This window comes from Calliphora vicina, chromosome 5 (assembly GCF_958450345.1).
Source record: "Calliphora vicina chromosome 5, idCalVici1.1, whole genome shotgun sequence".
In the NCBI taxonomy this organism is placed as follows: domain Eukaryota; kingdom Metazoa; phylum Arthropoda; class Insecta; order Diptera; family Calliphoridae; genus Calliphora; species Calliphora vicina.
In genome coordinates, this window is record NC_088784.1 from 86,924,736 (window position 1) to 87,036,524 (window position 111,789).

Genomic DNA, 111,789 nt, shown 5'->3' on the forward strand with positions numbered 1-111,789 from the left:
AGTATCCTGGCTTGAGCCATCAGTAGCTGGTTGTAAAAAGTGCTTTATTGATCTTTAAGCTTTTAGTTTTATGATGCTGTAAAAACAACACCTTAATACGCTCATAAACATAAAAAACAGTAACATGTTGCACATTTAACATTATTGCTACTCTGGTGTTAGAATTTGTGTTACGTTGCTGTTTATTTGAAACCATAAATTAATTGCTAAAACTTTAGTGCAGCCTTAAGCATTTTTAGTTTAACGTATTAAACAGTAAACAGCTCTCTTAAATATCTTTAAATTATAGGCCAATTAATGGTTCTATAAAAAATTCACTTTCTACAGAATATTGAGCAGTTAAATAGTTTAAGGCACTTTCACTAATTAAGTTTAATTGCTGGCGGTTTGTTGGCAGTTAAAACTATTAATTATGTAAATTGATTATAATTTGTTTTGCAAATCAATTTGGTTCTTTTTAATGTTTTAGTTCAGTATATTTACGTGTGAATATTAATTGATTTTTGTTGTATAATTTAAAATATGAAAATGTTGTGTTCGGTTGCTGAGAGATGAGTCAGTTGAGGATTTACACTTTTTTAACAGTAGAAGAGCAAATGAGTCTTATGATTGGTTTGCTAATGATTTCATAATGAAAGTATGAAGTTAATATTTCGTATTGATTCTAAAGAATTGTAGACTTAAAGACGACAGTCTTTTCTGTTGAAGGCTCTTGAGCGACTGATAGATCTTTATCTTAGGAGAAATATAGATACCACCATCATTAGCAACGCTCAGCACTCCTACCGCAAGGGTAAGTCTGTGGAGAGTGCGCTGCATGAAGTTGTGAGTTGTATTGAGCACGTCTTAGAGCATATTTTAGCTGCGTTTTTTATATAGAGGCACCTTTTAATAACATTAGGATAGATGCAATAAAAGAGTCGTCAGTTGAACTCGGGGTTAATGACTTCCTGGTGAGTTGGATAATTTCGATGCTTGGTAGCAGGATTATCTACTCAAGCTTATGGGATGACAGGATTAGAAGACGGGTTACCAAGGGTACACCGCAAGTTGGTGTATTGTCTCCCCTGTTACGGTTACTAGCGGTGAAAGCTATTCTGGGATGGGTGTAAACCCAAGGAAAACAGAGCTAGTACTCGTTACCAGTAAATATAGTGTAGGGAGTTTTAATTTGCCGTTAATAGACGTCCTTGAACTGACTTTATCAAAGGGATCCAAGTATTTAGGGACCCTCCTTGATAAAAAATTATCATTGAAGAAGAATACTCAGGAAAGGCTAATAGCAGGTCTCAATGCTCTATTTGTAAGAATTGGGGACTACAAAAAGGCATGCTAAACTGGAAAATCAAACAAAAATTAGTTTGGAATAAATTTAGATCAAATTGTAACTAATATTTGCAATTCAATTAAAATTTTGATGCTAATTTTAGTTTTAGAAACTCAATAAATATGTAATATGTAATAAAATCTTTATTTATTAACAAAACCCAATGAAATTTTCAAAGTTTTTTTTAATTTGTCGTTCTAATTAAAAAACTGTAAAAAAAAACTTGTCAAAAGGTCAAAGGGAATCCCGCAATTCCTAAAAATTGATGCGAAAATCCCAAAAATTGTATTTTTTATAATTTTGCTCATAGGACCCACATTTCCTTCGAAGCTGGGAAAATACTTTGGCTGCTTTCCGTTTTCTAATCCCGTCTTTGGGATTTTAGAACATGTGGCCCAAAGTTGAAATTTTGGTAAAAAAATATAAGTCAAATTCCGAAGGGCGTAGGGGCGACATATTCGAAAAATAGGACATGTTTTTTTATACCAAAATGTTCTACGTAAAGATACCTTACAGAAAAACATAAAATTGTTATACATATGTTCTAAAAGAAAGTTTTTTTTAATAAAAAAAAGAGTCAAGTCACCTTTTCGTTCAATTTTAAGTTCAAAATCGTTTATTTTTGGATTCATAATTGATATTGCTCTGAAATCTTTTGTATGTTATTGACAATTTAGTTGTCTAACTACCAAAAAAAATCGAGTCCATTCGTTCCAAAAGTACGACCAATATTTTTTAAAAAAAAGGACCAAGTTATGACAAAATTTTAAAATATACATTTTTAAATGCCTATGATAAAAATCTTTGAAATCGGAGGGGAAACAAAAGAATGGCACGTGTTTCAAAAATTTTACATGTCGAAGGTACCCTACTTTGAGCCCCAATAGCGACGTCCCTGGAGCATTTATAGGGCAAATTTTAATAACTTAAACTAGATTACTCCTTGCCTACGAACCAGCCGTTTATAAATTCCAGATTTATTCCAAACAAATTTTGATTCTGCCCCACTGTGCAACGATTCCATGTGTGGTCTATCCCAATCTCTATAAAAAATTTGTTATAGAAAATATTGTTATACCCAAAATGTTCTAAAGAAAAACTGTTATACAAAAAATTTTCTGTAGAAAATACTGTTATAAACAACATTTTCGATAGAAAATACTGTTATAAACAACATTTTCGATAGAAAATACTGTTATACACAACATTTTCTATAGAAAATACTGTTATACACAACATTTTCTATAGAAAATACTGTTATACTCAACATTTTCGATAGAAAATACTGTTATAAACAACATTTTCTATAGAAAATACTGTTATAAACAACATTTTCGATAGAAAATACTGTTATAAACAACATTTTCGATAGAAAATACTGTTATAAACAACATTTTCTATAGAAAATACTGTTATAAACAACATTTTCTATAGAAAATACTGTTATAAACAACATTTTCTATAGAAAATACTGTTATAAACAACATTTTCTATAGAAAATACTGTTATAAACAACATTTTCTATAGAAAATACTGTTATAAACAACATTTTCTATAGAAAATACTGTTATAAACAACATTTTCTATAGAAAATACTGTTATAAACAACATTTTCGATAGAAAATACTGTTATAAACAACATTTTCTATAGAAAATACTGTTATAAACAACATTTTCTATAGAAAATACTGTTATAAACAACATTTTCTATAGAAAATACTGTTATAAACAACATTTTCTATAGAAAATACTGTTATAAACAACATTTTCTATAGAAAATACTGTTATAAACAACATTTTCTATAGAAAATACTGTTATAAACAACATTTTCTATAGAAAATACTGTTATAAACAACATTTTCTATAGAAAATACTGTTATAAACAACATTTTCTATAGAAAATACTGTTATAAACAACATTTTCTATAGAAAATACTGTTATAAACAACATTTTCTATAGAAAATACTGTTATAAACAACATTTTCTATAGAAAATACTGTTATAAACAACATTTTCTATAGAAAATACTGTTATAAACAACATTTTCTATAGAAAATACTGTTATAAACAACATTTTCTATAGAAAATACTGTTATAAACAACATTTTCTATAGAAAATACTGTTATAAACAAAATTTTCTATAGAAAATACTGTTATAAACAACATTTTCTATAGAAAATACTGTTATAAACAACATTTTCTATAGAAAATACTGTTATAAACAACATTTTCTATAGAAAATACTGTTATAAACAACATTTTCTATAGAAAATACTGTTATAAACAACATTTTCTATAGAAAATACTGTTATAAACAACATTTTCTATAGAAAATACTGTTATAAACAACATTTTCTATAGAAAATACTGTTATAAACAACATTTTCTATAGAAAATACTGTTATAAACAACATTTTCTATAGAAAATACTGTTATAAACAACCTTTTCTATAGAAAATACTGTTATAAACAAAATTTTCTATAGAAAATACTGTTATAAACAACATTTTCTATAGAAAATACTGTTATAAACAACATTTTCTATAGAAAATACTGTTATAAACAACATTTTCTATAGAAAATACTGTTATAAACAACATTTTCTATAGAAAATACTGTTATAAACAACATTTTCTATAGAAAATACTGTTAAACACAAAATTTTGTATTGAAATACCTTTCTGATCTCAGCTTGAGCTCCATCGAAATCACCAGATATGACAATTGAATCGTTTTTTTCAAAAATCAGTCAAGCAACAAAAAATCCAAAATTGAGTTATTGGGTAACTACTTTTTTGTAAAGGTAAATGCTGCGTTTAATGCAAAATAAAAAAAACTTCTTATGAAAAATAATTTTTAGATTGCTAGGAAGTTTTCTTTGATTTACTCAAAATCAATCATTTATTTCTTGCCTGGTTTTTGAAATAAACGATTCAATTGCACATTTAATAACCTGAACATCACGCTTCAGATTATTAGGTGTTTTGTGGTTTTGTCTGCGTGTTCAATTTCAAATATTTTTAGGTGTTTTTGGAGTATTTTTTATATTGTGAGCGCAGTGTTTGCTCTCCAGCTTCCTAGCGCTTACTCTATCTCTTACAGAAATAATGATTTTTGTAAGTTCCGTCTGTGAAGCATTTTTGTGTGTGCTTTGTTCTGTTTTAATCATAGATTTTGATTTCTCTTTTAGAATTGATCACTTATTGCCATGTATTTGTAATAATAATTCATAATTTTAATAATTCTTACCTAAGTCCAAAAAATTATTTTTTTAGAGCTTCGAAAGGTTTCTAGTAGGTTGTGTTTTCAACTTATAATTTTACTTTTGTTTTTCCAATGTTGTGGTGATATTTAATATTAAATTTCAAGATCATATTCAAAATTTTACAAATTAAATATTTAAGGAAAATAATTTTGATTAAAGAGTTTGTGTAAACTAGGTAAACTCTTTATTTTCTGACAAAATATACTAAATAATGCATTTATTTTCTAGAATGCACCTTATCCCCTTTTGTTAGCGGTTCTTCTTCGGAGAAAATACCATTTGTTTTCTTGCCTTTAAGAGGGCAAATCATCTATCCCAGTCGTGAGATAAGTTTTAAAGGTGAGATTTTAATTTGTTTTATAATATTACACTTCAATAAACTTGATATTTATATTATTTTAGATATACGCACACCTGTCTGCGCAGTCACCGGAGCTCAATATTTAACACCCAATGGCTGGTCAGATCTACGCAATCCCATTGATACCGATTATCCATTTCGCATGTTTCGTGATGAGGGACGCACTTTTTTGCAGGTAAAAACAGTTACACTTTCCTTTATAAAAAAAACAACAACAAAAATTGCGTGTTGCAGACAACAGCAAAAGTGATTTTGTTGCTGGATTGTTTGAATTTAAAAACTAAAAATGATTTATTTTTTGTAACTAAAATGAAATTAAATTTTATGTAGCAGTTAAGTGGGTTTTAATGTCTGCTAGTAGGTTTTTTGTTTATTTTTCTTTTCATTTTATTAAAAAAAAATATGTGGGTATTAACAGTCTATTAATTTGTTAAGAAAAAAACAAAGAAAACAAAACATATTTAAAATGTGTTAAACTAGAAAAACATAACAAATATTAAACAATTTTCTTTGTTGGTGATTTTGTAGCGTGACAATATTAAACAGAAAGTAACTAATTTATAATTAAAACATTAAGTTTGTCTTTTTTTATGTTGTTGGTTTTTTATGAGTTTATTTTAATTTATGTGGAGTTGTTTTTTTGTTTTGTTTTCTATTAATGTTTGTGTTAAAGGTTTCAACGTTTGTCGTTTAAATCTTTCGTTTTAGTTGTTTCTCTTTTATGACAAACAGTCAGTTACTAATAAAAATGTTTTGTTGTATTTAAATGTGTGTATTTCTTTAAAATTTTAAATTGTTATTTCTTTTTGTTTGTCTTCATTTTTCCAGTGGTTGGGCGAAGCAGACCTGCGCCATAAAATGCAAGGTCGTCTTATTGTTGTTCATTTGGTGTGTCGTGATATGACACTGTCACTAAATGCCACTGCCACAAATGGTAAATTGTGTTGTTGTGTGTTTGTTACATTATAAAATTTATTGTTTTATTTTTTTTTCTTTTTTAATTTAGATCAACTGATGCCTCCCAAAAATGTTTTCTCACCTTGTGTGGCTTTTCGTGTTAATGGCAGTCCAGTTAAATATGCCAATAGTAAGTAGAAATGAAAGGTTTATGATTTTATACAGTTTACCTAATAAAAGCCACTAATGAAAGCCATTATTTAACATAAATTAAGTTTTAATACCCTTCACCATGAGTGGAAGCAGCATAAATAAGTTTGTCTTTCTTTATGTGGTTTCTACATTTTACATTTGCGACCCCAAAATGTTTATACATTAGGCAGGGTCGAATTGTATGTACGATCAAAAAATAAAAAATCGTATAGCAGAAACGCAATCTACGCAAAATTCTAAGAAAGTTTCCTCAAGAAACCATATGTCTAAAATCAAATCCTATCTTGCGCATTTCCTCTTTTATCCAATAAAAAAACTGTTAAAAAACGAAATGAGCAAGATAGGATTTGATTTTAGACATATGGTTTCTTGGGGAAAATTTCTTAGAATTTTCCGTAAAATTCGTTTCTGCCATATACATATTCTGAATCGTTACCATATACATATTCTGAATCGTTATAGATAGCGGAGTATGTTGTTGAAATCAGCTATACGTTGGCCCCAAATAACTTTCATACATCAATATATTCGATATAGTTGCGGTTCGGTTACTATTTAAAATCCAGAATATCGGTCCACAAATGGCTGAGATATAAGCAAAAAAACACCTACCTCTATTTTTTTATAAAAAAATTTTCAAATTGATTTTCTTCATTTTTTAAATTTTGAAAAAAAAAATTTCAAAATAGTTTTTTTAAATTTTTAGTGAAAAAATTGTATGAAAAATTTTATTTTTTAATTAAAAAAATTTTATTTTAAAATAAAAATTTTAAATATTTATATGTAAACAAAATTTTAAATTTTTTTCTTTCAAAATTGATTTTTTAATTAAAATTTGAAAATTAATTTTTTCTTTTTTTTAAAAATCAAAAAAAAAATCAAAATTGTTTTTTTTAATTTTTAAGTGAAAAAATTTTTAAAAAAAATTTAAATTTTTTTTTTTCAAAATTGATTTTTTTTAAAAAAAAATTTCAAAATTGATGTTTTTCATTTTATAATTTTTTTCTCATTTCTTAAATTTAAAAAAAACTTTCAAAATTGTATGACAAAAACATTTTTTTGATTAAAAAAATTATATTTTAAAACAAAAATTTTATATTTTTTTATGTAAACAAAATTAAAAAATTGATTTTTTAAAAAAAAAAATTCAAAACTAATTTTCTTAATTTTTTTAAAAAAAAAATTTCAAAATTGTTTTTTTTTAATTTTTAAGTGAAAAAATATTATGACAAAAAAATTATATTTAAAAAAAAAAATTTATATTTTTATGTAAAAAAAACTATTTTTATGTAAAAAAAACTATTTTTTTTAAAAAAAAAATTTCAAAATTCATTTTTTTAATTTTTTTTAAGTGAAAAAATGATAAGAAAAATTTCAAAATTGATTTGCTTTTGACCCATCGTAGGTCCAACTTGTCATTGCAATGAACTTTAGATCAAAAATAGGCCAAAAATCGGGTTTTTTTTCCTTATATCTCTGCCTTTTCCCAATCGATTTCTCGATTTTAAATAGCAACTAAACCGGAACTATAGGTGATATATTGATGTATGAATCACAACGATCTATAACGATCAAGAATATATATATTTTGTGGGGTCGCAAATGGAAAATGTAGAAATTACAAACGGAATGACAAACTTATATAAACCCTTGCAACTCATGTCCGTACTTCTTTGCGAACAATGTTCCTAAGACCATTTCAGGCGACACGACGTGAATTGTCCAAAAAGATCACGATACACATTTTCTTGTGGGGTTTTCTAAAGCTACAGGTCAATGCCAATAAGCTTCAATCCATAGTTAACCTAAAAGTCTAAATAACCCCGGTCATTGATAAAATTCAGCCGGATCTTTGCGGAGTCTTTGAAGTTCTACTTATCAGATCGGTATTACCGATCGCAGCCGCGGAGAGACGAATAATAATATAAATAGTACCTCATGCACAGCTTGTTTTATTTCATTTTAACATTGACGCGTCCAAAAAAAATACTTATTAGTTACTTATAACAGAATTGTAGTTTCTCTTAAATTATCTCTTTAACACGATATAAAAATACCCTCTGCTATCGCTGGTGGGCAATAGAACTACTAATTTACTAATTCATTCAACTTTGTCTCTACATTTCGGTCTCTCTCTATCTTTAAATATCTTTAAAACTTTTAATTAAATCCCTTTTAATTTCATAGATGTTTCCGAAGTTCTCTTTCAAGCTGAGGCTACCGCAACTCTGGCCTCCACATCGGATGGTATGAGCACCAAAGAATACATTGTGATTGGGGTGTGCAGTCTCCTGCTCGGACTCATCTATGTGTCTTCCGTATTCCTGTATTTACACATGAAAAAACGTAAAAGTCGTGATCAAGGTCACAGTCGCAACTCGCTGGATGATTTGAACAATGAAATAAATTATCCCAAAAACGATCAAGTGACCTTTGGGGCACCCTTTACACGTAGCGGCAGTTTATATTCGGCCGGCAGTTTAACCACTTCCAATGAGCCCAGATCTCGTGCCTCGTTAAGCAGTTTGAAGGAGGAAATGGGCATAGTTAAGAATAATCCACTATTGCAACATTTTCCGCAGCTTAATGATCATCATTCGGGCTTTACCAGCGATATATCGAATTCGAACTCGGAGTGTGAAATGGATGGTGGTGGCAACTATCATGACAAAGTGAAACAGGTAATATTTAACTATAATTTTGTTCCAAGGCAAAATAAAATTAATTTTTATTTTTTTAAATATTTTAAAGATGCAAACAAATGCATTGGTTCATCCACAAATGGGTATGATGATGAATAATGGTTCACCCAAGGGCTCCCACCATTCTTCCAATAATGGTAATCAGAGCCAGGGCAGCAAAGAAGATGATGGCTTAGACTCCAGTTCCAATAGTCAAGAGAATGAATGTTTGCCGGTAGAGAATGTTGCTATAATAGAAGAAATGATGACCGAGGAGAAACTGGAGAGTTTAAGGGCCATGGTTAATGGCAATATACGTAAGAAGTTGTACTTTAATCCTGCCTACTTTGAACCTCACCTTTTGGCGGTAAGTATTTTGTGTTTGCTTTTAAACATAAAACTTAACTTTGTTGTTAACTAAAACTCGTTCAATTCATATTTTTAGTAACTTTACAATATTTGAAATTCTTTTTCTCTTGTTACAGCAACCTCCACCAGCAGCCTTGGAATTTTTACAAAAGATACGTGAAGTTATAGCGATAGCAAAATATAAAATGGCCACCAAAAGATATCAGCCATCCCTGACTCTTATACCCGAAGAGGGTAATGCACGCAGTAATACACCCTCAGTATATGGATCACAATTACATACTCCCTCCGAGTGCCAGGGTTGTGTAACAAATCGATGCAGTGGCCATGTTAAGAATTGTGGTGATAAACGCAATAGCATAGAGAAATGGCTGGAAACTGTGCAGTCAACGGATGATAATAGAGGTACAGAGCAGGGATCTAGAGAAAATGCGGCAAATGACAAAGAACGACAATCTCCCAGTAGTAGTGGTTCTAGCAAAAGTCCGGAAATACACAAAACTCCTAACACTAATATGCCAGGAGCTGGACCAAACAAACGAATAACACCGCCTAAACAAAAACCTCCACCACCTCCCACACATAAGCCCTCAATGATGGGCAATAGCCTCAGAAATCATATAAATAACCATTTAGAAGAAGAATCTCCTTATAATGCTCTATCAGATTCCAGAAGTTCTTCTTCCATTTATCAAAAAACCAGAAACTCTCTAAATATACCGATTATGCAACATAAGCTAGACGCTTATTCGGCTTTAACAGCCTCAGCTCATATGTATGGTTTTGCCGAGACGGGCGGTGAGATCTATAATAACCCAAAATTTATGCTACACGACTCACCAGCAGCTTCCCAGAGAAGTCGAAGCTCCTCCCAGCGTTCGAAGAACTCACGCAAACGACTCGATGCTCTCGATCACTATGCGGCAGCATCAACACCCACGTCCTTGTCTTCCACCGAGAGACAACACTACAATATGCTGCGCAGCATGGAACAAATGAACGAACATTTGGATAGCAGCACTTTGGAAAGAATTCATCAAGAGTACTCGTCTACACTTAGATCGAATGGTAGTTTTAATTTGGACATACCCACTCCAGACTATGATTCCACCATGGAGAAAAAGATTAAGGATATTTATAATAACACTCAAAGTAGTGGTCCCTCGGTACCCACACCCGACTACAGTTCTCTAAGTCGCAAGTCTTTGAAACAGTATCAACCCGACTCTCCCATATATCGGAGAAAATCTCCTCAGTACCTAATAGTAGATTATGAGACGGATAGTTTGGAACGTTTAGAAGCCACTAAACGTAAAAGTTCACAATCCTCTTCCTCGCCTTCTTCGGATGTCAGCTCTCAACTAAGTCCCAGTTTAAGTACTGCTCTCCCTTTAGAGGAAGAATTGGAAATAAGTCATACTGTTTACCAAGGTGATGGTTTTAATACCAAATCTTTAGGATCTCAAAAGAAAAATCTCATACGTACTTTGGATTCGGCAGCCTTAAAAAAAGATATGGCTGCCCGTATTAAGTATGATACTCCCTTTCGTGGTAGCATGACCATAGAAGTAGAACACGAGCCCCCTTCCGATCTAGAGCGCTCAACCGATAGTGATCAGTATGAGCCGGATACCTTGGATCGCAAACCCAAAAAGCAAAGCTTTTGTGATGTCAATGCCTGGTCAAATATGGAATTGAAAAGAACGGCAGACAATCTAAGTACCCCGCCCCAATCCTTGCCAGATATGTCCAAAAAGCCAGCAAATGTGGAATCTCAAAATTCGTTTAGATTAAAGCCCAATGATAATCCCAGCAGCACAGCCTGCAGACGGCAGATTAGTAGAGATTCTGCCTACGAGAGTCAGGTGGAGTTGAGAAGACCTTGTGGCAACGAGGACTTAGAAGAAGATACAAATACGAAGGTCAGTAATTTAAGAGATATATACCAGTCTTTGTTGGTAAGACAAAATAGTGACTGTAGCTGTAAATGTGGTGGACAGGCCACAAGTATGTTTTTGCAGGAACAAATAGAAGATCTCAGTGATAAGGGACGCATTTTGACGCTAGAAGCTAAACACTCGCGCAGACAACGACCCAGTCAACCGCCTTCGCCGCCAGCTATGGTGGAAATATCCAATGAGTCTTCCAACAAATGCACCATCAAAATCACAACTCCGAAAGCAAGCAGAGTCAATGTACAGACAGATAAAAGACCCACCGAGTATGTGGAGCCACGGGTTCATCAGAAACCCTTAAAAGAGGACAACAATACTCCCGCCAACTACTTGCAGTCACCCAGGCAAGTGCGCAGTCTAAGTACAACACCTCCTTCAAGAATAAAACGCAGTTTATCGCAATCACCACAAACACCGCCGCCACCACCACCACCTACTTCGGCATCCACTACCCTGAATAGTCGAACCAGTCGGGCTTCTTCCAATACACAACATCAATACAGAGCACATTCTCATACGGAAGAAGAGACCATGAGTAATCATAGTGAGTCCACCGAAGTCACGGGGATTTCCGGCACAATGACTAACTCTGAGTTTGGTGGAACTATGGATAAAAAACCACCACAATCCAAATTCAATAAATCGGATAAATCACTTGAGAAACCTAAAAATGACAATGTGAATTCCGCAAAAGATTCTATAAAATCGGAGAAGACTGAAGCTCAGCAAGCGGCTAAAAAGTTAAAGGATGAAGAGTTTGGTGCCATATTTAATACTCATATCAATGGTTTGAGAAATGACTACAGTTTGAATAAATATTTAAACAGAAGAAAGTCCCAAGATCGCAGTGAGGATCAGCCAGCCGAGGGACTTAATGCAACAGCACATCAATTGGATTTGCAAATAGAAAACAATAATAATTTAAAGCATACCGCCGATATAGATCCCAATAAAGTAGATGTGGTATCTTTAAGTTCTAGATCGAATAGATCTAGTAGCCGTTTATCGGATCGCACTAAAGAAATGTATCGCAATGCGGGAGTACCGGTGGGTATAGCGTATCCTCAACGTAACAATGCCAATAATAATAATAATAACAACAACAGCAGTAACAATGCCAACAACAATAACAATAGTAATCCTGCCACTCCGAATCCACCAGCCAATAATGTACAAACTGTTTATAGATGCGAAATAGAACCTGTACAACTGACGCATGGCATGCAAATAGCAATGGGTTTAAAAGATCGCCCCAAAAAAGCTAAAGACATTAAAAATGCCTGGAAGAAATTTGTTAGTATGGCTGCTTCGAAATTTAGTCCCACCCAAAGTCCTGCACCACCATTTGACAAAAAAGCTGGTTCCATTTTAGAAGTCCTGGAAAGAGATGAGGGTATTTCATCCCTAATCGAAGATCATCCTCAGGTGTCAACACCGAAAAGCTCCTACTCAGCACCCGCCTCACAAAACTACTATGAACAAAGATTCGGTCCGCGTACCCAAGAAATGGACAGTGGCTATATGAGTGCTGATTCGGGTGAAGCCCATAAGAGAACCTACTACGATCGTTATAATTTCAAAATGATGTCAGAACGTGATCACATCATACGAGTTAGTACAATTGAGGATAATTCCGATGGTGATAGCACTCTAACGGATAGACATCAGGGTCAGGAAGCCTCTGCCAGACGTGGTTCTATTTTAGACACCAATCGTTTCGAAGATTTTGAACATATCAATGAACAGCAGCAGATCCAACCATGTCCCATAGTAGCAACTAGTGCAGAGGTGGTTATTGATGATGTGAGTGATAATGATTCGGAGAAGACCTTAACCAGATCTAATACACAAAGGAGATCACCTACCCAATCGTCATCGTCCACCACTTTTACCTCGGATGAGGACGAAGAGGAACCCGTCACCACCACCAGCTATGGATCTTCGGAAACAGATGGCGAGACAAATGTGGATGATATGTGGGAGTCGGGTGCGGAAAGTGTGGAGACACATTCGGTATTGTATAAAAATATTAGGAAGTCTTTAGAAAGATAGGAATATTTTATATCTGCATTCGTTACGATTAGTGTGTAATTAAGAAAAGAGAAGTATTTAGTTAAATTTAGTTTAAGAAATTTTAGTATAGGACTTTTAAAGCTTTACCTGATTACCTATATATGTAAATACATATTTCAAATTGTGGGGAAGACTTTTATTAAATATTTCTTATTTTATTTTAGTTTTAAATTATTTTAGTTTCTTGACAAACTTTTATAAATAAAATGTAATTAAAGTTAATGTTTGAATTGTATTTAAATTAAAGTTTTTACTAATTACTATTTTATTTCTTTATTTATTTATAATTCTTTCTATCTTGGAAGAAATTTACACTTATTATTTCTTATATTAGGTGTATGACTTAAAAATACGGATTTTTTTCATATTTTTAGCTTTTATTTTGAAACATTTGTACAATATAAATGTATTCAAAGCATTGATATTGTTAGCTATGACCTTTTTCCATCTTTCTGACAACATATGGATCCCGCGCCAAAAAAAACTGCTCATCATATGAGGCCAAGAACGAATCAAGTCAATTTCAGATACTCTGTTCCAAAGTGAATCGTATCCCAGAAAGAGCATTCTGCATCGATCGAAACAAATAGTAGTCGGACGGGATCGTTCTGGACTATAAAGCGGCTGAGGCAAAACTTCAAAACAGGTATTGTAACATGTGGCCGAGCGTTGTAATGATGGAATGTCTGGGCGTATAATCTCGGCGTTTTCGGTCAATGCTCGCTTCAAACAAATCAGTTGCTTTCGGTACATGTTCCCAGTGATGGTCTGGTCAGATGTCAGCAGCTTACACCCTTTTGCTCCCACAAAATACAGATAATTACCTTAACGCCATTGATATTTGGCTTTGGTATAGATTCGGCTGGTTGGTCGGGCTTCACAAACGACCTCATACTCTTCGGGTTATCGTAATTTTTCATCTATTATTAGCGATCAAGTAGCATTTCTGACGTACAAAATCGTCTTTAAAGGTCTTTCGGATTCAATTCGTATGGTACCCAATTTAGCTGCTCTTGGATGAATCCTGTTGCTCGCCAACTTTTTCAATTTGAGCTTGAGTAGCTCCCAATGATTTTTTAAACACTTGTTCAGTTAGGCAACAATCTTCATGGAGTAATGCCTCCAATTCTTGGTCTTCAAACTGTTTTGGTTGGCCTGGGCGGTCTTTATCTTCCGTGTCAAAATCATCACTTCCGAACCGCACAAGCCATCCCTCACACATTGAAAGCGATGGAACACATTCACCATAAGCTTTAGTGTGCAATCGGTGTGCTTCAGCGGCACTTTTTTAAAATTAAAGAAGTGAAGAGAAACTTCCCGCATATGACGCTTTGTTGGTACAAAATTCAACATACGCCATCTATTGTAAATACCGAATTTTGATATTTTATATTTTCCTTTTTATTTAACCTTTAACTATGGAGGTAAATTTTACCACTTTTTTAATTTAAAAATTATTCTAAACTTAGTAAAACACCCTGGGGTCCTGGGGACACTGTCTCTCATATTACATTTGTATACAATAATTCTTCATAATTTAATCAAAAACAAACAATTTTGTTAACAAGTGCAATAAATATTTGTGCAATTTTTTTATAATTAGTTATAATTTAAATAAGAATATATAATCATTAACTGACTTAATATAAGTAGTTTTAAGTGAAAAATGTGATATTTTTCCGTTGTCTTTAGGCCGGAAATGTGCAATCTCTTAGTTTTTAATAAAAATGCAATATTTTTTAGTTAACTTACATACTCTTAAATCATTAATAAAACATTAATTTTAAATTCTTATTGTAATATGTATTTATATCTATAAAATCTATCATAAACATGTTTATTACTTAGTCATATTACTTGGACAGCTATGTATTCCAAATAGCCCAATATTTTATTTAGAAGCTACAGGATTTTTTTTGTTGAAAAAAATCGATTTTGTTATTAAGCAAACAAAATATAATCATAAGTATTTATTTTAATTGTTTTAAGTAGTTAAATTACATGAAAAATATATTAGTTTTCTATAAATATAAGACTAGTTTAATTTATTTTATATATTTAATTTAAATTAATATTTTATACACAAAAAAATAAAAGTAATACCTATAAATATAAAAAATAAAATATGTATTCTTGATTTTAATTTTTAACTTACCTAAAGGTGTGTGTCAAGACTATTTTTCAATTCGCCTAAGAAGTATCCAAGCGAATTTATTGATTTTAGCAGCATCACAAACCCATAATGTGTAGAGTATCCAAGACATTGCAATGTGTAGAAACATTTATAACCGTTTCAGTTTCATAGTCGAGACAAAAACCAGTCAGCCGCGGCAACACCGCGGCTGACATCAGCGGCTGACGTCAGCCAAACCATTTTTTTTATATGAAGTTTTTACGATTTGAAATTGGGGGGTCTATCAGCCAAAAAATCCCATAAGAATTACACAGGCATCAGCAAGTGAGCGGCTGATGTCAGCCAAATTGGCTGATGTCAGCCGGAACATGCTACCAATCTGGTAACATTTTATTATTTCTATTCTATTTTTTCTGCAAAATGCAGAAACGCCGGTTTTTCATTGTCATTCGCAAATTTTCTTTATCTCACTTTGTAATAGTTTTCCATAAAAATTTTTAAAATAACAAAAACACTTAAAATTAAACAATAGATAAGACCACGTCAGTGCGTGTGAATTTTCACTCGGCTTTGAGCCGAAAAGTTTGGACGTCTGAAAGATTTTATTTCATTAGACAAAAATTATAAATTTATTCGAACATTAAAAAACAATTTTGATTTGAACAAAATGTCTCAGTTCAATTTCTTTAACGAAATTAATGGTGCACTTACCATGGATGGGGAGATCACTCGTGGACCTGCTCCTCGGTGGCAAAAGAAATTGGAAGCATCCACCGCTAGTTTAAATGGCAGCATAAATGCTACACGTTCCGTACTTTCGGTCTCATATAACACCAGTTTTTCAGGTATTAATCCACCCACAAAAACACCGGGCAAAAATGCTGAGGGCAAAACAAAGAAGACACCAACACCAAACAAAGGTTCTAAGACGCCAGGCGGAGGTGACAGATTTATACCCAATCGTGGAACTACAAATTTCGAATTAGGTCATTATTTGGTAAGTAGGAATGGACTAAATCTGAATATGCAATTGTTTATTAAGGATATTTCAGATAAAACAAGAACAGGACAAATCGGAAAATGACGAAGAGAATGAAAGCAATTCTAATAATGCCAACAAAATGACGCCAGCTAAGGCTGAAAGGCAAAAATTAATATCAGATTCTATGCAAGTAGCTGATGGTAAAACTACACGAATTCTATCGTATCAAAATAAGGCACCAGCGGCCCCAGAGTCTCATATTAATCCCTTGAAGGTAGTTTATTCCATTAAAACTCCGATATCGACTAAAAGTGGTTCACGTTATATACCCACTACATCCGACCGCATTTTGGATGCTCCGGACATTATTAATGATTATTGTAAGTATAAAAAAATTAATAAAAGTGAAATAAACTAAAATACTCCATATTTACACAATAGATCTAAACCTGTTGGATTGGAGCGCGGACAACATAGTAACAGTAGCTTTGGGAAATGCGGTTTATCTTTGGAATGCTGTTCCCGGTAATATTGAACAATTAGTGGAATATGAGGAGGGAGATCACGCTTGTGCTTTAGCCTGGATTCAAGAGGGACAAATTTTAGCCATTGGTAATAATACTGGAGCTGTGGAACTGTGCTGGGTGCACAAAATTAGATTGACAAAGATGTAAAGGAACTCAAATGATATGAAGTGCTTCGATTTAGGTAAATTAATCATGATTTGTATATAAACCTCTCATTGGATATCATGTATATATGCGATTATTAAGTATACGAGCATTGTTGCAATACATGCATTGTGAAAGATATTCTAAATGATTATCGAGAAAAAGTGAAATGTTAATATCGAGACTTTTTACCAACGATAAGCTAATTAATAAACCAAAGTGGAATTTTCTAACAGTTTTTAGTAACGCTGCTCAAGCTATGACCAATTATGTAAAGAGCGTCCCAAAATTTGTATTTCTGCTTACATAAAACTAACTTGTTTCAGAAGACTAGGTGATATAATGGACCGATTTGCAGCAGTGTCAACAGGGCTTGTCCTTGTCTCAATAGAAGGTAGGTTATTGAATTTCGATGAGTTTGATTACAATGCTTACACGTGGAAGAGGCATTGTGGAAGAATTAAAAAAAAAAATAATATATAGCTCTAAATCGATGATCCAATTTAAATATAAATTCGCTTGGGTAAAGAAGAGGTACCGCGATCAGACTAGATAGAGTACGCCCTGATTTTGATAGGCAATATTATGCGACCCTAAAATTATATCTCTAGTATCCGATGTTGGATTGATTCGTTCTTGGCCTCATAAAATAAACAGTTCTTTTGGCTCGCAGTGCATATGTTGCAGGAATGTATTGTTACGAAATTGTACTTGAATTCAAATGTAACGATTTTAACTGCTGATTTAAAAGTAGCAGAAGTAGTAATAGCAAACTGTAACATATCAGTGGGCATTATTAACATTGAATAAAAGCTTTCAGTTGACCATTGATCGTAAGTTGGCAACGCTGTTAGCTGCGACCGTATATTCGAATTCGAATATTCAGTTAAAGAATATTGTAGAAAGTACACCACAGATGGCGTATGTATTAGAAAGCTCTAGAAAATACGAACTTTGACAGTTAAAGAGCAATCTATAATGCAGATGGCAATGTTATAAATAGTGGCAGAGGTTGCAGTAGTGAGTTTAGTTTATCAGAGACGCTTTTCGAACAAACATCAACTGAGTGCTGTGTTTTTCAAGTGAATTCGTGTACATTATAAAGTGTGTCTGTATTTCTGCGAATTTATTAACATGTATAAAAAACATTGAGTGACTATTTAATTATGTTGTTGTACATTTTAAATAAATAAAGAGTTTTTACAATTTTCGAACTACTAAACGGCTTTTATTTGCAATCAATTTAAAGGAAATAAACCAACGTTTTAAAAAGGTTAAAACGTAACAGTATTAAAGTAACATATAGGGATATTCAAGAGTGGAGCTATTCGTTGATCTGCGCTTTGCGTTTTTAGAATATTTTACTCAAACCTAAATTACCGGGAACTGTCTGGACTATAAAGCGGGTGAGACAAAATTACACAACCACTTCATTATAAATACCTTTTAAGAGGTATTGCAACATATGACCGAGCGTTGTCATGATTTAATATTTCATTTCTGGCCGCATATTCTTGGCGGTTTTTGCCCAATTTTCGCTTCAAACGAATCAGTTGCGTTAGGTACACGTTCCCTCTGATGGTCTTGTCAGATTTCGGTAGCTCATAATAGATATGACTCATTTGCTCCTACCAAATACAGAGATTTACCTTAGCGCCATGGATATTTGTCTTTGGTGTCAATTCGGATGGTTCGCCGGGCTTCACGTACGATCACTTACGCTTTGGGTTATAGTAATGGGTCCATTTTTCATCGTTTCGGACATGCAAAATCGACTTTTAAGATCTCTTGGCTTCAATTAGTATGGTACCCAATTTCCCTACTTTTGGATGAATCCTGCTGCTCGAAAACGTTTTGAAATTGCTGCTTGCGTAGCTCCCAGTGATTTTACAAGCTCTTGTTGACCTGGACAATCTTTGTCTTTCGTGTCAAAATCTCCACTTCTGAACCTCCCAAACCATTTCTAGCATATTGAAACCGATGGAATACATTCACCATAAGCTTAATAATTAAAGAAGTAAAGCGAAACTTCCCGCTTATGACGCTTTGTTGATACAAAATTCGACATTTTCGAAGTAAAAAAAACTTTGCTGTTTAGAAAATGACAGATATGTACAGTTCAAAATGACTTAAAGTTATTAAAAACAAAAACCGCATTCAAAAGATACGCCATATATTGTAAATCCCGCATTTTTAAGTCAAAATGTTAGTTTAAGTCATAATGTATACCCCTAACAGGTGCTGGGTAAGGCTTTTCCAGCCATACGTTCATGCTTGACTGATCTAAATTCATAACACAGTAGTTGGTTTATTATAAATGATGGATTGAAAACTACAATATTTAATATTATCGTATAGTAGGGGAAACCATATTCGAGCACTACAAAATTCTTAGCTGCATAATGGAAATTCAAATTCACTTCTAAACTTTCAGGTTTCTTCTAAGAAATTTGTTAACTTTTCTTATTACCAATATTATTATTAATCCAACATTGCGGTTTTATTATGACGCTTATTTTCTGTTTTTTGCAATTTTACACACGTTTATAATTTTACTATCGCTTGCGTTTAAGACTGATTCACAGTTTGTTTTAGCAAACAGCTGTAAATATGAGCGAGTGCTTGAAGCTTCACCGCATAACATACGTAAATTCAGTGAAACAAAACTAAGAGTAGGAGTAAAGGTACGAGTATCTATCTGTTCAGTTTAAAAGCAGATCATTTGTTAGTGGGATTTCTACCATTTAAGGCAAGACTTAGCCGACTGGTTTCAAAGAGAGTGTGACAGCACAATCAAAACAATTCAGTTTCATTCATAAAATGTTAACAAATAAAACCTATCGCTTGAGTCTGTATGATTTTAAAGAAATAATAACAAAACAAAAATATAAGAATATTTACAATTAAATGTTAAAATTTTCAATAAATACTGTCAATTGTTTAAAGTAAGTAAAAAAAAAAGTAAATTTACGTGTGAAATTCTTTAAAGTGCATTAATTCAAATATTATTTTAACAACGATAGTTCTTTTGGTTCATTTTAAAATACTTATTTGAGATTTTGTTTATTCGGATCAACAAGTGACTTTCTGAATGAATCACAGATTCTAGAATAAAAAATAATTTTATTTTTCAATTTAGTCTCCTTTGAGCTCTACACACTTTGTCCAACTTTTCTCTAATTTTCTATCCCTTCCAAAAAATAAGATCTATCGAGGTCATCAAAAGAGGTATTTTGTTGTGAGATGATTTCATCGTTGGAGTCAAATCGCGTTCCGCCGAACCTTTTTTTCAGGTTTGAGAGAATACATCCAGAGGCTAAATCCAGAGAATAAGACGAATGAGGGAGCAATTCCTAGATTAATTCATGGATTTTTGCACTAGAAACTGCACCCTTACATTGTTCTTGTGAAAGATAAGTTTTTTCTTGGTCAAATGCAGTTCTTTTGTTTTCAAATCATCATTAAATAAATCTCACAAAACGGTCGCCATGACTTTATTGGGTGACAAACCCACTTACTGTTTGATCTTTCTAGTGTCTCTCTGGTGTATTGTGGTGGATCAACATATTATCCACGGTTTCGCGTATCATAATTTTTCTGAAGGTTTTTACGCAAATAAAAATAATGGCGTCCTTTTTATGGAAAATATCCACTCCTTGTGGTGGTTCAACGCACCTAAAGACGCGCATTTTGAGCTCATTTTTCTGTAGAGCAAAAACGGTTGAATATATTTTGCAAATCTGATTGCACCAGTCGATTGTGGATCAAAAATTAATACAATTGATGTTTTTCGAATCCCTAAAAATAGTTCCAAAAACCAACAACAAGGGGCGTATATTTCATAAACAAAATAAAAAAAGTATTTTAGATTTTTTAAATACCAATATTTCCTTTCTATCACAACCCGTTAAAAAGTTATGTAGCTTTAAAAATGTTTTGTTAAGCCAAACTAATAAAAAAATGTCTAAACTTTTTTTTAAAAAATATTATTTTTTTGTTAAATAAATAACTTTGAAGCCACATAACATTTTAACGGTTAGTGATAGAAAGGAAATATTGGTGCCGTTTTGTTAACCTTAAAATGGATTTTCATCGAGCATGTTTAAAAAAACTAAAATTCTTTTTTTTATTTTTTTATGTTATTTGTGGGTTGTGGGTTTTTTGGAACTATTTTTAAGGATTCAAAAAACATCAATTGTATTAATTTTTGATTCAGAATCGACTGGTGAAATCAGATTTGCAATATATTACACCGTTTTTGACCTACAGAGAAATGTGCACAAAATGCGCGTCTTTAGGTGCATTGAACCACCACAAGGAGTGAAAATTTTCCAAAAAAAAAAGGACGCCATTATATTTATTTACGCAAAAACCTTCAGAAAAATTATGATACCCGCAAATCAAATTTTTGAAATTAATTGTAATTTACATACAGACTTCATAAATATTTTCCTTATTTTTATTTTTCATTAAAAATGGCTTAAATTGTTTTGCTTTTTTTTACACAAAAGTCAACATGTTTGTAAACAAATTCTAAAATCTAAATACGAGTGACCAGATGAATAATAAAGTAATCACAATCGTTGCTGTTGCAGTATTTATCACTCACTTACTCTCAAAAATAAACAACCAGAAAGCTCTCCCAACTTTAACACATACTCTAGCAAATACTCAATAAATCACAGCAATGATCTTTCCAACGATGTTGTTGTGTGGAGTTGATCCATTGTAAGTATCTGCTCTTGGTGGAGTATAATAAAGCTCACTACATTTTGTATACTCGTACAATTTAAACAACCCACTTAAATATTTAATGAAACTTACATTTGGTTGTTGTAGTTCACTCAGCAAATATTGTATTTTATTTAATTATATTTTTACCAGGAATGGAAAACTGAGTCAACTTAAAATTATAGAAACATTAGAAAAATCAATTAATTCGTTAAAAAATAAGATATTTTATACCTCTCACCATGAGTTTGAAATTCCGTCCATATAGTATATATTCAGCATCGTTATAGACAGCAGAGTGGATATTGCCACCAACGTACATTCGTGATTCATACTGCAATATATCAGATACAGTTCCGGTTCGGTTGCTATTTAAAGTAGAGAAAATCGGCCTACAAATGGCAAAAAACCATTGGATTACTAAATCACTAATATATACAATATGGATATCTAATGATAGACATTTCCAACGACGTATATAACGCCGTAATAATTCGGTCGTACACTGGAACAAAATCGGGAAAAATATTTTTAATCAGAGTTCTCTTTTTCACCAAAAAAAATTTTACTGAACAAATTTCTTTTGAAATTAACATTTTTAGTTTAAAATGAACTGGAGCATCACCACGACTCTCTGCTGGATGAAAGATTGTCCATTGTTCGTCATAACTTATCAACTTTAGCAATTATATTTTGTGAATCAGCTATATTCTCCGAGATTTGAGCAATATTAAACATATTTCAAATAACTTTCAAATATAATTTTTTTTAAATGTGTATTAGAAAATTTTAAATATATGAAATATTTTCAAATATCGTAAAATTTTAAAATATTTAAGTTTAAAATTTTTAATTATAAAAATATTGAAAATTTTTCAAAAAAATATCGTAAATTATTTTGAAATATATAAAAAATTTCAAATATCGTAACATTTTCAAAAATGGAAAAATTTTTAAATTCCTAAAGTTTTCAAATCGTTGAAATGTTGTAAAATTTTCAAATGTAAAATTTTAAAATAAATTAATTTTTAAAAATATTGAAAAATTTCAAATATCGTAAAATCTTCGAAATACCTCAAAGTAGGATAAAAGTTTCTAATATCGTATTTTAACTATCGTAAATTTTTCAAATGTCGTAAAATTTCGAAATATAGTGAAATTGTCAATATTTTAATTATAGTAAAAAATTTCAAATATTTAATTTTTAAATTTGTTATTTTCCAAATATTTTGAAAACCCATGCAAAATTACAAATTATTTAGATCGTAAAATCGAATATCGTACAATTTTTTTTTTTTAAAAATTCGTTAACTTTTTAAACATAAACCAATTTCAAATACACATTTAAAAGTTTTCAAATATTGTAAAATTTTCGATATCGTAAAATATCTAAATATAAAACTTTTAATTATCGTATTTTTAAATATGTTAAAACATTTTTTTTGTTTGAAAATTTTGAAATATCGTAAAACTTTGAAATTTCAATTAATTTGCTATACCCACCACCAAAAAAATGGAGGTTAGTTTTACATTCCGTTCGCAACATATCGATATATTTGTTTTAGAATCAAAAAGTTTGTATATTCTGGGTGCTGGTAAAATTCTAAGATGATCTAGCTATGTCCGTCCGTCTGATGTTGATAAAAACTGTTCGGTATTGAAAATGGACAAAATCGGTCAAGTATTTCTTGAAAATGGTAAGAATCGGTCCATTATTTCTCCAGCCCCAAACTAATTTTTTTCCAGATTATGGCTTTATGGTACATAAATTTCTATGTAATAGCAGTATCCAAACAAAATGCAGCAATAACTATGTTAATTTATGAGCAGATCGCAGAACCAAATTTTGTGTGGATCGGTCCATATTTCAATATAGCCCTCTCCATAAAATCACTTAAATACGCATAAATATCTTACAAATTACAAATTTTATGAAGATCGGTCCATAATAAATCATAGCTCCCATATAAGGACCACTTTCCTAAAACATTTAAATACACATGTGAATATGATGCATAATTATATGTAGCTCCTATAATTATTTGTAAGGCCTACATCTGGAAAATACAATGTGAAATTTACCATTGATGTTTTCTAGTTATAGAAAATATTGTTACGAAATTGTACTTGAATTCAAATATAACGATTTTAAGGGCTGATTTAAAAGTAGCATAATGCTTTCAAATAACAGTGCTGTAATAGCAAACTGTAACATATCTGTGGGCATTATTAAATAAAAGCTTTCAGTTGACCATTGATCGTAAGTTGGCAACGCTGTTTGAATTCGAATATTCAGTTAAGGAACATTGTAGAAATAGAGCTTTCTAGATGGTAATGCAGTGTTATAAATGGTGGCAGAGGTTACAGTCGTGAGTGAGTTTATCAGAGACGCTACTCGAATAAACATCAACTGAGTGCCTTAAAGTGTGCTGTATTTTTCAAGTGAATTCGTATACATTATAAAGTGTCTGTATTTCTGAGAATTTGCAAACGTGTATAAAAAACTATTTAATTCTGTTGTTGTTGTACATTTGAATAAATAAAGAGTTGTTACAATTTTTAAACTACTAAACGGCTTTTATTTGCAATCAAAAGTATCCGGTTTATTTAAAGGAAATAAACCAAACGTTTTGAACTAACCAAATCGGTTTAGCAGATAAATATTTTTAAACAAAACGCACAATAAAAGGTGGCCATATTATATTGGTGGTGGGTATATAAGATTCGTCATAGCCGAATATAACACTCTTACTTGTTAATATTGTAAATATTTAATTTTTAATTATCGAAATATAAATAAATTAAAATATTGAAAATTGTTCAAATATCTTAAAAATTTCGAATATATATATTTTTACAGTTTTTAAAAATATACAAAATTTCAAATATCGTAAAATATCGATATATCGTAAATTTTTAAATATCGTAAAATTTTCTTATAACGACAAATTTTTAAATATAAAAAAATTCAAATTTCTAAAAGTTTTCAAATATCGCACAGTGGTGAAAATCGCAATAAATATGTAATAAAACTGGTTCTTCTAAAATATTGGTCCGACTTTTTTTATGATATGTCGTAGTGGACATTTTTTCCTCATGCCAAAAGCTAACGAAATCAACAAAATCAACCCACCCTAATGTACATACATACTTTCAAAACTGATATGATTAAGCTAGCCAGCCCTGATTGTGTACAACAAATACATACTCTTGTGCTTGATACAATCAATACCACAAAGAGGGGCAGGGTAAACTGGGGAATGGATACATACTTAGAGTAGAAAATGATCTTCGTTGGGTTTGACCATTTAGTTTTAATTCTGAGTCGGTGCATTGCGGATCGTGGTGGCGTGTGTGTAATAAAAAAAATCTAAAAAAAATAAAACTGACAGTTTAAGTGTTTAAATGGAAAATTAAAGCGCGCTTAAGAGGAAGAAGAAGAAATAAAATATAGTACATACATTTAGTACATAAAAAAAAGTACGAATATAAGAAAAACAAGTGGCCGTTGTAATTGAATTTAATGAATAATTTGTTCATTGTGCGCAAAGTTTGAAATAAATGAGTCAAATAAATGCAATATTGTGGTTTTAATTAAGCGAACCTAAATTTAAATGTATGTGGTAATTTGTTTTTATTGCAACTATTATTATAATTATGAATATTTCTTTAAAAATTGTACTGGTTTTATGTGTTTTATTAAGCCGTTTCCTTTATTAATGTAAAAATTGTCTTGAAAATATAAACTTAAGTGAACTGCACTAAAAGTTAGTCAAAATACAAAAAAAAAGTGCAAAAATAAATCACGATCTAAAACAAAAAAAAACAAGTTTTTCAGCTAAAAACTTTAAATACAGCAAAACAGCATTTACAATAAAACATGTTTTAAATGATCAGCAATAAAAAAGTGCAGCCAGTGGTTTTGTTTTTTAAAAAAAGAAACGTTAGCTGCTGGAGCTAATTAATCATTTTTTTCTTTTCAAATTTTAAAAATCGCAATCATAAAAAGATGAAATAAACAAAATTTTTTAATTAATCAAGTGTTAAAATTTAACAATTCATTTAAAATGATGAATAATTCCTGCAAATTTTTTTTGGCAATTTTTCTACGTATGTACTTGATAAAATGATGTTAAATAAATTAAAAAAATAATGACGTCATTTCAACTTTGACACATTTAAATGACGTTTATATAGAAACGATCACATCACCACCAGCATCATCATTTGAGTCCACACTAAAGCACACACATTTTCTATATTAAACAATGACTAAAAAATCTATATTCCAACATGTGGTTGAGTTTCCTTATAAGCGCTACATTTAACTTTCCAGTCTAAATGGGAACTAAAAAATAAATAAAAATGAGGGGGCGCTCCAACAACAATGTCAACATTATTAAAGTGTTGAACATTTAATTGTGAAATGTTGTTTGTTTTAGCCATTGTTTTTTTTTTTTTTTTTTGGAAAATGTCTGTAGACCTGTCGTTGTTCCCTTATAAAGTTCTCAATTAAATTATCATTTTGTTTAAATATTTTTATGGTCACCCCATTTTTGGTAATAGCACGTCCGTGTCTTTTTGTTGTTTTATTCATATTTTCTATTATTGTTATTTAGTTGACTATTTATTCTATTGTAAATATATTACTACTAATTGCTAAACATAAAAAAATCTAAATAAAGTTATAAATACCGCATACATATTTTATAGTACAACTATTTAAGGAAAAATATCAAGACAAAAATATCAACAAATATTAAAAGTTTATAATTAAAATAACATAATGATACACTTAAATACTTTAGCATAAAAAATGTTTTAAGAAAAAAAAAATTGTATGCTTCAATCAATCGAAAAACCAGACAAATGGGCCAATATAGATATTGCACAGGTACATCAAAGATTTATGTGAACAGTATTTTTTCCAATAGAACTCTTGTGAAAAACCGGTTTTCTTTGAATATTGCAACTAAAAGCTCATAATTTTCAATACTTTTTATAAAATTGGTCAAATTTTGAACCCAAGTATATAAAATAAAATATTGAATTTTGCCCAATTATGAATAAAAATTCTTCGGGAGTTTTTTCCTTTTTCCCATTTTTATACCCTTCACTTCGTGAGAATGGTATATATAAGTTTGTCATTCCGTTTGTAATTTCCACAATATAATTTTCCGACCCTATAAAATATATATATTCTGAATCCTTATAGTTAGCCATGTCCATCCGTCTGTCTGTCCGTCCGCGCGTCTGTTGAAATCAATTTTCTGAAGACCCCAGATATCTTCGGGATCCAAATCGTCAATAATTCTTACAGACATGCTTTCGAGAGTTACATATTTAAAATCAGTAAAAATCGGTCCACAAATGGCTGAGATATGAGGAAAAAACCAGGACAACATCGATTTTTTACCTATTTTTGACATATATCTTGATTACTAAGTCATTAATATAGATAATATGGATATCTAATGATAGATATTTCAAAGACATTTGCAACGACGTATATAAGACCATAGGACCTACAATGGGTCAAAAAAAATTTTAAATTTAAAATAACAATTCGAAACAAATTTTTTTACAAAAAATTAAAAAAACAACTGCAAAAAAAATAAATTTTGTTTACCTAAAAATATTTAAAATTTATATTTTGAAGTATAATTTGGTGAAGGGTATATAAGATTCGGCACAGCCGAATATAGCTCTCTTACTTGTTCCTATTCAAATTTAATGTTCAAAATAAGAAAATGGAAAAAATTCTCGGGAATTTTTTTCCCGGAATTCAGTAATAATGTTCAGAATTTATTTTATTAAAACCAGGCAACAGTTTAAAACAATAAAAACAATTGACCAAAATTCAAAATTTTTATCGAAATTTTTAAAGTTAAAATTCTAGGTATGACAAAACTATAAGATGTTCACTTGGGTTCTCGAACAATCTACTTTTAGCCATATCTGTCTGTTGAAATCAATTTTCTGAAGTCCACAAATAAATAGCTGAGATATAAACAATAAATTTCGATTTTTTTAAACTATTTTTTTTACCAAAAAAATTTCATTTCATAAAATTTTATTGCACCAAAAATTGTTTTCGATATTTATTTTAAAGTACTCTTTGGTGAAGATATAGAGCTCTTACATGTTTTAATGATAAATCAGGGTCATAATCGGGAAAAATATTTTTAGACACAATTTTTTTTTTTTTCAACAAAAAAATTTGTTTGGCATAATTTTTTTTTTCACTAATAAATTAAAAAAAATTCAAAACTTAAAAAAAAATAATTGTTTAAAATTTTTTTTTTTAATATTGTTACTTAAAAATATTTAAAATTAAACAACCTAACTATAAAAAAATTTTAAAGTTAATTTTGGTTGAAGTCAACTTTATTTTAAAATAGAATTTATGCTTTTATTTAAAAAAAGCTTCAAAACATTTTCCAACATATACATTCAAATAAATGAAAATATTTTTTAATGAATATAAATATAAAAACGAAATTTCAAAAAATTAAAGAAACAAAATATTTACAAAAGTTCAAAACAAACAGCTTTGTTTTTGAAATAATAAAACAAAATTTTAAATTATATTTTAAATTTGTATTATGGTACGAAATTTAAAATAATAGTCAACTTTATGGACTTAAAATCGACTTTAAAGCTTTTGTAGACCTTATGAATTGACCAAATATAAATTTATTCAAAGTATTGGTCATTGTTAGCTATGAACTTTTCTCATCTTTCTGGCAACATATGTATTCCGAACTAAAGGAACTCATCATCTTTTGAGGCCAAGAACGAATCAAGCCAATATCGGATACTATGTTGCAAAATTAAGCCCAGAGAGAGCATTCTGCATCGATCGAAACAAATAGTAATATTTCTCGGAAGTATCATTAAAATCCACCAATAAATGCAGAAAAGTTCATTGTATTTTAATAAAAAAATCCAAGTATGCAAAATCTTGATAGTGAACCCTTTCGTTTCCCGATTTTATTAAAATCTTCGATATATACACAGATAAAACTTTATTTCAATTCAAACATTTATCACATGTTTAACTGGTTTTAATTATTTCATAATTGAATCAAGTATTCATGTGCTCAAAAACAAAATTTTCTGATATTTTCTATTGAATTTTGAGTTTTGAATTTTATAATTTTGACAATTGAATATACAATATTGAACTGGTTCCAATATTTCATAATTGAATCAAGTATTCATGTGCTCAAAAACAAAATTTTCTGATATTTTCTATTGAATTTTGAATTTGATAATTTTGACAATTGAATATACAATTTTCGTTATTGGTTGAACTTTAAATACAAAAATTATTGAATAGATAATTTTCGTAATTGAAAACACAAAAAATAACATAAAATTAGTTTTCAATTACAAAAATTATCTATTCAATAATTTTTGTATTTAAAGTTCAACCAATAACGAAAATTGTATATTCAATTGTCAAAATTATCAAATTCAAAATTCAATAGAAAATATCAGAAAATTTTGTTTTTGAGCACATGAATACTTGATTCAATTATGAAATATTGGAACCAGTTCAATATTGTATATTCAATTTTCAAAATTATCAAATTCAAAACTCAAAATTCAATAGAAAATATCAGAAAATTTTGTTTTTGAGCACATGAATACTTGATTTAATTATGAAATAATTGGAACCAGTTCAATATGTGATAAATATTTTAATTGAAACGGGTTAAGAAATAGTTTTTTCTGTGTACATATGTATTTTCTATGAATTGAGTAACAATAATCTGAATTTGTTTTATTAAATCTAAAGGATTTTCTGGCGAAAAATGGATTTTAGTTTCTGTGAGAAATTGATCCTTTGGAGAAAATTATTTTCACTCCATATTTCTTAATAGCAAAAAATGTTCATATCAAGAATTGAGTATTTTTCGTTGAAAATTTCATTTTCAATTAATGCACATTTCATACCACTAATGAAGAAGATTTTTCATTTAAGATTTGCAAAACAAAAAAACACATTAAAACTTATAATTGTTTAGCATTTCCTTGTGCACATTCCCAGCAAAAACCAGAGCATTCTTAAGGACAGCATACAGTAAGCTACCCAGCAAAAAAAAAATTAAAAAAAAAACAGAAAGAATCTTCATAACAAATACAGATTATCAAGTAATGCGTTAAAATGCAAAATTCTAGCACTTCTCTGTTTACACAATAGCATTTTAACACATTGTTTTAACTCTTTGCAATTTAGTGGTCACTTTTCTAACCACCTCTTATATAGTCTTTAAAACATAGTTTATTGGCATTTTGAATTTTAAATTAAATTTTTTAAAGTCATCGTTTATGTTTTTTTGCATAAGTTTGCCGTCAGAATGCTCTGGTTAAATTAATATATTAATTTGAAAATATTGTAAACTGCAGTTTTTATAAGAGACTTTCACGCATTTAATAAAAAGCTCAGATTGTTTATTGTTCATCGAATTCAGTGTTACTTTGTTATTTTGTTTGTTTTTAAGTATCAGAAAATTTTGTCAAAATGATTAGCTTTCAAACCAATTTAAAGGAAAATCTGTATCATAATTATTTTTAATACCATCCGCCATGGTGGTTAATAAACTAACCACCCTTGGAATAAACTAAAACCTTGAAATGGTGTGTTTTATTTTATATATTTTTTTTAATTGTAAATAACTTGAAAATTAGCAGTTATAAAAGTATAGTTGAGTTTGTGGATCAAGACTAGCTCAAGTAAACTTGATGTGTGTGAACCAGCACTAACAGTTTAAAAATGAGACATCATACGACTATTTCCAAGTAATGCAGACGGTAAAAAGCAAGTTAATCAGTAATTGCAAGTCATTACCAGGGTTTGTTTTACTCCCATTCGTTTCTACTGCATCCTAGAAATATTTTTTGCTGGGTTGTAGAGCTTCACCTAGTTTTTTTAAATTATTCATAAAAGCAACTCTTGCTCAGTATTTGTCACTGAGTAAATTTTAATTATTTGCATTTATTATTTTTTAATTTTCTTCCAGACATTTTGTTATGAATACTTAAGTTACATTTTCATTATTATTATTTCGAAATCACTTTGTGATTTTAATATTTTATTACTAATTGCAACCATTTTTTTCTTATTTTTTTATTTTCGCAATTTTATTTTGTTTGATTTGTTTGTTGTTGTTACGGCTGTTGTTATTGTTTATAAAAAAAAATAAAATATTTATTATATCCATACGATTGTGTGAGTTAAAGACTCCTCCCCAAAATGAATATGTACAGCAGCATGTCAATGTGTATGTATATGTTTTGTTTACTTTTGACTTTTTAAAGTTTGAGCTGAATTGTGATTATTATGTTCAATTATTGGTCTACATTAGACTGATCCAAAAAAAAGTTGTTTAGATTTCAGTATATTTTGAATATAAAGAAAAGTTTCTAGCCAGAGTGACCGTTCCAATGAACTTACTTGCTGAAGTAAAGAGCTGAATGTAGATCTATGGCAATAAGCTAAAATAGCTTAAGTTTTGTTATATTATAATTTAACTGACTCATAATATAAATTAAAATTATATCGAGCCCTTAGCGCCAAATTATCGTAAGCGACATTTTTAAAATGTTTGTTTTATTGCAGAAATTAAAATTTTATGGACCGACTGATGCTTTAGCGTTCTCAGAATATCAAAATTTTTAATAACATCAAAAATATAGAGGGTAAGATTTTATCGTAAGTCAATGTTTATATTTTACAGTAAACAAATTTTATCGTAAGCGACACACAGTGGTATAGAAAAAAAAAGAGGGAAATAAATCTGTAACTTCTAAATGGTTAGATTGGTTTGATTGAAATTTCACATGCACAAATAAGAAGTGTTGTCGAGTTTAAGTTTTGAACGTGGACCTAATGGGCCCACCAGGGGCGCGACCAAGGTCACTCAAATTAGGACACCTCGGGTATGTTACATTTTTAAAACGATATTATTTCTTGGTTTGAGTTCTGATTTCAAAAATATTATACATGTAGAATCTTCTCATCGAGCACTACAAAAAACCTCGTCGTAGCAATCAATTATCTATTATAGCTCAGGAGGTATTCGCATTTGAAAATTAAATTTTCAACATTTTTACACACCCTACTCCAGTTTTTTGATAACAGCGTATCCCAATATTTACCGATTTTCTCCAGTTTTCCTTTATTGGACTAACAACACATGTATGTGTCAAATGGAAAAAGAACTGTTTAAAAATAATGACTATGTCCAAAGTTATATGCATTTGAATTTAAAATATTTTTAAAAAGGGATTTTTTGCTATTTTTTAAGAAAAAAATTTTTTTTTCTTTTTAAGTTATCGCAAAAAGTTTCTAAGAGGATATATAAGGAATTTCTACTTTCTAGAAGCTTAGTTTTCATAAAATATTTTAAAGGAAAACCAATTTCAAAATTGTTGTTACCGAGGGGACCAGATCCTTTCAAAAAAACACCTATTTTTTATGTAAAATAAAACTTTGGGGCAAAAATTCTCAAATCGCGTATCCGATATAAAAATATAGTAACCGATTATAGGTGGCCCAATATGTTTCTAATTATTTTGTAAAGGGTCCCGATAACACCGACCCTGGTATGGATATTATAGCCAAAAAACTAAAAATTACCATTTTTGGAATTTTTCAACACTTTCTTGGGAATTGCGGGATTGCTGATAATAAATTTCAAAATTCGTTTTTATTTTTCGATTTTAAATAGAAAAATCTACATAAGTGTGAAATTTCATTAAATACTATTCATAAATAAAATTTTAATTTCAATTCGAAAAATTTGTATCTATGCAAAAATTCAATAAAAAAATTTTTTATCATATTTTTCAATAAAGTATTTCATGAATTTTTAATTGTCAATAGTTATAAATATTTTTGAAAAATAGACAAATAGCTTGAACGAAATTATATTATTTCGCATCATAACACTTTTAATTCTATGTATAAATTTCAAAATAATCAAAAAAAACCTTCTCCTGTAAAATTTGTGTTTTGTCGCTTACGATAATTTGGCGCTAAGGGCTCGATATACTTGTCGTCATTTCTAATATTATTTTTTTCATATGTATTTCTGATTTAAAAACACAAAAATTTCCAGTCACAGATTCATCCATTTTAACTTAAGTCAAGTTAAACTGTTGTGGAATATTGTTACACATAATTGTACATACTTAAAAATATTTGCATACAGATGTATATAAATTGTTTGTTTTTATTATTTTGTTTTTGCTAACTTTGTTTTGTATTGAGTCATTGACAAAACTTATTTAATGTTTATGTTTTTAGTTTAGCAAATATTCTTCTATCGTATCCCAACTCACCATGTCATCAAGACATTCTAAACCAACGTTCCTCAATTGGGGGTTCTTGTACATCTAGGGGACCTTATAAACATTACAGGAATCCGCATTCTAATTTATTTTTCAGTTTTAATTTTACAAAAAAATAATTGCTCAACATTGATTTTTAATATCTTTTTCTTTACATTAATATTTTGTCAGCACATGATTTTACTCTCGATATCTGGTATCTCGTTTCTATATTGCATGTATGAAATGTTTCATTTGAATGCACGCCATTTTAAAGCGTAATCATTTTTCTTTCCAAACTCGTTAAAAAATTTAAAGTTGGACAAAAACTGACTGAGCTACAGGACGAACATCACTGAAAACGTTTTTTTTAGAATAACTTCTGAATTTGAGAGTGTTTCCGAAATGTTTTGATACTGTTACGTTTTAACCCTTTTAAAACGTTGGTTTATTTCCTTTAAATAAAACGGATACTTTTGATAGCAAATAAAAGCAGTTAGTAGTTTAAAATTGTAACAACTCTTTATTTATTCAAAATGTACAACAACAGAAATTAAATAGTCACTCAGTGTTTTTATACACGTTTATAAAATCGCAGAAATTCAGACACACTTTATAATGTACAAGACAGTTGATGTTAACTCTCACAGCGCTTATAATAAACTCATTGACAACTGCAACCTCTGCCACTATATATACACACGCCATCTTTCGTGAACCTTCTACAATGATCTTAACCGACAACTACTATACAACTATATTCGAAGTTAATGTTCGCAGCTTACTGTTGCCATACTTTCAAACAAAGCTAACAGTCACATGCTATCAACATTGTTGATAAGAAGAATATGGAAATGTTTATAAACACGCTGGCAGTTGCTAAAGACCGTTAAATTCAAATCGCTATAGTGCAAATTCGTAATACTAAAATTTGTAATTTACTCAGCAAGTCCTATAACCCACGCTAGATCGTTCTGCAAGTTTTTTTTCCACTGTAGCACCGTGCTATTATTATACCCTTTACCTTGAGTGGCAAGGGTCTACATAAGTTTGTCATTCTGTTTGTAATTTCTACATATTTCATTTGCGACCCCACAAATTATATATATTCTGGGGCGTTATAGATATCGAAGTCGATATAGCCATATCCGTCTGTCCGTTTGTATGTTGAAATCAACTTTCGTAGCCCCCAAATAACTTACTTACATGATTCATGCATCAATATTCGCCTACAATTGACTGATATATAAAGAAAAACTCGGACAACCTCGATTTTTCACCTATTTTTGATCTATATCTGGAATACTAAGTCAAATCGAAAAATATTTTGTGACCCGAATTTTTTTCACTAATAAATAGGGTTCCTAAAAATTTTAAAAATCGTTTCTGGGAATTCCCGGGAATTTTTATACCCTACACCACCATAGTGGGGAGGGTATTATGCGTTTGTGCAGATGTTTGTAACGCCCAAAAATATTAGTCTAACACCCACCTTAAAGTATACCGATCGACTTAGAATCACTTTCTGAGTCGATTAAGCGATGTCCGTCCGTCCGTCCGTCTGGTTGGCTGGCTGGCTGTCCATGTAAACCTTGTGCGCAGAGTACAGGTCGCAATTTTGAAGATATTTCGATCAAATTTGGTACATATTATTTTTTCGGCTCAAGGACCAAGCCTATTGAAACTGGCTGAAATCGGTCTACTATTTCACCTAGCCCCCATACAAATGTCCTCCCGAAATTGGACTTTATCGGTCATAAATGTTTAATTTATATATGTATCTCCACAAATTCCGCTCCAAATAAGTTTTATATACACAAAATTCATGTCACCAAATTTTGTTACGATCGGTCCATAATTAGTCATAGCTCCCATATAGACCCGCTTCCGAAAATCACTTTAACGTGCATAAATCGCTTAAAAATTTTGGTAAACACACAAAATTCAACACAGTTAACTTTAATATAGACATAAATCACACGACCTAATTTCATGGTGATCGGTCCATAATTGGTCATAGCCCCCATATAACCCCACTTCCGAAAATCACTCAAAAATATAAATTATTGAAATTTTAAAAGAAAAATTTTTTTTGCTCTTTTACTTAGTGTATGGTATTATATGGTCGGGCTTGACCGACCATACTTTCTTACTTGTTTAATACTAAATTAAACCACAAACCATTATTTGTATACCCTTCACCTTCGTGAGAAGGGTATATATAAGTTTGTCATTCTGTCTGTCTGTCTGTTGAAATCAACTTTCCGTAGCCCCCAAATAATTTACTTACATGATTCATCAATTTCTCCGGAATTCTTCCGGCTCGGTTGCTATTTAAAATCGAGAAAATCGGTCCACAAATGGCTGAGATATAAGGAAAAAACCAGGACAACCTCGATTTTTTACCTATATCTGGATTACTAAGTCATTAATATAGACAATAATGATAGATCTTTCAAAGACCTTTGCATTAACGTATATAAGACCAAAATCGGAAAAAATATTTTTTAACCTGACTTTTTTTCACCAAAAGTTTTTTTTCGCTAAATATTAAAAAAAAAAATTTTTTAAATTTAAAAAAAAATTCGGAAAAAATTTTTTTCCAAAAAATAAAAAAATTTGGAAAAAAAATAAATTTTGTTTACCTAAAAATATTTAAATTTTTATTTTCAAGTATAATTTGGTGAAGGGTATATAAGATTCAGCACAGCCGAATATAGCTCTCTTACTTGTTTTCTAATAAATAAATTGTCTTATTTAAATTATTATTATTATTATTTTCTACAAATATCAATATACTTAAGAGTTGTATTGTTATGCACATTAATAATTCCTTTAAAAACATAAAATTTATATTTGATGCATTCTTTATAACCGAATTTTTCTGCTGTGGATTGAGTTGAGTGAATAAAATTTGGTTATTTCCAACGTAATGATTATTTTCCAAATGACTATCTGTTGATAGAACCGAAAAAAATCTATGGATATAATAGAATAATTCAATTAGCAATAAATTTGGCCATCGCACACTGGTCGATCCCATAGGCCAAAAATAAAAAAACAAAGTGAAAAGTTTGTCACCAAATGTGTCATCACTATTTCTTATAAAAACAAGGTTTTAGTATTTATAATTTTTTTTGTTTTATTCCAACTATACTCTTCAAGAATAGCTTCAAAAATGAGAGCATGTTGACAGTTGGTTTTTGCAGAGTGAAAAAGTGTAAATTAAGCGCAACTTTAAATTATTTAAAACCATATAAAAAAAAGTTTTTTTGAAAAAAAATCAAAATGAATATTGAATTGGAAGGTATTAACTTAATTTTAATATAATTACAAGTGTTTAGCTTCTTGTGTATTTTTATAAAATTAATATTTGTCCAGTGTCACTTTTAGTGTTCGTTCGTCCATATAATTCAATTTCAACTAGAGTTTTAGTTGTTTTCCCCACTGAAGTCTCCAATGGGATTTTTTCTGGTTTATTAGCTAATATTCCAAGATTCTAAAATTGGAAATTTCAGCTGCATCCTTTTGCATCTCTTTGATTTATCTCCCATACACCAAAGCGGCCTCGTTGTTTTTGATGTCCAACTTTGAATTTATTTTAGTTTATGTTCGCGTTGCTTTGTTATTGTTATGCATGTAAAGAATTGTGTTTGTTTTTTTTTCCACGGACTTTTAATATGTTTACTTTATGAATTTGGTCCTTATTATAAATTGTTTTTGCAATAGTCACGTCTTATAATTGCAAACTTTCGAGCTCACATATTTTTGATATTTGATGCTTAGAATGTTGAAAAAGCTCGAAAAGTGAAGGATGTCGTGAAAAACTATATTAAAAATGAGGGCTACACATTTGAAGAAAGTCATTTAGAAACACGCTTAAATTATAATTCAAAATTTTGGCAAAAATGCAATCGTATAAAAACAAAAGTTCAAAATACATATTCTGATTGGCTTGCCTAGCGAGCGATTTTTTTAGTAAGAATTCTTATTGATTTTTAATTTTTTATCAATTTTAAAAAGTTTATAGTTTCACTTATATGGGGAGTGGGTGTGGCAGTTGTCCAATTACGCCCATTTTTGAAAAAAATGTGTGTAATATCCTTATTATATATTGTACCAAAAATTATAAATGTACTATTATTTATTACCGAGATATGAAATTTCGATTAACTAGAGTGTCATAACCTCGCACTGCGCGTTGGGGTGAATTTGGATGCTAAGGTATGGTAGGGGGTGGGTATGAGTCATCAACCACTCCCATTTTATCATTAAATAGTTCTGACATATTTATAAAGCCGTGACCGAAATTACAAGTTGATACCTACAGTGGAAGTATTTTTGGCCGCCGACTCCATACAGCACCGACCACTGTGCATCGCAACGAATAGGATTATTGTAACTTTAACAAGAAAAGTTATATAGAAATTCCCGAAAATTGACGACAAACATTTCCCGAAAATTTACAAAAAAATATTCCCGGGTATACCCGGAAAAATTTTCCCGCGTAGGACCCCTACTAATAAATTTAAAAGATTTTTTTTAAAAAAATTCAAACAAAAATATTGAAAACAAAATTTAAAATAATTTTTTGGTCATAAATTGTTTTTCGCAAATAAATTAAAAAAAAAATATTTTAAATTTTATTTACCTAAAAATATTTTAAATTTTTATTTTACATTTTAACCGTATGGAATCGGTAGCCAATATTGGATTTTTTCCATGAGATTTATAAGGTATAAGTTTTGGCACAGCCAAAAGATATTTTGAACAGATGAGATCAATCTGTATGTTTCTCAAAAACCTTTTCATACGCAATTGCTCCTCATCCCCTTTTAGATTTGTGGAGTTCATTGTTTATGACCAGGGAAACCAAAATATGCAAATGCATGTTTTTTCTGGTGAGTCTAATGAGCACATGGATAAGATATTTACACGTTTCAGAACTATTTAAGAATTTTGGCATCGATTTGTTAGTGCATATTTTTGCATATTTTACCCTTAAATACATATTTTTGCATATATTTGTTTTAAGAGCATATTTATGTCATATTTTGCGTTTTTAGAGCATATTTTACTGTTTAATAGCATATTTTGAGTTTATCAAAAACAAATTTTGTCTTACTAATTTTTCGCTGTTGTGTTACAGGTTTTTACTTCCTTTGTTTAAAATTCAAAATTGAAAAATAGATGGCTTTTCACCAAAAAAAAAAAAAAAATTTAAAAACAGAAATTTTTTTTTTAAAATTTAAATAACAATTCGAAAAAGTTTTTTATCCAAAAAATTAAAAAACTGAAAAAAATTTTTGTTCACCTAAAAATATTTAAACTTTTTATATTAAAATATAATTTTTATTTTGAAGTATAATTAGGTGAAGGGTATATAAGATTCGGCACAGCCGAATATAGCTCTCTTACTTGTTTTAATATAAAATAAGCACTATTTTAATAATAGCTCCATCTAAATATCAAATTTTAGTTCTAATTCAAACTTAACCGTTCTAAGTGTTAAAGAAATATTGTCTTTTAAATTTGCTCCTGTAACATCAGTTGATGTCGAAAGAACATTTTCTATGTTTAAAAATGTTTTCAGATCCAATAGACAACGATTTTAATTTGAAAATTTAAGTAAATTTTTTTTGGCTAAAAATTATGTCGAAAGAACATTTTCTATGTTTAAAAATGTTTTCAGATCCAATAGACAACGATTTTTATTTGAAAATTTAAGTAAATTTTTTTTGGCTAAAAATTATGTAAAAGTTTGTTTTTTTAAGAGCATATTTTTTAAATTTTAAGAGCATATTTTAAAGTTTTTACTGCATATTTAAAGCGCCTAAAACATTTTTTTTTAGAGCATATTTCCGGTTTCCCTGTTTATGACATAATCCTCTCACATATAATTTGCTAAAAAGAATAGATATTGGATTAAAAACTCTATGGTGAGTTTGCTATTGGTCATTCTCTATACTTTAACAAACACGTACAAGTGATATACATATAATGTATATGTACATAGAAATCTTAGTATTGAAGAATGAGTATCCATGAAATAATTAAAATGTATCTGTATGTATATATGTATCTACAAGAAAGCACATAAAAAAGCTTATTTATAACCAGGTAGTTCAAACATTTTAAATGAATAGCCTCCATTGTTTATTAGTATATGTTTTGCTATTAACACTTTATTTTTTTTTGCATGTTCGGTATATACAAATTGAATATTTCGTATTTGCCAATTTACTATCAGAAAAAGTTCACTTCTATAAAGTTCTATATGCAGTAAAACCTAGATAATTAAAATTTAACTAAAAATTCTAAGAAATCTAATTGAAAATCCATAATCCAGGTAGTGCAGTGCAAACATTATTCAGCTTGAATAAGCTCCATTGTTTATTTGTCCATTTTTTTTATAGTTAATTATTTTTTTTAAGTTTTCTTTTAATGTTTTCGGCATAAATTTCAAATTCCTTGTTCCATGTAGGTGTAAATTTCTTAACTACAAATATTGTTTCTTTTTTTTTTGTTTAAATTTTCTTAGCTTTATACTCGTATTTGTTTAATTTTGTTTATTTTAGCGCAAAATGTGAAGAAGAAACAACTTCACTGCTGTTCGCACTTGCTTAATGAAATTCAAAATTTGTTTATCTTTTGGCCTGTATTGTTTACATACGGATTCTTAAAGATTTAAGTTCTTTATGTTGTCAGCAGTATGGCAAGAATTTAATATACTCAGCTCTAAATAAAAGAGATATGAAACATACTTATTTTGTGTACTACACAGCACCACTGTAAATATCGATTGTGTTTAGATGTTTCAGAAAAGTTAATCAAATTTTGTATTAATTGTAGTTTTCGAAATATAAAGATTTATGAATTTTTAGTTGTCTAAAAAAAATAAACAAAAATTTTAAAAATGTAAATAAATGTTAATGTGTACTTAGCTAACATAAGCAAATAAAAATAATTATAAATAGAAATTTGTCTAATTTTATGATTTTTTAACGAATGTCAAGCTGGAAATTAGCGAGAATTGTTTGCATTTGAATAAGCAGTACTGAGAAATAATAAAAAAAGGGAATAATAAGTTTGTAAAATGTGTTCTTGTTGTAAAGTTTGATTAACTTTCGGGATCTGTTTATTTAAATATAATATTCTACAAATTCGTATTATCTTCTCTGGTTGGTTTTTATACCCTTCAATATGAGTGGTCATTTTCGATTTCATAAAGCAAGGTTGGCTACCATTACCGCCAAGCTTCCGCTACAGAAATAACTGCAACTACCGTTACAGCTAAAATGCCATTACCGATATAATCGTAAATACCGTTAAGAATATTCTATAAATAATTAAATAATAAAAACAAGTAAGAGAGCTATATTCGGCTGGGCCGAATCTTCGATACCCTTCACCAAATTATACTTAAAAATAATTTTTTTTAAATATTTTTAGGTAAACAAAATTAATTTTTTTTTTTAATTTTTTCTTTTCGAAATTTTTTTTTACTTTTTTTTTTAAAAAAGTGTTTTCCAAATTTTTTTTTTTTAAATTTAAAAATTTTTTTTTTAATTTTTAAAAAAATTTAGTTTAGGAAAAATAATTTATGACAAAAAAAATTGTTGATGAAAAAAAAATTCGGGTTAAAAAATATTTTCCCGATTATGACCCATTGTAGGTCCAACTTACTATAGCTTTATATACATCGTAGCAATGGACTTTAATATATCTATCATTAGATATCCATATTGTCTATATTAATGACTTAGTAATCCAGATATAGATCAAAAATAGGCCAAAAATCAAGGTTTTCCCGGTTTTTTTCTTATATCTCAGCCATTTGTGGGCCGATTTTGTCGATTTTATATAGCAACCGAGCAGACATATTGATGTATGAATCATGTATGTAAGTTATTTAGGGGCTACGGAAAGTTGATTTCAACATACAGACGGACATGACTATATCGACTTCGCTATCTATAACGATCCAGAATATATATACTTTGTGGGGTCGCAAATGAAAAATGTAGAAATTACAAACGGAATGACAAACTTATATATACCCTTGCCACTCATGGCGATAGCCAATCTTTTTACAAATTATGTAGAATCCTTATAGATAGCGGTGTCGAACCAGCCATGACCGTAAGTCTGTTGAAATCACCTTCTTGAAGCGTCCTAATAGTTTACAAACATGAATGTCAGTTATAATTCTAGATCAATATATTAAAGAGTGAGACAAAAAAAGCTTAAACAAACTAATCTAGCCAAAACTTATCCTTGGTCCAACAAATAATTGATTTTTTAATCACAATATGTCAGATATTCTATTTTTTAAATCATTAATTTTCAACTGTTATTTCGTTAAAAATGATCACCAAAAACAAAAATCTTAAAAAAATAATTTAAACTTTTCAAAAAAATCCAATATGGACTTTAAACAAGTAAGAGTGCTGTATTCGGCTGAGCCGAATCTTATATACCCTTCACCAAATTATACTTCAAAATTTTAAATATTTTTAGGTAAACAAAATTTAATTTTTTTTCCAGTTGTTTTTTCATTTTTTGGAAAAAAAAAATTTTTCGTTTATTTTAATTTTTTTTTTTTAAATTTAAAATTTTTTTTTTTATATTTAAAATTTTTTTTTGGTTTTTTCAATTTTTTTTTTGTGAAAAAAAAAAAATTCGGGTCAAAAATTTTTTTTTACCGATTTTGACCCATTGTAGGTCCATCTTCCTATTGTCTTATTTATATACGTCGTTGCAAATGTCTTTGAAATATCTATCATTAGATATCCATATTGTCTATATTAATGGCTTAGTAATCCAGATATATGTATGTATGTAGGTCAAAAATAGGTAAAAAATCGAGGTTGTCTTGGTTTTTTCCTCATATCTCAGTCATTTGTGGACCGATTTTGCTGATTTTAAATAGCAAAATTCTCGAAAGCATGTCTGACAGAATTTTTGAAGATTTGGATCCCGAAGATATCTGTGTCTTCAGAAAATTGATTTCAACAGACAGACGGACAGACAGACAGATAGACATACGGACATGGCTTAATCGACTCCGCTATCTATAAGGATCCAGAATATATATACTTTATAGGGTCGGAAATGAAAAATGTAGAAATTACAAACGGAATGACAAACTTATATATACCCATCTCACGAAGGTGAAGGGTATAAAAAATAGCAAAAGATCTGAAGGTTCGTCGTCACACTGTTTCCAAAGCCATTAAACAACATAAGGAAGACTTGAACATTGAAAGTAAACCTGGATTAGGAATGACAAACTTATATATACCCTTCTCACGAAGGTGAAGGGTATAAAAAAATAGCAAAAGATCTGAAGGTTCATCGTCACACTGTTTCCAAAGCCATTAAACAACATAAGGAAGACTTGAACATTGAAAGTAAACCTGGATTAGAATTTTTTTAAAAAAATATTTTTTTCCAAATTTTTTTAAAAAAATTTTTTTTAAATTTATTAGTGAAAAAATATTTAAGCCAAAAAATTTTTTGTTAAAAAAAAAAATCGGTTTAAAAAATATTTTTACCGATTTTGACCCAGCTCCAAATACATTAGGATACATTAACTACTTGCTTAAATTCTGGGACATTTTTAGATATATTAATTTGTGAATGAATATACATACCACTGTACAAACATTTATTTTTCCGATAAAAACTTTATTCGTTGATCTAACTGAAAAAAAAATCATAAAGAATAAACAACCATATTGACATTCATACTACAAAGGTATATAAAAAACATAGAAGTTTCAATGAATGAATGAAAGAACGTATTTGTATGTACACATCTAGATTTGCACATTAGGGTGCACTTATTTTGCACTTTTTCGATTATAAAAATTCATTTTAAATTATTTTAAGTCTTCTAAAAACTAAATTCGAATAACGTTTAGTGTATTCGTCTAGTATATTTTAAGATAAATATTAAAAATTATTTTTGATGATAAAAATTTAGTGAAACAAATTTTGGTGAATTAAAAAAAATAGGTGAAAAAAAAATTGGTAAAAAAAATGTTGATGGAAAAATCGAGGTAGTCGCGTTTTTTGCTTGTAGCTCTATAACTTTTATGGAATTTTTAAGGGTACATATCTGTCAATTATTCTCACTTAGTCATATGCGGGAAGTTTTACTTTACTTCTTTAATTTGAAAAAAAGTGCCACTGAAGCAGACATGAAGGTGTTCCATCGGTTTCAACGTGCGAGAGATGGTTTGTGCGGTTCAAAAGAGGTGATTTTGACACGGAAGACGAATACCATCCAGGCAAGCCAAAAAAGTTTTGAAGACCAAGAATTGAAGGCTTTACTCCATGCAGATTGTTGTCAAACTCAACAAGAGCTTGTAAAATCAATGGGAGCTACTCAAGCAGTAATTTCAAAATGGTTGCGTGCAGCAGTATTACAATAACTCGAAGCGTAAGAGATTGAATGTGAAGACCGGTCAACCAGTCGAAACTACACCCAAGCCAAATATCCATTGCGCTAAGGTAATTCTCTGTATTTGGTGGGACCAAAAGGGTCCTATCTATTATGAACAGCTAAAATTTGGCCAGACCATCACAGGGAACATGTTCCGAATGCAACTGATTCGTTTGAAGCGAGCATTTGCCGAATAACTCCCAGAATATGCGGCCAGATATGAAACCGTGATATTTCACCATGACAACACTCGGCCACATGTTTCAAAATCTGTTATAAACTATTTAGAATGAAGAGGTTGGGAGGTTATGCCTCACCGGCTACTAATTGTTTCGATCGATGTAACAGAGTATCTGAAATTGTATTTATTCCTTCTTGGCCTCAAAAGATGAGCAGTTCTTCTTTCTCGAATTCGATATGTTGCCAGAAAGATGGCAAAAATGAATGCTACCCTAATATACATTTGTATCATTCAATTGACAAAACTCTTGCTAGGTACGTACTTTGTAATCGTGTCAAACTAAACATACCACACACATCCAGAAAAACATTATTGCAGACTTAATTGTTGATACGTGTAGTAAAAACAAAATCAAATAATAATAAAAGAATAAAAAAACTTGAATCATGATTATATTACAAAACTCGTTGTTGTCTACTTTTAATGTGCTCTTTGTAATCGTACTTAAACTCAGTCTAATGCATACTTTTTCAGTTTTTATCTTTCCTTTATACAAGTACGTCGAGTACTTTCCGGTACATGACATCTGCGTTATTTCTTTATATTTACATTTCCATATGTTTATACATAGAAAACATCAAGATTTCTTTTAAATCATGTTAATTTGTTAGATCTATCTGGTTTTAATTTTTTTTTTCATTTCATTGTTGTTTTAGCTATATTTAATTTCTTTGTGGTCTTATCGAACACATTATATAAATACAATATACAAAAAAATAGACTTAAGTGTTCAATAATGCAAATCACTTGAAAACTCCATTATGATATTTGCTCACTTTTTTTGGTTTTCTTTCACTTGTGTCTTATGGGCCACTTTATCAAAATAAATATGATTGAATGAGGCAATTAAGTTAAACTTTAATTGATGAAAAATAAATATATTTTTTTATTATAAAGAAACCTGTCAAAGACATAAATATATGGGCAAATACACCTTTATTTTAAAATCTATGAAACAGAACTTTATTGTTAATTATTTAATAAGTGTTTATGATTTTGATAAAATAATAATGTAGTGTTAATGACATTACTAACAATAAAATTGCAAAATTTCAGAAACCTAGTCTATATCTTCATCAGCTGTAGTTTTCCAAACAAGAGTTTTTTATTTTTATACAATATAAATTTATTCAAAGTATTGGCCATTGTTAGATATGACCTTTTCCCATTTTTCTGGCAACATATTAATTCCGAGCCAAAATAACTACTCATCTTTTGAGGCCAAGAACGCATCAAGCCAATTTCAGATACTCTGTTCCAAAGTGAAGCGAATCCCAGAGAGAGAGATCGTTCTGCACAAACAGCACAAACCATCTCTCGAACATTGAAAACGATGGAACACATTCATCATAAGCTTTAGTGAACAATTCATGTACTTCAGCGGCACTTTTTTTCAAATTAAAGAAGTGAAGCAAAACTTCCCGCACATGGCGCTTTGTTGGTATAGAATTCGACATTTTCGATGCAAAAAAATACTTCGTTGTTGACGCTATAATGTTCAATAACTGAGTGATAAACAAGTAAGAGAGCTATGTTCGGCTGTACCGAATCTTATACATATATCCTTCACCAAATTATACTTGAAAACACAAATTTTAAATATTTTTAATTAAACAAAAATTTTTTTTTTTCCAAAGTTGTTTTTTTAATTTAAAATTTTTTTTTTAAATTTTTAAAAAAAATTTATTGTTTTTTTTGGTGAAAAAAAAATTTGGGTTAAAAAATATTTTTTCCGATTTTGACCCATTGTTGGTCCAACTTACTATGGTCTTATATACGTCGCTGCAAAGGTCTTTGAAATAGCTATCATTAGATATCCATCTTCTATATAAATATATAAATGTCTTTGTAAGTTTGTTTGTTGGTTTGTTTGAGCATCACGCCTAAACGGCTGAACCGATTTTATTGAAATTTGGGTCATAGATAGATCCTTACTTGGAAGCGTCAATAGGCTATATCTTTCTTTAATACTTGGACTATAAAGAGATTTAAGAGGGCAAAATTTGTACCACCAATACAAAGTAAATAGTTATTTTCGAATATCTGCAGAACTAAAATTGTGACTATATTCAAACTTTATACCAATCAATTTTGTATCACTGTTTGAAGTTTAACTAAAAATGGGACGGATCGGAACAGGGGGTGTGACACCACCCATACAAAGTAAATAGTTATTTTCAAATATATGGTGAACTATAATTGTGGAAGTATTGAAATTTAGTCCTAATAGAACCCTTATCACTTTACATGGTTTGGCTGAAAATGGGCGGTATTAAATTAGTGGGCGTGGCACCTACTAAACAAAGTAAATAGTTATTTTCGAATATCTGGAGAACTGTAAATGTGAAAGGCTTCAAACTTCATATGAGTTAATTTGTTAACAGTGCAAGAAGTTAATAAAAAAATGGGAAGGATCGGATCTCGGGGTGAGTCACCTCCCATACAAAGTAATTAGTTATTTCTAAATATCTTGAGATCTATAATTACTAGATTTTTCCAATTTTGTCCGAATAGCTCTCTTATAATTTTACATAGAATGAAAATGGGCGGCAGTGGATAAGTGGGCGTGGAACTTCCCATGCAAAGTATATAGTATTTTCGAATATCTGCAGAACTATTATTGCGACAGACTTCAAACTTTATACGCATCAATTTCTTATAAGTATATGAAGTTTATCCAAAAATGGGACGGATGGGAACAAGGGGTGTGGCACCACTTCTTAATTTCTGGCATAACAGGACACTGACATCAACGTAATTTACACAAAGTTTAAAGACTCTTACAATTAGATTCACTTGATATTCGAATATTTATATAACTTAACTACAATGGTAACAAAATAACTTATTTGAAGCATTACTTTAACTATTATAATAAATAGCTTTCATATCATTATAAGGAGTCTGACTAAAAATAGGCGAGTGTCTTAAAAAAGCTTCAAGATTTTTAAAAATCACTGGATATTTTTTATACCTTCAACGGCATAGTATGCGATTAATCACAAACAAGAAATTCCGGTATTAATTATATTCATTTATTTGCTTATAAAATCTCACATTTTTTTTATTTTACTTCAACAGGGGTAGCGAAGCGCACCGGGTCAAGCTAGTATTGTTTATATTAATGACTTAGTAATCAAGGTATAGGTCAAAAATCGAAGTTGTCCTTGTTTTTTCCTGATATCTCAGCCATTTGTGGACCGATTTTGCTGATTTTAAATAGGAAACTTCTCGAAAGCATGTCTGACAGAATTGTTGAAGATTTGGATCCCCACGATATCTGGAGTCTTCAGAAAACTGATTTCTACAGACAGGCAAACAGACAGACAGACGGACATGGGTTAATCGACTCCGCTATCTATAAGGATCCAGAATATATATACTTTATGGGGTCGGAAAATTATATTGTGGAAATTACAAATGGAATGAAAATATTATATATACCCTTCTCACGAAGGTGAAGGGTATACAAATGACAGATATGTACCCCTCAAAATGACATATAAGTTAAAAAAAATACAATATATTCTGGGACCTTATAAGATTCTAAGATGATCTAGCTATGTCGGTATGTAAGTCTGTTGAATACATGAATACATGATTTCACCTAGGCCCCATACAAATTTCTCCTCGGAATTTTTCAACTTATGGCCCGTATTAACTGTCAAATTACGGAAGTCCCAAATTGGAAAACCCTTTATAAGCAATTTCTTACCGGAAATCTGACTTTGTAATTCTTCGTTATACTTAGTATTAATAATAATCATAAAATATTTTAATTTAAAGATTCCCACGCCTTCCTGAAATACATACATATTGTGCGTAATCGAAAACAAATTTTGTTTACCCAAAATTTAGTTTTTTTGCACGACTTTATCTTTTAAATCAATATTGTACATACGTACATACAACAAACCTTAAACGTGATAATATTGATAACAATCTTTTTGCTATGTATTTTTTTTATTTTTTTATTAAAAATATAACTTAAATTCTCACGTCAATACAAATATAATACAAATACATTTAATCATTTCAGTTCAATAAGACTGATGATATCCATTGAAATGAATAAAACGTTTTTAAAATAAAATCTAATTTATGTGAACTGCATTCGACATGCTAAATATATACATAAATGTTTAATTGTACATGAAACAAATGTGTGAAAACGTATTTTAAACATAAATTTAATTATGCACTAAAATATAAATTATCCAAAAATAATACTGAATAACTAATTGTGTTATTTATTTAATGGCATGATACAGATATAACTGAGATAATATGTTTTTGTGTACGTAGCTACCAGATATAAATAATTTAATTTACAAAAGACTTCTAGGAATTTCATACAATTGAATACAAATACTACTTGATAACCTAGATATGATTTGGTGCTGATATTTGCAGCAGTTAAAAATAAATGTTCCGCAATAATTTTAATAGTAAATTTAATATTGCTCGTCTGGGTAATTGCAATTTTAAAAATAACTCAAAGATGGCAGGTGCATGATCTATGAACCTATTTAAAATGATGTATATCGTGGCAATATTTCATGTAGCCAATCAATATCTCAATTTGATTCAAAAATATGCCACTTTTAAAAAAAAATTTTATATATATAGATTAGAAATTTATTGAGATTCTTGGTCTTACAAAAAACTTCAAGTCTATATCTCAATTAGATTCAAAAAAATGCCACTTTTAAAACTCAGTCCTTCAAAAATATTGCACTTTTTCATATTTTAGTATAAAATGTAACTAAGTCAGAACCAATGACTTGTTTTTGAATAAAATCTTAAGAAAATTGATAGGCACAAAAAAATGAAAAATGAAATGAAATGAAATATTTTTGAAGGACTGAGTTTTAAAAGTGGCATTTTTTTGAATCTAATTGAGATATAGACTTGAAGTTTTTTGTAAGACCAAGAATCTCAATAAATTTCTAATCTATATATATAAAAATTAATTGGCTGAAGCGATTTGGATGATTTTTTTTTATTCGATTCGAAATTTTCAGGAGATGGTTTGTAAAGAAAAAAAATTCAAAAATTCCGGGTAAAACTCGGAATTTTTTTTATTTTTTTGAGTCCAGTCAATTGTAATAAAAAAGCTCCCTAAAGTATGCAGTACAAATTTAGATATTTTATTTGCAAATAAATAAGAACAGGCGGGTGAAGAACTAACATTAGTAAATTCTACCGGGCGAAGCCGGGGCGGTCAACTAGTATGTAAAAAAATCATTATTTATTAACAAAACTCACTTAATAACAAAGTGTAAAAAACCTTGTCAAAAGATCAAAGTAATCCAGCAATTCCTAAAAATTGGACTGAAAATCCCAAAAATTGTATTTTTTTACAATTTTACCCATAGGATCCATATTTTCTTCGAAGCTGGGAAAATACTTTCGGGATAAATAGCGAACACATGAAGGTTTTCAAATCTGCTTTCCGTTTTCTGATCCATGCTTTGAGATTTTTGAACATGCTGACTAAATTTAAAATTTTTATATAAAATAGGTCAAATTCCGAAGGGCGTAGGGGCGACATATTCGAAAAATTGGACATGTTTTTTATACCAAAATGTTCTCCGTAATGATACCTAACCGAAAAACATAAAATTGTTATATATTCTTAAAGAAAGTTTTTTTTAAAAAGAAAAAGAGTTAAGTCACATTTTCGCCCAAAAAACAGCAAAAATCTACTATTTTTCTGAATTTTTAAATTTAAAATCGTTTATTTTTGTATCCATAATTAATATTGCTATGAAATCCTAACAAAATAAATTCGATTACATTCGGTCAAAAGTACGACCTATTGTTTTAAAAAAGACCGCCAAGGTATGGCAAAAATTTTAAAATTTCAACTTTAAAATGCCTATAGCTTGGAAATTATAAGAGAAAAATAGCACAGGAAAGCAATCGGATGGGAAAGAAAAAAATGACACGTGTTCAAAAAGTTTACATGTCGAAAGTACCCTATTTTGAGCCCTAATAGCGCCGCCCCTGGTGGATTTGTAGGGCCCATTTCAATAACTTAAACTCGAACACTATTTGGCTACGCTCGCATCAAATTTTATTCCGATCTAACAAGCCGCTTAGAAATGTCAGATTTATTTCCAAAAAATTTTGATTCTGCCCCACTGTGTGTTGCCTGGTATGCTGCGTTTTTCTTTGCAGTTGCATTGTGATACTCCTGATCGTACCATGGGTTTTTGGGGGAGGATTTTGAGTTTCCATGGAGTTGCCATTCTGCGCAGATATCATAGGGAAAAGTAGTGCTCTCTTGTAGCATTTGGCTTAGTTGAGTGGAATAGGCGGTAGCAGTTTGTTATGCGTGCAGCTTTTTGACGTCCTCTTCCTCTGTTGGATCGTTCGTGTGTTTCTCCCTAAATTGAGACGAGTGCGAACCTTAGCTGCAACAAGGTAATGATCCGAATCAATGTTGGCAACAGAATGTACACAGAGGTGTAAAATTTGAAGTTTAAAAATGAGATAGTAAATATTTTGTACTACAATATCAGTGATGTCTTAAAGCAAAACGATGTGATCAATTTCTGTCTTCGTTATTTGATCAGGGGATACTCACGTTGCCTTGTGAATATCAAGATCTTTAAACCTAGTGTTTAGTGTCGTGGCAAAGGATATCAGCCTCAAACCGTTATTACTGGTGTCTTCGTGCAGACTGAATCTACCGATTGTTGGATCGTATATCTCTTCCCTTCCGATTTTTACATTAAAATCCCCTAGAACAATTTTAACATCATAGTTGGGGCAGTAGTTATATGTTTCTTTTAGGCATTCATAAAATATATCTTAGATTTGCTCGTCCTTATCCTTGGGCGGGGCATGGGCACAAATAAGGCTTATATAAAAAAAACTTCGCCTTGATATGTATCGTAGCTATCCGTTCGTCCACTGGAGTAAACCTGGAGACAAGAAAACCCATTAACAAATAATTTTCATCACAAATAAGTTTCATATGGCTTGGAAAAATTCCAAAGTGATGCACTACAACATCGAACAAAAATATTAAATTTTAAAAGAAAACAGTTTTTGCTCGCATTCTTAGAGTCGGACATGACCGACTACACTTTTGTACTTGTTTAAATATTATTTAACAATGATTACCCATTGTTCTCTCGTGCAATAGTCCATATTCAATAACCCTAAACTGTCAGCTGTCAAACTTTTTAATGCATAAATCGCGGCCAATTCATAAATTGGGTTAATTTTGCGAACACAAAATATTGTGTTTTTACTTTGAAATTGTATTATGATTCATAAGTTTTCGAAACATGTTTTCGAAACTCAGTATTATTGTCTAAAAATACCTTTTCAAGAACGAGTACTAGTAAACCTATTTATAATGTACATAAATGGAATTTGACTTGTAGTGTGGCTGCTGCGGTTTATGAATAATTAACCGCAAAATTTATTTAAGTCTACAAATACCAGTTACAGCTGATAATCACACATAATAAATAATGCACAGTTGTAAAGGGGGAACAAGATCAGCACTTTGAATAAAATTTTAAATTCAAACACAAAGGTACGCTCACATTACTCAAATATTGGAGAAAATAAACATAGCCAATATTTCCAACAAACGTTTATTTGAAAAAACTAAAGTTTTTTTTTAATTATATAAATAGTTGTGTGAAAAACATGAACAACTATCTGAAAGTAGTAAAACTTTATCAAAACATTAACGTTCAAGTGTTTTTATCTTTACCGTTTTATTTTTCGTTCTTAAGTACTTACTCAATACTTATAGTGGTTCAAAGCTTTAAATAAACAAATTTAAATGTTTTATTTATTATACATTATTTCAAAGAACAAACATTATTGAAGAAACAAAAGATATAAAGGAAAATTTTAATGCAAATCATACAGCAACGAGAGTCGATGTCGATGAAAAAGCAAACAAATGTTCAGCATCATGGGACAAATGACTGAAATGACGAATAGAATTATAAACACGCGTTGTTAAAAGAAGACAATATCAGATTTTCAACCATTCACTCACTCATACGTTCATTGTCTTCTTAAGAAACAAATCTCTAACATTTTGTTTTCACATTGTTTGTTCTAATATCTACTACTATTTTGTTATTATTTATTTATTGTTAAAATTATTAAAGATATTCTGAACATCATGTGTATAATTTTTCGTATCTTTGGCTTCTTTAAATTATTTGTGTTAATGTCTCGGTTAATTAAGCTACAAATCACCTTCATTGTACAGGAAAGACAACAACTAGTGTTAATTGTTTATAATACTTGGGACCAAAATGTATGGAGTAGAAATGCTACTCATTTTTATTGATTGGTTACAATCAAATAATGACAGCTTACTTGAAATCTTTATAAATCCATTCAATACATGTATTGTCAGCTAATGGAAATAAAGTAATACAAACATGTGAGAAATTATAGTTGGTCAACTCCAACTTATATTGCAGCAATGGCCAATTATGGCACCGATCCTCATAGAATTTAGTTAATAATTGCTCAATTTACAGGAAATGGACCAGCCCATACAATTTTGTTATTAAATACATAAGATAAAATGTATAAAAAAAATATGTTTTTGTTTTCTAGCTTACAAATCCTGCTTTGTATCCTATCACAACTGCTTCTAAGAAGCGATTTTTTCTTCTTGGACCAGCTCTAAGAGAAAATAGGTAAAGGGAGGGAGGAAAGAGAGAGTAGTGTTTGTGGACATTGGATTTTAACTTTCCTATATTGAAAGTGAAAGGAAAGACTTTTTCCACATGCGGACAGTACGGCTAAAGAACGAATTTTTCCCTGTAGTGCGTTGTGCGGTGCACTGACCAATCGACCTCAAAGGGATGTGTTCTTGATGAAAAACTTGTATTAAATAAAAATCTGCGGGTATCAGGAACAAGTTCCCTAATTTCATCAGAACACATTTCATTATAGTACCGATAAAACAGTGAAACGCAGCCCTCAATGCTTCGGTGCTCCAGCTAATCAATAGAGTTGGATACCCTACTGTAACCAATAATCACCTTCGCCCTCTCCTGTACGCGGTACATAAGCTTCAAAATAGAATTTGAAGCACCGTCCCATACATGGGAGTTGTATTCAATTTTCGGTCGGATATAGGTGGTGTAAAAAGTGAGGAGATCCGATGGAGTGAAGTTATTCCTACACCGTTTCTGAAAACCGAGACACTTGAATGCTTCTTTCGACACTTGAAAAATGTATTTAGACCAGCGAACATCACATTGTATTCTCATTTCCAAAACATCAAGAGCGTCTGAGTCCACAATGTTTAAGGAATATAGTAGGACGAACCAAGGCTTGCGGTACCCCTTAATTTATCTTGAACTTTTTTGATGAGATCCCATCTATAACACCTCGTATAGTGCGATCTCTGAGAAAGCTCTATATAAATCGAGTGAAGTTATTACCGACACCAAAAGCAATAAATTTTAAAAGTGCACCATGCCACACTCTCTCGAACACCTTGAAAATATCTAGAGCCACCACTTTACTTTCGCCCAAACTGTGATTGAAACGAAACCATTTTTCCGATAGGAAGGCTAGCATCCTTCCGTAGAGCGTCCTCTACGAAAGATTGTTTTGGAAAGTGCAGAACAAATAGCTATTGGGCAATAATTTTCAGGGATGTTAACTTCTCCCGTTTTAAGAATTGACGTTACATTAGAGCCTTCCAACATACATGGAATTTGCCGATACTATATACAGTTAGCTAATGAACAAGCATACGAGAATATTGCATTAAGACCAGTTCTGGTATACCATCTGACCCAGGAGACTTATTTACGTTGAGATCCGATAGAACCCGTTCAAGAGCACGAGCTCGAAAGAATATACTTAGCATAATCAGTAATACTTTTTCGAGTTCGGGCATTGGATAATCACTTTCCGAATAATTCAGCTAAAAAGATAGCTTTATCAACCGGGCCAGTGATTGTTTGTTCATCATTTAAAAGAGTCGGAAATGAAGAACTAGCATTATCCTTTACTCTTTTAATAAACGAATCTAAAGCTTTTACTATCCCGGGGAGCAGTAACAACTTTAGTACGAAGGCATTGCTCGTATATAGCCTTTTCGAGCCTTAGTACTTTGGCCAAGTTCTGAATACTTCTTCTCATGATCTGATTGCTATTATGCCAAGATTATTGTCTAGGTCAAATCGAAGATTTCATTGATGAAATGAAAGTCTTCATTCCAAACATGATTACTTTCTAAACAATTTTCGCCATGACATTGACGTTATTGTTTAGGAAACAAAGTTTCCAATTAAAATACGGAAAGAAATCGATGAGCTCAGTCCAAGGAGCCTTTTCGTAGATAAAAATTTAACGTTTCTTAGCTGTTTGTGAAACAATTCGAAGTTCCCAGAAGGAAAAGGAGGCGGAAATGGTATAATGATACGAATTATTGAGAGATGCAAGAACATCCAGAACATAATTTTCAATGTGTTAGGTGAGAACGAATAAATGTTTTTTCCCGTAAGCTTATTTTTGCTTCGAAAAGAACCCCAATTTTTTACTGTATTTTCATGCTGTATTTGTACTATAAAAATAGTTTATGGGAAGGTAACCAATAAATAAAAATAAATCGGGTTAAAACATATATATGTATCCCGATTTTGACCCATTTTCGGTCTATGGCATTATTTATTTAAGGTATTTAAATTTTTTATTTTTTTTTTTGATATCCATAGTGTATTTGTAATCGAGATATGGGTCGAAAATTCGAGCTAATTGCCAGCAATTTATGGGTCGATTATCCCGATTAAAAAATACGCAGGAGTTCAATTCTGTTTTGTTTCGAGTCCATAGTTTTTCTCGATCACATCGTTTTAACGGTATTCTTAGACCAATTTTCTCATTATAGTTATCGTTTTTCGTTACTTCCAATTAATATAATTTTTTTTATAACCAATTTTCAACACTATTTGTATACCTTTCCTCATGAATAGCAAGGGTATATATAAGTTTGTCATTCCGTTTGTAATTTCTACATTTTTCATTTGCGACCCTACAAAATATATATGTATATATATATATTTTGGATCGTTATAGATATCGGATTCGATATTGCCATGTCGGTCTGTATGTTGAAATCAATTTTCCGTAGCCCCTAAATTACTTACAAACATGATTGATAAAATCGACCCACAAATGGCTGAAATATAAGGAACAACATCGATTTTTGGCCTATTTTTGATCTATATCTGGCTTACTTAGTCGTTAATATAGACAATATGGATATCTATTGAAAGTCCATTGCTACGACGTATACAAAGCTATAGTAAGTTGGACCTACAATGGATCAAAATCGGGAAAAATATTTTTTAACCCGAATTTTCTTTTCCACAAAAAAAAAATTTTTTGTCACAAATTTTTTTCACTAATAAATTTAAAAAAAAATAGTTTTAAAAATTAAAAATTAAAAAAAAAAAAAAAATTTAAAAATTGGTGAAGGGTATATAAGATTCGGCACAGCTGAATATAGCTCTCTTTGTCATTTTGTCATCCCGTTTGTAACATATCGAAATATTCGTCGTTGAACCAACAAGTCGATCTGTTGAAAAAAGGATAGGGCCCAATCGAAAGGAGCTAGCTGGAACAAATACTCTCAGTTGATAAGGACTCTTTGGTATTGAAAATTGGCAATATCGGTCCATCACTTCACCTAGCCCCCATACAAATTTCCACCCGGAACATCCGATAAACTCCGATACAATTTTACACAAATTAGTACTTTGAAATTACACTGCAAAGAATGGCGAAAATTGGGCAATATTTGTATCTAGTCCCCATACAAGGTTCGCCTTAAAAAAATGACTTGAACATTCATAATTTTCTTATATATTTTGGGGGATCCAAAACATATGAAATGTTACGTCACTCTTTTTTTGAAAACTTTCAATAAATAGAGCCATTCATATCACATCTAAGTAAATACTATTGCAATACTGTTCCAAAACTGTATTGTGATCGTTTAAAGTGGCCTTAAATATTTCAAATTTTATTTTCAGCAGCATTTGTTTCACCCAATCGTTTTAATACCCACCAACCATCAAAAAATATGTGTGTATATTGATTTGGTCATTCCGTTTGTAACATATCGAAATATTCGTTGTTGAACCAAAATGACGAACTGTTGAAAACAGGATAGGGCCCAAACGAAAGGAGCTAGCTGGCACAAAAGCTCTCAGTTGATAAGGTTTCTTTGGTATTGAAAATTGGCAATATCGGTCCATCATTTCACCTAGCCCCCATACAAATGTCCACCCGGAACATTTTGAGCCGTCATAAAGATATTGAATATGCGGCAATTCCGATAAAATTTTACATAAATTAGTACTCTGAAATTACACTGCAAAGAATGGCGAAAATCGGGCAATATTTGTCTCTAGTCCCCATACAAAGTTCGCCTTAAAAAAATTACTTAAACATTCATAATTTTCTTATATATTTTGGGGGATCCAAAACAAATGAAATGTTACGTCACTCTTTTGGGACAGTAACAAAACTAAAATTTAATCCTTCTGTACTGAAGCGTTTTTTTGAAAACCTTCAATAAATAGAGCCATTCATATCACATCTAAGTAAATACTATTGCAATACTGTCCCAAAACTGTATCGTGATCGTCTAAAGTGGCCTTAAATATTTCTTAGTATTGCACGTGCAACAAAAAACGTATGTACCTTATACACCACAAGTGAAGGTGGAGTGTATAAAAGTGCCATTGTTAAACTAATTAGCTGAAGTGTTTGATGTTACAGTTTCCGAAAATTTTCCCTCAACTTTAAATGCAAAGTGTGAGTATAATTATTCTAGCATTTAATGTTTTGGCAATGAAAAATCACAACAGAACAACATGAGTGACCCTACAACTTGACTTGAATCTCTGTTACCATAATTAAAGTCAAAATGAAACAATTATTTTCAAAACTGTTTTTTTCTTCTCGTTTTTTGTTTAAAACAAAATATTTTCTAAGAAATGAAAAAGTGGAAAATATAAAATACTTATAGTGTAACATCAAATTACTGGAAGTTTGTAACAAAAATTTGTTTTTTTTTTAATTTTCTGCTTTAAACATAATCATTATTTCTATTATATTATATTGTGTTATGTTATTATTTTATCTTCTTTTTTGAAATTTCGTTTTATGTTTAGTTTCATTTCTGTTTTGTTGTTTTTGATTCTTTTTTGTTGTGACCATAAATGCTGTCAACTTGGTATCCGGTGTCACGTTGTTGGGTTTTTGTTTTTCAAAAAAAAAAAAAGTCACAATATTGATGGTACACAGTGTCATTTTACCCATATTACGAGCATGTATCTAGATAGATACATATTGTACTATGTGAGTAAGTGTAATTAGTTTGTCTGTTAGTAACTTGGTTAGCTGGATGGTTGGTTGGTTCGTTGGTCTATTTAAATTGAATGACCATATTCAACAGCTAGCTACATGCTGAACAAATTCATTTGTGCAAAGTGAGCTGACACAACAATTTTTTTTTAAAAAAAACTGTAATGTTTTCTGGTTAAAGTGAACATTTGTTCATACTATTTATGTATATGAATAAATGGCTGCCTCAAAAACGAATTTTATAAAAAAATGAAATTGCAGCAATCACGACTTTGCTGATTTTCAACACATTATTTATTGAACTTTATTTTCAGTGTAGCATGCAGCAAAGTCTCACCAGGAAAACTTTAGTTGTGGAAGTTTTTTTCCCATAATTATTGCCAGTTCCATTATAATGCAACAACGCACTTTTCACAAATGTTGTAGCTACATGTACCTACATACAGCTAACCATGTTTCCGATTATGGCAATATTATAGACATGAAAAAACTGCACACACAATTATCGGAGGCGTTATGAATGTCAATTTTCATAAAGGTGCTGTGATTAATACGAGTACATGACTAGAACAAACGACATAACGTTAATGCACTCATCTTGATGGCAATGCCTTTTGACATGTGCAGTATCAAAAAATTTAGATGTGCAGACACACAATATATTTACATTAGGGTTACTCTTGTATTGGACTTTTTTCCGGTCCTAACAGCTTCGAAATTGTTCTTTGTCATCTAACGTATGGGCAATAACATATCGACCCCTTAGCGCCAAATTATCGTAAGCGACAAAACACAAATTTTACAGGAGAAGGTTTTTTTCGATTATTTTGAAATTTATACATGGAAATAAAAATTTTATGATGCAATATATTATAATTTCGTTCAAGCCATGATACAACAACATAAGGTACACTCATAGCACACTAAGAAAGGTGACTGCGATGAAACAGCTGATTATTTTTTTTATTCAGTTTGAATTGTCAATTCACTTGTGGTTGTTGTGGCGAAAAATACAACAAACCCAAAAGCAAAAACAACAACACTCAGTAAAAAATAAATTCTCAATTATACATTTCTTGTAACGTCAAACAAAAGAAAATATGAAAAAATATAAAAAAGATCAAAATCAAAGTTTAACATTATAGGGCTAAATATTGAAAACTCTCCCTAGTGATTCTACCTTCTACAATTACTGTATCATGGTTCAAGCCATAGACAACAACTAGATAGGTAACTGAGAGCCAAAAACCTAAGTCTGTTGTCAAAAACCTAATTCATGAGAATGTATTGCATGTATTTTGTTATTGTATCACCCGTATGTGTGAAAAGAGAGTAATTTTTCCATATGCATTACTCTCTCCTTCCGTTCTATGTGTTTATTCTATGGTTCAAGCCATAAAGAATTATACATAGAGACGAGACACTCCGATTTGTCAAACAAAAATACAACAAATAATATTTCTGATACAACAACAAAATACATTGACTAGCATGTATTTTGTTGTTGTAAGAGATAGGTTTTTGACAACAGATTTAGGTTTTTGACAATTCCGTCACGTCTCTATGTTACCCTATGGTTCAAGCTATTTGTCTATTTTTCAAAAATATTTATAACTTTTGACAATTAAAAATTCATGAAATACTTTATTGAAAAATATGACAAAAAATATTTTTTATTGAATTTTTGCATAGATACAAATTTTTCGAATTGAAATAAAATATTTATTTATGAATAGTTTTAAATGAAATTTCACAGTTATGTAAAATTTTCTATTTAAAATGGAAAAATAAAAACGAATTATGAAATTTATTATCAGCAAGCCCGCAATTTCCAAAAAAGTGTTGAAAAATCCCAAAAATGGAAATTTTAAGTTTTTTGGCTATAATATCCATACTAGGGTCGGAGTTATCGGAATCCTTTACAGAATAATTAAAAGCATATTGGGCCATCCAAAATCGGTTATTGTATTTTGATATCGAATATGCGATTTGAGAATTTTTGCCCTAAAGTTTAATTTTACATAAAAAATAGGTGTTTTTTGAATGGACCTGGTCCCCTCGGTAAAAAAAAATTTAAAATTTTTTTTTCATTTAAAATATTTTGTGAAAACTTAGCTTTCAGAAAGTATAAATTCCTTATACATCCTCTTAGAAATTTTTTGCGATAACTTAAAAAGAAAAAAAGTTCTTTTTTCCAAAAAAAAAAAAATAAATTCAAATGCTTATAACTTTGGTCTTAGTCATTATTTTTAAACAGTTCTTTTCTTATTTGGCACACACGTATGTTGTTAGTCCAATGAAGGAAAATTGGAGAAAATCGGAAAATATTTGGATACGCTGTTATCAAAAAACTTGAGTAGATTGAGTAAAAATATTGAACATTTAATTTTCAAATGCGAATATCTCCTAAGCTATAAGAGACAATTGATAGCTACGATAGTAATTTTGTTGAAATCGGAACACAAACGAAGAAATAGGATAATTTTAAAAATGTAATATACCCGAGGTGTCCTACTTTGAGAACCCTTGGTCGCGGCCCTGGTGGGCCCATGAGGTCCACGTTCAGAACTTAAACTCGAGAACACTTCTTCTTTGCGTATGTGAAATTTCATTCAAACCAATCTAACCATTTAGAAGTTACAGATTTATTTCCCTCTTTTTTTTCTATACCACTATGTATCGCTTACGATAAAATTCGTTTACTGTAAAATGTAAACATTGACTTACGATAAAATCTTACACCTATAATTTTGAAGTTATTAACAATTTTGATATTCTGAGAACGCTAAAACATAAGTCGGTCCATAAAATTTTAATTTTTGCAATAAAAAAAATTTAGAAAATGTCGCTTACGATAATTTGGCGCTAAGGGCTCGATATGAAGATATGTTAAATATAAAATGTAAACATAGAATTTTGACCTAAACTTTCTTTATTTTATTATATAAGAAATTAAGCTAAATTACCCAATTAAAAAATATAGACTCCTTATATTGGCTGTATGACTTAAAAATGCGGGATTTTTAATAATTTTTAGATTTTATTTTGAAATATTTGTACAATATAAATTTATTGAAAGTATTGGCCATTGCTAATTATGACATTTTCCCATCTTTCTGGCAACATTTTGATTTTAAGCCAAAAGAACTACTCATCTTTTGAGGCCAAAAACGAATCGATCCAATTTTGGATACACTGTTCGATCGAAACAAATAGTAGTCGGACGGTGCACGGTCTGGACTATAAAGCGGGTGAGGCAAAACTTCCCAACCACTTCATTCTAATTACTTTTTAACAGGTATTGCAACATGTGGCCGTGTGTTGTCATGATGGAATATTATGGTTTCATGTCTGCCCGTTCCCTGTGATGATTTGGTCAGGTTTCAGCAGCTTATAATATATAAGACCCATTAGCTCCTACCAAATACAGATCATTACCTTAGCGCCATGGATATTTGGCATTGTTGTCGATTCGGCTGGTTGGCCGGGCTTCACATACGATATCTTACGCTTCGGGTTATTGTAATGGATCCCTTTTTCATTGCAAGTAATGATTAGGTGCCAACATGATTTTCTTTTATAGCTTTCAAGCATCATTTCCGACATGCAAAATCGCCTTTCAAAGTCTCTCGGCTTCAATTCGTATGGTACCCAATGCTTTGGATGAATCCTGCTGCTCGCAAACGTTTTGAAACTGCTGCTTATGTAGATCTCTATGATTTTGCAAGCTCTTTTTGAATTTTACAACAATCTTCATGGAATATTGCCTCCAATTCTTGGTCTTCGAACTTTATTGGCTAGTCTGGGCAATCTTTGACTTTCATGTCAAAATCACCACTTCAGAACCGAACAAACCATATCTCGTACATTGAAACCAATGGAACACATTTACCATAAACTTTTGTGAGTAATCGTTTAAAGAAGGAAAGCATTACTTTCCGCTTTGTTGGTACAAAATTCGATATTTTCGAAGCAAAAAGAACCTTGTTGTTTACACTTTAATGTTCCATAACTAAGTGAGAATAAATGACAGATATGTACCCTTCAAAATTACATATAAATTATTAAAAACAAAACCCGTGTTCTAACAATAGATTCAATTCCTCTATTCAATTTGCTGCTTGAGTAGCTCCCAATGATTTTGCAAGCTCTTGTTGAGTTTGACAATAGTTTTCTTGGAATAATGCTTCCAAGTCTTGGTCTTCAAACTTTTTTGGATGGATTGGACGATCTTAGTCTTCCGTGTCAAAATCACCATTTCTGAACCGAGCAATATTTAGACACGGTTCAGTAGAGTAGAAACATTGATATTAACAAATAAATTTCATCTAATTTATATTTATATTCTAGTGGAGTAACTGGACAATTTTGAAAACATGGTCCTAGAAATTTTTAATTACAAAATCGTAAATTAGCTTCCCAACGAGGGTTCCTAATTTCCCGGACTTTTTCCTTTTCCGGGAGAAAATTTAAAAATCTTTGCATTCCCGGGAATTTTTTATTACTAAATTAAACCAAAATCCAGTAAATTTATTTCGAATTGTCTTAGACCTTTGAGTGAAAAACATATTCCCGGGAATTCCCGAGAAATTTTTCCCGCGTAGGAACCATAAACCCAACGAATCAACCTAAAATTAAATATTAGAAAATAGGCTACGGAATGTATTTTAAGAAATAATTTTAACAAATTTGTGTCTTCTTTTTGATACCCTTCACCTTCGTGAGAAGGGTATCAAAAGGGTTTGTCATTTCGTTTGTAATTTCCACAATATAATCTTCCGAATTCTGGATCCTTATTGATAGCGGAGTTGATTAAGCCATGTCCGTCTGTTGAAATCAATTTTCTCAAAACCCCAGATATCTTCGGGATCCAAATCTTCAATAATTCTGTCAGACATGCTTTCGAGAAGTTTCCTATTTAAAATCAGCCAAATCGGTCCACAAATGGCTGAGATATGAGGAAAAAATACCAGGACAACCTCGATTTTTTACCTATTTTTTTTACCTATATCTGGATTATTAAGTCATTAATATAGACAACGACATATATAAGGCCATACATAGTAAGTTGGACCTACAATGGTTCAAAATCGAAAAAAATATTTTTTAAACCGATTTTTTTTTCCCAAAAGGAATCTATTTTTTTTTTTTTTTTTTGTTATTTCATTATTTTATTTTATTATAAACATTAGATTATTATATGTGTTTTTGTGTTCTAATGGCTAACTTGGTTTATTGTGCTGCTGGCAGCATAATAACGAATGATTACCTCACAGTTTCATTGTGCATTTAACTAAAATTGTGTAACATATTTTCCTAAAAATACTTATACATATACATACATATTTAAAACACCAGTATTCGTATTTGGATTAAATCAACACTAACCTAATGAATATTATATGTACTTGTTCACATGTACACATTTATTTATTTTAAATTTTTTATAGCATCAAACTAGTACCCAATAAACATCGATACAGTTTTCAAAATATTTCAACAATATGATTTGAAAAATTTTTGGATTTTTTAGAACTTTGAAAAAGCCATTTGTTTAACTTTGAGCATTAAACATGTTTTCAAATATGTAAATAATAATTAAATTTCATTATTCTGTGTTTATTGGGTATTTTGACATATTTATATTTGGAAATTATTTAAATTAATTGATGTCACCTGTTTTTTGTTATATGCTAAATTAAATTTTAAAAACTGACAATGATAATAACAACAATTGGATAAAAGTGAGTGTTTATGTACAGTATTTTTGTTCTAAATAAAGTGCTTAAAGTCATGATAAACCATGTATCCGCATCTCGGTATATTGAAGGTCAAAGGTCATACATATTAGTTTTTTGTATGTACATATTTTTGCTTATTATATGTACATCCTATGAGTTTAGGAGTTATTAAAACCTTTTTAGGGAATAAAATTATAGATACCCATGCTCACTTATGTTGAAGGGTATATAATAAATACATAAACAAGTAAGAAAGTATAATACCCTACACCAAGTAAATAAGCAAAACCATTTTTCTTTTAAAATATCAATAATTTATATTCGTTAGTGATTTTCGGAAGTGGGCCTTATACGGGAGCCATGACCAATTGTGGACCGATCACTATGAAATTAGGTCATGTGATTTATGTCTATATGAAAGTTATTTATGATGAATTTTGTGTGTATAACAAAATGTTTAACAGATTTATCCAGTTTAAAGTGATTTTTGGAAGCGGGTCTATATGGGAGCTATGACTAATTATGGACCGATCGTAACAAAATTTGGTGATACGAATTTCGAATACCTATATAAAACTTATTTGGAGCGAAATTTGTGGAGATAGATATATAAATTAAACATTTATGACCGATAAAGTCCAATTTCGGGAGGACATTTGTATGGGAGCTATGTGAAATAATGGACCGATTTTAGCCAATTTCAATAACCTTGGTCCTTGAGCCGAAAAATTATATATATCTAATTTGATCGAAATGTCTTCAAAATTGCGACCTGTACTTTGCGCACAAGGTTTACATGGACAGACGGACGGACATCGTTTAATCGACACATAAAGTGATTCTAAGTCGATTGATATACTTTAAGGTAGGTGTTAGCCCAATATTTTTGGGCGTTACAAAAATCTGCACAAACGCATTATACCCTCCCCACTATGGTGGTGTATGTCATGAATATCTCAAATCCCAAAAATACGGAATTTTTAAAATTTTTAGCTGTTATTTTTAAACATTTGTACAATATAAATTTATTGAAAGTATTGGCCATTGTTAGCTATATCCTTATCCCATTTTTCTGGCAACCTATGGATTCGGAGCCAAAAGAACTGCTCTAGAATGAATCAAGCCAATATACTCTGTTCCAAAGAGGCCAATAACGAATCAAGCCAATATATTCTGTTCCAAAGCGTAACCTAGAGAGATCGTTCTGCATCGATCGAAACAAATAGTAGTTGAACGGGGCATGGTCTGGTCTATAAATCGGGTCAGACAAAACTTCCCAACTACTTCATTCTAACATATATTTCCAAATGTGGCCGAGCGTTGTCATGGCCGTGTATTCTGGTCGTTTTTCGGCAAATGCTTTCAGCAGCCCTTTTGCACCCAGATTTCAGCAGCCCTTTTGCTCCCACCACATACAGAACATTACCTTAGCGCCATGGATATTTAGCTTTCTGTCGATTCGACTGGTTGGTGGACTTCACGTACGATCTCTTATGCTTCGGGTTATCGTAATGGATCCACTTTTCATCGCCAGCAATGATTCGGTACAAAAATTATTTTTTTTATAGCGTTCAAACATCATTTCTTCCAGCTTCAGCTTCAATTCGTATGGTACACAATTTCCTGCTGCTAGCAAACTGATTGCTGAAACTGAAATTTCTGATTGAGTACTTACCAATAATTTTGCAAGCTCTTGTTGAGTTTGACAATGACGAATTGTTGTTTACACTATAATGTTCAATAACTAATTGAGAATAAATGATAGATATATACCCTTCAAAAAGGCAAATAAGTTATTAAAAATAAAAACCACGCCATCTATTGTAAATGCCGCATTTTTAAGTCATACACCCAATAATTAAAATTTTTTCTACAACTTTTAACTTTTTATACCCTTCGTGAGAAGGGCAGGTGCGGCTCCAGAGGGGGTGAAATATGAAATTTTCGAAGACCCCAGATATCTTTGGGATTCAAATCTTCAATAATTCTGTCAGACATGCTTTCGAGAAGTTTTCTATTTTAAATCGGTTCACAAATGGCTGAGATATGAGGAAAAAACCAGGACAAGCTCGATTTTTGACCTATTTTTGACCTATTCTGGATTACTAAGTATTTAATATAGACAATATGGATATCTATATTTCAAAGACCTTTGCAACGACCTATATAAGACCATAGTAAGTTGGACCTACAATGGGTCAAAATCGGAAAAAAATATTTTTTAACCCGAATTTTTTTCAGCAAAAAAAATTAAAAAAACAAAAAAAATTTTTTTAATTTTAAAAAAAAAAAATTTAAATTTAAAAACCTTAAAAAAAAAATTTAAATAACAATTCGAAAAAAAATTTTTTACAAAAAATGAAAAAAACAAATTTGGAAAAAAAAATTTTTGTTTACCTAAAAATATTTAAAATTTGTATTTTGAAGTATAATTTGGTGAAGAGTATATAAGATTCGGCACAGCTTACTTGTTTTTTTTTTAAATTGTTCATGTGCAACCTCTAAACGTTATCCAATTTTGCTCAAATGTTCATCGTTAGATTTTGAGATGACGGAGAACAACCCTTGGGAGTATCGAAAACCTATAAAGTTCTAAATAAGCGCCAGCCTAGTGTACATCAGTGGTCGGCTCATACAGAACATGTCACATTAGTAAATGTATTGTAAAACGTAAAATTGATCGCTTACATTCGTATTGTATACATCTGAATAGACTGATCGTCTTCGGCTGCTAATGGCAGTGAGTGTCGACTACTACGTATTTCGCTACTTTAAAGATACTTCAATGTAGGTCTGTTACATACTTTCACTTACATTAATATGTATAACCCCGGGTTAACAACCACAACACATTAATTTTTGATTTTAACTAATAAACTCTATTACAAATATTTTTAAGCTCGATCTCCTATCTATGTATGTACAATGTGCATATTTTCTGACCACCATAATTTTAATTATTGAAGTTTATTGTTTAACTATACCCTTATTATATAGTAGAGATAATCATCATTTCAACAATACATAAATATGATTGTATGGTGATTAAACTTTATGTGACCTCTTTGACTTTGGGAATTTTAAGATCCCATCATATTTTTTGGACTTTTTCTTTTATTTTGTGTTAAGCGTTAAACAAAAGCCCAGTATTTTTCGATTTTTTTTGTATTTTTTTTCTCTATTTTTGTTGAAAGATAATCAATTAAAAACTCTTTTGTGAGCGAACGTTTTGTATTTGAAACCCCAGCATAAAATAAACTTAAAGAATCCGTACAACATTTTTTTTATAATTTGCTTTTTGCATTTTATGAATTAATGGAAAACGTAACGCTTAATTAACATGGGCGTTTAATTTAATGTAAGATACGATACTAGAAAAATGATATGGCACAATAAAAAAATGGTTGGTTGGTCATAGAAACTCAGACGCATAGACAGACAGATGGATGGATGGATGGACGGACAGATGTGCGTCTGAGTCTGAGAGCTGTTCAAATTAATTAAAACCTTATCTAACTACAAAAAGATGTTAATGATTTCTATTTCATTTCATTTATTTTGTTTTTATTTGCTGTTTTGTTTTTTTTTTTTCTTCATTTTAACATTTAAAATTCACACGCTTTTTTTTTGTTAACCGGAAAAAATTGTTTAAACAAATATCCAGTTTTTTAAAATTCGCACGGTATTCTTTTTTGTTTTAATTCTTGAGTGTGTCTTTATTTTATTTAAATTATAGTTCAAATATTTTAATCATAGTTGGTTGGAAGCTAATAAATGAGTGTCACAGATTTATGTTTTTGTTTTAATTCTTCAATGTGTCTTCATTTGATTTAAATTATAGTAAAGGGTCTTTCATTAAGTGCTTCCAATCTTTAAGTTTGTTTGAGATTTCATCAGGCTGAATTTAACTGTTGACTTGGCTTATGTTGGCTTGAGGGCCGCTGGCTCTACGTGCGATGACCATAGCCTCAAATCGCGATATGAACTGTGTAGCACGTAGCACCGTCCTGTTGAAACCACATGTCATTGGTGTCCATATCATCGAATTTGGGCCAAAAGAAGTCGGTAATCATCGACATATAGAGCTCGTTGTTAGCGGTGATGGCTTGGCCAACGTTGTTCTCAAAAAAGTATGGACCGGTGATGCTGTCAGCCTAAACTCCATACCAATCAGTAACTTTTTCGAGATGGATCTTATGTTGATTGGTATCGCCCTAACTTCGACAACTTTATCAAATGTTATTGAAAAAGTATGGACCGGTGATGCTGCCAGCCTAAACTCCATACCAATCAGTAACTTTTTCGAGATGCTCTTCGATCTTATGTTGATTGGTATCGCCCTAACTTCGACAACTTTATCAAATGTTATTGAACTCTTTATTCATACATGGTGAGTTGGCAAAACAAACTGAATAAATAGCAGCCAATTAGATAGATAGCCGCTATCAACTGTTAATGTTCGGAATTCCGTATTGAAAAATCCTTTACAAATATTGGAATCATAGTCGGTTTTATTAATTCTAACTGCGCTTATGATAAACTAACTCTGTGCAATTTCCTGTTACTATTTATATACACAGTGCCAGTCGTCTAGTAGTTTCATGAATTATCCATTTAACTGACAAAACTAGATTGTTCTATTTCTAGAGCTTTTAGCTTCATTAATGTTAATGCTAGCATCTTTAACAGTTAATGTTGTTATACTTATAAACCATGTTAATAACAGCGTATTATCAACATTAGTCAGTTTACAATTTTAACAATCTGCGTCATTTAGTTTGACAGCCATTGATAGCAGACTACCTAATGACTTGAGAAGTAATTTGAAAAACGTAAATTTCTTCTGCTGAAAAAAACATCACTTAAATAAAGGCTAAGCACCATCAATTTCAATGGTAAAAAAGTATTTTCCAGAATTTCGTTGTAGTCGTACACCCGAAGCATCGGAGATTGAAAGTGGTACAGGTTGTGCGCATCTCATATGACTCAGTGGTTTCAACTTTGAATGACCACTTGGGTATGAAAAAGCTTTCCGCAAGATGGTGCCGCGTTAGCTCACAATAGGGTGCACAAAAGGGTACCCACATGTGCAGTTTCTATAGCAAAAAAACATGAATTAGGATGCCTCTACCGAGTGAATATTTTTTGTTTTCAAACCTAATGGAAAGAAATTTTACTGCAAGAGATTTGACTCTCACCAAAAGTACCTTTTTTTGATGACCTCGACAAATCTTATTTTATTGAAATGATAGACATAATTGGAGAAACGCTGAACAAAGTGCATAGAACTCAAAGGAAACTACATATGTATGTGGAAAAATAAAATAATTTGTTATCCAAAAATCTTTCAAAAATACTCTTTTTGACCCACCAGATCCAAAATACTTAAAGTTTTTCGATGTTTTCGCTCCAAGAAAGTTTAAATTTCAAATTTATCCAGATATAAGGTTACCAAATTTACCGGTTTTTACCTTTCAATTGTTTGCATTTAAAAAAAAAATACATTCTAGTGGGAGGACAATTTACAGTTCAAATTTCATGTCGTCAGCCATAGAGAAAATATACATAGAGCGGAAACTGGAAAAAACTACTCAACAAAGTTTTCACATAGTTTTTATACTAATATATTCTCATCACTTAGATTTTTGACAACTGAGTTAGGCCTTTGTTAGGAGAATTTCAGATATACACACAGAATCAAATATGAGTAAACATTAGTAAATTTTTCGATTTTTTTAAGATCATGAAAATCACTATAGTCCGACTTAAATCTTCTTTTTTATCAGAACCGAATCTATTATTCAGCCCAATCTCCAACAAACCGAAGTTTTTAAATTTAATTCGATGGATATATCTTAGGATTTTCATTATCTTTGAGGCTGTGTGTATGTCTTCAGTTTCCGGGGTTTGGGCTATACGATGATGAATCAGTCAGTCTGTCAGTTTAGATTTGAAGTCTTGACAGATTTTCTTAAAATTTTTTGGGCGTGGCATCTCCCATACAAAGTTGAAGTTAATGATCGTTTATTTTGGAAGTTATAATATCCAGAGTCTTCTCCGATAAAAATATCATTATTTTATCTATAAATGGTCGTGTTAGGATAAATTAATGTGGCATCTATCATATAAAGTAATTATTGGATATCGATTTCTTGTACCTATGAATTGTTATATTATGACAGAAATGGGCAAGCTAAAATAAAAAGTATGTGCATTTTTGGTTCCTTTGTTTGATGTCTGGTCAGGTTTTCTCGTAATTTTGTGGGCGTGGTCAAAGTAATAATTAATTGACGTATATTCAAGAAATTATAATAGCTAGAGTCTTTAAATTTTGTATGAATAACTCTAATACAAAGTTTCCTAATTCCTAATCAAACCCGATCATATGTAAATGATCGGGTTTGGATAAATGGGCGTGTCACATACCGTACAAAGTTAATATTAATTATGGTATATCTATGAAATTACAACAGAGAGAATCTTTAAACTTTGTGTGCTTAAACCAATGTAATTATTTATTATTTTATATCTAGGAAAAGTTTGCTTAGTTAGAGACAAACAAAATTAAATACAATTTTAATTTATACATCAGTCAGTCCATTCTTCACTCTTTATGTCTGTTTGTGGCTATGTTAAATATATATTAAATATTATGTCTAGCATATTTTAATCAAGTTTGTTTGATTACATATTTATTAAATACAAAATTCATACTATTTCCAACGCTCCGTTTGGCACGTTTCTCTAATTAGTTGTTCAATTTACAGTATTCTATAAATAAAGGAATTGATTTTATGAAGTAACCACTAAAAATTATTAAAATTTGTTTGGTAATTTAGTTTGAAATAAAACTTTATTTACAAATTTAGCATGTAAAATATATATGTTTATAAAACAATATGTTAGAAGTTATAAATAGATGTTGTATACATGAATGGATGAGAAATATTTTTATTGAAAGAAAAGTTATAGCAGAAGTATCAAAAGTTAAAACTAAAATTAGCAACTTAACCCCTTTTTACATGGTAAAAAAAAGTAATATGATCTGTAAAATTTTTGTGTAGAAAATAGTCTAAACGTAATATGTAATGAAAAATTTGACAGTCTCTTTTTTTGAAATTATTCATAAAACAAGCAAGTCATATTAGATCGGGGTTGCTGAAAAACTTACTTCATAAGGATCGCGCAAAAGCAAAAAACAACAATCAAACGTCTTTCATAAACTTTTTATGACATATTGATAAATTTTCATTTTATTTTCTTGTCGTAAATTCTAATAATCTAAAGCCACCTTAAATAGTAAATTGATAATATTATGATAGAAGGTGGAATTAAGCGTTCGTAAACGTTATTTTGAACGAGTAAATTAACAACGTAGTTGCGGTTTTCATCCACTTTACAACAGTTAATTGTGTTTTGCTGTAGCAAAACACTGCCCAGCAGTTAAGCAAGTAGCCCATGTATCCCTTATTGTCACTAATGTCTGACCACTTGGCTGACTCCAATTTATATATTTTGGGTAATTTGATATGTATGTGCTCTTTGTTGTGTAAGAAAGAAGTCAATTGGTTACTTTATATATCCCAGGTAATCTAGCGTGATGTCAATTGTCACTTAAGTGTCTCTAGTCACTTTTAATGTTTTGTGTGTAAAAAATTGGTACTAAAACATTTTATAAAAATTGTGTTGGTATAATTCTCATACAGCTTATTTTATTTCTGCTTATGTATACTGTCATCCCATGTACATAAATAATATTTTGATTGGCTTCCAAAATATCGATAATTTAAATTTAATATTTTCGATTTTACTTCTTGTTGCCTATTAACCACCATCAATCATGCCAACTCAATTAAATAATTTAAAAAAAAATGTCTGTAGGCCATGATTTTTGACTAATTATTGATGAAAAACATGTAAACAGATCATTAAGGCACAGCCACAGATAGACAAAAAAAAAACCAGTTGAAACGGCACAAGCTGACACTTTGGCCCAAGAGGCCCTTTAATTTTCTTGTTTTACCGGCAAGGTAAATTACCCACATACGTCCAACAATGAGACAAAATTAGGCTTCATTAGTATTACTCAAGCGGCTGGCTTGATGTGTAATCAAGTTTTATACTTAAATTAACATTAACAAAGTGTAAATTAACTAATTAACTTGAACAGCGACTCGCTATTGTCGACAATGAAGGGTGATTTGTCTTCATTTTAATTGCAGACTTAAAGAGTAGAAATATATAGTTTGTGTTTATTAGACCAGCTCACGCAAAATGTGTAACTGCGGTCACTCCTAGAAAGCTACATTATTTTGAACATATTTGTTTGAAGACCCTCTAAACTCTTGATTAGCTAGATCACAATGTATGAAGCATAGAGAACATAGAGCGGAAACTCGAAAAAAACTCAAAAAAAAAAATTACTCAAAAAAGTTATACATACGAGTGTTGTTTTTGTTTTCACATAGTTTTTTTTACTAATACATTCTCACCACTTAGGTTTTTGACAACTGAGTTAGGTCTTATATGTAAATCTATTTAAAGTAATTGCCATTGTTAGTTATGACATTTTCCCATCTTTCTGGCAACATATGAATTCCGAGCCAAAAAAAACGGCTCATCTTTTGAAGCCAATAACGAATCAATCCAATATAGGATACTCTGTTCCAAAGTGAAGCATATCCCAGAGAGAGCGTTCTGTATCGATCGAAACAAATAGTAGTCGACCGGTGCAAGGTCTGGACTATAAAGCAGATGAAGGAAAACTTCCCAACCACTTCATTCTAAATACCTTTTAACAGATATTGCAACATGTGGGTGAACGTTGTCATGATGGAATATTACGGTTTCATATATGGCCGCATATTTTGGGCGTTTTTCGACCAATACTCTCTTAAAACGAACCAATTGCGTTCAGCAAATGTTCCCTGTGAATGTCTGGTCAGATTTCAACACTTGGCCCCCTTTTGTTCCCACCAAGTACAGATAATTACCTTAACGCCATGGATATTGGCTTTGGTTTCGATTCGCTGGTTAGACGGTCTTCAAGTAAGATCTCTTACGCTTTGGGTTATTGTAATGAATCCATTTTTCATCACAAGTAATAATTCGGTGCAAACATGATTTTATTTTGTTGCGATCAAGCTGCATTTCTGGCATATAAAATCATTTTTCAATTTATCTCGGCTTCAATTAGTCTGGTAACCAATTTCTCTGCTTTCGTATGAATCCTGCTGCTTGCAAATGTTTTGAAATTGCTGTTTGAAAATCTCCCAATGATTTTGCAAACTCTTGTTGAGTTTGACAACAATCTTCATGGGGTAATGCCTCCAATTCTTGGTCTTCAAACTTTTTTGAAGAACAATCTCTCGCAATATATTATAAATCCCGCATTTTTAAGCCATACACCCATAGTTGATAAATAATAACACTGTCCAACAAATTGAAACTTTTTGATTGGAATAGAATAGCGACCCTATAATTCTGAAAGGTCATGTCGAATAGATCATTTTTGTTAAATAAACGTAGAGTCTAGCTGGTCTGTATTTTTTTTAAAGTGAGTCAAAGTTTTAATTTTTTGATAGAAGGGAGTATTATGCTAACTGAAAAAATGTTGTAAGTTAATGCCTGAGAGAATTCTTATTGTCGGAGTCATATTGTGGAATTTTATGGGGCTCATTTTTGTGGAAGATAATAACTCTCTATCTCCCCTCTTTAGGGGTGTATTTGACCCTTTTTTTGAGAAAATCAAAAAAAGTCCTTTCAAAAAGGACATTTAAGGATTAAAATATTCTACGAAAATGTTTGCCGGAAAATTTCAGTGGGGGTTACCAAAGATACAAAAGTTGTAAATAGAGCGCTTTACGCTGAATTAGCAAAATTACACGACATCTCGGCTCTCACATTTTTTAAAAATATCTCCAAAAATACAAGTTGATTTCAACAAACAGACGGCTATATCGATCATTTCTGGGTCTACGATACTCTCATATTTTTGAGTGGTGTTTATAATAAAGAGTGAGCCGGTATAATGTTTTAACATATTATGATTGGTATATCTTAAATGACTCCTAACTTTAATGGTCATAATTTTAAAATGTTGTTTATTAACTTTTTCCTTAGCTTTGTATTTTGTTTTGTATTCAGCATTAATTAAGTGGTTAAATATGTTTAGCCAACTTAATATTTGTCTAGAAAAAGTAGGAAAAACAAATTATTATATACAAGAAACCAACAGTGGTCAAGTAATTTTACAAAAAAAGTAAATATATTTCAAAAAAAATTTGCATTTTAGGGCATATCAAGAATACAATATCGAAGCGTTTTTATTTAAAAACAACAACAGAATGTTTGTAGTTTTGCATTCTACTCCTAACATTTCATTGTCAATATTTAGACCTGGATCTAGGGACTTAACACAAAGTCATACCATGGAAGAAACATTTAACGTATTTTACCAATTTTATTTTGGAACCTAACTCAACTTATTTGTTTAAATTTAAGACCATAGTACATCAGTAAGACCAATGTTTTTTCTGGCATATTATTTCACTTAAATTAATGCATTCTACTCTATTACAAACATTATTTAAAGCGTTAATGCTTCGTTGAATTTCCGTTAAGCTTCCATAAAGAAATTTAATTTAATATGAAATTGCTTTAAAGGCAATGGCCAATTGAATGTCTAAGAAATAGACAATTAATTTCAAAGTAATAAAAAAAAATAGCAGTAATATAAAAAAGATTAAACAAAATTTTAATGCCATAAAGTAGCGCTTATTAATAATATGACGGAAATTAAGTCTATAAACATTTTTATTTATGTAAAAATTTTTAAGAACTGACTGCTAAATGAAGTTGAGAAAAAATATGAAATAATGAACATTTTTCTAAAATGAAAAATTTAAAGATTTAATATAAAGTTACCCTAAATGTATGTTAATTTCATGGTTCTAGATTTATTACTATGGAAAATGGAAACAATAACATTAGAGGAAATAAAATGTACTATTAAGTCCTGTTTGTCTCACATTCAGGATCATACGAGATAAATATTTTTTCTTAGATTCATTATTACAGAAAATTGAAGAAGTACCATTAAAAGAAAAACAAGTAAGAGAGCTATATTCGGCTGTGCCGAATCTTATATACCCTTCACCAAATTATACTTCAAAATAAAAATTTTAAATATTTTAGGTAAACAAACATTTTTGTTTCAAAGTTGTTTTTTCATTTTCTGAAAAAACCATTTCCGAATTGTTTTTTTTTTAATTTTAAAAAATTGTTTTTTTTTAAATTTAAAAAATTGTTTTTATTTAAATTGTTTTTATTTTAATATTTAGCGAAAATAAAACTTGTGGTAAAAAAAAAATTCGGGTTAAAAAATATTTTTCCTATTTTACCCATATTAATGGCTTAGTAATCCAGATATAGGTCAAAATTCGAGGTTGTCCTGGTTTTTTCTTTATATCTCAGCCATTTGTAGACGGATTTTCTCGATTTCCGGAGATATTGATGTATGAATCGTGTATGTAAGTTATTTGGGGGCTTCGGAAAGTTGATTTCAACATACAGACGGACAGACAGACATACGGACATGGCTTAGTCGACTCCGCTATATATGCTTTATAGGGTCTTTTTCCGTTTTCGGAAAATAATAAAAAAAATCTGTTCATTCCCGGGAATTTTTTGATACTAAATAAACCCTAAAACCAGTAAAATTATTCAATAATCGTTAAAAATTCGATAATTTTTGCACTTTTATTAAAAAATCATAATTCGATATCTTTTTCAAATCAGTATGACATAAAAATGTGGGATTTACACTAGATGGCGTGTCTTTTGAACTCTGTTTTTATTTTTAATAAATTATATGTCATTTTGAATGGTACATATCTGTTATTTGTTCTCACTTAGCTATAGAACATTGTAGTGTAAACTAAAATGCTTTTCTTTGCTTCGAAAATGTCGAATTTTGTACCAAATGCCGGAAGTTTTGCTTTACTTCTTTAATTTGAAAAAATGAGCTAGTGAAGGACACCGATTACCCACTAAAGCTTATAGTGAATGTGTTTCATCGGTTTCAACGTGCGAGAGATAGTTTGTGCGGTTAGAAGTTGTGATTTTGTGGTGACATGGAAGACAAAGATCTCCCAGGCCAGCCAAAAAAGCTTGAAGACCTAGAATTGGAGGCATTACTCCATGAAAATGATTGTCAAACTCAACAAGAGCTTGGAAAATCACTGAAGGCTACTCAAGCAGCAATTTCAAAACGTTTCCGAGCAGCAGGATTCATCCAAAAGCAGAGAAATTGTGTACCATACGAATTGAAGCCGAGAGACCTTGAAAAACGACCTTGCATGTCCGAAATGATGCTTGAACGCTATAAAAGAAAATAATTTTTGCATCGAATCATTACTTGCGATGAAAAATCTGATGTATAAGAGGTGGTATGTGAAACCCGGATAACCAGATGAATCGATACCAAAGCCAAATATTCATGGCGGTAAGGTAACGCTCTGTATTTGGTGGGACCAAAGGGGTCCTATCTATTATGAGCTGCTGAAATCTGACCAGACCATCACAGGGAACCTGTACAGAACGTAACTGTTGCCATTAATGATACCGTAATATTCTTATATCTGTTAAAAAGTATTTAAAATGAAGTGGTTGGGAAGTTTTGCCTCACTCGCTTTATAGTCCAGACCATGCCCCGTCCGACTACTATTATTTCGGTCGATGCAGAACGCTCTCTTTGGGATACGTTTTCCTATTTGGAACAGAGTATCCGATATTGACTTGATTCGGTTCTTGGTTATAATAGAATTATTCAATTCACAGCAAATCACAACAAAACATACATATAAATTATTTTCTTGACAAATATTTAGTTCTTTTTTCCTGAAATAAATAACAATATCGTAGTGGGAGTTTATAATAAACGTTTATATATCTATAACAAAAGTAGAAAAAATAATGTAAAGTTAAATTATCAAAATATTAAACATAGCTAAGCTTAATCAATGTTTAAATATTTTTTTGTATGACAAAAATATATTTAAACATTATCCGGCAATAGACTGCTTAAAAGTATCAAAATATTGTATCACCTTAATTAATTTCCTGAACGTAGTTTCAGAAAATTCAAATAGTACCATTTAAAGAACGAAAAAACTACCATTAGTTCTCCCTTTTTGATACCATAAAGGCCCCTATCCATGATTCTTTCATTACTGAGATGCATATCAGCTTAATATTATATCTAGAAGTTAAATAAAATAAAAAAGTACCTTTAGAAGAAAAGTACCAGATTTATTTTTCTCTCTGGAACCTACACATTCGAATTCCAAACACAGTCATAATTGTTGTAGGACAGGACGAACTAAAGTTTAAAATTGGCTTAATTGTTTTTGTTTGTTTTTCCCCTTTTTGGTACCTTATTTTTCCTGTGATTTACCCCCTAAAATTACTTATATGGGAAGAGCGGAACCTACAGTCCAACTGTCAAGTCTATAGCTTCAGGTGTTTGAGCTGTGCGATGATGAATCAGTGAGTCAGTCACCCAGTAACGTTACTCTTTTATATATTTATGTAGATATGTATATTTAGATGATATTAGTGGATGTATTGAATTTCGATTTTTGATAAGGGTTGCACAAAATTCTTGTTAAATTACAATACATTAAATAAAACTGAAGTTTATTGGCCACAAAAAGAGCACTTTAACGTAAGTTTACAGTTGTAGTCATGCATGAATTGATGATGTAGATAAAAATGAAATTTGTTTTACCAAAAAAAAGGGAAACAAGTGTGTTCAGTGAAATAATTAGCTAAATGTTTTCACTGTCTGTTTATATACTAATGAAATGTTTAATGAAATTTTACATAGTTGTTAGAAATAGAAAATCCAATTTTATTTTCAAATCCATATGTTTAGGAATCTGAGAGGAGTTGACAGGACGCACTACTGAAAAATCTGCCGATGAACCTATGTGAAATTTAATAATAAGTTCCCTCCTTTTATAAAAGACATTTGTATATACTTAAAGGTATATTAAATCGAGCGATTTCATCTTTAAACTAAACTTTTCAAAACAAAAACCCTTGACCAACACGTACGAAAACAGATCGCTGAAGCTGACCGCTTCCAGGCTGTAAAAGCTTTTAGAGCTCGTAGTTGTATTTTTGCAGATTCGTTTCAAGGTTGGATACCGATCCAAAACTGTAGTTCTAATTTGATAACGGTAATTATACTTATGTCGGTAACGGTATTTGCTTTTATTTCGGTAACGGTAGCTTAGCGGTAACAGTAGCTGAGCTGAAAGGCTTTTTTAGGGGTAACGGTTGCCAACCTTGAATTATTATTTTAAGATTTGTAAATAGCACACATATTTTTGTAACTTTGAACAATTTTTTAATCATATTTTACTATTTTATTACGATTGTATTTTGCTATACCATAAGTATTTAATGTGTAACTAAAATTGTGATTAAATTATTAAATTAATTATAAAAATTTCTTTCATTTTAGATAAAATTTTCTACCGATAAAATTAACTATTGACATATGAGACTGTAAAACCAAAATGTCCAACAAATACAGTACTATTGACATCTCAGGATGCCTAGCGGATCCTCAAGTAAATAGAAATTTTGTTATCAAAAAACTAATTCACATTATTAACTAATTCATACAAATCTTTAATAGACTCAACTAAGTCGGGCTTTGGCCAATCGCGATATAAGAGACTTTCGAGTGGCTTTAGATATGGGAGCTGAACCCTGCGCCGCAGATGATAAACATGTTTGTGTGTTTGAGAAGGCTTTGCAAACCCATGGTTGTGCGGAATTTGTTGAAGAATGTTTAAAAAGAGACTGCAATGTTAATTATGTAAGTGTAATTTAATGTGTTCAACTAAGAATTTATTCTAATTAATCATCGTTTACAGATTAACCCTCACTTAAATAAAGCTGCCATAAATTATGCTACCGATTCTAAAGATCCCAAAATTCTGAAAGCTCTTCTTCGCTATCCCGGGGTGGTAGTTGATCGTAAATATTCCCAAATGACTCCACTCAATTCCTTGGCTAAAAATCTCACCAGCGAGAATGCCAATGATGTGGCCAATTGTATACAAATGCTGCTGCACTATGGTGCATCTCCCAATATACCCGATCAAAGAGAAATGACACCTCTGCACTATGTGGTGAAAAATCGTAAACTAGATGATTTGAAAAAAAGAGAAATTATGCAAATGATTTTGCAGCAACCAGATTTGGATATCGATACGTATCGTGATGGTGAATTAAGAACTATATTAAAGGCTGAATATAGTGATTTCAGTTTACCACCGCTACATGATGGAAAAACGATAGATATTGACAGTCTAATGACCCACATACGTAATGGAGATATGGAGAAGTTCCAACAGCAATTTCCCGAATACCAATTGAATATTTCGGATAGGGATAATTTGAAAAATACCACAAAAGAGGAAAATGTTCCACTATTGATAGAGGCCATAAAGAGAGGAGCTACTGAGGCTTTTGATTTGTTAATGAAGAATGAGGTTAATTATAATGCCGTCTTAAATGGCAATACTCCTTTGGAAGTGGCTACCGTTTATGGTAATTGGTATGCTTTACAAAAGCTGTTGGAGCAAACCGATTTGAAAATAAGACGTGAGGAGCAGCCCTTGATAACTATCATACGCAAATTAAATGAACAGCCAGTCAATGACTATTGTGACTATAGGCATTGCTTTTATATATTGTTGGATTCGGAGAAAATCGATGTTAATGAGATGGATAAAAGTAAGTCGACTCCTTTGCATTATGCCGTTAAGTATAGAAATAGCGAAGCTATTAGAGAGCTGCTGAAACGTGGAGCCTATATTGGCATTAAGAGTGAATTCAATGAATTGCCCATAGATGGCATGAATCCTGAGATTTTGGAGGAACATTTTGATAATTGCATAACCTCAAATGGCGCTAAACTGGGTGACAATAGCTATGAAATCCTTATCAACTATATGAATCTTATGCCTCAAAATTCTAGCGTACAAAAGAAAAGCACTCATCAACTGAGACAAGAAATGCCGCCCATATCATTCCTGGCCAAATCCAGGGACCACAAGCATCTGTTGCAGCATCCTCTCATCACCAGCTTTTTATTTCTCAAATGGCATCGCCTGTCTGTTATATTTTACATCAACTTCTTACTTTATTTGTTCTTTGCTATCTCCATTGTTACTCATACAATGTTGAAATTCCGTGAGAGTGAACATGAATATGTGGCTACTCTCTTTGGTATATTCTCTTGGATCGGCATTTGTTATATGATATTGCGGGAATGTCTACAATTCATCATGTCGCCTGGAAACTATTTACGTTCGCCCATAAACTATATGGAAATAGCGCTAATTTTTTTGTCGATTCTTACCTGCATTGAACCCAGTTACGATAGAGAGACTCAGCGTAATATAGCTGTTTGCACCTTCATCTTAATAGCCGTAGAACTGTGCTTCCTAGTGGGTTCTCTGCCGGTGTCCTCCATATCCACTCACATGCTAATGTTGGATGCTGTTTTTCGTAGTTTTCTCAAAAGTTTTCTCTTGTACTCGATTTTTGTCATTACCTTCACTCTTTGCTTCTATATAATGTTTGGCAAGCCGGAAAGTAATTCTGCAAAAGAGAATGATGGTGCTACACCATCAGCTGCCAAGGATGATGGTGCAACTCCATCAGCCGCCAAGGATGATGATAAAGATGATGGAGAATTTAGCCAATTTAAAAGTCCCTTGGGTGCTTTGGCCAAAACTATTGTCATGTTGACGGGAGAATTCGATGCTGGTGATTTGAAATTCGATACTTTTTGCAGTTATTTACTCTTTCTATTGTTTGTCTTCACCATGACCATTGTGCTGTTTAATCTACTCAATGGTTTGGCGGTTAGCGACACTCAGGTGAGTTTAATTTATGAAATTTTCTTAAAATGAGGTGACCTAATTTCTGTTTTTCTCTTTAGGCCATCAAAGGACAAGCCGAACTAAACGGCATCATCGTGCGCACCAACTTACTATCCCGCTATGAAGAAGTTCTCACCGGTCGTTCCGAACGCGCCAATTTCATAGTGAATCACGAACCATTCCGTACCATTTGTCGACGCATCATGAATCTATACCCCAACTACATTGCTGGCAAACAAATTGCCATACTGCCCAACGACAAGAATAAAGTTCTCATTCCATTAGTCAACTCATTTGAAATGAAAGAAATGTCGGTGCACAAAGATGCCTTTATACCGTTGGCAAATCACGACAATGAAAGACAACATAAAATCTTGGATCCCCCAGTGCAATTCCTGCCCTGTTGCTGTTCGTTTATTACCACTAAATGCTCGGAAATGGATAGACGAACAGTAAAGATGGCCATGGCTGTAATTGATAAGAAATCGTTAACAATACAGCAGCAAATACGTTTGCAAAGTACAGAGAAACGTTTGCATAATATTGAACAAAAGCTGGAGAAAATGTTTGAGGTATTGCAGGATTTGCAGGCGAGATAGTTACACGAGCTTGGGAATTAATGTTATAACTACAGCCGGTGATAAATACTATTTTTCAAAGAAAATTCAGCATTCACAGTGTTAAAATATTTGTTTAACTTAATTTTCCTTTAAAATTGTATCACATTTCAAGTTTTGTTTTTTTTCACCTGCTGTAAGTTTACGAAAAAAAATGTATTTATTCAGTATTTGCTGAAACTTATTTTTATATCTATTTTTAAAGCAAGTAATTAAGTGAAATAATTGTAATCTGTTGAAATGTCCTTATATGTATTTTAATAAATAAACAAAAGTACTAAATCTATATGTGAATTACAGATTTAATTTTAAACCCGTCATGACTCGTCATAAGGAAAACCATGGAATTGCAAATGGAATATTTCCGTTTGAACCAGTGTAACTCTTTTTGAAAGACAGAGTTTTAAAATTGGCATATTTTTGAATCTAATTGAGATATTGATTATTTTGTAAGACCAAAAATTAACTTATTTAAACAAAAAAATTTGATCGGAATAAATGTGGATCAAATTGGTCCTAATATTTGCAATCCTATTAAAATTTTGATTCAAATTTTAGTTTTAGAAACTCAATAAATATGTAGTAGAATCGTTATTTATTAACACAACTAAATGAAATTTTCTACGTTTTTTAAATTTATCATTCTAAATAATAAAGTGTAAAAAAACTTGTCAAAAAGTCAAAGGGAATCCCGCAATTCCTAAAAATTGGAGCGAAAATCCCAAAAATGGTATTTTTTACAATTTTGCCCATTGGATCCACATTTCCTTCGAGGCTGGGAAAATTGTTTGGGGATCAAAAGGAAGCATATCAAGGTTTCCAAAGCTGCTTTACGTTTTTTGATTCCAGCTTTCGGATTTTAGAACATGCTGCCCAAAATTTTGATAAAAAATAGGTAATTTTCCGAAGGGCGTAAGACCGACATATTCGAATATTTAAGAGAGCAATATTCGGCTGTACTGAATCTTATGTAAAAATTATACTTCAAAATACAAATTTTAAATATTTTTAGGTAAACAATCTTTTTTTTAAATTTAAAATTTTTTTTTTTAAAATTTAAACAATTTTTTTTTATTTTTAAAAAAAAAATTCGGGTTAAAAAATATTTTTTAAAATTTTGACACATTGTGGTCCAACTTACTATGGTATTATATACGTCGTTGCAAAGGTCTTTGAAATATCTATAATCAGATATCCATATTGTCTATATTAATGACTTAGTAATCCAGATGTAGGTCAAAAATCGAGATTGTCCTGGTTTTTCCTCATATCTCAGCCATTTGTGGACCGATATTGCTGATTTTAAATAGAAAACTTCTCGAAAGCATGTGTGATAGAATTATTGAAGATTTGGATCCCGAAGATATCTGGGGTCTTCAGAAAATTGATTTCCACAGACAGACGGACATGGCTTAATCGACTCCGCTATATATAAGGATCCAGGATATATGTCACCTTTTCGCCCAAAAAACAGCAAAAATTTACTATTTTTGAATTTTTAAATTGAAAATTGTTTATTTTTGGATTCATAATTGATATTGCTCTGAAATCTTTTGTATATTATTTGTAATTTAGCTGTATAGAGTTATATTTAAAAAAAAAGGACCAAGGTATGGCAAAATTTTAAAATTTGAATATTGAAATGCCTATAACTTGGAAATTATAAGAGATAAATAGCACACGCAAGAATGTTTTTTCAAGGACAAGCCGAACGCTTTCCTTTGAAATCAGATGGGAAAGAAAATAAATGGCACGTGTTTAAAAATTTTACATGTCGAAGATACCCTACTTTGAGCCCCAATAGCGCCGCCCCTGGAGCATTTGTAGGTCCCATTTTAACTCTTTCGCTACAAGTTTTAACTGGAGGTGTTAATAGATGTTTTAAGTATATTATATGGTTGGTATTGATGTCAATATTGACTGATATTAATATTAAGGTCCTACGTGTCCTGGTTCATCCGTTATTCCAAATTAAATTTTTAGTCCTGGAAGCTTATCCTGAAGCCCCCAGTGATTTTTATTTTAATATTTTTTATATTTGTATTTCCCTAATATGTTTCTAAGCATTCTAAATAATTTTTATTACAAAATTATAGTTTTTAAAAATTTTATATGCAAAAAATCGAAGGCACTTTTTTGAAAAAAAAAAAAAAATTGGATTCAAAAATCTATTTTCACACATTTTCAAATTGCTATCAATCGAACACGCATAGCGATAATTCAATGAAATAAATTGTAAACATCTCTAAATATATTCCAAAAATAGACTCAAAAACAATTTTTTAAAAATGCAAAAATCTAAAATGTATGGATGCAATGTAGCGAAGGGGTTAATAACATAAACTTGGCTACGCCCACATCAAATTGTATTCTTATTGGGCAAGCCAGAAATGACAGATTTATTTCCAAAAAATTTCTACTAAGACATTATCAGACAGTCAAATAAGTTTTTGATTTTTTACCTTTAAAACCCCCTCTAAATTAAAATTTACAAATCCATCTTAGTGGATCTATATGAGGTGAGAGAAACCCACAGTTCAAATTTCATGCATCCAGCTGTTTTTGGACTGTTCGGTCAGTCATATATACATATATATGTATGTATGTGGATTAATAATATATAATAGAAATAGTAAAATATATTTTTTAATGTGGTTTACAAGTCGCACATTGTATTATTCCTATTTTAATTCAATTTACAATAACTCGAACATATGTTAACATTTGTGCCAATTTCAACCAGTGATTAATAATAAATAACTTTTATTAGAATTACAATATTTATAAAATTATATTCTTTTATTTTTAACATTCCGACCACAAATTATTACTAAGCTTCCGACGATCAATGCAGAAAAACTATTCTGCAGTTCATTTATTTCATTTCAATTCTAACGCTCACAAAGTTAGCAGCTCTAAATAAGTAATAAATTAAGGGTTTTAAAATTTTTTAAAACAAAATGCAGAATAATTATAAACCTGTTGATCTGACAAGCTCTTTGATTGATCCTCAAGTATGCTGAAGAAGCAAAATATTTTTATTTATTGCCAATATTTATAAACATTTAAATTTCACAGATAAAACTGTCCAAAGCTTTAATCAATCGTGATATAGCGGAATTTCGTGATGCCTTAAGTATTGGTGCACATGCCCAGGCAACTGATGATCAAAATTTAAGTATCTTTGAAAAAACTTTACAAACGCCTGGTTGTTCGGAATTTGTGAAGGAATGTTTGCGTTCAGGTTGTGATGCAAATTATGTGAGTATAGTGAATATTTAAGCTAATAAGTGTTAAATAATAACGTAATTCTCTATTAGGTCAATAAATTTTATAAAAAAGCTGCCATTAATTTTGCGTCCGATTCCCGAGATCCTCAAAATTTAACAGAACTTTTAAGCTCTCCCGGTGTCAAAACTGATTATAAGTATTCTGGTTTAACTCCTCTCAACTCTTTGGCTAAAAATATTAACAATGAAAATGCCAACAATGTAATAGAGTGTATAAAAATATTATTGGTTTATGGCGCCTCTCCCAATGAACCCGATCAGAGAGAAATGACCCCGCTGCATAATGTAATAAGAAATCATAAACTTAATGAAATGCAGAAATATGAACTGGTGCAATTGTTTTTGGCTCTACCCAATATTGATATCGATACTTATCGAGAGGGTGAGTTAAGAAGTGTATTGGAAACAGAGTATCCTCTTATGGAGTTGCCAGGTCGGAAGGTGAACAATATTATAACATTTCATACCCTATTGACTCACATTAGGAATGATAATATGGATATGTTTAAACAGCAATATACTGATAAATCCAGGAATACCAGCGAAGATGAAGAGTTGCAATTGTTTGTGGCAGCCATAGAGAAAGGCGCCCATACTGCCTTGGATTTAATTTTGGCCAATGGTGTAGATTATAATAGCACCGTTAAAGGAAATAACTCTCCCATAGAAATAGCCTGGATTTATGGCAATTGGTATGCCTTGGAAAAGCTTTTACAGCAGCCCGATATAAGAATTCGGCCCAAAGATCATCCCTTAAGTAATATTGTGTGCAAATTAAATGAAGATTCAGTGCAAGAGTTTTGCAACTATTGGAAGTGTTTTTATGTCTTACTGAATTCTGATAAAATCGATATAAATGCCACAGATTTCAGTAAATCCACTGCTCTACATTATGCCGTCAAATATCGCAACAATAAGGCTATAAAAGAACTTTTGAAAAGAGGAGCCTGCATTTGTCTGGAAAATAGGTTCCATGAATTGCCTTTGAACGGCATGAATCCCTCGGTGTGGGAAGATCACTTAGATGACTGTGTATCCTCCAGTGATCATAAGTTAGGTGATAAAGACTTTGAAATACTGATCAGTTTCAAGAATTTCATGTCTACCCCGCAAAAGGGTAAGGATAAGGGTAAGGAACATTTGAAAGAGGTTTTATCGCCTATAGCATTTATGGCCAAATCCAAGGAATATCGTTACTTATTGCAACATCCAGTCATTACCAGTATTTTATATCTCAAATGGCATAAACTTTCTTTAATATTTTATGTAAACTTCCTGGCTTATATGTTCTTTGCCATCTCTATTCTTTCACATACTGTTTTGAAATTCCGTCAGATTGATCTTGAAACAGCTAGAAATATATCCAGATATTGCTCCTATGTGGGCATTTCGTATTTGAGCGCGAGAGAATGTATACAGTTGATAGTGTCTCCCTTGAAGTATATAAAATCTATTACCAATTATTTGGAAATATTGTTAATAATACTATCCATACTGACTTGTCAAGATTCTAATGAAAACTTGGAGTTGCAACGTAATTTGGCGGTGGCGTGTATTCTACTATTGGCCTACGAGTTGGTTTTATTGGTGGGCTCGTTGCCCATCTCTTCCATTTCTACACATATGCTAATGCTGGAAGCTGTCTGCATTAGTTTTGTTAAGAGTTTTCTTTTGTACTCTATATTTATATTCACATTTGCTCTGTGTTTCTACATCAAAAGCGATAATCAGGGGGAGAAAAGCGATGAAGAATTTCATAAATTTTCTGATCCTTTGGTGGCCTTTTCCAAAACTATTGTTATGTTTACCGGAGAATTTGATGCTGGCGCTTTAAATCTTGATACTGTCTACAACTACTTGCTTTTTCTCTCCTTCGTCTTCTTCATGACCATCATTTTGTTCAATCTACTCAATGGTTTGGCCGTAAGCGACACTCAGGCTATTAAAGATCAAGCTGAATTGAATGAAATCATCTGTCGCACCCAACTGCTGTACCGTTATGAAAGGGCTGTGTACAAACAAGCTGGCAACTTTACATTTTTACTTAAACGTCAACCATTTAAGTTAATATGTAAAATTCTTGCAAAACTTTTTCCCGACTATACGACCGATATTCAAATCTCAATTATGCCCAATGATAAAAATAAAGTTTTTGGTCCTAAAACCACCAAAAAATTGTCTGTGGTGCAAGTAAAGAATTTTGAAAATGGTACAAATGTTGTGAATCTTGCGGAAAGCGATTATGACGATGATGATAATGATGATAATGATGCTTTTACTAGGAATAAATATTTAAAGTGTTGGTTTTCATGCATTAGTAACAACTGCTCAAGAATTGATGAACGTACAGTCAATCAAGCCATGCAAGTTTTGGAAAAGAAATCGAATGAAAGCATAGAGAGCCGTTTAGAGGGAATGGAGGAGAAGCTAATAAAAATTATGAATTGCTTGAAAATAGATGACTCAGAAACAACTGAGTGTAATTGAATTAAATATTAATTTGTATTACTACTAACTATATATTTACATTTGTTCATAATAAAATATACCTACAATTTATCAATTATGTATTTTAATGTAAACAAAAACGAGTTGCAAGGTAATAATTAAGTAATTTTCTGAGTAATGTATTGGAAGAAACAATTTTTAAGGATCAATATAAAACTATGTATATAAAAATGGGAATATTAGTTATAACAAGTAAAAGAGCTATATTCGGCTGTGCCGAATCTTATATACCCTTCACCAAATTATACTTCAAAATACAAATTTTAAATATTTTTAGGTAAATAAATTTTTTTTTCCAAAGTTGTATTTTTAATTTTTTTGGACATTTTTTTTTCGAATTGTTATTTTAAATTTTTTTTTTAAATTTAAATTTTTTTTTTTAAATTTAAAAAAATAATTTTTTTTTTGGTGAAAAAAAATCGGTTTAAAAATATTTTTTCCGATTTTGACCCACGTAGGTCCAACTTACTATGGTCTTCTAATAGTAAGTTGGACCTTTGAAATATCTATCATTAGATATCCATATTGTCTATATTAATGACTTGGATATAGGTCAAAAACGAGGTTGTCCTGTTTTTTTATTTTTTATTATTAATTCTTCATTTACATAACCGAGCCCTTAAGGGCGTTATATGGTTAATAAAAGCTACTAGCTATGTTTTTCCTCATAATTCAGCTATTTGGTGACCGATTTGTCTGATTTTAAATAATAAACTTCTCGAAAGCATGTCTGACAGAATTATTGAATATTTGGATCCCGAAGATATCTGGGATCTTCAGAAAATTGCTTTCAACAGACAGACGCACAGTGGCTCATTTTCGTTTTTCATCGGCCAAAACTCTGTAACTTTTGAACCGATATAGATATTTTAGAATTTTTTTTTTTGGTGGACAGATAACTTCTTAAATTTTTCTCCAGTTTTAATTACATTAAAATCGGTTTAGTGGTTGTTGCGCAATTTAAAGTTAAAATTGAACTCTTAATTATACCCTACACCACCATAGTGGGGAGGGTATTATGCGTTTGTGCAGATGTTTGTGACGCCCAAAAATATTAGTCTAACACCCACCTTAAAGTATACCGATCGAATTAGAATCACTTTCTGAGTCGATTAAGCGATGTCCGTCCGTCCGTCCGTCTGGTCGGCTGGCTGGCTGGCTGTCCATGTAAACCTTGTGCGCAGAGTACAGGTCGCAATTTTGAAGATATTTAGATGAAATTCGACACATATTATTTTTTCGGCTCAAGGACCAAGCCTGTTGAAACTGGCTGAAATCGGTCCATTATTTCACCTAGCCCCCATACAAATGTCCTCCCGAAATTGGACTTTATCGGTCATAAATATTTAATTTATATATGTATCTCCACAAATTCCGCTCCAAATAAGTTTTATATACACAAAATTCATGTCACCAAATTTTGTTACGATCGGTCCATAATTAGTCATAGCTCCCATATAGACCCGCTTCCGAAAATCACTTTAACGTGCATAAATCGCTTAAAAATGTTGGTAAACACACAAAATTCAACATAGTTAACTTTAATATAGACATAAATCACACGACCTAATTTCATGGTGATCGGTTCATAATTGGTCATAGCCCCCATATAAGGCCCACTTCCGAAAATCACTCTAGAATATAAATTAATGAAATTTTAAAAGAAAAATTTTTTTTACTCTTTTACTTAGTGTAGGGTGTTATATGGTCGGGCTTGACCGACCATACTTTCTTACTTGTTTTTGTATAGCATTTAGTATGAAAATGCAAATTTTTTGTTTTTTGAACCAGCTATACTTATTAAAAAAGTTATTAGCAGATTTGGAGCGGAATTTGTGGAGATACATATATAAATTAAACATTTATGACCGATAAAGTCATATGAACAAGTAAAATAAAAATAGAAAAAAAATGTGGGAGTAGTTTCATTCAAGTATGTATAGGCTTAAAAAGGACACCTTGGACTTTCTCCTGGTAGTAAAGTTTGTTTAACTCCTTTTGACCCTAAGCACTTTTATTCCACTAAAATTCAAATTTGGCTAAAATATAGTACCTGAGAAAAAAATTAATAACACATCAGGTATAAATGGTACAACGACAAATCATATCAGCTCTTAAAGACTATTATCCTACCAACATAACAAAAGAAAAATCATCCAATTATCTATAATAGTTTGCGAGTAATGATAATTTACTTCTGATCAAATTTACAAAAATCACATTTTTATAAAATATTTGACTTTAACACCATGACAATATTTATACCCTACACCACCATAGTGGGGAGGGTATTATGCGTTTGTGCAGATGTTTGTAACGCCCAAAAATTTTAGTCTAACACCCACCTTAAAGTATACCGATCGACTTAGAATAACTTTCTGAGTCGATTAAACGATGTCCGTCCGTCCGTCCGTCCGTCTGGTTGGCTGGCTGGCTGGCTGGCTGGCTGGCTGGCTGGCTGGCTGGCTGTCCATGTAAACCTTGTGCGCAGAGTACAGGTCGCAATTTTGAAGATATTTCGACCAAATTTGGTACATATTACTTTTTCGGCCCAAGGACCAAGCCTATTGAAACTGGCTGAAATCGGTCCATTATTTCACCTAGCCCCCATACAAATTTTGTCACGATCGGTCCATAATTAGTCATAGCTCCCATATAGACCCGCTTCCGAAAATCACTTTAACGTGCATAAATCGCTTAAAAATGTTGGTATACACAAAATTCAACATAGTTAACTTTAATATAGACATAAATCACACGACCTAATTTTATGGTGATCGGTCCACAATTGGTCATAGCCCCCATATAAGGCCCACTTCCGAAAATCACTCAAAAATATAAATTATTGATATTTTAAAAGAAAATATTTTTACTCATTTACTTGGTGTAGGGTATTATATGGTCGGGCTTGACCGACCATACTTTCTTACTTGTTTTATCTAATTTTTTGGTAACCTTAGTTTCAATGTGTTTACTATTAAATGGCATTAAAATTTTTGAAATCGGAGTTAACAAAAAGTTGGACTTTTGGCCGATGAAATTGAGATATGAGCCACCGTGCGTCGTTGCAAAGATCTTTGAAATATGTATCATTATATATCCACATTGTCTATATTAATGACTTAGTAATCCCGATATAGGTCAAAAATAGGTCAAAAATAGGTCAAAAACGAGGTTGTCCTGGTTTTTTCCTCATATCTCAGCTATTTGTGGACTGATTTGGCTGATTTTAAATAGGAAACTTCTCAAAAGCATGTCTGACAAAATTATTGAATATTTGGATCCCGAAGATATCTGAGGTCTTCAGAAAATTGATTTCAACACACAGACGGACAGATAGATAGACAGACAGACAGACATGGCTTAATCCACTTCGCTATCTATAAGGATCCAGAATATATATACTTTATAGGGTCGGAAAATTATATTGTGGAAATTACAAACGGAATTACAAAATTATATACATATACCCTTCTCACGAAGGTGAAGGATATAAAAATATGCCATTGTCAATTATAGTCCGATCCTCTCATGTTATACAAGAGCTATCTATGGTCAATTGTTAATACAAAATTTTGTTTGGATACCAACATTTTTTAATTCAAAGACACAATTCCGGGATGGCAATTGTATGGAGTCTAGGAAAAATAATGAATCGTTCTAATTTCAACAAAATTTTACTTTGTAACAAAGTAATGAAATATATTTAATCTTATTAAATCATTTTTAAAATTTCAAGCTGTAAGTACTTGTATCACAATTAGGGATGCCAAACGGGACTGGGTTTTACAAATCCCGGGATTCGGGATTTTAGAAATGGAAATCCCGGGATCCCGGGATTTTTCGGGACCCCGGGATTTTTCGGGATCCCGGGATTTTTCGGGACTTCGGGATTTGAGTTAAACGTCAAAAACATCAAATTCAACAATAAAAACTATTTATTTCGTTAATATGAATAAAAATAAATATAACAAAGCAAAAACTAATGCATTGTATTAAAATAAATTTAACCTTGATAAATCCATAACAAAATTGAAAATTTTATAACTTTTATATTGAGTACATATGCCATGTGCATAGCAAGAGGATTTTTAGGAAAGCGTACATTGCCCTTACTATGAGACCAATCGTGTAAAAATTGGTAATGAAGTTTAAAAGTTATTAGCATTTGAAACTGCACAATTTTTGTCGAAAATGTTTGCTCCATCCCTATATTAATATTAAAAATAAAAATTATTGATTAATTATATTACAAAAAATGACGGCCTCTCTGTTAAAAACACGATAGGGCACAAACGAAAGAAACCAGCTGGCTAAAATTATCCACAAATATAAGGTTTGTTTGGTATTGAAAATGGTTCATGATTTCCCCTAGCCCCATACAATTGTCTCCCGGAATACTGTTTGAGCAGTCATAAATATGTTGAATATGCGTCAATCCTTAAAAAATTGTGCACAAAATAAGTTCTAAGTACTCCGAAATTATACTGTAAAGTATTGCTGAAATCGGGCTACATTTGTACCTAGTCCAAATTGGCTTATAATAATTAATATCGTGATAAAATTAGTCATAAACAAGTTGTATATGAAAATAAACCCTTCTACCAACTTTTGTGAGGTCCAGTCCAAAATATTTTATTGTCAATAAATAATTTGTATATAATGATATTAACATAAACTTCGATATAAGTCATTCATTCATTCATAAATGCTAATCAAGTCTCCATTGATGGTGGGTATACAAGATTCGGCGAGATTAGAATTATAAGTATGCTGAAATTTAGCTTTCTAGGTATTTTAGAAGCTTGAAAAATCTTCCTGAAAATATCAAAAATCTTGTAATATTCCGGGATTCGTTAATCCCGAAAAATCCGGGATTCTTTTTCACAAATCCCAGGATTCGGGAAATCCCGATCCCGAAAAATCCCGGGATTTTCGGGATCGGGATTTCGGGATTGGCATCCCTAATCACAATATTTAGATGGATGGGCAGCCAGACGGATGGGTGGACGAATAGACAATCGACTCAGAAAGTGATTATGAGTATCTCCTGCAAACATTCAAGAATCACGATCTAAAACGTTTCGAAAAATATTCTCCTGACCCTCGAAGATTCGAGAACGAATCAATACACAAAACAGATTCATGGTTGCAACGAAATTTGTTGCCAATCAAATGATTCCACCTTAAAGACCCAATTTTACAGTTTCGTCTACAAAATTTTAGAAGGGGTATCAATAGTTTGGTTGTCTCAACCGAAAAAATCTATGTGTACAACCGACTCATTCGAATGGCAAACAATTCGTTTGCTACTACGAATCTATTTTCTCTGTGTACCAATATCGATCGAGATTTGTTTAAATAGATTTGTATGGGATCGATATCGCCCATTTTCAATACGAAGCAAATCTTAGCAACAAAGAGTATTTGTGAAAAATTTCAGCCAGCTAGCTCCTTTCGTTGATGCCCTATCATGTGTTCAACAGTCAGATAGACGGACTGATGGTCGGCTTATAATTTCAAAATCAGTATACCCCCATCGATTCCATAATTTTTGATGGAATCGGTATCTAGGCACCAACATTTTTTTTCTTTATTTGTTAACCTGTGTAATTTAATTTACCGAAATAATCCAATTAAGAGTTACAGTCATCTTTTAACCATTTCGAATCGGTAGCCAATCTTGCTAATTTGTTTTGTGGATATTTAATTTTCTGATGACGCATTGCCAAATATTAAAGTACTCTAACATATTATCCATACAATCTGTAACAAAGGAGTAAGAAGTTCATTTATAATTTTAAAATTATTTTATTGTAAATTTACGCTTGTTAAAATATTCTTCAACATTTCTAGATAAAAATTATAATAACTACAACAATCACAAACAAAATTTCTTTAGAAATTTATTCTAATGCTCTTTCAACAAATTAGTTGTTAGAGGAAATAATACCATAAATAGTGCCGGCTTTGACCAAACACTTTCCTTTGTTAGGTTTTTTTCAAGAACTAATTTGCTTTTACTAAGTAGCTATATTATTATTGTTATTATTAATATTATTATTATTTATAATATCAAAATATATTTCTGTGGAGTTTGGACAAAACAGCTTAAGTCGAGATAAGAAAATATCTTAGTTTTTATACCCTACAACACCACAGTGGGGAGGGTATAATGTGTTTGTGCAGAAGTTTGTAACGCCCAAAAATACTAGTCTAAAACCCACATTAAAGTATACCGATCGACTTAGAATCACTTTCTGAGTCGATTAAACGATGTCCGTCCGCCCGTCTGGCTGGTCGGCTGGCTAGCTGTCCATGTAATCTTTGTGCGCAAAGTACAGGTCGTAATTTTGAAGATATTTCGATAAAATTTGGTACATATTATTTTTTCGGCCCAACCCTATTGAAACTGGCTGAAATCGGTCCATTATTTCACCTAGCCCCCATACAAATGTCCTTCCAAAATTGGACATTATCGGTCATAAATGTTTAATTTATATATGTATTAGGGTATTCGAATTATTCGATTTTTCTCTTGTTGGAATAAAACGAATAATTCGAATAAGAGATTTAAACTTGTTCGAATAATTCGATCACACGTTTAAAATTAATCGAATTATTCGAATAATTTAAATTTTTTTAAAAAATATATTAATATATTATTGTTAAAGAAACACAAAAAATAACGTTAAAGTTAACAATTCAAGTATTGATAATGTTAAAAAACACTCGAAAACAAAGTCCATCATTAAATTTTCAACAGAAATATTCTGATCAGATTAACTCCCAAACAATCTACAAAACAATTGACTAGCAAACCCTTTAGTTTCCGTTTTGGAGCTAGGCTTTAAAATATTTGAGCTGGTTGGACATGATCCTGAATTCAAATACAATATAAACGTATTAAGAACTCGTTTATGTCGTTCATTAATTCGGGTTTTAAATTGAGTAACTAATTCTTTAGTAAATTAATTATTCACTATTTCAAAATTATTTATAACAAGCTCTATCAACGTTGCCGAATCTTTGCTTAATAAAGTGGCATTGGGGAATTACACAATAAAGGGAGTCTGTCCAAAGTTTGATATCATTGTCAGTGAACGTGGCTAATTTGAACTCAGGCAGTGCAGGATTGACGCATTTACAAATACGCAAAAAGTTTATTACCATGTTAGACAAAGATGTTCAACGATTTTCTTGCAACAAAACGTTAGTTTGCAATATTTGTGTTTATCATTCGATTTATTGAATATTTTGTAACACTTACGTACGCGGTTAATAACATCAATTATCTACATATATTTTATGATTATGGCCTTCATCTATTTCAATGTAATCATTATAAATGCAATCCTCAATATCACTTTCGACGACCGTTTCAAAGTCACATTCTTCATCACATTCAACTCCACTTTAATCTAAGTTAATATTTGGATTATTAACTGCTATTCTTCTAATATTTCGCCAGCTAAATAAAAAATATTTTATTCCGTACCTTTTATTTTCATTGGTTCAAGTCCTAAGTTAAAAATTTTTGAAGAGTTGTTTTTAGAATTGTAACTTCTTGCAGTAATATTTATATATTTATAGAAGGAGCTATCGGAACACTCATCAGTGATAGAAAGTCGCTTTGTCTTTAGTTATTTGTCGAATTTCAGAAACAATAAAATTTATGTGAGTCATTATTACTTATTTAAATTTGAAATTATGAAAAATTTTAAACAATTTAATAAATTTAAATATATGTATATGAACAATTATTCGTTTTATTCGATTATTCTACATAAAATTGTTCGAATTATTCGTTATTCGAAAATTGTCATTTTTAAATTGATCGAATAATTATTCGTAAGAAATTATTCGATTAATCGAGCGATCATTAGTCGAATGAATACCCTAATATGTATGTATCTCCACAAATTCCACTCCAAATAACTTTTATCTATGCAAAATTTGCTACGATCGGTCCATAATTAGTCATAGCTCCCATATAGACCCGCTTCCGAAAACCACTTTAACGTGCTTAAATCTCTTTAAAATGTTGGTATATACACAAAATTCAACATAGTTAACTTTAATATAGACATAAATCACACGACCTAATTTCATGGTGATCGGTCCATAATTGGTCATAGCCCCCATATAAGGCCCACTTCCGAAAATCACTCAAAAATATAAATTATTGAAATTTTAAAAGAAAAATGTTTTTGCTTTTTTACCTAGTGTAGGGTATTATATGGTCGGGCTTGACCGACCATAATTTCTTACTTGTTTTTTTTTTTGCTTTTGAAAATTTCGAATTTTTTTAATTTGACAAAAAGTGGCGCTGAAATCACAACAATTTCTCATCAAGCTTATGCTGAATATGTTCCATCGGTTTCAACGTTCAGAAGTGGTGATTTTGACACGGAAAACAAAGATCGCCCAGGCCAGGCCAAAAAGTTTGAAAACCAAGAATTGGAGGCATTACTTCATGAAGATTGTTGTCAAACTCAACAAGAGCTTGCAAAATCATTGGGAACAACTCAATCAGCAATTTCAAAATGTTTGCAAATACATCGAAGTTTTACAATATTTTTCGTATTAAAATAATTTATACAAATTTTCGTAGCTTGAATGTTTAACATCTTAATTAAACTAAGGATTTTCTTGGGAAAAAAATTGAAATTTGTTTTATTTTAATTACATTTATTTCGTCAATACAGTGCAACAGGTCTGTGAATTAGATAAGTACTAATTGACACCAAATTATCATTGTATAGTGTCTTATCCGAAATTTCTCACAATAGATATATATTGTGAATGAAAGGTGTATGAATTCGCTAAATTTAGTTAATATACCAACCTCTTACCTAAAATTTAATTGGCAATTCAATTTATTATTTGGTGTAACAACTCTTTCTTCGATCGTTAGACATCATTATCCACACATATCATACAATTTTAACCCTCCGTTAGTCGCAATCATTATATCCTACACCACCATAGTGGGTAGCTTATAATGCGTTTCTGCAGATGTTTGTAACGCCCAAAAATATTAGTCTAACCTTAAAGTATACCGATCGACTTAGAATCACTTTCTGAGGCTGGCTGGCTGTCCATGTAAACCTTGTGCGCAGAGTACAGGTCGCAATTTTAAAGATATTGGGATGAAATTTGGTACATATTATTTTTTGGGCCCAAGGACCAAGCCTAGTGAAACTGGCTGAAATCGGAACATTATTTCACCTAGCCCCCATACAAATGTCCTTCCGAAATTGGGCTTTATCGGTCATAAATGTTTAATTTATAGGTGTATCTCCACAAATTCCGCTCCAAATAATTTTTATATATACAAAATTCATGTCACCAAATTTTGTTACGATCGTTCAATAATTAGTCATAGCTCCCATATAGACTCGCTTCCGAAAATCACTTTAACGCGCATAAATCGCTTAAAAATGTTGGTATACACACAATTCAACATAGTTACCTTCAATATAGACATAAATCACACGACCTAATTTCATGGTGATCGGTCCATAATTGGTCATAGCTCCCATATAAGGCCCACTTCCGAAAATCACTCAAAAATATAAATTATTGAAATTTTAAAAGAAAAATGGTTTTGCTTTTTACTTAGTGTAGGGTATTATATGGTCGGGCTTGACCGACAATACTTTCTTACTTGTTTTCAATTGAGATTAGTCGCAATGTATGAAATTGATATCAATAAAGAATAAGCCGTGCTTGAATATAATCTCTTCACTTTTTATTTCTTAACCCTATAACCGGCCAATTTTATAACGGGAGAAATAAGCAAATAAAGCAGCATTACATACATATAACATACCCCGCCTAAAGGCAGCCTTGCCGGTTAGAGGGTTAAACATAAACATAACTATATTAAATTCAAAGTATTTAATAGAGTAATCAAAATAAAATTTCAGTAAAAAATATATTTTTATCAAAAAATAGCTTCAAAATTAGGGCATTTTAAAAAATATACAATAAAAAAATTGTTGGTGTATCAACCAGATCAGTTGCAACTAACGGAGGGTTAATGTCAATTGCAAAAGCTGCTTTTGTTTTGATTTTCTTTGGAAATAGCCTTCGTCCCCTTATTTAATTGTAAATAAGTATACAGTGCACTCGCGATAATATGAACTAATTAAAACCTAGCCAGTTCACTTTTGCAAGATTGTTCATATTTGCGAATGGCATCTAATTCACATCTACAGCTAGGGAAGTCCAAAAATTATTAAGCAGTTGACTTAGAATTTAGCCACTACCCTGTTGATTTAGATTTCAACTCTATGTAGATAGATAAAATACTTTAAAAATACATATTTTCATATGTTCATATTTTAAAAAGCTGTAAAATATGAACAGCTTAGTTCACTAAGTTTATATTTTAGAGTAGCCTATGGATGTAAAAAGTGTTCATATTTTGGGGTGTTCATATACCTTAGAATTCGAATTACCAAATCCATCTTAGAGGATCTATATAGTAGTTCAAATTTCATGCATCCAGCTTCAGCCGTTTGGGCTGTGCGATCAGTCAGTAAGTTTACTCATTTTTATATTTGTTAAAATTATATTCTTTTATTTTTAACATTCCGACCACAAATTATTACTAAACTTCCGACGATGAATCCAGAAAATCCATTCTGCTCTTAATTTATTTCATTTCAATTCTAACGCTCTCAAAGTTAACAGCTAAAAACTTAAGTAATAAAATAATAGTTTTACAAATTCTTGCAACAAAATGAAGAATTATTATAATCCTGTTAAGCTAACAAGATGTTATGTTAATCCTCAAGTGTGTTAAGGAGTAAAAATTCTAAATTTACTGTCAATATTAACAAATATTTCATTTTCACAGACAAAACTGTCCAATGCTTTAATCAAACGTGATATAACGGAATTTCGTGAGGCCTTAAATATTGGTGCAAATGCCCAGGCAAATAATAATCATAATTTAAGTACCTTTGAAAAAGCTCTACAAACGCCTGGTTGTTCGGAATTTGTGAAGGAATGTTTGCGCTCAGGTTGTTATGCAAATTATGTGAGTACAGTGAATATTTAAGCTAATAAGTGTTAAATAATAACGGAATTCTCTATTAGGTCAATAAATTTTATAAAAAAGCTGCCATTAACTTTGCGTCCGATTCCCGAGATCCCCAAAATTTAACAGAACTTTTAAGCTCTCCCGGTGTCGAAACTGATTATAAGTATTCTGGTTTAACACCTCTGAACTCTTTGGCTAAAAAAATTAACAATGAAAATGCCAACAATGTAATAGAGTGTATGAAAATATTACTGAGTTATGGCGCCTCTCCCAATGAACCCGATAAGACACATATGACCCCACTGCATAATGTGATAAAAAATCATAAACTTAATGGTTTGCAGAAATATGAACTCGTACAATTGTTTTTGTCTCTAGCCAATATTGATATTGATTCTTGTGGAGAGGGTGAGTTAAGAAGAGTATTAGAAAGGAAGTATCCTCTTATAGAGTTGCCAGGTCGGAAGGTGAACAATTTAATAACTTCTCATATAGAATTGTTATTGAGTCACATAAAGAGTAATAATATGGATATGTTTAAACAACAGTATACTGATAACTCCCGGAATAGCAGCCAAGATGAAGAGTTGCAATTGTTGGTGACAGCCATAGAGAAAGGCGCCCATACTGCCTTGGATTTAATTTTGGCCAATGGCAATGTAGATTACAACAGCACCGTTAATGGGAATAACACTCCCATAGAAATAGCCTGGATGAATGGCAATTGTTATGCCTTGGAAAAGCTTCTACAGCAGCCCGATATAAAAATTCGACCCGATGATCATCCCTTAAGTACCATTGTGTGCAAATTAAATGAAAAACCAGTGCAAGAGTTTTGCAACTATTGGAAGTGTTTTTATATGTTACTGAATTCTGATATAATCGATATAAATGACACCGATTCAACCAAATTCACCGCTCTACATTATGCCGTCAAATATCGCAACAATAAGGCAGTCAAAGAACTTTTGAATACAGGAGCCTGCATTTGTCTGGGAAATAAGTCGTATGAGTTGCCTTTGAATGGCATGAAACCTTCGGTGTGGGAAGAACACTTAGATGACTGTGTATCCTCTAGTGATCATAAGTTAGATGATAAAGACTTTGAAATACGGATCAGTTTGAAGAATTTCATGTCTACCACGCAAAAGGGTAAGAAACATTTGAAAGAGTTTTTAGTGCCTATAGCATTTATGGCCAATTCCAAGGAATATCGTTACTTATTGCAACATCCAGTCATAACCAGTATTTTATATCTCAAATGGCATAAACTTTCTTTAATATTTTATATAAACTTCCTGGCTTACATGCTCTTTGCCATCTCTATTCTTTCACATACTGTTTTGAAATTCCGTCAGATTGATCTTGAATTAGCTCGAATTATATCAAGATATTGTTCCTATTTGGGTATTTCGTATTTGATCGGGAGAGAATGTATACAGTTCATACTGTCTCCCTTGAAATATATAAAATCTGTTACCAATTATTTAGAAATATTGTTAATAATACTGTCCATACTGACTTGTCAAGATTCTAATGAAAACTTGGAGTTGCAACGTAATTTGGCGGTGGCGTGTATTCTACTCTTGGCCTACGAGTTGGTTTTATTGGTGGGCTCGTTGCCCATCTCATCCATTTCTACCCATATGCTAATGCTGGAAGCTGTATGCATTAGTTTCGTTAAAAGTTTTGTTTTTTACTCTATATTTATATTCACATTTGCTCTGAGTTTCTACATCAAAAGTGATAATCAGGGGGAGAAAAGCGATGAAGAATTTCATAAATTTTCTGATCCTTTGGTGGCCTTTTCCAAAACTATTGTTATGTTTACCGGAGAATTTGATGCTGGCGCCTTAAATCTTGATACTGTCTACAACTACTTGCTTTTTCTCTCCTTCGTCTTCTTCATGACCATCATTTTGTTCAATCTACTCAATGGTTTGGCCGTAAGCGACACTCAGGCTATTAAAGATCAAGCTGAATTGAATGAAATCATCTGTCGCACCCAACTGCTTTTCCGTTATGAAGAGGCTGGCAATTTTAGGTTTTTACTTAATCGCCAACCATTTAGTTCAATATGTAAACTTCTAGAAAAAAAATTTCCGGACTACACGACCGATGTTCAAATCTCAATTATGCCCAATGATAAAAATAAAGTTGTGGGTCCTAAAACCATCAGAAAATTGCCTGTGGTGCAAGTTAAGAATTTGGAAAATGGTACAAATGCTGTTGTGAATCTTCCGGAAAGCGATTATGACGATGATGATGACGATAATGATGCTAGTAAGATAAATAAATATTTTAAGTATTGGTTTAGGATCATTAAGCACTGCTCAAGAATTGATGAACGTACAGTCAATCAAGCCATGCTGGTTTTGCAAAAGAAATCTAATGAAAGCATAGAGAGCCGTTTGGAGGGAATGGTGGAGAACCAAAAAAAAATTATGAATTTTTTTAAAATAGATGACTCAGAAACAACTAAATGGAAATAAATATATACATATATATTTATTCTTAATAAAATATAACTTATATTTATCAATTATGTATTTAAATGTAAACAAAAAAAAATAAAGTCATTAATAATATTAATATATCGCTTAATTTCAATTATCATAAGAACCTCCCATGGTCCCATTCTGAATTTTTAACAGAGAGCCTCAAAGGTGACTAAACTCCAGTGATATTTTTTGATTTTTTTAAGATCATGAAACTCGGAAAATGACGACTTAAATCTTTTTTTTCAGAACCGAATCTATTGTTCAGCCAAATCTCCAACAAACCAAAACTTGTTGTTTTATTTTTGTTTTGTTTTTTCTTTACCCACTTACAAACTACAGTTTGAGTTGAAAAGAAACCAACCAAATGTAGTAGGGAATGTAAGAAAAGATAAACTCGGTGTTTTGTTTAAGCTTTGATATTTTTACAAATAAAGCTTGAGTGTCTGTAATTCTCATTCACTCTAGTGTTTTATTTGTATGATATCTTTAGTTTTTCTTAAGCCTATTGGGAAAAGGTTTCCTGATGATCTGGCCTAAGCAACCAGTGAGATGCGCATAGGAACTAGCTTATCCCCCAACAATAAATTTCAGTGAATTTATCAATTACTAGCTGACCCGGTGCGCTTCGCCACCCCAATTAGAAGAAAGAAATAGTACTATTAAGTCTCCCGCTCACTCGGGTCCATATAATCTTTATTTCATGTTTCTATATTCATTGGTGAAGAAATTACTAAAAGTACCATTCGAATAAAGAAATAGTACGAAAAAGTCTACCCCTAGAATCCTAACTCACTTAGGACCATATATGCTTAATTTCATGTTTCTAAGTCCATTGTTATAGAAATTTCAAAAAAGTACCATTAGTTTAAAGAAAAAGTATCATGAAGTATCCCCTTGAATTTTCACTCACTTAGGACCATATATGCTTAATTTCATGTTTCTATGTCCATTGTTATAGAAAATTCAAAAAAGTACCATTAGAATGTAGAAAAAGTACCAGAAAGTCCACACTTGTAGTTCATTCGGTTCCACATAAGCTTTATTTCAGGTTTCTAGGTTCATTGGTGAAGAAATTACAAAAAGTACCATTCGAATAAAGAAAAAGTACCTAAAAGTCTCCCCCTAGAATTCTCACTGACTTAGTACCATATATGCTTAATTTCATGTTTCTAAGTCCATTGTAATAGAAAATTCAAAAAGTACCATTAGAAGAATGAAAAAGTACCTAAATTTCAGTTCTCACATTTTGGTACCTAAATATAATCCCTTATTTCTAACACTAACTTCACTCAGATACATATCAGCTAATTTTAATGTCGATAAATGAAATAATTTAAAATATTAAAAAGGTACCATTAGGAGAAAAGGACCAATTTCCCTTTTCCTCCTTGAACACCCCTCAAGTTTAGACATGTCTCAATCGTTTAAAATCTGTGTTAATGTGCCCAATAATAAATATGTTTTAAAAAAAGTACCAAACTGTTTACCCGGATTTGGCCTAAAATACACCATGGCACTCGAGTTCCAAATAACAACCTGTTAGTTAATTTTTGTATGAATCCAGGAACCAATGTTAAAAAAATTATCAAAATCGGCTTAATAATTTGCAATAAAATGTACTTTCCCGATTGTATCCCCTTTTTGGTACCTTTTTTATCCCCATTGCAGTGGTAAAATGTTATTAAAATAATTTTCTGGATCGTGGTGGGAGCTCATAGTAAAATATTCGAATGTCAATGTCAAATTATAGAAAAACATATTTTATGAAAAAGTACCAAAAATAAACACAATTTTTATCCCTTAAGGGTTCGAATTTCCAAAAAAGTACCAAACTTATATTTTTTATTTTTGGATAAGTAAAGAATACGATTTAAATTTTGTTTCTATGTTTATTGGTTTAAAAGATACATAGGGTGCCAAAAAAGTACCAAAATACAGTTTTTACCCGTTTTCTCGCCTAAAAGGTTCGAATTTCGAAAAAGTACGAAACACCTGTCAGCTTATTTTTTAAATGGATAACATGCAATTTCAAGTTTTTTTGTATCTTTATTAGTTTTGAAGATATAAGATTACCGGATTTACCCGTTTTTACCCTTTTTTAACCAAAAGGAATTTCCAAAAATCCCTTCTTAGTGGATCGTTTTGGGGAGGGAGGAACCCACAGTTTCAAGATTCTAGCTTCAGTCGTTTGGGCCGTGGGATGATGAATCAGTCAGTCATTCAGTCAGTCAGTAACGTTACTCTTTTATATATATAGATTGGGAATTCAGCACACTAATTCTTAACAAAACTTTTAAATTTTAATCGATGTATAGATTTTTATTATCTTAAAAAAACTCAAATAATTTGTGGTGTTTAATCATGCAATCTACATATATTCTATCTTCTATAAGAGAGTGACGTTAGTTACTACGCTTATAACTCAAGAACCCTGGATCGATTTTGATGATTCGCATCAATTCGGACTGGTCTCCGGCCAAACAAGAAAATTCCCCGAAAAAAAATTATCAAGAAAATTAATTTTCACTTACATTTTGTATGGATTGATTTTACGACACCATCTCCTTGATAGATGATGTTTATGTTTACGTTACGTTGTGACAATTTTCTCCGACAATTGTTTTACCACCAAATTTGTGTGACAATTGTTTTTGTAGCTATATTTTTTATGTCACACATTAATGCTGGTACCGGTATTGCCAGTAGATGACGTTGTGAGCATAAACTTTTGACAGTTGATTCATTTGCACAGTATTTCCATCACATGATATTGTATTGTGCAGACGTGTGTTGCGATTTATCAGCATTATTTCAAAAGTGATTTCATAAAATCAAAAATTACTGTAGCAGTTGCTTCTTCAAATTCGGCCCGCATTCGCCATGACAATCAATAAATCACAAGGCCAATAGTATGTATGTACCAAATATTATCGAAATATCTTCAAAATTGCGACTTGTACTTTGCGCCACTCATATGAACAGGTAAAATAAAAATAGAACAAAATTTGGGAGTAATTTCATTCAAATGAAAAAAGTGTTCAACAAACAGTTCAAAACAGGCCAACAAGTTTATATGGGCTTAAAGAGGACACTTTGGCCTTTCTACTGGTAGTAATGTTTTGTTTAACCCCTTTTGACCTAAGCTCTTTTATACCACTGAAATTCAAATTTTACTAAATTACAGTACCTGAGAAAAAATTTAATAACACAGCAGGTATAAATCGTACAGTGATAAATCATACCAGTTCTTAAAGACTATTATCCTACCATCATAACAAAAATCCAATTATCGATAATAGTTTGCGAGTAATGATATTTTACTTCTGATCAAATTTACAAAAAACACATTTTTTTATAAAATGACATAAAATATTTGACATTAACAGCATGCCACGCACATAATTGACAATATTTTTATTTAATTTTTTGGCTACCTTAGTTTCAATGTGTTTACTATTGAATGGCATTAAAATTTTTGAAATCGGATTTAACAAAAAGTTGGGCTTTTGGCCGATGAAATTGATATGATCTACCGTGCGCCGAGCCACAATGCCCCAAAGTGGGTATATCAAAAATTAAAAATGATGCAAAATTTTTGTTTGCGATCCGATTTAAAAAGTTTTTTATATACATATATGGAATCTACTAGACGATATCTACAAAAATATTGCTTTAGCTATATATTTGAAAAGTAAAATTGTATGTTTTTACTTACCTTGGTCTGCTTTTTTGCTAATAACGGAACCAATTCTTTCCCGATTTTCTTGAAGTATCTTTTTTTTAATTAATCACAAATTTATTAATAATCGTAAGGAAAAACAATTTAAAAAATATTACTGAGTCAAAAGTTATGTGTATTCAAACCATAGAGAATAGACATAGAGCGGAAACTCTCCTATCAAAGACCTAACTCAGTTGTCAGAAACCTAAGTGGTGAGAATGTGTTAGTAGAAAAAACTATGTGAAAACAAAAACAGCACTCGTATGTGGGATTATTTTGAGTAATTTTTTTGTTTGAGTTTTTTTCTAGTTTCCGCTCTATGTTCTCTATGAATCAAACTTTTGAATTAACAACAAATTTATTACTGAATCAATCTTAAAAAAAATAAAAAAAGTCGTTTTTTCGTAATTTTTTTTTCGAAGAAAGTACTGACATTAATTTTAAATTATACAGAAAATGAGAAAAAGATTAATAATGTGTTTATATTTTTCTGAAAGATAACATCTCGGGATATATTATAAAACTGAAATAATGTCAAAATTCGTATTAGTTCGTGGTCCAGAGCCTTCCGAAGTAGACCTATTTATACCCTACACCACCATAGTGGGGAGGGTATAATGCGTTTGTGCAGATGTTTGTAACGCCCAAAAATATTAGTCTAACACCCACCTTAAAGTATACCGATCGACTTAGAATCACTTTCTGAGTCGATTAAACATTCCGTCCGTCCGTCTGGTCGGCTGGCTGGCTGTCCATGTAAACCTTGTGCGCAGAGTACAGGTCGCAATTTTGAAGATATTTCGATGAAATTTGGTACATATCATTTTTTCGGTTCAAGGACCAAGCCTATTGAAACTGGCTGAAATAAATCTATTATTTCACCTAGCCCCCATACAAATGTCCTCCCGAAATTGGACTTTATCGGTCATAAATGTTTAATTTATATATGTATCTCCACAAATTCCACTCCAAATAAGTTTTATATACACAAAATTCATGTCACCAAATTTTGTTACGATCGGTCCATAATTAGTCATAGCTCCCATATAGACCCGCTTCCGAAAATCACTTTAACGTGCATAAATCGTTTAAAAATGTTGGTATACTCACAAAATTCAACATAGTTAACTTTAATATAGACATAAATCACACGACCTAATTTCATGGTGAGCGGTCCATAATTGGTCATAGCCCCCATATAAGGCCCACTTCCGAAAATCACTCAAAAATATAAATTATTGAAATTTTAAAAGAAACATTTTTTTGCTCTTTTACTTAGTGTAGGGTATTATATGGTCGGGCTTGACCGAATACTAAAATTTCATAAAATCAAGACCTGCTTTGTATGACCCAATATGTTTTTCAATATTATGCAAAGAGATTTCATAGCCCCGATCCATAAATCTAAAAGATCCCAATTTTTTTATTTTTGAAAAGTTTTTTGGAAATTGTGGGATTGTCATTAACAATTCACAAATATCTTTTTCACTTTTGGATTTGGATTATACAAGTGTAAATTTTCATTGAAAACGATTAATAAATAAAACTTTTATTGCATTTTAAAAACTAAAATTTTCAAAAAAAATCTGTCACCATTTTTTATTCCCATATTTTTGAAAAAAAAGACTTCCATAAATATCTTAATTCTTAAAAATTTTGTACATTTTCTCAAAAAAAATTATTTTTTTTTGACGGCAGTTTAAAAACTCTATTTTCAAATTTTATAAAATTGTGTTAAACAAATTTCAAAATTTAATTTGAAAGTAAATTTTTAATTTGGCTTAAGTTCATTTTTATTATAATTTATTTGTAATAATTCAAAGAATATCACTGAATACTAAAATTTTAGACAATTGGCAAATTGGAATGCATTTTCTACCCTACCAAGGGCGTCATCAACAATCTTCATTTTCAAGGTCTTATTTTAAATTTCATCTATTTAACTTACGGCCATTTTCACAATCTACGATTATTTAATTTTAACCGGAAAATTAACTAACTGTCGGTTTGTTTAACGGGGACCATTTAACCAACGGTTACCGATTTACGTTTCACCATCATTTGATTACTTAACCAAAGCATTCAGTAGAAAGTATGGCAATAATGCATACATTTGTTTACGAAAAATAGTGTAATGAAAGATTGAAATATAAAAAAATTTCTAAAAGACGGAATAAAAAATAATAATTTGTGTTTTCTTAGTGGTATAATAAAAAAACGTATAAAACTCAAAAATATTAAGGTACCTAACTGTAAAATTTACAGAACAAACTGAACAAAAATTACTGAAAACCAACAAGGAAAAGTGCACATTTGTTGTTTGGTTTGTAAGTGCAATATCCAGGTGGTATATGGATCACCCGTGCAAAATTTACTTTTCTTCGCTTTACACTTTTTAAAATTATAAATATTACAAAAATATAAATGTTTTTCCATGTTCTTTTATTATATTTCTTACAATTAAGATGGTAACCGGCGAAATTTATTCGGTTATATTTAACAGCAACTTTGTTGTTAAATAGTGTCAGTTAAGAATTAATCGTACATTGTGAAATTCATATTAGCCTAACTTGCGGTTAAAGTTCACGTTAACTTTTAATCGTACATTGTGAAAATGGCCGTTACTATTATTAGGAATACAAGAAATTTAGGAAAAAAAATTAACATATTTCGAGAAAAATTAAAATAAATGCTAATTTTTATTTAAAATATATACGTATTTACTTGTTTATGAGTCTTTGTCTTCGTAGGACACCGTTAACCTATTGGCAGGTATAACCAAAAAAAAATATTTTTTTTTTAACGGCAGCTTCAAAACTCCAATTTCAAATTTTTAAAAATTTTGTTAAAGAAATTTCAGAATTTTTTGATCATCACATTAGGATATATTGAGATCATAACAGGAAATAAAAATATGAAAATATTATGTCAATACCTCTTACAGTTTTTCCGTACCTGCTATTTTAAATTTGAGATTTTCAAGAAAAACTAATTTTTTGTCCATATTTTAGCGAATGAGCACAATTTCCTTATTGTTATATATTTTAAGTAAAACCTATAGTCCTGGTAATTTTAAATATGGTCTGAAAGTTTTACTAAAATAGGAAAACGTTAACCTTTAAATCGTGAAAGTCAAAGGTCAAATTTTTCAATATTTGAAATTTCTAAAGAAAAGATAGCGAAATGTTATATATTTTTGGGCCGATTTTAATGAAACTTGAGGAAAATATAACATAAAGTCCAAAATTTAAAATAACAGCACAAAAATGGAAATTAACCCTTAGCGGCACTTGGGGTCCGAAAGTCCCTCAACTTTTAAAATCACGAAAAACACAACCATTTTGTTAAAGGTAAAAATCCATTTTTACACTGTTGTTGTAAATGTTAGACCCCAGTGTACATTTTCCTCAATTTTGATTAAAATCGGCCCAATATATAACATTTTGCTATCATCCATTAGAAAAAATTAGCATTTTCTCCGAATTTTGGCGATAATACAGTTTTTGGGTCATTTTGGAGATACAGGGTTAATTTCCAAAAAAAAAATATTTAATGATTATTTATATTAATGAATAATATAAATAAATCTACATATTTCTAGAAAACAATGCAGAAAGTTAACGAGTTTCACCTATTTATTTCATATAAGTAGTAAAATTTTGCATATATCTGAACTTTGACCTCGATGCGTGTCCAGAAATCGTTGTCCGATTTGGCTCAAATTCTTAACTTTTAAGCCTAGTGTCACAATATTCCACCCGACAGTCTTCAAAATTTTAACAAACATTTTTTTCCATACAACTGATTGTCACTCTAATAATAATACGCAATAGTAAAAGTAAAATATATTTTTTAATGTGGTTTACACAGCCGCATATTGTATTATTCCTATTTTAATTCAATTTATAATACCTAGAACATATGCTTAAATTTGTGCCAAAAAAACCAGTGATTAAAATTAAATAACAACAAATTTATAAAATTATATTCTTTTATTTTTAACATTCCGACCACAAATTATTACTAAGCTTCCGACGATAAATCCAGAAAAACCATTCTGCAGTTAACTTATTATACCCTCCACCACCATAACTCGTGAATGAGGGTATATATAAGTTTGTCATTCCGTGTGTAACATTGAGAAATATTCATCTAAGACCCAACAAAGTATATATATTATTGAGCCTTATGAAATTCTAAGTCGATTGAGCTATGTCCGTCTGTCCGCCTGTCTGTCTGTGTAAAACACGCTCACGTCCAAAATAGACAAACAAAATTGGTAAACTTGCAAGAAAAATGTTTATGGTTCTCCTAAGCAAAATCAGCAAAAATCGGTTCAGTGAAACCAGAGTTATGAAGCAAAATGTGAGACAACCTAAAAAAAACATGATAATTTTAAAATTGTTTTTGTTATTTGTGCAAATATATTGCAGATAATACCATCAAATTTTACATACGTTATTTTTATGTTAAATGGACTAACTGTGGTAAAAATTATAGAAATCGGTCTATGATTTCTCCTAGCCCCTATACAAATTTCTTCCCGAAATATGGTTCTATGGTCTGTAAATGCTAGGGTATTCAATTAATCGGGTTTCTGGTTTAATCGATTAATCGAGCAAATAATTAATCGAGGTTTAGATTTATTCGGTTAATAATCGGTTAATTTAAAGTTATTCGATTAACCGAATAATTTCTATTTTCATTTTAAGCTGAAAATACAACAACGAATTTTGTGTACAAAAACATAAGAAACAGCAAATAAGGTATTTGAGATCATTTTTGATTAGAAAGATATTAACATCTACTATTTATATTTCTGAAATCCCATGATTTGTTGAAAATTTATTTAAGAAATAGTAAAATGTCATAAAATGAGCGATGTGTGAGTTTTTTAGGGTTTTAGTGAGATCTTCTGAAATAATCGTTTATAAAAAGAATATAATTTAAGCGATTTTTTCTTTAGATTTAATAAAACTTTTCTTGGAAAAAAACTCTCTCGCTGATTGTATGTTGGAGAAATCAAAAGCATGATAAGGAATATTCCTTTTTGGATTGTTTTAGATTTTGATTAATTTAATAGTTTCGTTTAGTTATGATAAAGGACTCATTTCAAAAAAAAAGTTTCGTCTATACATGTAAATACAAAGTTTCAAATACATGTAAATTAAATATGTCAGTTGTTATACATACTCACTAATCATGTTTATTGGATGTTCAAAAATATCTAATTTTAATTTGAAATTTGTATTAGAATTGAAACGGAAAAATAAATAAAAAAAATGTTTTAAAGTCCAAAAAAAAGGAATTTCGGTTAATCGACACCAATTAATCGGTTTATTTGTTATTTGAAAATCGGCAATTTCGAATTATTCGAACAGTTAACCGTCCAAAATTAATCCATTAACCGATTAACGGTTAATCGATTGAATACCCTAGTAAATGCCAACCAAATTGCAGTATCCACACAAAATTCAGGAATAATAAGTTTCGTGCTTAAAAAAATCACAACATCAAATTTTTTGTGTATCGGGCCATATTTGACCATAGCCCCCATATAAAGTTCACTTCCGAAAATCACTTAAATAAGCATAAATGTCTTATAAAAATCGCTATTAAGTTTAAATTCGTCATAAACAGTCCCCATATATACCAAAATCGCTATACCTAATTCTATGAAGATCGGCCAATAATTGGTTATAGCTCCCATATAAGGACCACTTCCGAAAAACACATTAACCTACATAAATATCTGAAAAATATCAATATCAAAACAAAATTTTATACAAATCTCTAATTTATATTTAGAAATCATACTGCAGGATCTTGTGAATATCGGTCCATATTTGACCATAGCTCCCATATAAGATCCACTTCTGAAAATCAGTTAAGTACTCATAAATTTCTTATAAATAGCTTTATCATGCTAAAATTCGATAAAAATAATAAGTATATACATAGAAATTACTGTACCAAATTTTAGGCAGATGGGCCCCTTTAAGGCCCATTTCCGAAAAAGATATTAACCTTAATAAATATTTAAGACAAATCGATATCAAAATGAAATTACGCACAGATCAGTAATGTGTATCCAGCAATCATACTACTGTGAATATCGGTCCATATTTAACCATAGCTCCCATATAAGGTCCACTCCCGAAAATCACTAAACTCCTCATAAATTTCTTACAAATATAGTTATCAGGTTGAAATTCGAAACAAATTTGTTTAATATATGTATACAAAAATCGATGTACCAAATGTTACGATGATAGGCCCATAATTGGTCATAGCCTCCATATAAGAACCACTTCCGGAAAACACAATAACCTGCACAAATATCCAAAATAATCTGTACTGAACCAAAATTTTACACCGATCAGTAATTTGTATCCAAGATTCATACTACAAGATTTTTTTAAATATTGGTCCATAATTCGACATAGCTCCCATATAAGTTCCACTCTTGTTAATGGCGTTATTTATATGAACTTGTATAATAATAGCACTCAAATATTTAGGTGATACCAAATTTGAGTGTCTATTAACCGATGTTGAAAAACCAGCATGGAATTCTTTTAAACTTGTTGTTCAGTCAAAATTACTGAGATATTGATTCGAATTCATTATATAATTTTGAACTAATGGGTGTAAATATGTCCATCAAAATTAACTTTTTACATTCTCATGTGGATTTTTTTCCCGGAAAACCTCGGACACATGAGTGACGAACATAGATAGTGTTTCCATCAAGATTTGAAGTTTTTCGAGAGGAATTATCAAGGTTTTTGGGATCAGAATATATAGGAGACACTGTTGGAGTGTCGTGAGGGAGACAAATATTATACAAAATATACAAAAATAATTATAACAAATAAGAGTGCTGTGCCGAATCTTATATACCCTTCACCAAATTATACTTCAAAATTTTAAATATTTTTAGGTAAACAAAATTAAATTTTTTTTCTGGTTGTTTTTTTCATTTTTTGTAAATATTAAATTTTTTTTTTTAAATTTTAAAAATTTTTTTTTTGTTTTTTCAATTTTTTTTTTTTTTGAAAAAAAAAATTCGGGTTAAAAATTTTTTTTTTCCGATTTTGACCCATTGTAGGTCCATCTTACTATGGTCTTATATACGTCGTTGCAAATGTCTTTGAAATATCTATCATTAGATATCCATATTGCCTACATTAATGTCTTAGTAATCCAGATATAGGTCAAAAATCGAGGTTGTCTTGGTTTTTTCCTCATATCTCAGCCGATTTTGCTGATTTTAAATAGCAAAATTCTCGAAAGCATGTCTGACAGAATTATTGAAGATTTGGATCCCGAAGATATCTGGGGTCTTCAGAAAATTGATTTCAACAGACAGACGGACATGGCTTAATCGACTCCGCTATCTATAAGGATCCAAAATATATATACTTTATAGGGTCGGAAATGAAAAATGTAGAAATTACAAACGGAATGACAGACTTATATATACCCTTCTCACGAAGGTGAAGGGTATAAAAAGAGGACTAAAACACTTCACTTTTAATTTTTTTGTCCTAACTTATTGTACATTTTTATATGTTTCGTTTTTAATAAATATCTCAAAAGTTTGACGTCAAGGATTTTTTTTAATATTTTTTCCGAAGTTAGAAGACCTAAATACACAAATCCCCATATGTTTCAATTCATGAGCAAAAACCTTGTAAACTATTGTTATAAAGCCATTGATTTCAAGACATTTGAGTCTATGTTACTGCCAAATTTTTTATATTTTTCTTCATGGAAAATCACTATATTATATTTTTTTTGAGTTTTTAATGTAAATGACGTCCCAAACATTTATACTACTAGTTGACCGCCCCGGCTTCGTCCGATAGCATTTACTAATATTAGTTCTTCAAGTTTCTCCAACCCACATACACCTGCCTGTTCTTATTTATTTGCAAATAAAATATCTAAATTAGTACTGCATACTTTAGGGAGCTTTTTTATTACAGTTGACAGGATTGGAATTTTTGATTTTTTTTTCTTTACAAACCATCTCCTGAAAATTTCGAATCGAATAAAAAAAAATCAGCCAAATCGCTCCAGTCGTACTCACGTGATGACATTACATACATGGACCATTTCATTTTTATATATGTATATAGATTTAAGTTTACTCTTCAAGTCCTAAGGTTTTCGCCAATACCAAATAATTATATAAAAAGCCTTTATTTACTCCTTAGAAGTTCCACAAACCTTGCCCCCTTACAAAAAGTAAAAAATGGCACGTGTTTAAAAATGTTACATGTAGCATTAACTTAAACCTAAATTTT

The 111,789-nt window shown here is 30.9% G+C and overlaps 5 protein-coding genes across 5 annotated transcripts; all 5 read left to right on the top strand.

Annotated features, from left to right (window-relative positions):
- Window positions 1-5,083: 5,083 nt before the first annotated feature.
- Window positions 5,084-13,123, top strand: sha (shavenoid). Its single transcript, XM_065513903.1, has 6 exons — window positions 5,084-5,131; window positions 5,785-5,890; window positions 5,963-6,043; window positions 8,254-8,747; window positions 8,818-9,114; window positions 9,233-13,123. Exons 1-6 carry the CDS (start codon window positions 5,099-5,101, stop codon window positions 13,121-13,123), a joined length of 4,902 nt encoding a protein of 1,633 aa, XP_065369975.1. The 5' UTR covers window positions 5,084-5,098.
- A 2,822-nt stretch (window positions 13,124-15,945) lies between these two features.
- On the top strand, window positions 15,946-16,934 carry LOC135961436 (cell division cycle protein 20 homolog). Its single transcript, XM_065512935.1, has 3 exons — window positions 15,946-16,275; window positions 16,331-16,640; window positions 16,702-16,934. Exons 1-3 carry the CDS (start codon window positions 15,946-15,948, stop codon window positions 16,932-16,934), a joined length of 873 nt encoding a protein of 290 aa, XP_065369007.1.
- An 8,064-nt stretch (window positions 16,935-24,998) lies between these two features.
- On the top strand, window positions 24,999-80,690 carry LOC135960873 (transient receptor potential cation channel protein painless-like). The gene is made up of 5 exons (XM_065512273.1): window positions 24,999-25,278; window positions 77,351-77,459; window positions 77,528-77,710; window positions 77,769-79,784; window positions 79,847-80,690. The coding sequence occupies exons 2-5, from the start codon at window positions 77,406-77,408 to the stop codon at window positions 80,384-80,386; spliced, it is 2,793 nt and encodes a 930-aa protein (XP_065368345.1). The 5' UTR covers window positions 24,999-25,278; window positions 77,351-77,405; the 3' UTR covers window positions 80,387-80,690.
- Window positions 80,691-83,299: 2,609 nt separating this feature from the next.
- On the top strand, window positions 83,300-86,206 carry LOC135960838 (transient receptor potential cation channel protein painless-like). The gene is made up of 3 exons (XM_065512236.1): window positions 83,300-83,418; window positions 83,483-83,665; window positions 83,725-86,206. The coding sequence occupies exons 1-3, from the start codon at window positions 83,365-83,367 to the stop codon at window positions 86,179-86,181; spliced, it is 2,694 nt and encodes an 897-aa protein (XP_065368308.1). The 5' UTR covers window positions 83,300-83,364; the 3' UTR covers window positions 86,182-86,206.
- A 10,746-nt stretch (window positions 86,207-96,952) lies between these two features.
- LOC135961437 (transient receptor potential cation channel protein painless-like) lies at window positions 96,953-99,747 on the top strand. Its single transcript, XM_065512937.1, has 3 exons — window positions 96,953-97,006; window positions 97,070-97,252; window positions 97,312-99,747. Exons 1-3 carry the CDS (start codon window positions 96,953-96,955, stop codon window positions 99,745-99,747), a joined length of 2,673 nt encoding a protein of 890 aa, XP_065369009.1.
- The last annotated feature ends 12,042 nt before the right edge of the window (window positions 99,748-111,789 follow it).

What these genes read in the sequence shown, in the direction of transcription:
- sha (XM_065513903.1), top strand. Translation starts at nt 5,099, where the DNA reads ATGTTTCGTGATGAGGGACGCACTTTTTTGCAG. An exon ending in AGGGACGCACTTTTTTGCAG is followed by an intron (nt 5,132 to 5,784) that starts GTAAAAACAGTT and finishes TCATTTTTCCAG; the next exon opens with TGGTTGGGCGAAGCAGACCT. An exon ending in AAATGCCACTGCCACAAATG is followed by an intron (nt 5,891 to 5,962) that starts GTAAATTGTGTT and finishes TTTTTAATTTAG; the next exon opens with ATCAACTGATGCCTCCCAAA.
- LOC135961436 (XM_065512935.1), top strand. Translation starts at nt 15,946, where the DNA reads ATGTCTCAGTTCAATTTCTTTAACGAAATTAATGGTGCACTTACCATG. An exon ending in TCGAATTAGGTCATTATTTG is followed by an intron (nt 16,276 to 16,330) that starts GTAAGTAGGAAT and finishes AGGATATTTCAG; the next exon opens with ATAAAACAAGAACAGGACAA. An exon ending in GGACATTATTAATGATTATT is followed by an intron (nt 16,641 to 16,701) that starts GTAAGTATAAAA and finishes TTTACACAATAG; the next exon opens with ATCTAAACCTGTTGGATTGG.
- LOC135960873 (XM_065512273.1), top strand. Translation starts at nt 77,406, where the DNA reads ATGTCCAACAAATACAGTACTATTGACATCTCAGGATGCCTAGCGGAT. An exon ending in GATGCCTAGCGGATCCTCAA is followed by an intron (nt 77,460 to 77,527) that starts GTAAATAGAAAT and finishes AATCTTTAATAG; the next exon opens with ACTCAACTAAGTCGGGCTTT. An exon ending in GAGACTGCAATGTTAATTAT is followed by an intron (nt 77,711 to 77,768) that starts GTAAGTGTAATT and finishes CATCGTTTACAG; the next exon opens with ATTAACCCTCACTTAAATAA.
- LOC135960838 (XM_065512236.1), top strand. Translation starts at nt 83,365, where the DNA reads ATGCAGAATAATTATAAACCTGTTGATCTGACAAGCTCTTTGATTGAT. An exon ending in GCTCTTTGATTGATCCTCAA is followed by an intron (nt 83,419 to 83,482) that starts GTATGCTGAAGA and finishes TAAATTTCACAG; the next exon opens with ATAAAACTGTCCAAAGCTTT. An exon ending in CAGGTTGTGATGCAAATTAT is followed by an intron (nt 83,666 to 83,724) that starts GTGAGTATAGTG and finishes ATTCTCTATTAG; the next exon opens with GTCAATAAATTTTATAAAAA.
- LOC135961437 (XM_065512937.1), top strand. Translation starts at nt 96,953, where the DNA reads ATGAAGAATTATTATAATCCTGTTAAGCTAACAAGATGTTATGTTAAT. An exon ending in GATGTTATGTTAATCCTCAA is followed by an intron (nt 97,007 to 97,069) that starts GTGTGTTAAGGA and finishes TCATTTTCACAG; the next exon opens with ACAAAACTGTCCAATGCTTT. An exon ending in CAGGTTGTTATGCAAATTAT is followed by an intron (nt 97,253 to 97,311) that starts GTGAGTACAGTG and finishes ATTCTCTATTAG; the next exon opens with GTCAATAAATTTTATAAAAA.